The sequence below is a fragment of the Bubalus kerabau genome, chromosome 1 (genome assembly GCF_029407905.1).
Source record: "Bubalus kerabau isolate K-KA32 ecotype Philippines breed swamp buffalo chromosome 1, PCC_UOA_SB_1v2, whole genome shotgun sequence".
Taxonomy (NCBI): Eukaryota; Metazoa; Chordata; class Mammalia; order Artiodactyla; family Bovidae; genus Bubalus; species Bubalus kerabau.
Genome location: NC_073624.1, coordinates 66805922 through 66941877, shown reverse-complemented (window position 1 = coordinate 66941877; position 135956 = coordinate 66805922). Strand labels below are relative to the sequence as shown.

At 51.1% G+C, this 135956-nt stretch overlaps 10 protein-coding genes and 1 long non-coding RNA gene across 20 annotated transcripts; 6 read left to right on the top strand and 5 right to left on the bottom strand.

The window, feature by feature from the left end:
- Positions 1–28640: 28640 nt before the first annotated feature.
- LOC129650446 (uncharacterized) lies at positions 28641–29599 on the bottom strand. Its single transcript, XR_008713770.1, has 2 exons — positions 29224–29599; positions 28641–28896 (listed from the first exon to the last, which is right to left on the bottom strand). It is a non-coding gene; the product is annotated as an uncharacterized LOC129650446 (long non-coding RNA).
- Positions 29600–29909: 310 nt separating this feature from the next.
- CTDSP2 (CTD small phosphatase 2) lies at positions 29910–52702 on the top strand. Of its 2 annotated transcripts, XM_055578892.1 has the most exons (8): positions 29912–30272; positions 43320–43468; positions 45039–45077; positions 45516–45617; positions 46188–46244; positions 48375–48467; positions 48591–48776; positions 48965–52702. In XM_055578892.1, exons 1-8 carry the CDS (start codon positions 30209–30211, stop codon positions 49088–49090), a joined length of 816 nt encoding a protein of 271 aa, XP_055434867.1. In that variant the 5' UTR covers positions 29912–30208; the 3' UTR covers positions 49091–52702. The 2 variants fall into 2 exon arrangements, with proteins under 2 accessions (XP_055434878.1, XP_055434867.1); XM_055578903.1 differs by lacking the exon at positions 45516–45617 and having other exon boundaries at positions 29910–30272.
- A 148-nt stretch (positions 52703–52850) lies between these two features.
- On the top strand, positions 52851–72220 carry AVIL (advillin). 2 transcript variants are annotated; one of them, XM_055578821.1, is made up of 20 exons: positions 52851–53655; positions 56121–56205; positions 57519–57593; positions 58335–58531; positions 59916–60024; positions 60117–60227; positions 60465–60667; positions 61150–61228; positions 61357–61455; positions 62132–62285; positions 62388–62488; positions 62977–63114; positions 63220–63378; positions 64327–64506; positions 66137–66282; positions 66390–66534; positions 67959–68147; positions 68753–68821; positions 69717–69833; positions 71598–72220. In XM_055578821.1, the coding sequence occupies exons 2-20, from the start codon at positions 56140–56142 to the stop codon at positions 71709–71711; spliced, it is 2451 nt and encodes an 816-aa protein (XP_055434796.1). In that variant the 5' UTR covers positions 52851–53655; positions 56121–56139; the 3' UTR covers positions 71712–72220. The 2 variants fall into 2 exon arrangements, with proteins under 2 accessions (XP_055434796.1, XP_055434806.1); XM_055578831.1 differs by lacking the exon at positions 56121–56205.
- A 968-nt stretch (positions 72221–73188) lies between these two features.
- On the bottom strand, positions 73189–81255 carry TSFM (Ts translation elongation factor, mitochondrial). The gene is made up of 6 exons (XM_055578844.1): positions 81098–81255; positions 80703–80873; positions 79789–79917; positions 78872–78994; positions 75626–75713; positions 73189–73772 (listed from the first exon to the last, which is right to left on the bottom strand). The coding sequence occupies exons 1-6, from the start codon at positions 81194–81196 to the stop codon at positions 73366–73368; spliced, it is 1017 nt and encodes a 338-aa protein (XP_055434819.1). The 5' UTR covers positions 81197–81255; the 3' UTR covers positions 73189–73365.
- Positions 81256–81445: 190 nt separating this feature from the next.
- Positions 81446–88616, bottom strand: EEF1AKMT3 (EEF1A lysine methyltransferase 3). Its single transcript, XM_055578912.1, has 3 exons — positions 87915–88616; positions 87686–87797; positions 81446–83312 (listed from the first exon to the last, which is right to left on the bottom strand). Exons 1-3 carry the CDS (start codon positions 88089–88091, stop codon positions 82921–82923), a joined length of 681 nt encoding a protein of 226 aa, XP_055434887.1. The 5' UTR covers positions 88092–88616; the 3' UTR covers positions 81446–82920.
- Positions 88617–88629: 13 nt separating this feature from the next.
- On the top strand, positions 88630–92281 carry METTL1 (methyltransferase 1, tRNA methylguanosine). Of its 4 annotated transcripts, none has more exons than XM_055578866.1 (6): positions 88630–88813; positions 89771–89934; positions 90879–91039; positions 91132–91245; positions 91404–91505; positions 91674–92281. In XM_055578866.1, exons 1-6 carry the CDS (start codon positions 88701–88703, stop codon positions 91827–91829), a joined length of 810 nt encoding a protein of 269 aa, XP_055434841.1. In that variant the 5' UTR covers positions 88630–88700; the 3' UTR covers positions 91830–92281. The 4 variants fall into 4 exon arrangements, with proteins under 4 accessions (XP_055434841.1, XP_055434850.1, XP_055434833.1 ...); XM_055578875.1 differs by having other exon boundaries at positions 90855–91039; positions 91174–91245; XM_055578858.1 differs by having other exon boundaries at positions 90855–91039.
- Positions 92282–93529: 1248 nt separating this feature from the next.
- On the top strand, positions 93530–97828 carry LOC129650394 (25-hydroxyvitamin D-1 alpha hydroxylase, mitochondrial). Its single transcript, XM_055578797.1, has 9 exons — positions 93530–93721; positions 94319–94509; positions 95007–95209; positions 95291–95491; positions 95841–96016; positions 96223–96395; positions 96595–96673; positions 96946–97143; positions 97696–97828. The coding sequence occupies exons 1-9, from the start codon at positions 93530–93532 to the stop codon at positions 97807–97809; spliced, it is 1527 nt and encodes a 508-aa protein (XP_055434772.1). The 3' UTR covers positions 97810–97828.
- Positions 96145–105438, bottom strand: MARCHF9 (membrane associated ring-CH-type finger 9). Its single transcript, XM_055578808.1, has 4 exons — positions 104640–105438; positions 103457–103612; positions 102586–102778; positions 96145–102328 (listed from the first exon to the last, which is right to left on the bottom strand). Exons 1-4 carry the CDS (start codon positions 104994–104996, stop codon positions 101994–101996), a joined length of 1041 nt encoding a protein of 346 aa, XP_055434783.1. The 5' UTR covers positions 104997–105438; the 3' UTR covers positions 96145–101993.
- A 3005-nt stretch (positions 105439–108443) lies between these two features.
- Positions 108444–111424, top strand: CDK4 (cyclin dependent kinase 4). Its single transcript, XM_055578749.1, has 8 exons — positions 108444–108632; positions 109037–109273; positions 109440–109575; positions 109693–109860; positions 109994–110103; positions 110289–110339; positions 110480–110615; positions 111026–111424. Exons 2-8 carry the CDS (start codon positions 109056–109058, stop codon positions 111116–111118), a joined length of 912 nt encoding a protein of 303 aa, XP_055434724.1. The 5' UTR covers positions 108444–108632; positions 109037–109055; the 3' UTR covers positions 111119–111424.
- A 174-nt stretch (positions 111425–111598) lies between these two features.
- Positions 111599–114401, bottom strand: TSPAN31 (tetraspanin 31). Of its 5 annotated transcripts, XM_055578770.1 has the most exons (7): positions 114163–114394; positions 113748–113833; positions 113453–113620; positions 113106–113186; positions 112662–112793; positions 112237–112350; positions 111599–112135 (listed from the first exon to the last, which is right to left on the bottom strand). In XM_055578770.1, the coding sequence occupies exons 2-7, from the start codon at positions 113760–113762 to the stop codon at positions 112061–112063; spliced, it is 585 nt and encodes a 194-aa protein (XP_055434745.1). In that variant the 5' UTR covers positions 113763–113833; positions 114163–114394; the 3' UTR covers positions 111599–112060. The 5 variants fall into 5 exon arrangements, with proteins under 5 accessions (XP_055434745.1, XP_055434740.1, XP_055434733.1 ...); XM_055578765.1 differs by lacking the exon at positions 113748–113833 and having other exon boundaries at positions 113492–113620; positions 114163–114401; XM_055578758.1 differs by lacking the exon at positions 113748–113833 and having other exon boundaries at positions 114163–114396.
- A 5895-nt stretch (positions 114402–120296) lies between these two features.
- AGAP2 (ArfGAP with GTPase domain, ankyrin repeat and PH domain 2) lies at positions 120297–132638 on the top strand. The gene is made up of 18 exons (XM_055578737.1): positions 120297–121768; positions 123489–123547; positions 124186–124273; positions 124460–124545; positions 124693–124840; positions 125914–126048; positions 126373–126482; positions 126912–127070; positions 127220–127306; positions 127391–127495; positions 127921–128083; positions 128265–128384; positions 129124–129252; positions 130458–130606; positions 130707–130797; positions 130920–131142; positions 131272–131527; positions 131716–132638. Exons 1-18 carry the CDS (start codon positions 120613–120615, stop codon positions 131956–131958), a joined length of 3507 nt encoding a protein of 1168 aa, XP_055434712.1. The 5' UTR covers positions 120297–120612; the 3' UTR covers positions 131959–132638.
- Positions 132639–135956: the final 3318 nt, after the last annotated feature.

Sequence of the window (135956 nt, the reverse complement as noted above, 5' to 3'; positions counted from 1 at the left end):
AGAGCTTGAGAGGGTTTTGAATTAGCAATTGAATTCTTGGCCCAGAAGTGAAATGTTTGACTTCCACTCGCAACCTATTGGCTAAAACTGATCACATGGCCCCATCCAGCCTCAGAGAGCCAAGGAAGTGAGAGCCTACCATATGCCAGAAGGCAGAGAGGCAGAGGTATTTGGTGAACAGTGCAAAGACTTCCAGAAAGCATGAAGGCAGAATGGCACTTGAACCGAGCTTTGAAAAATAATTTAGTCTTAAATAGATGAAGTTCGTGGGGAGTGGGGAGGACCTGCCAAACAGAGAGCTGTACAGGAGAAGGTATGGAGGTCTCAAAGTGCCTAGCAAATGTGAGCAAAGTCAGGCTTCATGAGGAGTGAGAATGCAGCTGGGGCTGGGACTAACAGGAAGGCTGGGTTTAGACTCTGAAGGTCTTTGAGTACCAGAATATGGGTTTTACACTCCTGTAGATTATTGGCAATGAGGAGCTACCCAAAGATTTTTAATCAGGTAACTAACATGATCTTATTTGTGTTCTAGGAGGATAACTTTCAGAGAAGGCAATGGCACCCCACTCCAGTACTCTTGCCTAGAAAATCCCATGGATGGAGGAGCCTGGTAGGCTGCAGTCCATGGGGTCCCTGAGGGTCGGACACTACTGAGTGACTTCACTTTCACTTTTCACTTTCATGCACTGGAGAAGGAAATGGCAACCCACTCCAGTGTTCTTGCCTGGAGAATCCCAGGGATTGGGGAGCCTGGTGGGCTGCCGTCTATGGGGTCGCACAGAGTCGGACACGACTGAAGTGACTTAGCAGCAGCAGTAGCAGCAGGAGGATAACTTTGGTAGAAAAATGGGAAGGAGCTTGGAAGGGAGAGAAACCAAAGCCTGGGAGACTATAGGAGGCTGCGGTAATTGTCTAGAGGGTTGAGGTGGAGTTGAAGCAAGGGAAGTGCTGAGAAGATGCGCGGGAAAAGACACTGCCTGTCTAGAAAGGATCACTGCCTTTTTTATACAAGGGAAGAGAAAATAGTTTAACAATCCCCCATATACCATCACCCAGCTTCAACTGTTGTCCACACACGGCCAATTTTGCTTCATCTATGCCCCAACCTCCCTGCTTCAGTCCACTCAATTATTTTAAAGCAAATCCCAATTACCATATTATTTCATCTATAATTTCTTCACTATGTGCCCTAAAAGATAAACACTCTTTTAAAGAGTAACTACAATACCATTATCACACCTAAAACATTAGCGATAATTACTTAACATTATTATAAAATATCTAGCCAGTAGCAGAATTTCCTTGATAGTGTCTTTTTTTCTTCCAGTTGGTTTATCTGAACCTGGATCCGAATAAGGTCCAGACATTCCATTTTGTTCTCTGTATTTCTCTCTCCTGTCATTTACCAGTGGAGGATTCTGGGCCATTTGTGTCCTACAGAGTTTGTGAAGCTCTGGATTTTGCCCTGCTGTCATTCAACATCCTTGTTTTCCTGCTGCATTGCCTGTGAATTGGTGGCTGGATCTAAAACTTCTCCCCTTCGAACAGAAGCAGAGGGAGGAGAAGGGAAGGAGAAGTCGGTCATTATTTACACAACACCTACTATATGCCAGGCACTGAGTGGGTTCCATAAAGATGATCTATTCTATTATGAAGATGATCTCATTTCATCCCCACCTCAACCCTTTGAGATGAGTACGTATGATCACTGCCTTGACAGGTGAAGAAACTGGAACTCAGAGATGTTATGCAACCTATTCATTTCACAGAGCCAGAAAATGAAGGAGATAGGTTGGAACCTGGTTCTGTTTGACTCCAAAGCCCCTTCTCTTTCCACTGCCCCAGGGTGGGGAAGGGGCTTGGCCCACAAGTGGCAGTCAGGAAGGAAACCTAGGTATCCTAACTCCCAAGAGAATTTCCATGTTCGTAATAGACATTGTGACTTGAGACGTGCAGGTGCCTTACATACATCATAAACGATAGAGTCATCATTATCCCCATTTTACAGGTGGGGAAACTGAGGTCCAGAAAGGGTAGGTGACTTGCCCTGGGCACTGAAGTTGGTGAGCAGAATGCATCATTATTCTCATTTTACCAGTGGGGAAACTGAGGTCCAGAAAGCATAGATGGCTTGCCCCAGACACTGAAGTTGGTGAGCAAAGTCAGAATCCACTCCTAGGCTGGTCTGATAGCAGAGCCCATCCTTCCCACCGCTGCCCTCTGTGGGAATGCCTCCAGCCTTCCTGGTGGCCATGGCAGGATGGAGCTGCATGCCGAGGCAGGGACCAGCAGGCCGCCTTTCCTGTCCAGAGCCTGGAGAGTGAGCTCTCACTGTTGGGCTAGAGTGGAGCTACTCCTTTCTATCACATGCCCCCACCAGGGATGGCGTAGGCTCAGCTCACAGCAGTGAGGCAGTGAGCGAGGGCTGGCCGCGCCAGCCCCATCAATCTTGGTGGCATGGTCTCCCTCCTAGAGCTTTCTCACAAGGCCCCACTCCCTGCTGTGGTGGAGCAAGGATCCAGGAGGAGCCCATTCAAAGGAGAGCTGGAGGCCACGCCGAGAAGCCCTGAGAGCCCTCTTCCTCCCCAGAGCTGTTGCAGACAATTGAGAGAAAAACCGGGACATTCTCCCCACCAGGGTATTTTGTATGCTTTGCACTTGCTGCTGCGTTTCCTTCATCTAAAAGCTCTAAAATTTCAAATAAAAAGGTACAATGAAAGCAGCAGCAGGATAAATAGCCGCAGTGATCTGAGCTGAAACCCTGCAAGCTTTATTCACATCTTTAGAAAAACTCTGAAGGCTCCTAGTAGCAGCTGCAGTACAAAGCCTCACACTTTAATTCTAAGGCTGCCAGAAATAGGTCTGTCAGGCCTGAAATATCACTGCATTTCATTACTCTTAAATGTGCATTACCATCTCTGCCTCATTACCAGCTGGGGGGTATTCTCCAGACCAACTCCGGAGAGAACTGGGAATCTGGGACTTGTGGGGAAGGGGAAGATTGAATTGGAGCTACGACATGGGGATGGGAGGGGAGATCCAGAGGCTTAAAGCCTCACGAGAACATAGATCAGATGAAGAGCCACAGAAGTGGAGGTTGCTGTTATTAACGTGGCCCCATCAGGCAGGCACTTGGGAGAGTGTGATGTCACCGACCTGGGCGGTGAAGCCGGGAGGAGACAGGTAAGAGGCAGGCCGTTGGGGCTGCAGTGAAGACGACTGTTGAGCCAATAGTGGGGCCCAGAGTGGAGGGTAAAGGGCACCACCCGAGGCCTGCGTGCCTGGTGGCAGGTAGGGACTAGTCACAGGCAGATTAGGCCATCAAGGCCTGGGGAATCTGAAATCTCAGGCACAAAGCAGCCAATGGCAAATCCCGGAGGGAGATGGCTGCTGGAGATGTGGAAGTTTGGAGCTGGGAGAAATCTGCATGTTTATAATAATACTGACACTCAGGCTGGCTCTGAATAATTCAGTAGGCGCCGTGATCTCGTTACAGTGCGTGTCCCTGGGGTACAAAGGGAGAGGGGATGGATAGGCCCAGGCCGGCTGCCGACGCCTGGCTTTCTGAAAGGGCATGACAGATGGGCCAGCGCTGGCCACCACCCAGTCACGCTTTGCACGGTGATTGGTTTTCAAAGGAGAACAGGGTTTGTGAATGGAGCCAGCTTGTTGCTTGCTGCCTTCAAATGGACGCTGCTGGGTCGCGTGGCCAACCCGGGCCCCCTTATGAATGGGGCATCACCGGTGGGTGGTGAACAAGCCAGAGGTGACTCCCCGTCCCCTCCCCCTGGCCCTGATGAGGCTGAGACAGGAGGAAGGGGGAGAAGTACCCCAACCCTTCTGTCTGCTGACAAGTTTAACCCTCTGTCAGTCCTCCTCTGTGCTAGCCCTATAACAGCTGCTGAAACAAGTTCAGTTGCATACACACACAAAAAAGTTAGGATGAAAGTTTCTCATGTAAAGAAGTCCAAAGATAATCAGAGATCTAGGCCCCTTGCACCTGCTGCTCTGCCATCCTTAGTCCTAACATACGAGTCCTGGCCCAACATGGCTGCTCATACTCCAACATCACGTCCACATTCCAGCCATCAGGAGAAAAGATGAGAAGGGGCCCAGGGCATATGCCAGTCTTTTTTTCCTTTTGTGCATTTCCCAGAAGTTGCCACAAAAGCTTACACTTAATACACCAAAACTTAGTTAAATGTTTATACCTTGCAAGAGAGGCTGAGAACTGTGTTCTTTGTTTTATTTGGCTATGTGTTTCCTGGCAGATAATTCACGGTTCTATTGCATTTCTGCATATCTTCCAAGTGAAACACTGTCCGTTTCAGATTATCATTTCCAGGATATAGTGAACATCCATGGAAGGTATAAGATGCATTTCTCCAGAGGGAAAGGCAGGCACAGTGCCTATTATAAAAGTTTTGGGTTCCCCAAGTTCGGATTCCTCTCCTGAAATGCAAGCCACTGTGTGTCCAGGCATCATCACCTGGCTATCTTTGTGAAGCCCCTATGGGAACTAAGGCCGATACTCCTCTGTGACTACGGCTGTAATAAACTGTCCTTTATCTCTGACCCAGGAGTCTCAGCTGCCCAGCAGCTATCACAGAGACTAATTCTCCAGCTTGTAAATAGAATAAAATCTCAGATCTTCACAGATCTTCTTGACAGTGTTCAGCTAAGAATCAGGGATTCTGTGGGAGTGATTACTAGATACCACCTCCAGCTGCAAAAACTGTCCACACACATGTTTCCAGGTACCTCTGCCCCTCCCACAATCAAACAGAGGGAGTACCCTTCGGGTGAAATTCCAGCCACTTCCAGAATTCAAGCAGGTTCCGAAATGTTCAAAGTCAGGGTCGCTAAAACACTTGCTCCCCACTGAGAGTTCTCTGAGGACCCCATGGACCTCCTTGTCCCCGCGTGGTCTGTTCTCAGATGCCAGGAGGATGCTGAGTGCTGCTCTGGCCTTTACATCCGGAATGACTTGATGACCTTCCCTCAGTTCCCTGAACCAAACTTCCCTCCTTCTCCATCCTTCACCCCATTTCCTCCAGTGCCCCTCCTCCCCGCTACCCCACCCTCCCACCAATGTCTCCCAGGTCAGGGCCCCCGACCTACCTGAGGGAGCTACAACACTCAGTCGGCCTGTTCTGCTGCTGTCTTCCTGCCCTAAGACAGTTCTCCTCTGGGCAGTGAAGCTGGGGGTCCAGCCAGCCCATCTGTGCAACACCCCATCCCCAGCCCCTACATCTGTCTGGTGAACAGCCCCCTCAGCTTCCCTGCCCTTCCTCCTGCAAGCAGGGGTCTGAAGTCACCCTTAACCCTTCTCGCCTCTTGTGCTGCCCTACCATCCAATCACTAAGCCCTGCCTCTTAAGTATCTCTGGTATCTGTTCTCTCTGGCCTAAACCCAATTGCTTCTTGTCTGGTTTCTCATCGCAGCCACCCACCAGGTACCCTTAACCTCCCATCCAGGATCCACAGAGCACCCAAGTGACCATTCTAAGAAGTAAACTGATTCATAGCCGCACTCCCACTGGACAAGTTTCACATGCCTTAGCATGGTACCTGAGACCTGACTGTCCCACCCATCCCAGCGGCCTTTCTAACCACCCTCTCCTAAACCACCTGAGGGCAAGCCACACTGGGCTACCCTGCAGCTCCCAAAAACACCCTATTCTCAAACACCCCAGCAGAGTCACACCTCTCAATCTTCCTGGGAATGCCCTTCTTCTCTCCTCTCGCTGCCCGCTTCCTGGGCACCTACCACTTCCTATCCATCTTTCAAGACCCAGCTCCAACATGGCCTCATTTGAGAAGCTGGCCCTATGCTCCTCCATAAACCCAGCAGGTGGGCTCTTCCCCTTGTGCCACCACACAACAGTGTACACACACTATCTCCATGCATACATGTCCCCATATATGCAGTTATTTGTGCACAATGTCCCTTCCACCAGATAGTAAGATCCTGGAGAGAATGGACAAGAATTGTTGTCTTTGTGACCCAGTCATGCTCAAGAAATCCTGGCTGACCAAAGAAATGGATTGTCCCTCACTCCAGAGCTTCTCTGGTGGTAAAGAACTCGCCTGCCAATGCAGGAGATGTAGGTTCAATCCCTGGGTCAAGAAGATCCCCTAGAGAAGGAAATGGTAACCCGCTACAGTATACTTTCCTGGGAAATCCCATGAACAGAGGAGCCTGATGGGCTATAGTCCATGGGATCGCAAAAGAGTCGGACACAACTTAGCAACAAAACAACAACAACCCTCATTTTACTCATCTCAAATCCAAGGCTTGCTCAATGATGAGCTGTAACCAAGCAACACAGTTCAAGAGAGAGAGGTCTCCCTGAGAGTTTCAGGCTGGAAGACAACTCTAGGATGGAGAAAGAGGAACAGTGAGGCTGGGGAGAGGTGGATGGGGGATTGTCCCTCATGAAGACCAAGGAGTGGCAGCCAAGTCATGAAGGGCATAGAGAAGAGTCAGGTCTCAAAGGAAATGCAGACCTGAAGCAGCATGGTCATTCTTTGGCAGGTATGTGCATGGTGGAGGGAAGGAGACAGGAAGAGGAGACCCAGTGGGGTCTATATTTGAAGCAGACACTACTGGAGGCAGCAGGCAGACCCAGAAGGGATCCCTTAAATAGTGCTCTCAGGAAATCCAGGGCTCAAAGTATTTCTTTGGCCCCCAAGACAGGGAGCTCACTCCAGTGTCAGGAACAACGGTCTCCTGCCTCACTGCCAGGGAAAGAGACCCTACACAATGAAATCTGGCTTATGTATTAAAAAGCTTCACACCCTAAATGCAGTGTGATATCCCTGACTGGATTTCTGAACAAGAAAAAAGGACATGAGTGGAAAACGTGAAATCCAAAAGAAGTTGATACTTTGGTTAATAGTATCGGGCCAGAGTTCACTTCTTCATTTTGACAAACGAACTACAGTTAGGGAAGTTGCTAACTTTAGGGGTAGTTAGGTAAAATAAAGAGTATTTGGGAACTCTCTATAATACTTTGCAACTTTTCTGTAAGTCTAAACTTATTCCAAATATATTAAAATAAAACCAAAAAAAAATCCTTAAAACATAAGTTCAAAATTTAAGAGGCAGAAAGAGAAAGCAAAAGTTTAAAGGGAAGGTAAAGGTGTAAAGGTCCATACACAAAAAGCTATGGTTTTTCCAGCAGTCATGTATGGGTGTGAGAGTTGGACCATAAAGAAGGCTGAATGCTGAAGAATTGATGCTTTTGAACTGTGGTGTTGGAGAAGACTCTTGAGAGTCCCTTGGACTGCAAGGAGATCCAACCAGTCCATTCTGAAGGAGATCAGCCCTGGGATTTCTTTGGAAGGAATGATGCTGAAGCTGAAGCTCCAATATTCTGGCCACTTGATGTGAAGAACTGACTCCTTGGAAAAGACCCTCATGCTGGGAAAGATCGAAGGCAGCAGAAGGGGACGACAGAGGATGAGATGGTTGGATGATATCACCGACTCAATTTCCATGAGTTGAGCAAGCCCCAGGAGATAGTGAAGGACAGGGAAGCCTGGTGTGCTGCAGTCCACGGGTTCACAAAGAGTCGGACACAACTGAACAACAACAAAAGGTGCCAAAGGACCTCCCAGGTGTCTCAGCGGTAAAGAATCCATCTGCCAACCGGGAGGCCCGGGGTTCTATCCCTGGGTCAGGAAGATCCCCTGGAAAAGAAAATGGCAACCTACTCCAGTATTCTTGCCTGGGAAACCCCACTAACAGAGGAGACTGACCGGCCATAGTCCATGGGGTCACAAGGAGTTGGCCACAACTTATCAACTGCTGCTGCTGCTGCTAAGTCGCTTCAGTCTTGTCCGACTCTGTGCGACCCCACAGACGGCAGCCCACTAGGCTCCCCCTTCCCTGGGATTCTCCAGGCAAGAATGCAGAGTGGGTTGCCATTTCCTTCTCCAATGCATGAAAGTGAAAGTGAAGTCGCTCAGTCGTGCCGGGACTCTTAGCGACCCCTTATCAGCTAAACAACAACAAAAGGTGCAAAAAGTGGGACTTAGGTTTAATTCTTAGTTAGAAATCTGAAGACCTTGACTGTATACATTTATCCACTCAACAAACTCTTATTGAGCATCTACTCTGTGCCAAGCATTGTTTTCAGAGTTGGGGGTACAGCAATGAACAAAACTGAGCCAATCCCTGCCATTCTGGAGCTTACATTTGTAGTGCATCTGGAGCTTACTCTGCCTAACCCCACTCTACCCTACAGGCTCCAACACTCGGCTCCTAGGACTGAAAAGTGGGCCCAATTCCTCCTGGAATCACATCAGGGTCGTAGGAAGGGCTTTGTTTGACCAGCAAGAGTCAGGAGGCCTGAGGTGGCTCCAAAGCGGACGCTGAGTTGGCCTAACTTTTGGCTTCTGACTAGAGATGGAACTACGCGCCTGCCTTTTCTCATCTGTTACATGAACACAGCAGTAAGAAACCAACTTTCTGCCGGAGATACGCTGAAGTTCAGTGGGCGCGAAGAAGGCACTTGCACTAATACGATCGCTGTAACTATTTAAATTAAGACTAAGACGTGGGTTAGGGCCTCTCTTCTGTAATTATTACAAACCCTCCTCCTTCCGTCGTCGAAGAACTTTCGGAAGTGGAGTAAAAAGTCGAGGCAAACATTGCATGCTGAGCGCGCGCAAGGCTCCAGACTGGGCGGTCAGCCTGGACCAGGGGGAGGATCAAGGCCAGGGTCAGGCCCACGCAGCCTCTCGGTCCTCAGGCAGTCCGGGTGCTGCGGGCAGGAAGCGCGGAGCGGTCCCTGGCCTGCGCCCCCGCCAGCGCCGGCCTCAGCTCCCAGGGGCTGGGGCGGTGGCGCCGCGCTCCGGCCGAGCCCCCGCGGCAGGTACCAGAGATCAGACCGCACCCCTTAGGAGGCCCACGCCGGCGAGCTGGGCCGCGCCCCGCGAGGGGCCCAGCGCAAGCCTCCCCGCCTGGCCCCGGCCCAGCCGCCTTCGGAGGGAAAGTTGTTGCTCAACCCTGAGGAATGCGGAGCCGCGGCGGCGGCGGCGGCGGGAGGAAGCGGAGGGAGATCACAGCGACGGCCGGCCGGGGACCGCGCTGGGGCGGCGCGCGGCACACTTGGCCCCGACGTAAACCGCGGGTACACCCCGGGGCTCCAGCGGGCCCACGGCCGGTGGAGGGGGTGACAACCACGCGGACCGGTGGCGCAGCGTGGGGCTAGGATGGCCGGGCCGTTTGGGAAGAGCGGTGGCAGAGGCAGCGGACAGAGACAAGAACTTCCCACCGAGAACTTCGGGAAGGCAGAGGTTTTTGTCATGATCTCGATTAGTCTCCCACGCCTGCAAAGTGCCTTGACCACAGTAGGCGCTTAATAAACAGTTTTGAAAGCGTGAGCTAATCCCGCCCCCATCCCCCGCCTCAGTTTCCTCCTCGGGTGCAGCAAACGATTTGATCTCCGAGGCCCCTAGCAACTCTGAAATCCTAGGATGCTGAGGCTAAATCCCATGTGTACTGCTGTGGTTTTGCTTTTAGTTTTTCAGGGACATTTTTAGTGCTACCCTTTATGATGTGCCAGGAGTGAATTTGACACCAGATGGCTTTTTTTTTTTTTTTTTTTTTTTAAATAAGAAAGAAGACAAAGGGAGGGAGAAAAATATTTTCCAACTGGCAGTGCTGACAGCATTTTGGAAGAGAATCCAGGGAGGCAAAGAGGAGCTGTCTCAGCCTGATTCTTCCTCCTCCCGCACACCCTGCCACCCTGGCCTCCACCATAAATGGGGGAGATCAGATTGGAGCTTTTTATAGATGAGGCGCAGGGAACATCATCACAGGAAACTCCACCCAGAGTTAGGACTGGCTCTGTCCTCTCTGGCTCTCACCAGGACGGCCCCTGAGCTACAGGGACACGGATTCCAGCTGCATGCAGAGCTCTGGCTAAAGGTAGATTCTGGTGTTAATTAGAACAGAGAGACACCTGGCAAATCAAAATCCAGCTCTTCCTGCCTGGGGAACATTAAGGAAAAATAGCCAAAATGGCATTGTCTTTTCTGGAATTCCTCTCTTGGATTCCGGCTCCCTCTCCTCACACAGGGAGGAGTGGACCTGGTCCTCACTCAGAATGGCCTCTAGCTCAGTTCTTAATGTTGTGGCAAGGAGAAGGGAAATTCCTAGAATGAGCCAATTTGGCAGCGTGTACTGTGGTGTCAAACGGGGAGGCTTGCAGTCAGACTGCTTGGGTTCAAATCTTGGCTACGCAACCTACTAGTTGTTTGACTAGGACAGTGGCTTTGCCTCTCTGTGCCTTAGTTTCTTCCACTGTGAAATGGAATAAAGTCCCCTCCCTACCCCCACCACCCCCATCGGATTGTTGTGTGGATTTAATGAGAGAGTACAAGAAAAATGTGAGTAGTCTGCCTCTTCAACAGACCAACAAGGAACACGTTCGGTATTTTTCTTATTTGTCCATGGACTTCCCTGGAGGTCCAGTGGTTAAGAATCTGCTGTGCGATGCAGGAGACGCAGGTTCGATGCCTGGTGGGGAAACTAAGATCCCACGTGCCACAAGAGCTGAGCCCAAACACCACAACTAGAGAGCCAGCGCACCACAATGAAAGATACCAGGTAATGCAGTGCAGATCCCACGTGCCACATCTAAGACCTGACACAGTCAAATAAATATATTTTTTAATATTTTTCTTATTTGTTCAGCTTCAGGATCCCCCAAACCAGGGCCTCTTGCTGGGTAAGAAGAGCCGCACTGTGGCACTGTCGCCTCCGGACAAAGGGATCTCAGTCCAGCAAAGTGGTCCCTCCTCCTCCTCCTTCTCATTCCCAGGACGTTGGAGGAAGCAGCTTGGGATACGGAGAAATCATGCATCAGGCTCCAAGTTGATGAATCACCCTAAAGGGATGGGGTGGAGTGGGGGGCTCAGTAAGAAATAGGCCACCCTTAACTCTGAGGGAAGAAGGGGACAGTGGGTGAGCAGAGGGGACCCTTGGTACGACATTGGGAGGTTGTGACCGGTAGACAGTGAGGGGCTTGCGATGGTTGCCGTGGCATATAACTCTATGAGATGGCCTTGATTCTCGGCTGGTAAATTGTTTCCTAATTGTTTCAGATGCAGAGTTCTTGAATCCTTTACCAGCAAGCTCCTTGAGGTCAGGTTTTTTATCTTTCTGTTGTGGTAGCCACTTTACACACACTCCCAGAAGAAGCTACACAAAAAGTTAACACTCTCAAAGTGCATAGTAATTTGGTTGAGCTGTTTGTCATGGACTATAAAGGTTTGTGTCCCCTTCCCCAAATGTATATATTGAGATCCTAACTCCCAGTGCGATGGTATTAGGAGGTCGGGCCTTTGCAAGGTGATTAGATCATGCACCCTCATGACTGGAATTTATGTCCTCTTAAAAGAGATCGCACGGAGCACTCTTGTCCCTTTTGCTAGCCTATGAACCAGGAAGAAGGCTCTCACCAGACACTGACTCTTCCCACACCTTGATCTGGAAATGGGAATGTGATAAATTTCTCTCATTTATAAGCCTTCTAGTCTATGGTATCACATTATAGCAGTCTGATACAATGAGACTCCAGAATGGAGGGACAGGGGGAGACAGGTGGTAGCACGAGGGGCTTCTGTTGGCTCCAAGTGTCTTTCCTTCAACTCACAGGTGCTCTCTCTCAAAATTATTCGTTCAAACCTTTCCAGCCTCTAGAAAGTCAATGACACCTGGGTTCCCAGCCTATCCTGTCACAGGGGCGTGAATGTCCTTGGCAGACCTGGGAAACTACATGTCTTCAGTTATTCTGTTACTCCTGGCCTGGGTGAGTCTCCAAGGCAAGCTTTGCTGCCATGTCGTTCCCCTTCTGGAATGGGCATTGGACTCCCAGCCAGGACAGAGCCAACTGCTGCTCCCTGAGACGTTTTCTGGAGTCTCCATATGGTTCTTCCTGTGTCTGGCTCATTCTCACCCTTTGGGTTTCCTCTTCAGAGTGGACTTCCTTGACCACCATCTATCAAAATTAGCCACTGCCCGAAGATTAATTTCCATTACCCTATCCTGTTTATTTTGTTACTTGCATGCTTTTTGTTTCTCTGCTCCACTCAGACCGAAAGTTCCATAAAAGCAGGATCTGTCTTCTGGTCACCAGCACATCCTAGCCCCTTTCACAATGCCTGGTATACAGTAAGTGTCTACTTAACAACTAGCAGTCTCCTCCCAGAGTTATTCCTCTTCTCCCTATCATTTTTAGTCAGTGCTTATTTATGGGGTGGGCTTCCCAGGTGGCTCTAGTGGTAAAGAATCCATCTCCCAATGCAGAAGACATGAGCCGTGGGTTTGATCCCTAGGTCAGGAAGATCCCCTGGAGGAGGAAATGGCAACTCCCTCCAGTATCTTTGCCTGGAAAACCCCATAGGCAGAGAAGCCTGGCAGAGAAGCTATGGAGTCACAAAGAGTCAGAGATGACCGAAGTGACTTCCCATTTACGAAGTAATTCTTGTATCTTCAAAAGATACATCAGCCTCCTTCATTTTGAAAATTTATCAATCCTACTCTGTTGCCATCAGCTTAATTTTTCCCTCCTTCACCCCAGGCTACCAGGGAAAGATACTTGGCAGTGTCTTATGCGTCAGTTGGGGCTTCTCTGGTGGCTCAGCGAGTAAAGAATATGCCTGCATGCAGATGCAGGAGACCTAGGTTCTATCCCTGGGTCAGGAATATCCCCTGGAGAAGAGAATGGCAACCTACTCCAGTATTCTTGCCTGGAGAATTTCTTGAACAGAGCTGGGCAGGGTATAGTCCATGAGATCACTAAGAGTCAGACACGACTGAGCGACTAAGCATGTGCTATATGTCAGACAGGACCTTCTGGTGGAAAGCAACAGAAGACCAACTACAAGTGACTTAAGCAATGAACAAGTATATCCTTTTTCAGAGGTAGAGAGGCTTAACTCCACTTTCAATAAAATCAAGGCTTCAGTCAGCTTCTCCGGGATTCTATGGAGACCCCTGGACATAGTGGGCTTCCCCTTCTGTCTCATTGGCCAGGACTGCATCACATGCCCGAGGCCTAAACCAATCACTGGCAAGGAGACAGAAGCACCCTGATTGGCTGCTTAGACTTATCAACAGCATCGCCTGTGACTGGTAGGGGGTGGGGGGTGGGTTCCTTCCTTGAGTACAGGGCAGGTAAATTCTAGAACAAAATCAAGGCTGACCAGCCCAGAAAAAAGATAGGGAGTGGCTGTTGAATCTATGAGCTGCCCAGTAACCATCCAATAAATTGTTTTTCTGCTTCAGTTAGCCAGAGTTGGTTTCTGTGGCCTGTAACCACAGAATTTTGGCTGATGCAGCCCAGGGGCTGCACAGTGAGGAGTGACAGAGCGGCATTCATGGCCAGGAGGAGTGATGTCAGCACATGGCCCTGAGGTGGAATGGAACGACCACACAAGGAGCGGGCAGGAAATAGTCCTGAGACCCCAGAAACAGTCTGCGGGGCTTGGGGAGCTGGGTGATTAGTTCTTAGAGCCGGAGGCCGTATATTTTCGAGTGACTTTACTGTGACTGTAGCCCCAGGCTATGTAACCTGGGAAAGGTAGGTCACATGAAGGTTCAGTAAATATTGAAGTTGACTGAAGCGACCGCCCTCCCTTTAAAAAAACTCTGTGCTTCCCTGGTGTCCAAGAGGCCATCCATGTAGATGACTGGCCTTTTCCACCACTGCTTTTCCTGAAGAAGACGTGAGCAGTCTTCGCCACTTCCTCCACCTCACGTCTCGCCCTCCTCAAGGAGATGCCTCTTCGTGGTTCAGCACTGGAGCCGCTGTCTCACCTCTGGACCCAAGACTCCACCATCTCTTAGACCTGCCCCACCCTCACACCTGAGCCTCAGACCTGCTGTCTCTGACCTTAAACTCCTGTCCTTCCTCTCCTCCTCTAGGCTGCCCACTCGCTGCCCTGAAGAACTTGGTTCAGTCCCTGGCATATAATGACATATGATTAATGGTTATCAAGATTGTCTCATCCTCTTCTGCCTCCTGGTGAATGGCCTACCCCGAGGCCAGTCACGTAACTATGCCCTCCCCTATTCTAGAATGCCCCGCAGTCTTCTCACTCTCTCCATCTTGCGGGGGGCGGGGCGCGGTGCGGGTTAGGGAGGGGGTTACTCCCTGCCTCTCACTACCTCCATTACTGTTCCCTGCTGCCCTCTCCACTGATTCTCCATCTCACCTCAAGGAGACCTCACTAGGTCCCAGTAATCCTTGTTATCTCTGGAGAGCTCCCAATCAAGGGCCCCCAGCAGCTCTTCTAAGCTCTGAAGCTCCTCTCCTGCCCTGCCCACTCCTCCTACAGATAACCACCTCCCCCTTTGTCAGCAGGGGTGTCAGCCTCTACTGTTCACCTCAGGGAGATATCTCAGGCTTCTGGTCACAAGAGAGTGGAGTACAGTCCTTACTGTCTCCACTTCTCTCTCAAAAAACCACTCTGCAAACAACAAGGAGAATCAGAAACAGAAACCTAAACTCCATCTTCAACTAAACTAGGAGACATTAAGAGTCCTGAACTAGGGACTTCCCTGGTGGTCCAGCGGCTAAGATTCTGAGCTCCCAATGCAGGGGCCCTGGGTTGGATCACTGGTCAAAAAACTAGATCCCACATGCTGCCACTAAGAGTTCCAGTGCCACAGCTAAAGATCCCACGTGCAAAACTAAGACCTGGCACAGCCAAATACATAACACTTTTTAAAAAAGAATCCTGAAGTACATCATATGAAAACAGAAAGTGGATGGGAGAGTGGCAAATGACTAATAAAGGCAAAGCAACCAGAGGCAAGTGCCCACAAGAAGCAAGCTGACCCTTCCCTCAGAGAAGCTAGGAATTGAAAGGAGTGAGTAAATTAGAAGGCAGGGGCCTAAAATCTAAGAGGCTTGTTTGAAGAGCTACTTAAAGAACAATCTGATAGGAAACTCAGCGGTACTCAGCACTATCAAGGACTTACTGTGACCTCCTTCTCCACTCATGCAGGAGACAGGGATATCAATTCTGGAGATACAATACTGTAATAGAGAGATCATGGACTTTGCAGGGGTTGGGTGGAGAAGGAGTGGGATCAAAAGCTTAGGGAAAATCAGCATTTGGATTGTGTTACTAGGCCTACTTGCCACACACCTCTCTCTACCCCCCACACTCCACCAGCATGAGGAACCCCAGCAGGTGGGCTTATAACCTCCAAGCAGGAGGCTAGACTACAGGATCGTCTTCTGGGAAAACCAAACTGTGCCATTGATGCTGACAACTGGAGCTCCCTAAAGAAAGAGTTCAGCCAGCCCCTCAAGTGCTCTACCAGGAACCTTCAGTGAGTGCTCCCAACTGGCTCACACTGCCTCCTTCTCAAACATGAATGGACAGCCAAGGAAGACAGGGTGTATGAGGAAAGTCTCTAATATGATACAAACAACAGAAAACATGAAATCAGAGGAAACAGAGATGATATAGGGAGACTACTTCAAACGAATAGCCTCCAAGAGGTGATGCTGACTGCATCCAAAGAGCAAGAACATGAAACCATTCTGAAAAGAAAGGAAAAGAAAAAACAGGGAACACAAAAGCACTCTTGAAAATTAAAAAAAGAAAGAGAAAAAAGAGTCATAACAACATACTTTGTAAATGGATTGGAAGAGAACACTGGGGATAGAACATCTCCCAGAATACAGAAGAAAGAAACAGTCAGTAAGAGAGAAATAATAAAAAAAACTAGAGGATCAGTCCTCTTTGATCATAGCCTCTTGCCGAGTAACCAAATAATAAGAATTTTAAAAATCTGAAGCAAATAAAAAAGAAATTCCAAGATCCAAAGGACATAAATTGTTAGAACAGAGATTCTTCATCATTAGCTTGCATCAGAATACATGGAGAGACTGTCAAAACACAAATTGTTAAAACACACACACACAAGGAATATTATTCAGCCTTAAGAAAAGAAGGATCTTGGGACTTCCTTGGTGGTTCAGTGGTTAAGATGTCACCTTTTAATGCAGGGGGTCACAGGTTCGATCCCTGGTTGGGGAGCCAAGATCCTACATCCCTCACAGCCAAAAAAACAAAACATGGAATAAAAGCAAGATTGTAATAAATTCAATAGACTTTAAAAGTGGTCCACATCAGGGACTTCCCTGGTGGTACAGTGGATAAGAATCCACCTGCCAGTGCAAGGGGTACGGGTTCCATCCCTGGATCGGGAATATCCCATGTGCCACAGAGCAATTAAGCATGAGTGCTACAGCTACTGAGCCTGAGCTCTAAAGCCTGTGAGTCACAACTACTGAGCGCTTGTGCTGCACCTACTGAAGCCCATGCGCCTAGATGCTCCATAGCACGGGAAGCCACCTCAGTGAGAAGCCCATGCACCACAACGAACAGTAGCCCCCCTGCTTGTTGCAACTAGAGAAAGCCTGCACACACAAAGACCCAGTGTGCTGCTGCTGCTGCTAAGGCGCTTCAGTCATGTCCGACTCTGTGCAACCCCATAGACAGCAGCCCACCAGGCTCCCTGTCCCTGGGATTCTCCAGGCAAGAACACTGGAGTGGGTTGCCATTTCCTTCTCCAATGCAGGAAAGTGAAAAGTGAAAGTGAAGTCACTCAGTCGTGTCCAACTCTTCACGACCCCATGGACTGCAGCCTACCAGGCTCCTCTGTCCATGGGATTTTCCAGGCAAGAGTACTGGAGTGGGGTGCCATCGCCTTCTAAGACCCAGTGTAACTAGAAGTAAATGAATAATTTTTAACGGCCCACCTTAAATAAATAAATAAAGGATTTTGCCACTCACTACAACATGAAATAAGGCAGACAGGGAAAGACAAATACTGTATGGTCACATTTATATGTGTATCTAAAAAACAAAAACAAACAAGAATTTCATACAGAGAATCCATTGGTGGTTGCCAGAAGCTAGGGGGGTAGGATGGGGGGGCGGGTAGGAGAAATGGGTGAATGGGTTCAAAAGGTGCAAACTTCCAGTTATAAAATAGTGATGGGGATGTAACATACACCATGGTGACTAGAGTTAATAATACTATTGTATATTTGAAAGTTGCTTGAAGTTCTCATCACAATAAACCATAATGGAAAAGTATTAAATATATATATATATATATGTGTGTGTATAAAACTGAGTCACTTTGCTGTGCAGCAGAGATTGACAAACATTGTAAATCAACTGTACTTCTATAAATAAATAGGAAAAAAGTTCTCTTCACAAGAAAAGTAATTTTGTAACCATGTATGGTGACTGACTCCTTCATGGATCACATCCCTGTCATGGCATAGGGGCTTGCAGAACTCGATGAAGCTATGAGCCATGCTGTGCAGGACCGCCCAACAGATGGGTCATAGTGAGGAGTTCTGACAAAACATGGTCCACTGGAGGAGGGAATGGCAAACCACTCCAGTGTTCTGGCCTAGAGAATCCCAGGGACAGTTAGAAAAGGCAAAAAGATATGACACCAGAAGATGAGCCTCCCAGGTCTGAAGGTGTCCAGTATGCTACTGGGGAAGAGCAGAGGGCAATTACCAATAGTTGCAGAAAGAAGGAAGCAACTGGGACAAAGTGAAAACGATGCTCAGTTGTGTATGTGTCTGGTGGTGAAAGTCTGACACTTTAAAGAACAATATCGTGTAGGAACCTGGAGTGTTAAGGTCCATGAATAAAGGTAAATTGGATGTGGTCAAGCAGGAGATGGCAAGAGTGAACATCTACTACTGTGAGCAAGAATCCCTTAGAAGAAATGGAGTAGCCCTCATAGTCAACAAAAGAGTCCGAAATACAGTACTTGGGTGCAATCTCAAAAAAGACAGAATGATCTCAGTTCATTTCCAAGGCAAGCCATTAAACATCACAATAATCCAAGTCTATGCCCCAACCACTGATATCGAATAAGCTGGTGGATTGATTCTGTGAAGACCTGTAACACCTTCTAGAACTATCATTAAAAAAAAGACAATGTCCTTTTCATCATAGGGTATTGGAATGCAAAAGTAGGAAGTCAAGAGACATCCAGAGTAACAGGAAAGTTTGGCCTTGAAGTACAAAATGAAGCAGAGCAAAGGCTAATAGTTTTGCCAAGAGAATGCACTGGTCATAACAAACACACATTTTCAACAACACAAGAGACATCTTTACACATGGACATCCCTAAACAGTCAATACCAAAATCCGATTGATTATATTATTTGCAGCCAAAGATGGAGAAGTTCTATACAGTCAGCAAAAACAAGACCTGGAACTGACTGGCTCAGATCATGAACTCCTTATTGCAAAATTCAGGTTTAAATTGAAGAAAGTAGGGAAAACCACTAGGCCATTCAGGTATGACCTAAATTAAACCCCTTATAATTATACAGTGGAGGTAATGAATAGATTCAAGGGATTAGATCTGGTAGACAGAATGCCTGAAGAACTATGGATGGAGGTTTGTAACACTGTACAGGAGGCAGTGACCAAAACCATCCCTAAGAAAAAGAAATGCAAGAAAGCAAAGTGGTTATCTGAGGAGGGTTTACAAATTAGCTAAGTAAAGAAGAGAAGTGAAAGACAAAGGAGAAAAGGAAAGATATACCCAACTGAATGCAGAGTTTCAGAGAATAGCAAGGAGAGCTAAGAAGGTCTTCTATAATGAACAATGTAAAGAAGCAGAGAAAAACAATAGAATGGGAAATACTAGAAATCTCTTCAAGAAAATTGGAGAGATCAAGGGAATATTCCATGCAAGGATGGGCACAATAAAAGACAGAAAAGGTAAGAACCTAACAGAAGTAGAAGAGATTAAGAAGAGATGGCAAGAATACACAGAAGAACTATATAAAAAACATCTTAATGACCAGGATAACCATGATGGTGTGGTCACTCACCTAGAGCCAGACATCCCGGAGTGTGAAGTCAAGTGGGCCTTAGGAAGCATTACTTAGTGGAGGTGATGGAATTTCAGCTGAGCTATTTAAAATTCTAAAAGATGATGCTGTGAAAGTGCTGCACTCAATATGCTAGCAAATTTGGAAAACTCAGCAGTGGCCACAGGACTGGAAAAGGTCAGTTTTTATTTCAATCCCAAAGAAAGGCAATTCCAAAGATTGTTCAAACTACTGAACAATTGTGTTCATTTTACATGCTAGTAAGGTAATGCTCAAAATCCTTCAAGCTAGGTCTCAGCAGTACATGAACTGAGAACTTTCAGATGTACAACCTGGGTTTAGAAAAGGCAGAGGAATCAGAGATCAAATTGCCAACATCCATCAGATCAAAGAGAAACCAAGGGAATTCCAGAAAAACATCTACTTCTGCTTTATTGACTATACTAAAGCCTTTGACTGTGTGGATCACAATAAACTGTGGAAAATTCTTAAAGAGATGGGAATACCAGAGCACCTTACCTGTCTCCTGAGAATCCCATATGCAGGTCAAGAAGCAACAGTTAGAACTGGACATGGAACAACTGACTGCTTCAAAATTGAGGATGGAGTACAACAAGACTGTATATTGTCACCCTGCTTATTTAACTTATATTCAGAGTACATCATAGGAAATGCCAGGTTGGATGAACCACAAGCTGGAATCAAGACTGCCGGAGAAATATTAACATACTTGGATATACAGATGATACCACTCTAATGGCAGAAAGTGAAGAGGAACTAAAAAACCTCTTGATGAAAGTGAAAGAGGAGAGTGAAAAAGTTGGCTTAAAACATTCAAAAAACTAAGATCATGTCATCTGGTCCCATGACTTCATGGCAAACAGAAGGGAGGAAAGTGGAAGCAGTGACAGATTTTATATTATTGGGCTCCAAAATCACTGCGGACGGTGACTGCAGCTTATTCCTTAGAAGGAAACCTATGACAGACTTAAATAGTGTGTTAAAAAGCAGAGACATCACTTTGCAGACAAACGTCCATATAGTCAAAGCTATGGTCTTTCCAGTAGTCATGTATGGATGTGAGAGTTGGATCATACAGAAGACTGAGCACCAAAGAGTTGATGCTTGTGAATTGTGGTGCTGGAGATTATTGAGAGTCCCTTGGACAGCAAGGAGATCAAACTAGTCAATCCTAAAGAAAATCAACCCTGAATATTCATTGGAAGGACTAATGCTGAAGCTGAAGCTCCAATATTTTGGCCACCTGATGCAAAGAGCCAACTCATTCGAAAAGACCCTGATGCTGGGAGAATTGAAGGCAAAAGGAGAAAAGGGTGGCAGAGAATGAGATGGTTAAATAGCACCACCAACTCAACAGACATGAATTTGAGCAAACTCCAGGAGATAGTGAAGGACAGGGAAGCCTGGCATGCTGCAGTCCACGGGGTCTCAGAGTTGGACACGACTTAGCAACTGCAAACAACAACAACAGTGGTCACTGATGTTAACCAGACTTACTGTGGTGATCCTTTCATAATGTATATAAATATAAAATCATTACATCATATACCTGGAACTAATATGACATCGTATGTCAATTATTCCTAAACAACAACAAAGGGCAGTTTGCTGGGACCTATCACCAGAGTTTCTGACTCAGTAGATGTGAGGTGGGGCTCAGAATTTGCCTTTCTAACATATCTAATATTTCTCATGGGTGATTCTAGTAGTGCTGGTCTGGAGCCCACATTTTGAAAGCCACTTTTAGATTAAAAAGACCTGTCAAGTGCCATGAAAAATAAGCCATGCTGATAAATTGTAATCTTTTACTATATCAGGAATAACAGAGAAAGTCCTAAAAGTAGGCATGGGGGAGGTGAATTGAAAGACCTGAGAATCAAAATAGGGTGAGATTTCTCAGCTCTAAAATCAAAGTCTGTAAGATAAGGAAGGAGCATTTTCAAAATTCTGAAGGAAAATGATTTTCAACCTAAAATTCTATACCCAGCGAAAAGTAGTCATCAGGAGTAAAGGTGGGAGACTTCCCTGGTGGTTCAGTGGTGAAGACTCTGTGCTCCTAATACAGAGGGTCCAGGTTCCATCCCTGGATGGAGAACTAAACCCCAAAATGAAGATCGAAGATCCTAAGATCCTATGTGTCACAACTAAGACCCAGCATAGCCAAATAAATATAAATAAATAAATATTAAAAAAAAAAAAAAAAGCTCAGGCAGCACAGATGCACTAAAAAAAAGAAGAAGAAGAAGAATGAGGGTGGGATAAAGCCATTTTAGGTAAGCATTAAATCTCTAAATTATTACTTCCCAGGCATTCTTTCTCAGGAAGCTACTGGAGGATGTGCTTCATTCAAAAGGAAATAAATCGAGGAAGAGGAAGACACTGAGTCCCTGAAAGAGGAAAAGGGCAAAGTGAATTCTTAAGTACCAGTCATGAGCAGTCCCAGGGTGACAGGTGTGCTGCAAGACTTAAGAGCAAAGCATCCATAGAAAAGCAGAAGGATGGGGTGCCACAGGACAAATGTCTCCAAAACAGAACCAATAAGATTATATGACAGGTTTGGCCATATGCAAAATTGTACCGAGAAGGCGTTTTACAGAACCATTGAAGGCAGTGGGAAGACAGAGCCAGAGATTCAAAGAAAACCAAGCAAACAAAAAAAATGAGGCAATTAACTCCAGGAAAAACAAGAAAGTTGTATAAGAAAGGAAATGTAAACAAAGCACACAACAAAAAGTTATATTAGAAAAGGAAATGAAACCAGCATATTTGCCTCAAAAGTAAACAACATTTTCAAAGTCAATAATGAGATCACTGAACATGGATTTAACCATAAATTGTGATATAAACATAATGGGGGTGGGAAAAGAGGAAGAGAATCAGAGCCCTCATCTACCAAGACAAGGAGTGAACAAATTAGATAAATGAACCCAGAACGGCAGTGCACGTTATTTAAAAATAAGGAAGGAAATTCCAGAAGAAACGGCCAAACCGAGTTGAAAGTGGTTGCCCCTGGGGAGTAGGATAAAGCTTGGGAGAAAGGCCAGTAGGACTTCTGTTTTTATTACAAGCCCTTTAGAAGGATTTGGTTTGTAAGCAATGTGTATGTATTAGCTCGATAAAAATAAATATTACTTTTATAAAGCAACTGTAAAAGGAAGTGTCACATCCTCCAAGACAGAGTGCCTGAGGGACCCTGCTGTAGCCTCAGAGGACCAGGGGTCTCCCGTCCTCATCCCCCCTCCCCCGCCCCGCAATGGGCATTACTCATCAGCTCAGCCCTCTTCTCCCAGAAGCTCTCCCTCCATCTCTTCCTGTTCTGCACACCATCCACAGGGTGGCTATACTCCAGCCCTACTGAGCCTGCTTCTGGGCCTTTGTGTGCAGTGTGTCCTCGATCTGGAAGGCTATTCTTTCCTATTCCACTCTCACCCACTCTCACTGCAATAGATAAAATGGTTTTTTTTGATAGTTATTATTTGGCTGTGCCAGCTCTTGGTTGTGGCACGTGGCATCTTTTTTTTTAATTGTGACATATGAGATCTTTAGTTGTAGCATGTGGGATCCAGCTCCCTGACCAGGAATCAAACTCCACCCCCTGCACTGGGAGTATGGAGTCTTAGCCACTGGACCACCAGGGAAGTCCCAGATTAAGGACAGTTTAAATTTCAAGCATCAGTTGAGATAACACTTATTCCATAGCCATCCTCCTTTCCAACCTAATCTGGGGTTAAATGCTCCCCCTCTGTGTTATCCTGCAGCTGTGTGTCTGGTCCTCACTGTCACTCTTTAGTTCCCTGCACTGCAAATGCCCCCTCACTTGTTTAGCTCTCCCACTAGACTGTAAGCTCAAAGAAGACAGGAACTCAGTGTTAATCCCTCCAGTTTCAGGTCAGGGCCTGTTCCTGGTAAAATAGTGAATGATCATGCAAATAGCTAAATATTAATATACATGACACATTTAGTAAGGGTTCAGATCTGAGTTATAAATATTCAAATCCAGACCTCCTGCCCCCATCCAAAACATGCCACTCTTTTGTCATATCCATTCTATCCTCTGTACTCTCCCTGTCCTATAAGATCAAACTTCCCAGGCAAGCTGGCTGTGGCCAGTGCCTCAACCTCACTCCTGCCTTGATCCCATAAAGCAGTCAAGGCCCCTTCACGATGACCAGGTCCAGCTCCAGTAAAGGCAATTTCTAACCCAGTTCATACTAAAATAGAGGGAGCAGCTTAGAGACCGTCTGCCTCTTAGTTTTCTTGTCGCAGAGCCTAAAACACAGGTCTCAGAGGTCGGCCTGCCGTGGTAAGTCGCTTCAGTCGTGTCTGACTCTGTGACTGTAGCCTGCCGGGCTCCTCTGTCTATGGGATTCTCCAGGCAAGAATCCTGGAGTGGGTTGCCATGCCTTCCTCCAGGGGATCTTCCCCACGGAGAGAGACGGCTGGGTACCCAGTTAAACAGAGGGGACACGGTCTTCTCTTAACTTCGGCCTGACAAAGGTCTGTCTTTGCATAAACTAAGCGATTGGCTCTACCCAGCCTCTCACCCCACCAACCCCCCACCCCCGTTCCATTCTGCCTTGTTGACTCCCAGCCAGTATTGTTCAGCCTCTCAGTCGTGTCTGACTCTCTGCGACCCCATGAACTGCAGCACACCAGGCTTCCCGTCCTTCACCATCTCCCGGTGTTAGACAAACTCCTGTCCCTCGAGTCGGTAATGCCATCCAACCATTTCATCCTCTGTCGTCCCCTTCTCCTCTTGCCCTCAATCCTTCCCGGCATCAGGGTCAGTATATCCACTGGGAAAGATGTGAGCCCCCAGCCCGGGTTCAGGAAGGCCTTGGAGGTAAGAAGCGTGAGCGCTCAGCCTGGGCCAGGCACACAGTAGGTGCTGGGGAGTACAAATCCGCCTTGCCTCACTCCCGCGAGGTCTGGGGAGCAGGCTGGAGAATTCGCCTCACTGGGAGGCCTGCAGGTCGCAGGCTTGGGTCAGGGGCGTCCTGCCGCCCCACCCCCATCACACCACGTGACCTCAAAGGGCCGCCCGGGGCTTGGAATGCGGCGACCTCAGCGTCGCCCCCGGAGGGGCCGGCGGAGCTGCGGCGGAGGGAGGGAGGGAAAAGGAAGGGGCCGCACCCGCGGCTGGGAGGACTGGAGGGGTGGGGGTGGGGCGCAGGAGGGGGCCCTTTTTCCCCCAGCGCGCGCGCTGGGGGAGTGAGGCAAAGAGGTAGACGGTTTGGCTTCGTCCAGGAAACCTGTAAATACGGGCCGAGAAACTCGATTTGCTCCTGTCGCTTCCCTATTTAGAAGGGACGGAGACGGACGATTAGTGGCTCCTGGGGGCGCAGGTCACGTGGCTTCCCAGGACTAGGTGGTGGGAGGGGGAGGCAGTGATCCCTAGGAACCGGGATTCAGGGAGGCCGCCATCCTAGGCCTGGCGGCTCGAGCCCCAAATAGTTCCATTTGTCCTCATCTTACATGCTCGCACCCTGCCAGTGGGGTGGGAAAGTCAAGGGTCCACCCTGCTGCGGGTTCCTGCACGCCACGAGCCCTTCTGAATGCCCTGGCGAAGTGTGTCTGTCGGTCCCACCAAGCCTCAATCGGCTCCGGGCCTCCTTTGCAAAGCCCGGATTAGATGTGACCAGACTCCCTGGTCCCAGACTCCTGTGCCTGTGGTGGCCGTCAGGCTCCGAAGCTCTGCTCTGGGTCTAGGACTCGCCGTCTTGGGTGGCAGAGAAAGTGTCCAGGAGCCTGGTGTCCTGCCTCCTGGCTTCCCTGGCTTAGTGGCCTGGGAGACCCGCAGTGCCCAGGGAGGAAAGTGCCCACCGGGAGTGGCTTCCAACAGAGCCCACTGTGAGGGCATGAGGGGTGTGGAGGAAAAAAGACAGCGTCTGCCCTCAAGGAGCTTACACTGGAGCAGGGACAACAGTCAAGTAAAGCAGAATGAAAATACTGGAGCACAGAGAAATACGTAGAGCACATCTAAGTCCAGCTGGGACCTGGGAGGGTTTGAGGAAGAGGTGGCACTTGAATTGTATTTTAAAAGGATGAGGAGTCATTGCACCGGGGAGGGGGTAGGGCCTCCAGACAGAAAGAACCCTGGGTGCAAAAGCATGGAAGCACACAGTGCCAAAGAACCACAGGTGACCCCTTCCTCGGGACAGAAGCACCAGGGAGTGTAGGAAGGTGTGTGAGAAATGGGGCGGGTGAGCCACCAGGAGCCAGAGCCAGGCATCTGAGCTTGTTCTGAAAGTCCTGGGGAACTGCTGAATCATTTCATATAGCCAGGATCAGATTTGCATCTTCCAGGAGAACTGGGGATGGATTTGGATGCGGGCCCTAGAGCAGGAGAGAGCTTGATTAGGAGCCTGTTGCCAGCCTCCTCCCAGAAAGCAGCAGTGGGAACCGGAAGAATGAAAAGGCTTGACAAATACTTGTGAGGGGAAGAGCCACTTGGCTTCAGGATGGATTGGGGAGTGGGGAGGAGTGGGGAGAAGGTGTCTTGGATGACCTCAGGTTCCTGGCCTGGGGAACTGGGCAGATGATGGATGCAGAAGGCAAGGTTGATGAGGAAAGTCATATTTATTGAGCACCTCCAGTGTATCAGGCATTCAGTGCTTCCCGTATTATCTCATTTAATCCTCACAGTAACCTGTGAAGTAATACTATTGGTTATTCCTGTTTTAAGATGAGGAAACTAAATCAAGAGGTTCAATAACGAAGTAATAGGGTTGGGATGATGAACATACCTGTACCTTGCAGAATGCATCATCCCCATCTGAAGCTCCAGTGAAGTTCCCCAGGCTCCTTTACATAGAAAGCATACCCACTACCACTGGCTCCTCCTCCCCTCCCCAGATCCTACATGTGGCATCACCCACAACTGTTCAGTCACTGTCACCAGATCTTTAACCCACCCCACTTCACCCCCAGGACCTTGCCCGGAATAGCCAGGGCAGGGCCAAACCTTGGGTCAGGAGGCCACAGGGCTCTGCAACCCTGGTGCCGAGATCCCACCTTCTCAGTTACAGTACAAAACAGACCTGAGACACTGCAACAAACAATCAGAGAAAGTAATAAAATGAATATGGTCCATTTGTAGTAAAAAAAATTTTTTTTCATTTTAATGGAACATTTCAGTGACATCAGAGGGTCAAGAAAGGTCATCCTTGGCCCAACCCTGTGCTCATTTTCTGTGGGGAAAGGGGCAGAGTTCTGGAGCAAGTGTGCCCCTCCCACAGAGGAAACTTCTCCAGCTGTTTCCCTTTCCCAACCCTGGCTCAGGAACACCCAGGCCAACCCAAGGAGCCATGGGAGACAGACAGGGGCAGCACTCCTTGGAGCCCCAGCCTCATTACCCGACTCCTTGCACTTGGGGAGTGGGGAGGGGCATTAAGATCCTGTTGCTTCCAGATTGCCTCTCCCTAGCCTTCCAGTGGAAGTAAATTGAGATAAATGGAAGAAACGGGTAGGTGACCTGAGACAGTTTGCAAGCTCTCTCTTAGGAGAATTGTTAGGCCTAGAGAGCCCTGGCCTCAGCTAGCATCCTTGAGCCTAATTAAACAGGGCCCACCCAAAGTCACACAGCCAGCAACTGGCCCAAGGCTTAGAGGTAGGTTATGAGATGGTTTGAGGCAAAAGTGAGGCCTCTCACCTCCCCTACACCCTTAACTGTAGGAAAGATGCTCATCATGACCTCAGAGAGCTGTCTGGGTCAGGGACCTGAAATCTGAGGACAGAGCAGTGAGAACCCCATGGCATCAAGAGTCCAGGCCCCTGCCTGTATTCCAGGCTCCAGTAAAGCTGCCACTGCCTTTGTAGTTTCTGGAGGCACAAAGGTCCTTACCAGGCCTCTTGGGGACCTTTCCTCATCTAACCTCTCCACCCTGGGTTCTGTTTGCACCGTTGTGCCTCTGGTCTTAGCTCTGTATGTCTTCTTATAAATGAAACTATCTTTGACCTCAGAGCAAGAGGTATTTGAGGGCCATCTACTCTATATCCTTCAGGGACAGCTAGAGCCCTGCACTCAGAAGGCATCCTCAGCACACAGAGATGAAAGCAGTGTGCCTCCAACTGTTGGCCACAACCTGGTAATGGGTCATGAAATCATGACCAGCATCTTAAAAAAAAAAAAAAGTAGAATAAATAAAGTATCATAGTGCACACACACAGCAAGGATAAGTATTATCCCAAGAAGCTTTTGTTTCAGTTATCTCACGGTTCAGAATATGTTTCTTGCTGTGGGTCACTGAACTCCTGGTTCAGAGCACTAGTTAAGACATAGACTCAAACAGCAAATACAGAAAGAAAGGCTGCGGGCAGCCTTTCTGTGTCGGGCACTATGCTAGATCCAAAATGAACAATACAGTTTTAATCCATCTGCTGGTGGGGAAGGCAATAAGCAAACTATCTGCAAGAAATGATGCTAAGTGCTCTGAGAGAGTAGGTAAGAGGCTATAAAGCCCTGGTGTGAAAGTGGGTATCTGGGAGGGTTTCCCAGAGGAGGTGATGCAGTCAGAGTTCTTAATAGGAAAAGACGTGACAAGAAAAAAAAAAAAAAGGAAGGAAGAAGGAAAAAGAAGAAATGGAAAAAACGGTGACTAGATTCTGGTATCTCTTCCATCCTATTGATAGGAAAAAAACGATGGTAAAGTGTTAAGATTCAAGTCTTAAAGTCTAAAGACAACTTCTAGGGAGTCACCTGGCAGTCCAGTGGTTAGGACTTGACACTTTCACTGCTCTGGACCCAGGTTCGATCCCTGGTTGGGAAACTAAGATCCTGCAAGTAGCCTGGCCAAAAAAAAAAAAAAGACAACTTCTAGTCCTGCCTCCCCTTCTTAACAAACTGTGAGACCTTAGGTGAGTCAGTTAATCTTTCCAGACTCTGTTTCCTTGTCTACAAAATGGGCATATCTGCTCTGTCAATCTCAAAACAGTAAGAGATCAAACATGACAGAAAATGTATGTTAAAGTACTTTGTAAACTATAAAAGGGGGAGGGATTGTCTCCATGGATGAGGAAATGACCGTGTAGAGAGGTGAAGTGTCCTGTCTAACACTAGAGAGCAGGAGGAAGGGAGTGTTGGGGGGTAAGGGTGGGCAGGGCAGGTACCCCTCAATCTTCTGTCCTCAGCTTCTGCCTGCACTCCCCCTCCTCTCACTGCAGCTGAATTCCCCACAAGAGGATGGGGGCAGGGCCCCAAAAGGCCCCCTAGCAACCTATTAAAACATTTGCCTTAAGAATCTTTTAAGGTTTTATGAACTGTTTCACAATGGTGGGAGGTAAATACATGAGAACTCCTCCCTTTCCCCTTCTTTTAATGAATTAGGATCTACCCAAACTCAGTGTTTAAAGTTACATAAGCATCATTCAGATCTTCTGTACCAGCTTTCACTTTGGAAAAACTGCATTTCCATTAAAAGTGTTATATAAAAAGGTTTTATGTATGTATGTGTAGGAACAGAAGGAACAGGTGCACATGAGCACTGTTAAGGCACACAGGAGCTTATGCATCACAAGCTCACGTGTCCTCATGGGGAGCAAGTTTAAGATGTGACCTGCTTGGCAGGCAACCCCCAGTGAGACCTGGTGCATACTGGGCAATGGGAACTACAGCAGGAAGGCCGTCAGCTGCCCCAACCTCCCAGGGGCCAGAGAAATCTTGATCTTCCAGAGAGTTTCTTCCTTGGCAGCCTAAGTTTCATTCATCATAAACTATGGAGGTTGGAAATAGCTCAGAAGTCACCCAGTGCAATCTCGCTGGACATCACTCTTCCCAGCCTTGACTTGAACAGCTCCATTCCTCCCAAGGCACCCATGTCACCTGTGGATAGCTGTAGCTCACTGGAAGAGACCTGATATTGAACTGAAATTTGCCTTTCTGGAGTTTCCACTTCTTGGGAACAAATGTATATATCCCTCACCATCTTGAGTCCAGGAGTCACAGCCAGCAGAAAAGTGCCTGGGGCCTAAAACCACGGAGGGAGGGCAGTAAGGGTCCACAGAGCTGAAGCTTTAAGCTTACAGACTTCTATCCATCTAAATTGAGACTGGTACTGTGGGGGAGGGGGAGGGAAGCGCCCAAGGGTGGATTGAGAGGAGGGGAAGAAGGGAAGAAACCTTAAATGGGAGTAAGGCTTTGAGCAAAGCATGGCTCCTTAGGTCTCATTTGTAGTGTGGGAGTCAGACCATCCCGAGGTCAGTTCCAGCTCTGATATTCTTCAAGTCCTTGGCCTACTCACACCACACACACACACACACGTATCCCTTTCTGCTTTCGGTGGTTGTACTCTTACGTGAAACGAGGGGGCCATAATTCGAGCGCCAAGCAGGAAGTAAAACAACTGCCCGAAGCCTCTCTCTCATCCTGGTCTGACCTGACTTATGCTTGGAGGCTTGCTTGGCTACCCGAAGGGCGCAACCATTCCACCGTAAGCGGGTAGAGATACCCAGACAAGAACACCCCGATATAGAGCAGGGAAACGTGAGCTTTGGAGTGTCCTTTTAAGTAGTTGGGAAGGGGGTGTGGCCGAGGAGACTGGGAGGCCGCAGCCCGACGAGGGGGGAGTGGCCCGGGGCGTGGCCTTAACGTCTGGAATGTTGTTGGGTCCTCGCACCGCATAGTAAGGAGGGGCCCCGCCCCTTTTCTCGGAGAGGGCCAATCGGAATGCCGGAGCGGTTTCAAGTCTCCCCCGCCAGCCAGCCCGCCCGCCACCCCACCCCCCTCGGGGATTCGCTTTTTCCGTAACAAAACTGCAAAGCTCCGGATGTTCCGCAGCCCCGGCGGCTCACTGGTGGAGGGGCCCGGGGCCTAGGACTGTGCTCCGAAGCGGGAAGCGCCTGCAGGCTGTAGAGAGGCCGAATCCAGAGCCTGGAGGCGCGCGGGGGTGGGCGCTGCAGCCGCGGGTTGTTTATCTGGAGTACGGAGGGGAGGGGGGAGCCTGGAAACCGCCCCGTGTCCCATTTCCTCCTCTTGTTTTCGCTCCGGATTCTCCATGTTGGACCCAAACTGAGGAGCCCGGAGCTGCCGCCGGGGGATCGGGGCTGGGGGCACCCGGGAGAGCCGCTACCCGGGTCGCCCGCTCTCCATACAGGCCGCCTCCCTTCCCGGCTCAGGGAGGGAACAAGAGCCGGGATGTGAACAGCAGTGGGAGTCGGAGTCTCGGGAGCCGGAGCCGGAGCCGGAGCGGGCCCCCGCCCAGGCCCCCCAGCCCAGCCCAGCCCAGCCTGTGCGCCCGCGCGTCCTCCCGCCCAGCCAGCCCGGGCCCGCGGGATTGTTAGATGGAACACGGCTCCATCATCACCCAGGCGCGGAGGGAAGACGCCCTGGTGCTCACCAAGCAAGGTAGGGGCAGCAACTTCCCAAAACTTTGCGTCGCCCCCGGGCGGGGAGGGGGCTAGCACAGCTCCGAACCCGAGTCTCGGCCCCTGACCTCCCGGGGCTCAGAGTGGGCGATTCCGACCGGATCCCCTACTCCATCCGCCCCTGCGTCCTGGTGCGCACTCAGACCCGGCAGAGGGCTGCGCCGGGGCCCGGGCTCCCTGCGCCCTAGGGGGAGGGGCGTCATCCGCGTAGCTGTCACCCCTTCCTGCACCCCCTCTCCGGGCAGAGAGACTAAGGGGTGAGCGCTCGAAGCGCGAGTGTACTCGCGTCCATCCTCTCCAGAGTTAGGGGGTGGGGTCGTCACTTTTCCCGCACCGGAGCGCGCGGCTGCCCCAGGACTACAAGGACTGGAGAGAGGAGGGGAAAGGGGGGGGTCCCGGGCGACCTCGGGCTAGAATGGAGCCGGGACTGGAGTCCAGCACTTCCTAGCCCCACCCCCCAACCCCTCACCCCCGCCAAAGCTCGGGGTTGCTCAGGCAGCGGGCGGTGACGGCGTCCGGCGGGACTTGGGACCAAGTTCACCGCCCGGAGGCGGGGGCGGCCGCGGTGGGGGAGGGGCTGAGCCCTGGCTGACCGGACCTGGTCCGCCCGCGGCCCTTTGCTGGGCCAAGGACCTCGGCGCGTGGGGCTCTCCCCCGGCGGCCTCCTGCCACTTTCGCTGAGCAAACAAGCGCGACCCCAAGGCCCGACCGGAGCCCCTCCCTGCTCCGATGCGCTTCCCCCGGGCCGCAGCCACACACACAGAGCCGCGTTTGTTTAGCCCGAGAACGGTGTCCCTGGTTACATAATTCGCCGGATGGCATCAGACCCGGCGTGTATCTGAATCGCGCTGCGAAAAAGTGCGAGTTCTCGGTGGGCAGCGGCTGGCGGCCCCCGCCTTCCTGCGGGTTGCGGGGAGATACGAGGTGGGAGTCTCGGGCCCTCTCTGGGTGTGGGTTTGGGGACTGGAGCTTGATTAGGCCGAGGCCCTTCCTAGGGACGGGGAAGGTGGGGGTCCGAGGGTGGGATCTTTGAGTTTGGTCCTGGAGAAGGCCCCGAAACTCTTTCCCCCTCCCCCACGTTCCTCTTCGGGCCTTGAGGAATGTGTCTGGAAGAGTGGACAGAATTTCCGCGGGGAATAAAGACTAGAGCCTTTTTTTTTTTTTTTTTTTCTGGAGAACTTCCCAGACTGGGGCCACCTGGCCTGGGGAGGCTAGGGAGCTCACGCTCTTGGGACCAAATTCGGAGCGTCCCTGCTCATCCCTCGATCCCCCAGAACAGGGCAAAAAAGGCCCAGTGCCTTGTGAGGGGCCAGCCCTGGGGCCTCGGTGTAGCCCCACAGCTCCCTGTTAGGCAACATTAGTCAGCAGATCACTTATTTCGGGGTTCCTGGTCCCAAGGAGCACCCCCAACTTGCCTAGAGGCTAAAAAGCTGGGCTGGTGGTTTCACCATTCCCTAATTCCCTTGGTGGAATGCTGAGGCGCGGGAGGTAGTGCGTGCTTCCTGCATCTGCTGGCCCTACTTAAATAAACCTTGCCTACTCAGATCCCAAAGCCCCTGACTCCCTGCTCTCCCGGCCACATCACTAACTAGGCTGCAGCTTCACCCCTCCCCTGGCTGCTCAGCTATGATGAGGGCTGAAGAGGGGAGGCTTTCTGTTTTTATAACTTCACTCCTGACTGTTCCCGCTCTCTTCCCAACCTCATCTGAGAAAAAGACTCCAAGTGCTAGCCAAAAATGAAGAAACGTGTGGATGGAGGATTCCAGAGGGGGCAGTGTTGATGAGAAGGGGAAGAATTGCCCTGGACCCACTCTGGTCCTCCCCTCCTGTAGGGGCTCAGGAGGGTGCCCTCCCAGGGAGAGGACCACACCAGGAGTTGGGGAAAGCTGGACTGCTGAAGAGACAGCTTACCAATAAAAGCTGGCAGTTTCAATCACCAGGGCAAGTGGTGGGGAAGAGAATAGATAACAGCAGAAAGCAAGCAGCTGGGGCTTCTTGACAGTCTTTAGCTGCTGATGTTGGTTGAATTTTTAGAGTTACGATTTTCATTTTTTTGTGTGTGGTTTATCGTTCAAACTTACCCCTGGAGGAATCTGAATCCTCAAGCCGGCAGTTTGGGGGTCTCTCTCCTCCCCTGTAATTTGACTGCATTCCAGAGAAGACATGCTTTCTTCCTGAACTGCTTGGGCAAACGGCAACCAGCAAGCCAACTTTCTGATTCCTTCATCCTTTACAAACAAATCCTGCATCGTAAATAAAAAAAAAGTGGGGGTGGGGAACAGATGTTTTCTCTCTGTTTAAGAGTTTGGCCCTTTCTCCAGTGTCCTATCTCTACGCTTCTGCCTCCCTTTGGAAAAATGGGGAAGGAGTACTGAGACAATTTATTAATCAGTACATTTCTAGAAAAATACAAATGGCTCCTCGCTTGGGTGGTTTTTTAGTGAAGTTGTTTGCTGGGTGGTTTTTTTTTCTTCTTTTTTAGCATTCTGCTCTCAGAGCTTTAAGGCTGGCTGGGTGTGTTGATGATTCAAAAGTAATTACAGTAGGGGAAGTAGAACAAAGTTGCTGAAAGCGTTGATGATGAAAGGACCCAAATTGGACCATCTCCCCAGACAGATGGGTGAAATGGCTCGCTGGTCCAGCAAGGCTAGGGCTGTGTGGTATATCAAAAGTGAAAAAGGAAAGTTAGTATCCCTGGTCCAGCAAGGCTAGGGCTGTGTAGAGTACCAAAGTGGAAAAGGAAAGTTAGTATCACTTTGGTTAGAAAAGCACCATTTATGGCAGCCACTGAGGATGTATCCCCATTGCTGGGAGACTGTGCCTTGGGCTTCAAGGTTAGATGGGGAGAAGCCAAGGAAATATGTTAGCTTATAACCTCCCCGGGTGAAATGTGAGGGTGGGGCAACCTCTTCCAGAGCTTGAGTGACCCACAGCCCTTTTATGGGAGTTGGGATTGCTTCTGTTTTGTTTTGTGGGACCTGACGCCCCTTCTTTTCAGACAGTTGATGGTGATGCTTTGGATTGTCTTCTCACATGTCTTAGCAACAGGTTCTGGTAACTGACCATCCCTAAGAATAGGATCGTGGCAGGTTTTTCTAACTCTTCCTTCCTCCCTACAAAGGAGAAATTCTGCCTTATTCGCTCACGTAAAAGTTCAGACACCTTTCACTGTAGTTGTAGCTAGGCCCTTAACTTGAAAAGTTTGGCTTTCGTCCTCAGCTTGCTGGGTGAGCGTCCAGGGTGTGTGTTTATAGCTGGCTCCTCCCGCCCCATGGGTTCCTCTCCCATCCTGGCCCAGCTTCAGCCTTGGCCTCTTTGTGGCCACCAAGCCTCGCTCCTGTGTCTCCTTTGGAGTTGTTGCCTCACCTTGGAGTGGGGTGGGGGCCTGGGTGGTGACTGACACTTGTGTTTGTTCCCTGCCAAAGCAGCCTAAGGGAGCCCTGCTAACTCAGCAGCAACGTTTGTAAATGCCCGCCATCCTGGGCTGGGAGTTTGCAGTTCTGCTGCTGAGTCTGACTTGGACAATTTGCGGTGGAGCTGGACTCAGGGATTGCTGTGAAAACCCCTCCAGAGATGGCAGAGGTGGTCGTGTCCCTGACTCCTGTCTCCTCCCTCTCAACTATAGGGGTCTTCAGCTGAATAGAAGAGAGGTCCCTTTTCATCCTCTCAGTGGGACCTTCCAAATCCCTTATGATCACAAACTTTGTTAAAATGGTAAATAGAAGTAAGTTGATGCGCCCAACTTTTCTGTGAAGAGTTAATACATGTGTTCATTACTAAGCAAGAGAAAGACATTATGTATTTATATGTAAGTATATGTCCCTTCCCCTTCTCAACTTTTCTTCCTTCTAGCTTTTGGGTAGGTTGAGCTATTGTCTTACAGTCTCATCTTGTCTCTTGGGATGGAGAGGGGGTTGGGGAGGGGAGGGTGGACGGCAGGGGCAGCAGTTAAAGTGTTTGGGAGAATTGCTGGGGAGCAGAATTGGTTGCTTCTGGCCTGGGTGCAGATCCCTGCTTTCCCTGTTTACAGTGAGACTTGACAAATCACTTCTCCGTCCTTAGCGACTTAGTGACTTTTCTGTAAAATGGAAGTATTGGTCTCTACGCATATGTAATCCCTGGTACTTAGTAGATGATTGAAAAATGTTAACATTCTTCTGTTTTAGACAGCTAGACCACCACTCCAGTGTTCCTCCATTCCCTGAAGGACACAGTACAAGCAGCAAAATAATCATGTGGGTTTTATTGTTAAAGACAGGTGGCTGAGGGTCAGAGGGAACACTAATGTGGGAGCTTAAGCCTTCTGGGAGGATCATAGCCTTGCTGCACAGACCCCCTCTGTGCCCCTTTGACACTGGATGGGATTTTATGCAAGTAGAGTATGCCTTGGGCCTTTTGCTCTTTTTCTGGAGCCCAGGCATCTGGGGTGGGAGGAGGCCAGGGAGCCACACACCTCCTGTGGAGGGTCCCTGAAGTCTAAATCTTCTAAACAGTTGCTCAGTCCCTCAGAAGTGGGTACAGTGAAGACTTTGAGACAACTGTATGCTACGTTCTTACTGTCTGCATTCGCTTTAAGAGTTAAAGAACCCAGTGAGATTCATAAACACATACATATATATATATATATATATTTTTTTTTTAGGAAATTCTGGTAACAAGGAGAGAAAAATAAACTGGGATTTTGAAGAGAAATAGATGTTCCAGTGCTATGTCTTTTTCTGTGTTTTGGGGGTAAACCTTGAGAAAGCACAAACAGCGTTAAAGTGCTTTTCACCCTGTCTCAGGCTGGCCAGCTCAGGAAGCGCTGCGTTAACTCACTTGTCCTGGGGACATGGGATTGGGTGTGGCCCTGTCAGGACTCCCTCCCTTTTCTGTAGAGGAGGAACAGTTCCCAGCTGAGATGCAGATGACTTTATTACCATGCACATCTTAGGAATGAACTAGTAGAAATCAAAGTAGAGAAAATGATTTAGCACTGGAAGCCTCTCTGTACCAGAGGCCAAGCAGAACAGACTATCTTTGTCTGGCCAAGTGCCCAGCCCTTCAGGTCTTGGTGTGCCTGAACCAGGTCTGTTACGGCAGAATGAGTACTCCAGCAAGCACATGGCCTCCTGGGCAGGAGTTACAGGCATGTTCTGTTTTATTCGTCAGCTATTCTAGGGGTTAGCCTTAAACCTGATCTCTCAGCAGACCTGCTGACAGCTCCTTTTCTTTCCCAGGTGATCCTTGTCCCCCTTTCCTTCCCTACCCCCTATCCCGAATCAGACTTTGCTCTTACTCCCTTTTTATTCAATACCTCTTTTCATCTCTTTTGCATCCTGTAGAATTTCTCTTTCCCACCCACATAGATCTCAGGGAACAAATGGGGCCCCAAACCCAATGAGAGCCAAGCAGATTCAAGAGAACGCTCAGAGCGTGTACCACAGATGTTCAAAAGTGTCTCCTGGGTCCGCCGAGGGGGCTTGGGCCTCCTTCTCAGGAACAAGGGCCTATAGTAAGAGACAGCAGGCTTGGGTTTTTTGACTCTGTGATAGAATAGAGCAAGTACCCCTAGAAAGGAAAATGAGGCTCTGGGGTGCAAGTCCCCTGAAGCCTGCAGAGACACTGAGGCAATGGGATGTGGTGGGGAAAGGGGCCTTGGGTTCTCTAACTGAATCACCCTCCGGTCCTGGAAGGGTTAGTCAGGGACCACTGGCAGCCTTTAGACATTGGCTCTTAGCCAGGGACAGACATCAGACTCTCCTGTGACACTTACTAAAAATACAGCCTCCACCTGGGTCCTACTGAATCAGAGCATGAGCAGGTGGGCCAGGCATACGTGTGTTCCAAGTGCTCCCTGTGAGTCTGACAGGTGTCCCTGGAGAAAAGCCAGGTGAGCGCAGCAGTGGCCCAACTGCCTGTTTAGCCTTGAGCATGAAGAGTCCCTGGAGGGATCCAGTTTTGCTGTTAACCATCCTGTGGCTCCTAAAGGGGGGTCTGAAAGTTTTCTGAGTGTAAATGGACAGAGTCATGGTCCTCGCTCACCGATAATAATCACAGATGATAGTTAGCACTTACTGTGGGGCAGGAGTGCCCCAGCCTTTTATATCTAGTATCTCACTTAAGCCCCACAGTGGCCTTGTGAGGTAGGAATGATCCCCTCTGGACAGGTAAGGAAATCCTCTGCCGATAAACCAAGCACCTTGCCCATGGGAACATAGCCAATTCGGGGCAGCTAGGACTGACTGAGTCAAGCTTAACCCTGACCCACACAGCCTCTTCTCTGCATTGTGCAGGCCGCCTCTCGGTACCGGTTCAAGCTTCAGGTGACCTGAAGCCACCTTGTAACTGTGCAGCCTGGCCTTTCCTGATTGGCCTTCAAGCAGACAACCCAGGGTGGTTGTGCCTTAGGCAGGCCCACAAGGCTGTTTGAGTGGCTGAGGTGGGGCAGGCGCCAGGTTTCCTGATGTCCAGCTTAGCGCTGTCAGTGGACATACCAAGACTGGTGGGTTGGTCCCACGTGCAGCTAGGCTGTGGGGGGAGCGGGTGAGTGACCCTGTAGGTGGGACAGACTCCCTGGCAGGCTCCTTCCAGTTCATTTGCAGGGGCCAGCCACGAGAGGAAGGAAGGAAGGAAATGGTTGGCCACCCTCAATGAGAGAGAGAGAGTGTGTGTATGATTGGTTTTTGTGGAGTCTTGGAAAATGCCATTTCCCAAGATTGGCCCTGCCATGACCTCTGTGTGACCTCTGGAATGAGAAGAAACCTGTGGTCTCTTTCAATGTGGCCGTTTTGAGATTGAGACTGAGATAAGGGTATGAAAGTGCTTTGTGCTGAAGGCAAGCAGCTGAATTTACCAGTGTATTACTCGTAAGGACACACCCAGACCACCTTGTAATACGCACAGCTCTGTGAAATAGGTAATGTTAGTCTTCCCATTTTACAGAGGAAGAAGCTGAGCCCCAAGGCCACACACCTTGAATGCAGTAGAGCCAAAATTGAAGCCTAAGTCTCTGACACCTGTGTCACCACCCTGTTGTTCACTGGTCAGAGGAGAGATGGTTGAGGGTCCCTTGCTGTATCTTGGGCCTTCCTTCTTTTTCCATCTCACTCTCATGCATGTGTCACCTAGAACAGGCTCCATAGCTGGGGAGAGAGAAGGCACTAAGTTCTTCAGGTCTTCACCAAACCAGGAATCAGGCAGAGCGCCGAGACAGGGGCTGAAACAGCCACTAAGAGGATGTTTGTGTCCGCTGGCAGGTTTCTTTTAGCCCCTAACCTCCCACAGGGGTTGCTCAGTACCTCCTTAGGGGAAGAGGAAGGCTCAAGGTTGGGGGATGGCTTCCAGTCCCCACGATGACATCTCTGGCCTAGCAGATGCTGCACACAATGAAACAAGGGCAGGGGCCAGCTTGTGGGTTCTCCTGGGTGGCATCTCGTGTCTGTCCTTGCTGCTGTGGTGGGCCATCCGGTCACTTCCTGACATCCACCCAGAGCACCCTGGTATGGGCTGTGTCTGAGCCTGCTCCTGATGCACCTATGAGGAGATGCTCTGGTCCAGGGCCTGTTCTTTCTCCTGGGAACCCCAGCCTGTTTCTAAAATATGTTAGAGCTGCCCAGAAGGGTGTTTTGCCAATAACTCTTATAAAGGCTGACTCTGAAATTGACCCAGTTATCTTGGTCCTGTTTTAGAAGTTGCCAGGAATCCCTTGCTTCCAGGACTGAGTCGTCCTTGACGGAAGGTCCCTGAAGTTGTGGCCCCATGTTGTGATCAGTGACAAGACTGCCAAAGGGGGCCGGGGAAAAGCAGACGGGGTTGCCGGTGACCGGGTACCCCGCTCCCACCCCACAGTGGCCTGAGGGACCCAGGACTGAAAGAAGTCCTCCTTTCTTAGAAGAGAGGGAGAGGCAGGGAGCCCTTCTGCCCTGGCAAGAGCTAATGAAGGCGTCTGTGTATGCAGGACAGCCCCGCTGCTGGCCACAGGGATGGCGCTTGTACAGAACACGCTGGCATAAGCCAAACAGCATGGCTAAAACTTTTTAAAAGTACATACTGTCAGCTTCACGGCTGCTCTTTGGAACAAGGGGACCTGGCTGAGCTGGGCGAGGCCCCGCCTGCCTTGCCACCTGGAGAGAGCAGTGTCGTCACCGAGGAGCTGGCTGCGCCCTCCCCGCGTTTCCAGTCTTTCCTGTGTGGGGGATGTCGAGGCACCTCTCACCTGGCTCCCCTGCTGACTTGCCTGATGGTCCAAGAGCCCTTCCGTCCACCTGGCGCTTCAATGCCTCTCCTCAGCCAAGGCACGGATGCCCCGTGCTGGGGACCCGGGAGGACTCCGCTCCACGGGGAGCCCCAATCAGATGCGTCTTGGCCTCAGGTCCCAGGCAGCTGGCCAGGAAAGGCCGGAAACGCTCCACACATGCTCCTTCCTCCAAACGCTGAGGGGACGGAGGCCCCTCTGAGAGGCCATTTTATAGTGATAGCCAGGCGGCATCCTTTGCTGTGGGGGGATAAGAGATGGCGAGAGAAGTACTTTTGAGGGCTGAACCAAGAAAGCATCCTTCTGCATGAATGGGCTTGTTAAAACGCGACAGCCCAAGAGCTTGCCTTCTGCCGAATCCCAGGCGGGTATGTGAGGAGTTCCTTTCCTGGGACACGAAGCTGTGTTGTTGGCAACGGTGATATCGGAGCCTGACCTTCAGAAGGAGGTTAAAAATAGTGTTGTCCTGGCAAAGCCCTTCTCCATCTGTGTGTGTGTGTGTGTGTGTACATGCACACATGTTTGTGCACTAGCTTCTTAAGAAGCAGAGGCAAATAGCATCCCCACCTGGTGCTTCTCTGGGGCAGACATGGTGGACACAAGGCGAGAGGCCATTCTTTGTCTCAAGTGGAATGGCTTAACTTGCTTTCCTGTTACTTGCTGATGCCAACCAGGGAGTTTGCAACTGGAAAACAACTTTTGTAGTGAACTGGGGAGAAGGTATGGGGTGGTTCTGACTTTTTGAAGCCTGCTCAGGATTGGAGTTCCTCTGGCACCTTTCTTGCTTTCTGTTCTAGAGCTTCAACCGCATGCTGGGGTGGGAGGGCCCATGGGGTTGCCAAGGTGCAGGCGTTTTCCCCTTAGATAACGCGTTAAAACCAGGATGGATTTAGGTTTATTCCACATGGTGCTCTACTGTGCTTGGTAAGTTTTATCTGTCCTTGCAGTCAGGAGTGGTCTTGTTATCGCGGTTAACGGATAAGGAAACTAAGGCTCAAAGAAGGTGTGTGGCTGAGTCGGTAACTGGCAGGGCCTGGACCCCAGCCCTGGTGATCCTGGGGGGCGGAGAGGGGAGGCGGGGCAGTGCCTTCCCCGTTGCCCTTTCTCTTCACATCCTGCCTCAGTAGGAAGCCTTGCAGCAGTGAGTTGAAGGGGTGTCCTGGCCTCCCTTTTCTCAGCAACCTGCACACTTTATTCTTAAGCCAGAGGTCCCCCCATTAGATCAGTGCTGGTCCTTTCTGACGTTCAGCCTCAGACCAGAGGTTCGGAAAAGGGGGCGCAGGCGCACATCAGTAATGGAGCTCTGCGGTACCCACTGGAGTCCTGCCCTCCCTCACCGGGGACACCGTGTGCTGTGCAGTCCCCCCCGGCCTGTACACCCACTTGTGCCAGGGCTCCTTTCCTGGGGAGGGGGCGCAGTGCTGAGTGCTGGCTGATTGGAGTCCTGTGACAGGCTGTTTGACACAAGGCTCAGATCCCACCCTGGTTGTTTCTCCTCACCCTTAAACCGACTCAACACAGTGGATCTCTGACCAGAGGTCCTGGCTCCAGCTTCTCCCCGCCCCCCATTGTCCTCTTGATCTCCCAGAGGTGTCTGCCAGTCAGAGTAGGTGCCAGGCCGGGGTGAGGGTGAAGGGAGCCTTGGAATGGAATCCCAGAGTCTTGTACTGTTTTACCCCTGAACCCCTTTCAGGGACTGCTCAGAAGGGCAGCAAAGAAGGGGGCCAAACCCCAAATTGATCCTTCACCAGCCCAGCCTAAAGAGGAACAGAGCAAACACTTTAAAAGAGATCTTGAGAGTGCCCCACCGCTTCCCACTTGTTGCAGGAATAAATGCTCACGAAGCCTGAGCTGTTGGGGGCCCGACAGAGTAGTTAAGAGCCCTGACTCTGGATTCCGGCAGATCTGGGTTCAAATCTTTGCTATCCTACTCCCTGTGTAACCTCAAGCAGGTTGCTTAACCTCTGTGCTTCAGTTAGCCTTCTATAAAATGGGGGATTAATGCCTAGGGATGGGTTTGTAGTGAGGATTAAATGAAATAATAATGTCAGGTGTCTTATCGTGGGCCTGACACATCATTGGTGCTCAGTAAACTTGACTGAGGCCCAGAAGGACTGAGTGGCTTGTCTCAGGTGCTCAGCTCCTCAGTCTACCCACCTCTCATAAGGGAGTTTGTTTCTAACTCTTCTGGGCCAGTTGCACAGAAGGCTTCCACAGGTCCTGGCTCTGTCGAGCTGACCAAGGCCCTGGAGGCCCCAGAGTCACTCACTCAGCCAGAGTTCCTGAGCACCAGCTACTTAGAAGCTGGAGGCCATTGCAGGCCCCGTCAGGAGGCAGCCATGTTAGGGGGAGGCTGAAGAGGCCCTGCTGGATTCTCAGTGGCTTGTTTGTAAAAGTAAGGAGGACGGACAGCCTGGAGAAGGATTGAGGGAAGTGGGGCCCCAGAGGGCGAGGGGTGGTGAGGGGCGTCTGGGGCACTGACCTTGCTCTCGTGGGTCTGGGGTCCCCTCCCAAGGCTGCTCAGCTCTGTGCTCTGCTCCGAGTGCATGCCCTCAGGGTCAAGGCATTCGTGGTCTCTGAGGCCCAGGGGCTGCCTGGTCACATTGTGTTTTTGAAAAGACCCTCATCCCCTGCAGAGTCCAAACCAAGCTGAGGTGGCCCCAGCCCTTCCCCACAAGCTCCCTCTGAGGCTGAGGTGCTCCTGCCTGCTGGGCCTCCCGCAATGAGAAGCAGCGAGGCCTCTCCATGGCCCCAACCAGCTGCCCCTTTCACCCCCCCTGCCTCCCAGGATTACTCAGCCTTCACAGCGTCTGTCACTAAGATGCTGAGTGCATTCTTGATGGCTTCTCTTCAGGAAGGGCTTGGGCTGTGTGGCCTTTTAAGAAAGGCTCGATGCCCAGGTTAAGCCTCTGATTGTGGTTCTGTGTGAAGAAACCATAAGCCAAAGAAAAAGCGATGGTTCAGCTTTGGTCTTAGAGCTTTGTGTCAGCGTCTGCTTGAGTCCCTGGGCTTGGTATTGAACGTGGGCCATACAGAAAGGTGGAGAAACTGTCCTTTCCCTCTGATTTCTGCATAGATTATTCAGAGTATGAAAAAGTCCGAGGAACCTCTTACCTTGCGGTCTTTAAGTACTGGTCTCTGCTCACAGGTTTGTCTCCTGGACACAGGGGCCTTGGGCAAGGTCTCCAATGCAGCTTCTTCCTTCGGACCAGGATCCCCAGTCCCTGGAAATCTTGCTTTTTCCACCAGGGCCAGGAGCTCAAAAGTGATGTCCAGGTTTTTAGGCTAATTGCTGGGGAGGCCTGAACATGTTCTGAAAGGTTATAAGTGGTCATACCAGTGTCAGGGGATCTGCCTGATCCAGGGAGGGGAGACGGCTAGACTGGACTGACTGGTGCCTGATCTCAGCCTCTCTGTTGAGCCAGAGCTGAGTCAGTTGTTCCGGGGCGGTGCTGACTGCCAGTTGACTGATGGTCAGCAGCCATTTCCTCATCCTTGGTCCCAGGAACAGAGTTTGGTTTTCCCTCCTCTCCAGGGGCTCAGGCAGCCCAGGAACTGGGTGTTAAATGTCTCTTCCATCACTTATATAGGAGTGGCCTCTGAGCAGGTGCAGCATGCCCTCTGAGGACGGAGCCGAGGGAGCTTGGCCTTGCTGGGATGGCGGTTTGGGTACCACCTTGCCTCCCCTTTCCCTTCTTAAACCCAACAGCGCATGGAAGGTTGTCCTCAGTGCTACATTCTGTTTGTCCCCTACCCTCGCCAGAGATGGAGGTGTTTCCTGTGCTTATTTTCCTGCATTGGAGTTTGCCTTAAGCCTTAAAGTGGAGTGGGGACCCAGGAGAGCAGGCCTGTGGCCGAGGACCGTGCTGGCAGCGGTGGTGCGGTGCCACCTCCTGGCCACGGCGCACATCCTGACTTCCTACTCTGGCTCCAGGTGCTGGAGCAGTTCATCTAAAAATAAAAGGAACTGAAAAAGATTTTCCAAAGTCTGGTTCTGGTTGATCCTATAATACCTATAGCTTTTTGTATCAGCTTGACCTTTCTGGGGCTGCTTTACCAAGCCTCCGATTAAGATGGCTTTTTATTTCCAAAGCCCAAATTGTCAAGGCAGGACTTGGCAGTTACAGCCTAGAGGCAGGGACATCAACCCAGAACCCAGCGCTGGATGTATGTGTCCCAAGAGGGTGACCTTCTTGTGGTCTTGGAGGAGAGGGAGTGGTAAGGAAAGTGGCTGGAATGTGGGAAGGACACAGGGGTGTGAACAAAGCATGTAGGTTCTTCTTGAGACTGAAACTGTTCTGCTTTCTAGTCTGGGCTTACTGCTGCCAACTGATCGGGCATTGAAGGAAGCTGATCCAGGACAGGACAAGAGTTCTGCTAACTTGAAGGGGTCTAGCTCACTCCCTTCTCTAGAACTGGTAGTTTTCTGGGAACTGGTGATAGGGAGGATTTGGGGTTTTGTGAATTCATCTTGAGGGATCCTTTAGTGTGCTGTTACCAAAGTGGATTCTGTACCTGGCCCCATCTTTCAGTGCCCCTTCCCCCACTGTGCAATTAAGAGCAAGTTTTATGCAGCTCATTTCCCAAACCAGGGACTGGGGATTCCTGTGTTTCTACTTTACAGAGATGATGGAATAAACATGTACATTTCACTGTTGACTGTATTTGGTTGTTCACCTGGCCCATGCCATGTGCCCCAGTGGAGCTTACAGACTAGAGGGAATACAGCATGGGAAGTGGGCATCCGTGGATGTCCTGTAGCTAATGTCTCTATCACTCCCTCCTTTCTAGGCCTGGTGTCCAAGTCCTCTCCTAAGAAGCCGCGTGGCCGTAACATCTTCAAGGCCCTTTTCTGCTGTTTTCGTGCCCAGCATGTTGGCCAGTCAACCTCCTCCACTGAGCTCTCCCCCTACAAGGAGGAAGCCAACACCATTGCTAAGGTAGCTGGATCCAAGGTGGTGTGGTGCCAGCAAGGATGTGACTGCCATGGGCGAGAAAGGGTCACTGTAACCATAGCAGGAGGGCAAGCCAGCCTTGCCTGCGTCAGAAGATCTCTGGCCCAGAGGAGGCCCTTCCTCTGTCCTTTCCATGGTGGGCCATCTTCTTCCTGTTGATTCCCATTTGTGGTGTGGGCCACCTGGATGTCCTTGTGGTTTCTGAGGGCCCCTGTAATCCAGATCCTTCCAAGTTCCTGGAACTGTCCAAGGCACTTTGCATATGTTGTCTCATATCACCCATAGCAGCCTTGCAAATAGACTCAAGGATTTCAGCACACAGACATGAAAACTGAAACCCAGAGGGTATATGTAGCCCCTGAAGAGTTATTGGTTGGTAAATAGTAGTATCAAGGTTTGAACTCAGATCTCTCTGGCTATAAGTCCTGTGACTGTTGTTTTTATTTTTAACTAAGCAAAGATAACCTCCAAGTTATCTTTCAGGGAACTCTCAGGGAACCAAGGAATTGAAAGTCTGTCACATTTCTTGATAACCCCTTGCAGCACTCTGACCTGTACCTGTTAGAGACATTTGGAAATATGTAGGGTGTCTTTGATTCTCATAATTACCAGAAAATACATCTGGCATCTCAGAGGTGGGGACAGAAATTATTCTTTCCCCCTAAGCCATTGGTATTTCTTTCTGAACCACCAAGTTTTAGCTGTCCTTCCTCTCTTTCAAAGCCAGGCTATAGACATGAACTTCACTGTCCGAAACGGGGAATGGTTCAGTGAAGTGCAAGGTGACAGCATTAACTGAACTGTTAACTTTTACCAAGAGTTCACAACGATGTGGAAGCGTTGAGTTGCAACATTAAGTCAAAAAGCAGAAAGGAAAATTGTGTATCATGAGGGGAGACTGCTAAAACAGGCTTGAGGGAATGCAGCAAAATGCCAGCGTTGTTTCTCTAAGTGCTGGGATTTTCATGTTTCTTCAGGGTTTCCATTAAGATCACTTACTTGCTACAACTGTAACATTGTTATTATTAGCCAAAGGCAGGAAAACGTTTCTGATCTCTGCACTCTATCTCCCTTCACATTTTAGGACCACAGTGTGGGTTCACATCGGCTTACTTGTGTTCTGTAGGGGCTCAGCGTGTTCACACACACACACCCCATCTATGCCCCCCACGGAGAACATAGGAAAAAGACAGGTTCTCAAAGAAAAGCCTGGTTTCTGGACTAAGCAAGAGGCTAAGCCTCTGTAGTAAGGGGTTCTGGTTTGGATTCTGGCTCTGTGCGCCTGCCTCAGCTGCGTCGGTTCCCTGTTCCTCTGAGAGGCAGTGGTAGCCGAGCTCAGGGACACTGCCTTCTCCATCCTTCATCAGGCCTAGTGCGGAAGGGAGACTTCGGCCCCTTTCCTGCCCAGCTCTGAAGGAAAGTCACTTCTGTTATGTCAGGGTTTTCCAAGGGGCTGGGATCTTAGGGAGAAGATTGCCCTGCAGGGCTGAGTGGGCTTTAGACGGCCAGGAAAGGCATTAGTGGCTGGCACTGACCACCTCCTTTTCTCCCGTAGTCGGATCTGCTCCAGTGTCTCCAGTACCAGTTTTACCAGGTATGTGACTGACAGGGCAGGTGCTCAGAAGCCCCGAAACCCAGTGAGCCCTGCTAACCTCATGTGGTGACATCCTGAGTCCTTGTATCTTGCGGGCTAACGCCCCACCTGGGAAGCTGTTTGTCCCAGACATTTGCTGCAGGCCCGCTATGTGCAAGGCATTAAATCGTGGAGGGGACAGCTGGCCTCCACCCTGTGGAGCTGATCACCAGCCCTGGCTCCATCTCCAGTATCTGGATCACGTCACAGTCCCCGGGGAAGACTGAAGCAGGGAGTTAGTCTCTACTTTTTCTCCTCTTGGTCTTCTAGTGTCACCTCTCTTGGGTTGAAGTGGGGGGCATCTTTCATCTCCTCAACGGGCCTAGCTCTTCCCAGAGTTCTGTTGAGGGAAATTAATCTTTCTTGGTGGCAGATTCAGCACCTTGGCTCTGGTTTTAGATTCCAGGGACCTGCTTGCTCCCAGAGGTGACAGAGGAAGATCAAGGAAGAATCTGCGTGGTCATTGACTTGGATGAAACCCTTGTGCATAGCTCCTTTAAGGTAACGTGGCCTCTGGAGCCCTTCCTCACCCATCTCGGACTGTCCTGGGAACCTGACTCAGGTGCCATGAATTGGCCTAAAGTTGATGCTGGAAGAGTGATTAGAGGCAGGAGGGCCGGCCTCTGGGATTTGGCCACACTGGCATCGCAGATACCTGGAGGCCACTCCAGAGAATGTTGAGCGGGAGCTCGTGCTCTCTCTGGTCACTGCCAGCAGGCTGCATCTGCCCCTTGTGGCACAGGAGCCACCAGGGCTCTGTACAGGGCAGGCCCAAAAGAGGGCTACGGGCCACGAGTCAGAATTGGGCCCTGTCCCTGTCTGTCTTATCAGGCCCAGAGACTCTCAGCTCAGGTAGAATTTGCAGGTGGTGGTAGGTAGAGAAAACCAGAAGGGATATTGCAGCCTGTACTGGGGTGAGAGCCACTTAGTGGGGCGGCAGGAGCTTTCTAGAGCCTCTCAGATCTGACCCTCCCTCCTCCTCCCAGGGGACAGGCCTTGGCCAGGACTGGGGTGTGGCTGGGCTTCTTGTCTCTTCTCATGAGCTGACTCATTAACTCTTCTGCCTTTCAGCCAATCAACAACGCTGACTTCATAGTGCCTGTAGAGATCGAAGGGACCACTCACCAGGTAAGTACTGCCAGGCCCAGGGGCCCGGGGTCCTCCGTGCCTCAGGGCTTGTGTTCCATCAGTTGATCCTTTCCTGTAACTTCAGTCTCTCCATTTTTATTGGTACCTTGCACACTCAAGGCTTTCTCATCTTAAAAAATTCAGCCCCCCAGTCGCCTCAAGTTGCCATTCTCTTTGCAGCCAAACTTTTTAAAAAACAAGTATTATTTAATAATAGTAATAGCTATCATTTACTTACCTGCCCTGCCCCTACTGAATGTGACCAGCACTGTTAATGCCTTATTACATTTTCTCTGATCTGAAGAGTTGGTGTCTACCTGTTAAAGGCCAGGAAGCCAATACTGGCTGTTTCCTTTCCTCCCCTGCCCACCCATTCCATCTAGCTGGTGAATTTTCTTCCTTCCCAGCTCAGGCATCTCCTCCTCTGTATCTCTCTATGCAGCTCCATCCCCTTGGGTCCCTACACTGGATTCTGCCACAGTAAATGCTCAATACACATCTATCAAAAAACACTTGATTTAAGTAAGAGCAGACTCTGGCCCTGTATAACCGGCTCAGTCCAGGGTTAAGGATCAGTGGTGTTGATAGTCAAACAGAAGAGTTACTTGTAGGGAAATGGGGCTTGAGGCTCCCATGGGTGGTCATCACTCTCCTATGTCCATTAAAAGTTCTCTTCATCCCAAGACCCTCCTCCCAGCTGAGGTGCTCCGCCAGGCCTAGTGCCAGATTCTGCATGGCAGCCCTTTACAGTCTGCTTGAGGGCTTCCCTGGTGGCTCAGATGGTAAAGAATCAGCCCACAATGCAGGAGGCCCAGGTTCAACCCATGGGTTGGGAAGATCCTCTGGAGAAGGGAACAGCAACCCACTCCAGTATTTTTGCCTGGAGAATCCCCATGGATAGAGGAGCCTGGTGGGCTGCAAGTCCATGGGGTTGCAAAGAGTCGGACACAACTGAGCAATACACTTGAGTATATAGAGATGTACAAAACTCACAGAGAAGACAAAGGCATATCTTCAGAGAGACAAACACAGTGAACTCCTGGCTAACAAGGAGAGATGTGAATAATGGAAAAGGGATGCGATTTAAATGATTTGGGGGTGGGGGTGGTAGTGGGGTGTCTACGTGCAGAAGTTGGGTTTTCAGCAAAGAGTGGTGAGAGGATGCCAAGCTTGATGAGTAACCAGGAAGGAGAGAGGACCTGTTAAAGGTTACAGAAACAGCAAAGGAGAGGAGGCCCAGTTGTGACTACCTGGAGCAGAGGGTTCTTGCTGCAGAGCTGGGAGGGGTCTGGTGAGTGATGGCCAGTCCAGGACACCTCCAGGAGGAAGAGTCATAGAGCCACATGCTCTTGAGCAGGGAGAGACGGTGGTAAAAAGAACTTTGAAGGGATGGTTCTAGGAGCACCTACGTAGGCTGGATGAGAGGAGAACACCTGGATGGGGGCAGGGACACAGCAGACCCATGAGGGACACGCACCCAGGGAAGCTTTCTGGCCATGACGTGCAAGATGATGAAAGGTGACACGAGGGGTGGGTGGCTGGCAGGAGCAAGCACAAAATGGGTGGGAGTCACTAGGGCAAGATGCTGCGGGGTGTTGATCTGTGGTCACGGGAGGGAAACAGGCCACTTTTCCCCTGGTGCCTTTCAGAGAAGCTCTGCAAGGGAGGGCTTGAGGTTTTAGGAAAGATCTGCGACCTTGCCTGATGGGGACCTGGACTGACTATCCTGCCAGAACCAAGGATAGGAAACTCCTGCCGAGGCTGTGGCTGGATTCAAGTAATCCAGGATAGGCTGTTTCCATCCGTGAGGCCTATTCTTGATTACTTGTTTCTGGAGGCAGCTGATGGTTCACCGCCGGAAAGAGATGGCTCCTGGGACCTGAGGTGTTTTTGTTTGTTTTTGAACTGGGTCAAAGTTGGGACCACCGAGCCAGCAGGAGCTTGGTGAGGAGGTGATGCTAGTGCCCCGGTCTGTGGGGCAGAAGGCTGCTGGCCGGGTGGCCCAGAGGCGGGGCTGTGGGAGTGTGGACTGAGCCAGTTCTCCTACTTGCTCAAGTAGTGATGGGCCTGACGCGGTGCAGCTTCCCCCGCACAGGGTCACCTCCAGCAATCTGCTCTGCTTCTCCTCAGGTGTACGTGCTCAAGAGGCCATATGTGGATGAGTTCCTGAGACGGATGGGGGAGCTCTTTGAATGTGTTCTCTTCACTGCCAGCCTGGCCAAGGTATTGGGGGCAGGAGGGGAGCAAAGAACCGGGAGCAGGGGTGGCAGCTCCTTGCGGGTCTTGCAGGAGGCCACGGGGAAACCAGGACCGCATCCACAAAGAAAGCCTCCTCTCTCCTCCCAGTATGCCGACCCCGTGACGGATCTGCTGGACCGGTGTGGGGTGTTCCGGGCCCGCCTGTTTCGTGAGTCCTGTGTGTTCCACCAGGGCTGCTACGTCAAGGACCTCAGCCGCCTGGGAAGGGACCTAAGGAAAACCCTCATTCTGGACAACTCGCCTGCTTCCTACATCTTCCACCCGGAGAATGCAGTGAGTGTTCCAGACACACCCACACAGCAGGGCTTGGCAGAGTCCCTGTCCTGAGAGCTGGGGGAGGGGGGAGGAGAGGGAGGGTGGTGAGCTGTGGGCTTTACTGGAGGAGCACACCAGCCCAGGTGAATGGCCAAGCTTCAGGGGGCTCCGGGGCAGGGAGACTTAGGCCCCCTCTCCCTCCCCAGGTGCCTGTGCAGTCTTGGTTTGACGACATGGCGGACACTGAGTTGCTTAACCTGATCCCGATCTTTGAGGAGCTGAGCGGAGCCGAGGATGTCTACACCAGCCTGGGGCAGCTGCGGGCCCCTTAGCCTTCCCTGCTGCCAAGCCACGGGCATCCCAGTAGGGGGCTTTCCTACACTGTGCCTTTATGATCAGCTTGACAGAGTGGAAGCTGGAACATCTCACCAAATGAGGCCTGGAAATAGACGTGATTGGAAAGAGCGTTAGGACAGGTTAGATGCCAAGTGGGCAAATATCAGACCAGTGATACCCAGAGCTCCCTGCTCCCTGAGTTGGGTTCCTGAGATGTGAGTGAGAGTCTGTGTGCGCATGTGTGTGTGTGTGTGTGTGTGTGTCTTGCCTTGAACTGTGGCCCCAGGATATAAGCATTTCAGGTTGGGGGAGAAACTGAAGGATCAAGAGTCTCCTCGAGTTAGTCTGTCTCCTCTCCCTTCACCCTGAGAGCCACCGAGCTCCAGGCATGAAGACTGTTGAAGGCTCCATTGCCAAACCTATGGCCTTTCCTCAGTGTTGTAAGGTTTATGCCAAGGAGAGAGAGGGGTCAGGGGCTGCCTTCGGGTGCCCCAGGCATGCATCTTTCTGAAGCCTTTCTCTTGCCAGCTGCTGCAGACAGAGAAACGACATTTCTGGGAAGATGAAAGCTTGTTTCCAGAACTGGTAGCCCCAGTGGCCATCAAGTCCTGTGGCCCAACAGCTGCCCTTGCCTCCAGCTGAGTGCCTGACTTGGGTCCTGTCTGCATCTCCCCAGGGCCTGGGCACCGGGCCTGCCTTCCTCGCCACCTAGCCATAGTCTTGAACCTGTGGGGAAGGAGGTCTTCTCCCTGCCCTGGAAGAGGACAGATAACTGATTTCCGTTCTTTTGACTCTGTTTTAAAATTCTCTTTCTAAATACAGAGTGTTGAGCTGTTTTGTTTCTGACAGAGCTGCAGTCCTGGGCCTGAGGTGAATGTGGGAGGCCCCGGCGGTGCGGGGACGAGCAGAATCCCCAAAGCATGAATGTGTGTGTCTCCTTGGCTTGTAGGGCAGCTGAGTTTGGGGCTCTGTCTCTCGGTCTGCTCTTCAGGGAATCTCTGCTGGTGCTGCCACAAGGACTTTGTTCCCAAGTCCAGGAAGGGCGCTCAGTGTCCCACCCTCCTGTTCCTGGGCAGGGCTCTCTCCTCTCGTGTCTTCCCCCAGGGCCTGGCCTGTGCCGAGTGGCTTCATCCCTCCTGGCTGGCTGGCTGGCACTTTTTCTCTCCAGAGCCTCAGGCACGCTTGCATTTCCTGGGCGGAGGGGCTGGGTGTTCTCAGCGTTTAGTTTGCCAATGTAACACAAGTGGGGCCTGCCAGCAGTAACAGGTGTGAGTGAGCTCTTCACTCACCTGTGCTTTGCGAGTCTCTTTGCTTTCAAAGTTTCTTAATAGTGCAATGCTTTCAAAAAAAAAGCCACAAAAAGGAAGTTTCCCCAGGATGGAAAACAAAAGAGGAAGAGCTTCTGTAATCGGGAGCACAAGAGGCCCCCCAGGGGGAGCCCCACCTCAGCATCACTGCCTTAACCGTGGCCTCCCCTCCCTCCTTCAGGTGGGAGTTCCTGTCACCCACCCCCATTTTCCCTGGAGGCAGGCGTCACCAAGCATTTGTAAGTTGCTTCCGGTGCGAGAAGACTGCCCACTCAGGACTCGCCCCCATTGTCCCTTCCGGTTCCCACACACTAGGCCAGTCTGAGGAGCTCACCAGGACCAGGCAGCGGAGCAGCAGCTTGGGCTTCTGGCTGCCCAGTGTCTTCCTCTGGCATCGTGAGGCCTTGTCTTTCACTTTGTTGTCGCATGAGTGGAGTAGGGCCTCCAAGGCGTGTGTGCTCATTTCCCCAGCATCATTTCCTGGTGCCTGTGGGATCCTGCTTCATGCAGGTAGGGAAAGAGGGCTCCGGGGCTGGCCAGGAACGACATCTGAAGAGAAGTAGGAGCTTCGGATTCCAAGGCCCTGGCCTAGGCCTCTCTCCTGGTATCACAGGGGGGCCTCTCTCCTAAGCCCCACTCAAAGGGTTAGACCTCTGGCCAGATCTGCCATGGGGTCCAGCCAAGCTTTTCTGACTAAACAAGCAATAAGAGGCTCTAGGCTGACCCGGTTCCAAGGACCCTTTCTGCCCTCCTTTGGGTCACCTGGTCTCCAGGAAGAGCCAGTGCCACCCACTTTCCTGTCAGGCTGTCTAAGTTCCGAGGGATCATGACCAGGGCCCAGGATGACCTGGTGGGAGTGTCCCGCTGCTGCTGCATGAAGCCCAGCTCCGCAGGCCTGTCTCACCAGACCCCTGCCCCGCCCCCTGCGGTTCCTTACCAGAAATGCCGCACCCCCTCCCCCCACCCTTCCCTGGAGAGGTAGCTCAGCCAAATATAAGTCTAAGCAGGGTCCATCCGTGTGGACCAGAGCCAGCCTGAAGTCGTTACGTGCTTTCTGGTCTCCAGTTTCAGTGTGTTAGGGGCAAGAGATGATTGCAAAACTTGCTCCTTAGAGGAATCAGGCCAGACTCAACTTGGGAGGAGGGCAAGATTGCAAGGAGGAGCCAGTTCACCCCAGGATCTGTTTCAGGGTTTCCTACCAGCCCTTCCTGTTTGAGGCTGGCCTTTGGGAAGCAATAGGCCACCAGGCCTGGCCAACCCCAGTTCAAGCCATGCCAGGAGTCTGCCCACCTGCCAAGTTCAGTTCTTTTAAGGTGCCTCTTCAGGGACACAGAGTGTCTCTCTGATTGGGCTTCTAAATCAAAAGCCTGATGTTCGTGTCCCTCTCATAGGGGGAGCTTTGGACACAGGACCAGTGTGGAAGGGTCAGGTAAGGGTCTCCACTCTGCACATTGTAGAGGGGACCCTTTGCGGGCCCATGGTCCCTCACTAAAGAGGTTGAGGTAACTTGCCCTCAGTTAACCTGGGACCTTCTATTTAATTCCTCCCGCCTCCCAAAGATTTGGACCATTTTATAAATGTATAAATTCACCTCTGTTCTCAGTGGCCCCGAAGCTTCCCTGTGCTAACAGCATGGGAAGTCTAAAGACAGTCATTCCCTGGGAAGTGGGTCCCGTTCTGTTTTGCAACCCTACCCTGTTCCTGAGGAGGCCTCATTCAGTAAGGCAACTCCCCATCCCCCGCCAAGGTTGTCTTGCATGTCCCAGCCAGGTCAAGTGTCTACAGAAGGTAAACCTGTTTTCCCCTTTAGGTCTTCATTTGGTTATTTGTTACTGTTGTCCCTCAGTTGCCTTTTTTGTAAAATGAGGTTTTAGTTTTGTCTTTTAAAAAAAAAAAAAAAAAACACCGGTAAATACTTGCATTCAAGCCGGGGAGGGGAGGCAAAGGTCTGGCCCCCTGCCGCATTCTCTTAATGCTGTGGGGCATGCCCCTGGAGCAGACTCTCGTCTTTGGGGCCCTGAGCTTCTTTGCTTGTAGTTATCTCAGATTTGACCTGTCTCTGTTGTGCCGCTCAACCCCCTTCAAGATGCCATCTGGAGGGTCAGGGAGGTCTGCCTCCCACTGTGACTGGGCTCTGGGGTTCTGACCACCTTGCTTACAAGTCCATAATTTGATAAATTTGTTGTATTCAAAAACTTGAAATGTAGGATGCCATTAAGTGTCTGTTTATATTTTTGAAATATTTGTATTACTTACAATTAATGAATAAAAGTGGGTTTAAAAAACCCATCCATGAATGGATGCTGTCTCCTGTCCCTGCTGTTGTTCATTCAGAACTTACCCCCCACCCTTTGTTCCCTCAGAACCCCTCTGTCATTACGAGGCTGGAGTGCCCAGGCTGGGAGACCAACTGTGGACTCAGCACAGGGATTCTGCCCAAGGTCACAGAACTCGGGCTCCATTAGCTCTTCCCTGGCCCCCAGGTGGAATCAACCCCATTCCCTCCAGGTGCTTAATAAGCACACGCTTGGTGTTCTGTTGACTTCTGGTGAGGAACCAGAAGCCCTGGAGGGACTTAGGGATGTAGAGTCTTCCTTCTGTACCCCTTACTGGTTTTCCCAGAGTAGGAGCCCTGGAGCTCAACAGTGGCTCCTGGCACCTATTAAGCACTCAGATTTTGATTGGACTGCCATATGACCCCCCAAGGGACAAAACAGAATGACCTGATAACACACTGGAGGCCCTTCACCCAGACTTCACCTCCGAGAAATGCCCAGAAACTTCTGGGGGAGGCGCTTGCCAGCCTGGACATCCCAGGGGCTCAGCGGGCGGCCCAGCCCTGCCTCCTGTCATCAGTGTAATGCATTCATATCTACAGGATGGCAAATTTCATATCCTCCCACCCTCTTTCCTGCATTATTGATGACTGCACTTTTAAAAAAATCAATTATATCAGGGCGTGGAACTGGAGTTAAAAAGAAGCCTTTAAAAGTCTGCTCTTGTTTTTGCTCTTTTGAATAGGAACAGATAAAGCTTTCCCTCTGGTTTGAATAAGTCAAGCCCAGGGCTAGGTTGGCTGTGATTGGCCAGGACTAGGAAAATGCAGTTAAGATGCAAACCCAAGCAAATAAAACCCAGTGTCTGCACAGCCATTACTAAGAGAAGGCAGCAGGGCCTGGAGCCTCCTGCATTGGGTGGTTCCTCAACACTGCTTACTTGCTGCCAGAAAACTGGGAAGACGCGTAGAAGGCAAGGTAAGTTCTCTTTGGTTTATGGGTGCATGTCAGTAGAGCATGGATTAGAAAGAAACAAGAGATTGAAATTTCCTTGGCCTTGTCTTCTTGGATGAGACTTTTAGAGGATTGAACCAGGAGCTTGTCAGTTTTGCAAACTTCCTGCTGACAAGGTGAGGTAATTTTTAAGAGATCCCTAAACATTAAGGCATATTTTCAAAAACTAAGAAAGAGAATACCCCAGCTCAAAAAGATGGTGTAGAGCAAGGCATAAATGAAAACCAGCTTCCTCTACTTGGGGTCCATTCATAGGAGTGTTGATAGGAATTAAGGGCCACTACCTTTTAACCTGGGATTTCAAAACTGCACCCCACCCAGCGGTAGTGTCAAAGGGTACTAAGTTAATAAATTAGGAGTTGAGGAGGGACGGAGAGACGCTTTGGGAGACTTCGGTGTCAGTTTCTAGGTGTTCCAGTATGGCAAAGTTCCTTCTGTGAGCATGTCCTGTCCTGTATTTCAGGGCTCCTGGCCCAGTGAGTGTCTTGATTGCTAACTCCCTGTTGGGAATTGGGACCGCTTTTGGCCTCTGGACTCACAGTCCTAATTAGTGACAGCTGGTTTGACTTTTAGCAGGTTTACACTTAGCTCTCTCCCAGGAACGAATTGGTCTTTATCCCCTTCCCCTAGTTGGGTCATGGCATTTGCCTTTAGTGACTGAAATCTAGGATCTGCAGAAAACCTGAACAAATATTCCCCAGCAGTTCCAAGCAGCACAGGGTGGGGCAGTGCCAGTTATCAAATTAAATCCTCAAACATTACTGCTCCGCATCACTGCTCTGCTTTAGGGCTGCTACAGCAGTAGACAAAGGGAGGTTTTTGTTTGTCTTTTTTTGTTTTGCCAATGTCCACACTAGATAATGGCACATACTCAAACCTAGGTTCATCTACCAAGGCTCAAGAAAAGAATGGCCAGACATGCTCCTCCTGACGAGGACAATATGCTTCCAAATAGCCATACCCCAGGCTTTCCTGGTGGCTCAGATGATAAAGAAACTGCCTGCAATGCAGAAGACCCGGGATCGATCCCTGGGTTGGGGAGATGCCCTGGAGAAAGGAATGGCTACCCACTCCAGTATTCTTGCCTGGAGAATTCCATGGATGAGGAGCCTGGTGGGCTACAGTCCATGGAGTCACAAAGAATCAGACACGGCTGAGTGACTAACACTTTCACAAAATCCCAGCTAGACCTTTCAGGGCATTTGGTTTTTGTTTTTCTTTTTCCTGTGTATTAATGAATCAGTCAAGCCCATCCTTTACCTTTGCCATGTGAGAGCATTCATCAGTTACTGTGCATCACGAGATTGCAAGCCCCTTGAGAGCAAGAACCGGACAGGAATTTTCATTATATAAAAGCTATGTGACCGTGGACATGTGTAAGAGCTTGATAACCCTAGACACGCCTCGAACAGAGATGGTGCATAATGCACACTTCTCTTGACCCCTCCCTGTCTCTCCACACCCTGCCTGCGGGAGGGCACTGCACCACTGGCTGGGTCTGTGGGGGCGGGGGAGGGTCTGTCCACAGGCCACGCCCGCCTGTCCCTGCTGGCACCCTGAACTCTTAGTACTCCAACCAGAGATCCAACCCACCCCCCGCCCCGCATTGGAAATCCGAGTCTTAAGTGGTGGACTGCCAGGGAAGTCCACACCCTGAATTCTATGTCCCAGCTCTGCCATTTTACTTTCCCTTTTCTTCTGTGAGGCACAGGGAATATATTAGTCATATGACAAAAGCAGGATGGGATAGTTTAAGGATGGTTTACTTTAAAAAGTCTGGTAAGTGAAAGCCCAAAGAGTGGACTGTGAAGAGGACCTGCCAAGCAGAGAGTCTGGGAGAACTGGAATAAGAATGAGAGAAGGAAACTCAGTTTGGAAATACTCTGATGTAAGCTTTTCAGCCCATGTGCCACTGAATTTAGGTAAGTTAGGAAGAGTTGCAGTACCTCAGAGTAATTAGAACAGAGATTTTAAGATCAGGGAGGGATTTCTTTCTGGTGATACTGAGCAAATTATTTAACCTCTCTGAACCTCAATTTTCCCACAATATAAGACAAAGGAAATATATTCAGCTTATGAGAATTAAATGAGAGAAGTAAAGTCAGTCAACGGAGGGTTTAACACATTTGTCACCCCTTCGGTAAATAATCATGCCTGTTACCAGAGCTCTTAACAAGGGAAGTGGCAAAGGCAAGCAGAACTTCCGGTGGGTGCCCCCACCACCACCACCTCGCCGCCGGGTCAGCCAGGCTTACGACATGAACTTGGACAGGTCATTGCCCACATCACTGTGAGACAACAGTGCAGGGATGCGCCATGAGGATGCAGCCGGATGGCTGACAAGAGATTGGGAAGTGACTTAGGAGGAAAGCAGGCGGGATACCTGCTCTGAGAGGCGTCACCTCCCCACTTGCTCTGTGATGTTTCAGTCCCGGGAAGACAAGCGCCATGTCTCTGAGCAGCGCCTTCTGGGCTGTGGGCAACGACCCTGGGATCATCACCTGGAGAATAGAGGTGAGCTGGGCTGGATGGGGCACCTCCTGGGCCCCCAAAAGCCCCCCACACTGAGTCTCCTGCTAGTGGCTCGGCAGCAGTGAGAGGCAGCGCTGAAGAGCACGGTCTCCTATCCTTGCACAGAGCCGGGTAGCAGGGGGGAGGTGAGGTGGAAGAAATGCTCTTCACTTTGGGGAGCAGGGCTCCAAGCAAAAACAAGCTGGCCCTTTATCCAGCCATCTGCATTTCCACTAAATGCCCTGGAGAGATGGGTGGGGCCCAGGCCACCCAGAGAGCCAAGACTACCGGCTGCTCTAGTCAGGAAAATAGAACCTGTCTTCCACAGGGCACTCTGGCTCCTGCAAAGTAGGAGGAGGTTTGGGTACAGCATAGATGGGGTCCCTGCTCATCCCTTCTACTCTGGCTTGAGCCCCTCTGGCTGACCCGGAGCGCCACGGGTCAGTAGCTGGGAACCGCCCTGGCCCAGAAAGCCTTACCTCCTCCTCCCTGCTCTGAGCCCAGTGAGGGACTGCTGCATAAAACCCAGAGGAGATGCCCACCTCACTATCATCCTCAGGAGGGGTCACCGCTGCCTAGCAAGCTGCTCAGAGCCAGGTCACTCCCACTGCTTTTAAGGCTCGCCGTGCATTTAACAACTAATAGGAACAAAAAGTTACATAAATTGTGGGATAGTTAACATTCTCACATTTGACACACATATTTTACATAGAATATACTCACATAGGACCGCAGGTTTGCCTCTTTGGAGACAGTGATGAAAGTCCCCATCTGAGGCCACATGAATGGCTCTCCTGGGACGAGCCAGACATGCTATGGCAGATGCATCAGAGCTCCAATCCAGACTCCAGACAGGAGCCCTCAGCACGGAACCCGCACACAGCCAGCCCTCAGCCCCCAGAGCCTCACAGAATCCGGGTACTCCACTCCGTTCTCAGACCTGGGCCAGCGCTGGGTGGATGGAGTCAGTGCTGGAGACCCTGATGCTTTGCTCAGAGACTTGAGGCTCTTCCTTGAGGGCTTACACCCAACTGCATAGGACTGAGGGGGCTCACCAGGTTGCTCAGTGTAGCGAGATGAGACCAGGCAGGTGGTAGGAGGAGGGCAGACCCAGGGCTGTGCAGGCAGAGCTCAGCAGAAGCCGGAGGGATGTGCGCTCATCCTGGGGCTGGCCGCCATGACCCGTTGGGGACATCTCCCTACCTTTCCACCCACTCCCCAGCCCTGTCACCTGTGCCAAATAATAGCATGGAGGGAGGAGGCTTGGGGGACAAGGGGGAAGGAATGTAGCCTATCCACACCCCTTGTCCTTCCAGAAAATGGAGCTGGCGCTGGTGCCCCTGAGCGCCCACGGCAACTTCTATGAGGGAGACTGCTACGTCATCCTCTCGGTGAGCACCATCGGCCCTCTCCCCTGATTCTCACAAGCTCCTCCCCAGAGAGCCAGCTCCGGGGCTTCCCTGGGAGATTTGCCCACAAAATTAATCAGGCCTCTGGTATCCGTCTTGATTCTTCCTTGCTGTTGCATGGAACAGGCTTCCAGTTTGACTATCAAAGGCTGTGCTTAGGCCAGGGTTTTAAATTTTGCATCAGAGTGGGGGAGAGGTGTGGCCGTCAGTCTGAACATCAGCATGTGGCCCATAGCCAGGCTTCAGCCTCCTGAGCCCAGACCCCAGATTACAGTGCTGTGGAGGAAGGCCAGGTGGACACAGGGCCGTCTCTGGCCTCAAAGTGCTCACCTAGCCGAGGGAACAGTCTCCCACATGGACGGTGCCGACAGAGCCACGCTGGCAGACAGCAGCTCTATACAGCTGTGAGAGTGCAGGGGTGCAAATGAGCAACAAGAGAACTCTTGCCTGCATTTCAACCCGGCAAGATTCCCCCCTACCCCTGCTTATGTGGAGGACAGTAAACTGTCAGCATTCCCCAAATGTAGGGAGGGACTCAGGCTGCTAGGGCTTGAGTCACAGAACAGGTCTGCCCAGGGGCCACTGCAGGGGGCAAGAGACTGCAGAGCAGGACACAGAAGCCTGAGCCTGCCGAGAATGGGACACAAGCCACCCTAGGCAGCTACCTTTCCAGGCCAGAGGGGCGAACCAGCCCCTGAGCCAATCTCTTTGACTACACCCCAGACCCGGAGAGTGGGCTGCCTCCTCTCCCAAGACATCCACTTCTGGATTGGGAAGGACTCCTCCCAGGATGAACAGAGCTGCGCAGCCATCTACACTACACAGCTGGACGACTACCTGGGGGGCAGCCCCATTCAGCACCGGGAGGTCCAGTACTATGAGTCCGACACCTTCCGCGGCTACTTCAAGCAGGGCATCATGTGAGTAGCTGGGCACACAGCAAGGATGTAGACGTGGTCCACCAAAGAGGAAACCCAAAGGCTAAAAAGTATGCGAAGAAAGTAATCAGAGAAATGCGAATCAAAACAAAGCTGTCCTCTCCACCAGTGTAAGTTAGAGAGCTGGGTGGTGCTGAGTGTTGGCAAGGTTGTGGGGAGATGGGCACCCGGGGGGCCCTGCTGGTGGGAGCGAGGACTGGCCCAGTGTTCCAGAGGGCAATCTGCTATGCCACTGGGGCAGGTCCCAGGTCCACAAGGGCACGGGAGCCAGAATGTTCATAGTGGTATTAGTGGTGGTGAGAAGCTGCAGGCAGTGGGGCGTGTGCCTCCCCCAGGGAGACTGAACAGGAGAAACACTCCGAGACAGCAGGGAGTACCATGCCATCACATTAGAGACACATCTGACCTGTGGACACACCTTAAAAACACTGGGCTTAAGGAACACAGGAAGAAACAGGCTTGAAATACAGAACAGAATGCTAATTCCTGTTTGTAAAAACTGACATAAGCACAAAACAACAGGCTATGTTTTATCAGAATGAAAATAGAAAGATAGATGTTAAATGGTTAGAATGGATGCCTATGGTGGGGAGGAAAAGGCAGGGAGGGGAGGGTATGCAGATAAAAGGGAACACATACACTACAAGAGTGGGGTCTTGTAAAGGCCAGTGATGACAGCCTTCCATGAACTGAGGAGTTTGATCACCTCCAAACTTTACACTGGAGATTGACAACAAAAGGATTCCAAGGAGCTCAAGAGTTCTGAGGCTGCTTGAAGGCCAGCTTCCTGCAGGTGAGCAGTCCTCACTGAGGCCCCACTGGGCACAGAGCAGCCTGCTGAGCCACCAGGGAACCCAGCAATGGAGGCCCTCTGCTCCCGGGGGCTTTCTGGGCGCCCTTCACGTGTGGAATGCCTAGAGGAGGCTGGGTTGGGGTGAGAACTAGAGGTAGGAGAGGGGTTTCCGGGAGTGAGTTGGTCTTCAGGCCACGGGAGATGGCCTGAAGAGGGCCCTGCCCCAACACACATGATGTTCAGCTTCAAGAACAAAACAAAACAAGCTCTTCCTGCCGTGGGGATTATCACTTCTCTGTCTGGAGGTCTAGTCCTCCGGTGGTTGGTTCCTACTCTTAATAGCTCTACTCAAATGTCAGTCCTCCAGAGAAGACAGCCCCAAATGTTTGGTCAAAAAGCCCTCCACTGGGGGCAACTCTGTGGCAGGGGTGACCAGCATCAGTGTTTGACTTGCTCATTTACTGTCATCACCCGTGTGGGCAAAGGCTGCCTCTGTGTGGCCCACCACTCTCTCCCCAGGACCTGGCAAATAGCAGGTTCTCAGTAAATAACGCAAGGGCTGTTTTTCCTCAGCTACAAGAAAGGGGGTGTGGCCTCCGGGATGAAGCACGTGGAGACCAACACCTACAACGTGAAGCGGCTGCTGCACGTGAAGGGGAAGAGAAACATCCGGGCCACCGAGGTCAGTCCTGCCCCCTATCTGTCCTGGGCCTGAGGCCTCTCCGCCTGGCACCCAGGAATTCCTTCTGCCCTATGTCTGTCTCTTCCCTGCAGGTGGAAATGAGCTGGGACAGTTTTAACCGCGGGGATGTCTTCCTGCTGGATCTTGGGAAGGTCATCGTCCAGTGGAACGGCCCAGAGAGCAGCAGTGGGGAGCGCCTGAAGGTGTGGCCCATGCGGTCGGCCCCTCCTTTCCCCCAGCTACTCTTTCCTTCTTTCCTGGCTGGCTCTTTCCTGCCCTTCCAGCCAGATGCCTGCCTTTGAGCAGCATCTGTTTCAGAGATAGGCCACATGACTGAGGCTGCAACTCAGCCTGGGGTTCCTCAGTATCAGGGTAACCCCTGTGTCTGGGATCCAGGCTGTTTCTCTTGGAGCTAAGGGCATTCCCGGCCTTCTTTACAGGCAATGCTTCTGGCAAAGGATATTCGGGACAGGGAGCGAGGGGGCCGTGCTGAGATAGGAGTGATCGAGGGAGACAAGGAGGCAGCCAGCCCGGAGCTGATGAAGGTCCTTCAGGACACCCTCGGCCGGCGCTCCATTATCCAACCGGCAGTCCCAGATGAGGTCATAGATCAGCAGCAGAAATCAAACATCACGTTGTATCAGTGAGTAGCTAAGGCTGGCTGCTGGTTGGAAGCTGGGGTCAGGGGAAGGTGGCCCCCAGAGAAACAAGCACTTCTGCTTGGCTCCATTTGGGGTGCAGGCACCTGGGTTTCTTTCAGTCTTTCTTCGAATGCATCTTCTACAAGGAGTTCGTTATTCCCTGAGCAGCTACTGTCTGCTCTTGTTAGCAATGATTCCTGATCTCTGGGAGAGAATGTTCCTTGACTCAAGTCTATGCATCCCAGGAGTGTGGACAGGATAATGTCAGGGGAAGGGTAGAGATAATATTCAGGAAAGAGATGCACAGAAGTCTCCCCCAGACAACAGTGTCTGTCACCTCCCAGTCCGCACTCATGCCATGCCTGTTGCAAGAAGTCAAACTCTACCCAGAAACTCCATCCTAAGACCAAGCCGGGAAATAGCAAACTGACCACATGATGCTCTGTAGAAGGGAAGGTACAGGCTAACTTCTCCCCTTCTCCAGTGTCTCAGATTCATCTGGGCAGCTGGTGGTCACAGAGGTAGCGACGAGGCCTCTGGTCCAGGACTTACTGAATCCTGATGTGAGTAGCACTTGGGTGGGCTTGGCTTGGGGTAGCCGGACCTGGCTTCAGATGCAGGCCCCACGGAGAGGCCTTCCTTATGGTCTCGGGCAGCAGTAATCACTTTTGTCCCTGGCCATCTGCTTCAGGACTGCTACATCCTGGACCAAAGTGGAACCAAGATCTATGTGTGGAAAGGAAGAGGAGCCACAAAGGTTGAGAAACAGATGGCCATGTCTAAAGCCCTGGTAGGAGCTATGGACATGCAGTATTATTCAAAAAGTCTGTTCACGAAACATCAGAGGTGCTCGGAGAGCTATATCAGGCACTGGAGCACAAAACATCGCAGTTATATCCATGACTTCAAAGTCAGACAGACAAACTGGGATTCAAATCCAGGTCTAGTGTTACTTCCTGGGGTTGTTGTGATGGTTGAATAACATTTGTAAAGCACTTAAACACACTGGCACACACACCTGCCCAATAAAAGGTGGCTGTTATTATTGAAGGCAATATCACATATCAACAGCCCTGTCCTCAAGGAACTTATGACATTATTGTGCAGCCTCCTGCAGCTGAACCAAGCAGGATGCATCTACCAAGCAAAAAAAAAAAAAAAAAAAGGCAAATGAAAGTGATGCAAAGTCAGTAGAGTACAGAAGTGCTGAAGGAATATACTAGACAGGATTTAAAAAAAAATCAGTAATAATCATGACCAATGAAGGAATGCCAAAATGTTCCATTTAGTCCTTTCCTTGAGGCAGCTAGCGTGGTCCCTAGACAGAAGTGAGTTAGAATTTGACTCTGACTCCCAGAAGGGAACAATCCTACCCAATGGCTTCAAAGGGGTAAATTACCAGTAGAGCCAAGAACCCAGAGCATTCCCTGACTGACCTGCCCTTTGGGGGTGGGGGGTACCCACAGAATTTCATCAGGATGAAGGGCTACCCCAGCAGCACCAACGTGGAGACCGTCAATGACGGTGCCGAGTCGGCCATGTTCAAGCAGCTGTTCCAGAAGTGGACGGTGAAGGAACAGACCGTGGGTCTGGGGAAAACGTTCAGCGTGGGTAAAGTTGGTAAGACTGCCCCCAGATGGTGTTCTCATTGTGGGGAGTCTCTAGAAAGACGGGCACGGATGCTTTTCATTCACCTGGCTTCTCCCAACCCCTTCTCTGCAGCGAAGGTTTTCCAGGATAAATTTGATGTAACTCTGCTGCACACCAAACCAGAGGTGGCAGCCCAGGAAAGAATGGTGGATGACGGCAACGGCAAAGTTGAGGTAATAAGCCCAGTGACCCATGTGCCAGGGCAGGCAGGGCACCGGCTCTCCTGGCTGCTTTGCTGCAGAGGAGCGCACAGGATCCTGTGCGCTCCTCTGCTTCCCTTGTCACCTCTGGGGCCTCGGGACTCTTCCCTAAGAGGTGTCTGCGTCTTCAGGGTTCTCCCACAATTCTTCAGGGAAGGGAAAGGTAGGCACCCCAGTGTGCTGTCAACAGCTCACCTGGCAGACGCATTCAAATGACCTCTGAGCTGTGATGGGGGTGCGTCTGACCAGGGATGACCTACTTCTCCGGATTCAAATCATGCAAATGGGATAAGCCCTCAGTACTGGGAAGAAGCACCAGAGGATAAGGGGTACTGTGAATGGACCTTTGTGCCTCATCCACCTGGATTCTCTGCTCAGCATGGCCCAGTTCCCTTCAGGTGGCTGTTTGTTCAAAGAGGACTCCCCCCATCTCTGGGGAACTGTGTCTCTTCTATGCCCAGGTCTGGAGGATAGAAAACCTGGAGCTGGTCCCCGTGGAGCACCAGTGGTATGGCTTCTTTTATGGGGGAGACTGCTATCTGGTTCTCTATACGTATGAGATGCATGGGAAGCCTCATTACATCCTGTATATCTGGCAGGTAGGCCTGGGGCAGGCTCTTAGCTTTGGATCCTGGTGCTTCCTCTGGCCACTGAGCTGGGGCCGGGGGTGGCAGGGACCTATTGCACCCTTCTCACCCGTGCAGGGCCGCCACGCCTCACAGGATGAGCTGGCAGCCTCGGCATATCAGGCGGTAGAGGTGGACCAGCAGTTTGAAGGGGCCCCTGTGCAGGTTCGGGTTACCATGGGGAAGGAGCCGCGCCACTTCATGGCCATCTTCAAAGGAAAGCTGGTCATCTTTGAGGTGAGAAACCTAAGGTAAAACTACACCAGAAGCAGAATGCTCAGAACCAGCAGGTCAGCAGGGAGCTACAGTAGAGGAGAGGAGGGGTGGAGAGTGGGGCTTGGGGAGGACACAGACGAGAAGGAGGTGAATCTCTCTAAGACACTGAAGTGCATCCCGACTGCTTAGGGCTTCAAGTCCACACCCCTGCCTAGTTCATGTTCAAGGTCTTGTATAATCTGACCCATATAACCTGTGCAGGTGCATCACCCTCAGCTCCCTAACCTCCACACTCCACTCCAGTCAGGTGGGTCTCTCTTTAGACCTCACATGTGCTCTATCATTCCCTGTCTGCCTCCCCCAGCCGTGTGCCCCTTCAGACTCCAGTCCCATGTCTTCCAGAAAGCCTTGGCTGAAGCACCACCAGAACTGTATGATGTCACACGCTTGATATACACAAGTCTGTGGTCAAGTCCTAGTCTTGTCATTGATTAGCCAGTTTTCTGAGCCTCAGTTTCCCCACCTGCACTGTGGGATAATAATACCTACTTCACAGAGTTATTATGAGGATCAATAAAATGATATAGCTAAGGCACCAGAAAAGAGCCTGGCATATAACCCAGGTCTCAGAATGAAAGCTAACACCATTTCTTAAAAATATTTATTTATTTGGCTGCAGAGGGTCTTAGCTATGGCATTTGGGATCTAGTTCTCTGGCCAGGGATTGAAGCTGGGCCCCCTGCACTGGGAGCACAGAGTCTTAGCTGCTGGACCATCAGGGAAGTCCCCTGAAAGCTAACACTGTTGGTACCATAACTCCGGCTCACCTCGACCTCTCCCAGTTGGCTGAGAAGCTCCTTGAGGGCAAAGATGGTGTCAGATACAGCGCTGTTCTCCACAGCGCTGGCCCAGTGCTCAGAGCACACGGTATACCTTAGATCTGGACTCTGCTTTTCTCTTTCTCTCTAGGGTGGGACTTCTAGGAAGGGAAATGCTGAGCCGGATCCTCCAGTAAGACTCTTCCAGATTCAAGGACATAACAAATCTAACACCAAAGCAGTGGAGGTCCCAGCCTTCACCTCCTCCCTAAATTCCAATGATGTCTTTCTGCTGAGAACGCAGGCAGAGCACTACCTGTGGTTTGGCAAGGTAAGACAGCTGGCCCAGCAGTCACACCCATCCCTTGGCTCCCAGCCCTGCACCCACCCTCTGGTCAGCAAGGGCAAAGGAACTTAGAATAGGCTGGAGCAGTCCTCAAAAAGAGGAGCCTTTTCCTAAAGATTCTTCAAAGGGACCAGCAATGTTCCTCACAATTAGGCCTCCAGTTACACACTCAATGCCTCCAGTTACACACTCAATAATGGCACTGCTCACACCCAGGAGACCCTCCATAAACAGCTAAACACATGGAGGCTGGATGCAGGATGGAAAAGTCAATCTTTCCACACCAGTTTGGTGCACTGTAATAGGACAGGCATTAACACTGAACAAAAGAACACTAAAAATATGATTTTTGTCAATTCAGATTTCATCTGCAATGAAAAGCACTAGAACTGTTTTACAAAAGAGAATTGAATAGGAAAAGATGCTCAATATTAATAGTCATTAGGGAAATGCAAATAGAAACCCCAATGAGATACCACTACACACGTATGACTAATGACTAAAAAACCGATAATATCTAGTGCTGGTGAAAAAAGCAATAGGAATTCTCACACACTGCAGGTGAAAATGCAGATACGGCCTTAGAAAACAATTTGATGGTTTCTTGTAAAACATATACTTATTGTATGAGCCCATTCCTGGGTATGTACCCATGTGAAAAAACTACCTTCACACAAAAACCTATACACAAATGTTTAATAGCACCTTTATTTGTAATTGCCAAAAACTGGAAGCAAATCAACTGGAGGATGGATGAGCAAGCAGTGGTGCTTCCACACAATTGGAATGGAATACTACTCAGCTACAGAACACCCACAACTGCAAGGAAGAATCGCAAATGCATTATGCTAAGTGAAAGAAGCTAGACTCAGAGGCCACACTGTGCAGGATTCCATTTACCAGGTTCTGGAAGAGGCAAAACTGTCAGGATGGGAACAGATTCGTGGTTGCCAGAGGCTAAGGATGCAGGGAGGGTTTGACTACAAAGGCGTGGGTGGTCGGAGGGAAACTTCTGCAGTGGTGAGGCAACTTCTCTGTTTTTTGTTGTGGTGGTGGTAGCATGATTCTATGCATTTGTCAAGAGTCATAGAACTCTATGGCAGAAAGGGTGAATTTTCCTGTATATAATTTAAAAAATATTTTTCTTAAAAAAAATAATCAAAAGTAAGTGCTAAAATTCCAACTGAAGGTAAAACAAAAGTGACCTCTCAATACCCACCGAGCATTTCAGAGTCTAGTCTGGTCCTTTGCTACCACACTGTTTTCCTCCTTCCCACCCACCCCCACCCCCACCCGCCTCCCACCCAGCCCCCCACCCTGCCTCCACCCTTCCCAGCACCAGAACAAACCCATCTAAGCTCCCTTGTCCTGAGGTCTTTTGGCTTGGTAACTAATCCTGGCTGCTGCTGCTAAGTCACTTCAGTCGTGTCCAATTCTGTGTGACCCCATAGACGGCAGCCCACCAGGCTTTCCCGTCCCTGGGATTCTCCAGGCTAGAACACTGGAGTGGGTTTGCCATTTCCTTCTACACTGAGTTATTAGTCTAAGCACTTTATTCCCACATCAACGTGCCTGTGTGTGACTCACATCTGTGTTCTCCCCACCCCGTTCTCAGGGGTCTAGTGGAGATGAGCGGGCGATGGCTAAGGAGCTGGCTGGACTTCTCTGTGACGGTACTGAGAACACAGTGGCTGAGGGCCAGGAGCCAGCTGAGTTCTGGGACCTGCTGGGAGGGAAAACTCCCTATGCCAGTGACAAAAGGTACAGGACCACAGCATCCCCTCCATTTGGCTCCCCCTGCCTCCCAGACTGGTGAACTGCAGGTGATTTCCAAGCAGCTCAGCTCCTCTACATGGACTGTATTGCAGACTACAGCAGGAGATCCTAGATGTCCAGTCTCGTCTCTTTGAATGTTCCAATAAGACTGGCCGGTTCACTGTCACTGAGATCATAGACTTTACCCAGGACGACCTGAACCCAGGTGACGTGATGCTCCTGGATACCTGGGACCAGGTAAGACACAGCCAGAGAGCTTGGAACAAATGACAGACATCCTCAAGGTTTAGGCTATTTTTTTGTATAGTATCTCTCCCCCAAACCCCAGTTAAGCCAGGGTAGCCCTGGACCATCCCCAAGTCAATCAAACAATTGTCAGTGGTGACCGAAGGAAGAGCCTGCTTTTTTGCCAGGGTTGGAGAGACTAGAATGTTGTTTAAAACTCACCATCCTGGGAATTTTCCCACTATGCTCTGGGAAAATCATGCCATCCTATCACACACTCCATTCTCTCAGGACCAAGAGCAGTAGGCTGCACACCTGGAGATATGGGCCTTTGGGGGAATAAAGGGATAAAAGGGGACATCTTCAAGGCCACCCCTCTGCCACATCCGGTTTTCTTCAATTTGGCTCAGCAAACACCTCTTCCTTTCTAATCACTGTGCTGGGCGTGGTGTTGCTAAGGCGAAGGGCCCCACCCCACTCTCAGAGTCTACAGGCTGACAGAGGGTGGAGGAGACCGGATGGAGGATCATCATTTTACTGTGATGGAGGTACATATGAAGTGCCTTGGGAGCACAAATTAGGGTATTTAACACAGTTCGGGGGCTCAGAGAAGACTCTCTGGAGGAGATGGCTCCCAGACTCCAAGGAGAAACAGGTATTAATCAGGTAAAGAGGCCATTCCAGGCAAAAGAAAAGCAAGGCAGGAAATAGTCTACTACAAAGAGTATTATCAGAGTATAAGACAGAGTTAAAGAGTGCCCTAGAGGTGAAGCTAAAGAAGTAGGTATGGACCTTACCAACCAAGTCAAGAAGTTTGGAACTTACCCTGGAAAGCTACTGAAATTTAAGCAGGTGAGTGACATGGTCAGACTGTGCTTTAGATCACTCACTCTAGCGAGTGTAGGAGAGGAGGGAGGGGGTGTGAGAAAAAAGAAGACTGTACGTTGGGAGGCCCGTCAGCACACATGGTCCTAGTCCAGAAAGAGCTGCTGCTGGCCCACAGAAGCAGTGGAGTAGAGCTGGATGGATGGCGACAGATTTGACAAAAGCATGAGAGGTAAACTAGCTAAGTCCTGGGGATACAGACTGCATTCAGGATGATTCCCAGGTTACTGCCTTGGGTGACTGAATGGACACCATTCCCCAAGAATGGAGACACAGATACAAGTTTAGAAAAGAGCTACATGTTGGGGGTGTTATACTTGAGGTGCTTGGAGACAGCCAAGAGGAAATGTTTTGCAAGAAGCTGGATTCAGGAAGCTGACGTTCAGAGAGTTCAGGACTGGAGATGTAGATGTGGGAGATACACAAATCAAAACAAATCTGAGAAAAACTTTGCTGAGGCTGTGAACTGCTGACGGGGAAAGACGGGGCAGCGCGTACTATCTAGCACTAGCCTTTGGCATGAGGGCAGTAACAGGTCTCTACAACAACAGGTGTTCCTGTGGATCGGGGCTGAGGCCAATGCTGCAGAGAAGAAGAGTGCTCTGTCTACCGCCCAGGAGTACCTGCACACTCACCCCAGCGGCCGAGACACCGGCACACCGATCCTGATCGTTAAACAGGGATTCGAGCCTCCCATCTTCACAGGCTGGTTCCTGGCCTGGGACCCTCACATTTGGAGCGTAAGAACAGAGAAGCAGGGGGATGTTCTTACTGCCAGGGTGCTCAGCACTGACACCTCAGAAGGATGGCAGGGTACTCGAGGGCCTAGTCAACCCAGGACCGTACCCCGCCCCACTCCCTTCTCCCCTCTCCCGTTTTTACCTTCCTTCTCTTTCGCACCCTGCACAGCAGTTAAGTCTAGTCAGCAAATTCACAGCGTGCCTCAGGAACAGGCAACGTGAGAAGTAGTAAAGTTTGTGAAGTCTGTCCACACACATTACATCCTGATAGCCAGGGGAACATTGTTGCCTGTGTTACAAATGAGGAAGCTCAGAGAAGTTACTTGTCTACAGTCACAACCAGTAGGAAGAAGCCAGGTTTTCTGACTCCTAGTCAACTGCTCTTAGTATGGAATATTGAGGAGCCACCAGCAAAGAGTGCAGATCATGTTTAAGTACCTTCCAACCCTGCATAGACCTGGAAGGGGGGATTTTCCTTTCTGCTTATCTCTGAAATGTCTTCTGTCCCATGGCTGTTTTGCTTCTCTCAAGGGTTATAGACCAGACGTGAGACGTCCCTCCACTATAAGCAGCATCTCATCCTGTTTTCTATATCTTCTTCCTAGGCAGGGAAATCGTATGAACAGTTAAAAGAAGAGCTGGGAGATGCTGTTGCTATCACAAGAATCACTGCTGTAAGTTTCTTGGAGGAGCTATTCACAGGCAACCAGAGCCAGAAAGAAACAGCAGATGCTGCAGACACAGCATGGCCGAAACCCTATCATGTCCTTCTCAGTATCACTCCGATGGTCTCATTTGATGGGAAGATTGTTTTAATTGGTAGAAAAAGCAGGCTTCAGAGCCGAGTTCCTTATTTTACTGCCTTCCAGAATTTAGAACACTTGCTGTTACCAAATCGAATTATTCAACTCTGTCACTCAGGAGAGATTAAATTAACTAGTAGTATTTTTCAGAAATAATAAGCTTGTAACCCAGGTGACACTATTAGTTTCTGACAGTGGCATCCACAGAAACTCAGGCCATTACCCCTGTTTTCACGGCCCCCAGAAGTGGAGCTCCCGGCCGAGAACCCAGCAGCTCTTTAGCATCAGGACGGCGCACAGCACCACTGTCCAAACCATCTGGCGTTTTGTTGTTTGTGCTCTACAAACTCAAGATTTCAAAACTCATGGCAACGTAGCATCTTTAAAATATATTTAAGAGAAGTGTGACTTCAATTTGAAACCATCTGAAGGCCAGAAATGTAGAGCCCAAGTAAAAGTACCAAGAGAAGGGATGTGATCACAGTATTTAAGTGAGATTTATGCACAACATTTACGCCAACTGACTATACAGGATTTACCTTAGACTCACTGAATCAGCTTCCCAAGAACCCCCAAACTATTTTAGATTTCCAGATGACTCTGACATGCAGCCAGCGTAGGGGACCACTGTTCTAAAAGATGATTATAAAGCATGAAGTGGTAAAAAAAAAAAAAAAAAAATTTTTTTTAAATGTTATAAACATAGAACTTTAATTGCACAGACCTGAGTGGTCTTTTATTGTGTCTACATTCTTATCTTCCCTAGGATATGAGAGACACAACCCTTGCCCTGAATTCTGAGCCAAAATATTACCCCCTAGAAGTTCTGTTGAAAAATCAGAGTCAGGAGTTGCCAGAGGATGTGAACCCTGCCAAAAAGGAGGTGAGTGACTGACATGAGTGGAGCTCTGCAGAAGCACCATCTCGGAGTATGGCCAACACTGTAAACACTCAGTAGACAACTGACCTACCCAGGAGCTCAAGCCAGAAACCCAGGGCTCCTTCTTGATTCTTTTTCCTCACCTCCCACATCAACCCATCAGCTAGCTGCCACCCACTGCTCTCCATCTCTCTGCTGCCAGTATGGTCCAGCCATCATGGACCACTGCCATAGGCCCCCAGTGAATTTTCACCTCTGTCCCTACAATCTGATCCCCATATAACAACCAATGGGCTTTTATAGCAGATGATACTTTTCTATTTAACACACCTTGAATGGCTTCCCACTGCACTTAGAATCCAGAGTCCTCGCGATAGCCTCCAAGGCCCTATACAACCTGGCCCCTGCCCACCTGATTTCGTCTTACAGGCCAGTACTGTCTTCACTTACAGCCCTTTAGCCAGTTGCTGTTTTTCTGTTCCTCGAACATGAGGCTTTCTGCTGGCTACTGCTCCTGCCTGAAAAAACATCTCTCCCCCAGATCATCAGAGAGACAGGTCTGCCGCATTGTTTAGGTCACAGCTGCAGGGTCACCTCCCCAGGAAGGCCTTCCCTGACCACCCCACCCTGCCTCCCTCAGCCCCTACAGTCCTTTTGTACTTGGTCACTCACTGTCTATCTGCCCCATTCCCCGACACCTTCAAAAGCAGGGAGCTTCTCTGTATTGTTCACCATCACATTCTCAGCTTTTTAGCACCTAAACGGTGACTGGCAGATCATAGGCACAACTTAAGTTTCAGCTGATTTAATTAACAGTCATGTTGAATGAATGAATTTATTTTTCCCTTGAAGGGTCTCTGGGCTTCCCTGATAGCTCAGTTGGTAAAGAATCTGCCTGACCCCAGTTCAATTCCTGGGTAGGGAAGACCCACTGGAGAAGGGATAGGCTATCCACTCCAGTATTCATGGGCTTCCCTGGTGGCTCAACTGGCTCAATCCACCTGAGATGCAGGAGACCTGGGTTCAATCCCTGGGTTGGGAAGATCACCTGGAGAAGGGAAAGGCTAAGCACTCCAGTATTCTGCCTGGAGAATTCCATGGACTATATAGTCCATGGGGTCGCAAAAAGTCAGATTCAGCTGAGCAACTTTCACTTGAAGGGTCTCTAAATTTTCCACAGTGTCTTATGTAACCAATTCTTAAGTATCTGGGCTACAACTTCCTTGAAAACAGAAACCATACCTTAGTCCAAGTCCAATTTTACTTGGACTGAAAATATTCATTAATCATTAATAAATAAATGTTAGAATGTTATGCTCTCAACAAGATCCACTTGATCCTGCATTGGAAAACATCTGGATAAAAAATGGCAGATTAAAAAGAGAAAAATATTAATACAAAATGGCAGATGAGGGCATAAGGCAAGGAAAACTGTCACTCAGTTTAGCTCTCCATTCAGCCAAAGCCTAATGTTTAGCACTTATACATAATATACAACCTATTTCTTGTCCTTCTGGCAAGAGACTGGTGCCAGGTGGGACTGCAAGCGCCGTGAACCCAGTCAGCGCTTCCACAGGCCACGGTGGGACTCCACCAGCTGACGAGCTCGCCAATGAATAATTTAAGTCAAACACAGACTTTCTGGAAAATTCATTCTACTTCCCCTTTCAAGAAACTACTTGGGACTATCTCTTGGCCCCTCTGCCCCCACCCCATCAACACTGACAGGTGCCAGGTCTTCTAACTAGAAACTGTTTTCTCTCTTAGAATTACCTCTCTGAAAAGGACTTTGTTTCTGTGTTTGGCATCACAAGAGGGCAGTTTGCTGCTCTGCCTGGCTGGAAACAGCTCCAGATGAAGAAAGAAAAGGGGCTTTTCTGAGGCAAGAAGGCATCTGCCTATTGCAAGATCCCAGAAGAGAGCAGTCAGTGCCAATGTAAGGAAAGAGTTTCTCTAATTTCTGCCTAATGTCCAGCTACTTAATAGAGAGATAGTAGAGCCTGCCAATCACAGCATGTACTCCATTTTTCTCATCCCTGCATTTCTTAGTTGTCATATACCTAAAATGTTAGCTGCTCACTTTGAAATTTTTATGGTCTTCTGGCTGCAGCCTTAGCAGAAAACACTAAAACTGCAAGAAAATCTGGAGAAGTCAAAAGTAAGAGAACAGAAAAATTGTTTAAAGTGCTTAATTCTGGGGCAAGGGCCTAAGTTTGTTTTAAATTTTAAGGTTTGTATTTTCTATTTAACCCACAAATCATCAAAGTTAGTCACATATATACCCTGAAGTCAAAAAATCTAAATGCTCAAATCTGTATGTGCCAGAAGTTTTTAAGTTTTCAAATAAAGATACCTATAAGAACAAATGGGAGTTCTTTTCAGTATTTTGGGTCTGCCCATTAGGGTAACTATTGTGTTCTATGAGAGAAATGTCTCAGGACTGGGGAAGTCAAGAGGCACTGCTGGGCTGCCCTAGAGTGGCTCAGTGGTAAAGAATCCACCTGCTGATGCAGGAGACAGGAGTTCGATCCCTGCTCTGGGAAGATTCCACGTGCCATGGAGCAACTAAGCCCTTGAGACACAACTATTCAGTCTGCGCTCTAGAGCACAGAAGCCCCAACTACTGAGCCCACGAGCCCCAACTACTGAAGCCCTCAAACTCTATAGAGGCTGTGCTCTGCAACAAGAGGAGCCACTGCAACGGGAAGCCGAGCACCACAACTAGAGTAAAAGCCACAAAGCAACAAAGACCCAGCACAGCCATAAACAAATAAAACTATTAAATTTTTTTAAAAAAAGAGGCACCGCTGAGGGAGCTCTCTGGATAGCTGGGATCCCTGTTTCTGGCACAAGAATCCCAGAATCTGCCACACAGCTGTCCAGGAAACCTCAGGCCGCACCCAGCTACACCCTACTATCCAGAAGAGAAACAAGGCCATGTGTTATTAATTTCAGGAATGAGGCCAGAACCAGTGCGTATACCACCACAGAGAGCCTTCAAAGCATGCTACAGACATCAACAAATGAACCACATTTTCCAGACAACTCTAAGTTTGAGTCAACAACTGCAGAAGATTCCATGTGGCAAAAGTAATGTAACTGGGGAAGTTCCAGGATACAAGCGTAGTCCAAAGCATCACAAAGTAAAACTGAACGAGAGGCCTATGTCACAGGAGGAGGAGGGGAAGATTCAGACATCTTGGGGACGCCACAATAAATGTGCAGAAGGGAGAAGCAGCACAGTTCTCCCAGACACTGTCAGCCACTTCCATGAGGCTCGCCTGTTTTCTAAAACGTGTTACAAGTCAGGCACAAAAAAGCTAGACCCAGCATGACGCAAACAAGGAAAAGATTCTACTTTCTTTATTACCTAACAATTTTATTAATAGCTTTACCCACAAAGTATATAATTTCATTATAAACTCAAATGAAAAACAAATTCTGGGTTTGAAGAGACTTAGGAAGTAAACTTTTTTTTTGTAAATGTCCAGGGTTAAGAATAAATATGTCCTCCTGGGCCCAAAATCTCTGGGATCTATTCGGCATCTGCTGCGTCTTCACCTTCTCCACACTCAAACCGCACAAAGTCTACGATGGACACCCCATGCGGCTGCACGTACTGTCCCAGCGTGATGGAAGGGTCCAGCAAGTATGGCTGGGACAGCATCTTGGTTTCCGCCTCTCCCCCGGGCTCGTCGTCCAGGGAGCCAACAGAGAGGGGAGCCATGCCCACCACGTGCTGCCCAAGGCGGCGGCCAAGGTCTTCGAGGTTTGCCTTCAGCTCTGACGTCTCGCAGATGACCAGAGCCCCATACTTCCCCAGCACCAGGTTGTGGAGTGAGGGGCTGTGCATTGCCCCATGGACATAAGAGCCAACATAGAAACCAGCTGGCACCTTCACCCATGCAGCCCGTTTCAGAATCATGTTTTCTCCCAGTTTCCCTGTGACAGAGCAAAAACAAACAAAAAAAAACATGCTTCCAGAATACAATGCTTATGGTAGTACCAAAATATGCACAGCAGTGGCCAAACCTGGGAGACAGTCGTCTGCATTTATACTGTGGATGTGCCGTAAGATGGAAAGATACCATTTTCAGGACAAAGGAAGAGGGGTTTGGGGGAGAAGGTGGGAGAAATGGAGCTTACTTTATGGAGCAACAATCAGGTGCCATGCTGGTATTTAGAAACACAGACTCTGGTGTCACACAGACCTTGGCCACACGACCTTAGGCAAGTAACTTAATGATATAACCCCATTTACTAATTCATCAAGTCTTTTGTGTTCTCATCTGCAAAATGGAGATCATGTCACTTAACCTGAAGGCAGGGTTACTGGGAGAAATAAATAAGAGGTGTAAAAGAACTTATTACTGTATCTGGCCCTCTAACATGAGTACTCCCATCTGGCTAACATCACTACATTAAACTTAGGCTTAGAGAGCTTAAGGAACCTCTCCAAAGCTACAGAGCTAATGTATGGCACAGCTGGAATTCAAACTCAGATCTGACTCAATTCAGGGTTTTTCCCCACCAAATCACCACCCCTCCCCCAAACCACTGTAACTGACACAGACTCCTGATCATCCATTATATTGGGGGGGAAAATCCCAAACTAAAAGCCCTGGAAAATCTGAAACCCCATGTCATCTGGTGGTTTCAACTTCCCTTCATCAAAAATAAAAAGATAACATCTTTGGAGTTACTTGTAAGGACCAAAATCAGATTCTAGTCCCACCCCTCCCCCAACACTGTTCTCAGGATGCTATTCCCTCCTATCGGAAGCCCAAATACGTCAAAGGGTAGGAAGGGGTAGGAAAATAACGGGGTCTAGGTAAATACCCCCGAATTAGCCACTGTTACATCTAAAAGTCATATAAGTCATAAACCAAAAGGTATCTTAAACAGCTCTAAGCACCTACCCAACAGTCAATTCCGAGAAATTGACAAGGCTGAAACACCCAATTCTTCCAGAATTTCTTAAGAAGTTTCATACACAGCTGGCTGGCTGGCTGGTTTCTCAACCATGACTCACTGAAACATCATACATACCTCAAGACGACATGATAAAAACAGAACTGATGCCTTGACTGGAAACATCAGATGAGCAGTGACTTCCCGCAAGCTCCACCCCAGCCCTGCTTCCCTCCTCCCATCAAAGTCGTACAGGAGGAAGGCAAAACCCCTGCTGCTCCCACCACAATGATCCAGATGCGGTTCCTGCAGCCAGTGATTCTGAAAAAACGTACCTTCACAAACTCGGGATCAGATTTTTTTTTTTTTAAGAGAGGACAATTTCCTAAACACCATGCCCTGAAATATTCCTGGATCCCTTCGTAAAGGTGAAACCACCTCTGATGGACTATTTCCTTCACAGTGGATAGAGAGGCAGTCAACCAGAAGTCAAAAGGCCATCTCTGTCTAAAGACATGCCTTGTTTGGTCAGTAGTGATACCTGCTAATTTTAATTAGTTGCAAACAGCTAAAAACTAACATTTTTTTTTTTCATACAAATTTAAATCTGTTTAAAGGAATTAAAAAATTCTGATGACAATGGAATCCTATTTCCCTCAAAGTTATCAGGTGGCTTGGTAATGGTTTCCTTCAGTGGAATGTGAGCTTTTCAGGGTGTCCACTGCTCACCAATCTCTAACACGCAACCCACCTCTCGCATTCATATTGTCTGACCTTTGCAGGAACTTGACCTTGTAATTTCTGATCTAGATTTGGAGGAATATCAAAGATACCAGGAGATTCAGTTCTTAATTTCCAGTTTCCATATCCTTACAAATACTCACCAATTGCTAAAGCCAGCTGATCCTTGAGAGAACCCTCTCTCTCAGGTCCTGCTGGAAGTTCAGAGAGCTCAGAGGAATTCAAGAAGCCCTAAGTGTGCAAAGAAAATGAACAAGAGTCATCTTCAGTACAAATGAACATGAGTCAGTCTGTACAGTTCAAATTACCAAGAGACTAAGCAAAAATATAGGTTATAGGTTATTCCTCACAAAGTTATTTAAGACAGTTAAGTACAAAGAATGTCTTCATTAAGCCAAGGACATTAACAATTGATAACAGCTCCACTTTTATAAATATTTTATTCTATCAACACTCCACCCCCAAATCCATCCCAGTCTCTGGCCTAACTTCTTAGAATGTAGCTTCCTAGAAATCAGGAATAATATTTTCATACAATCATAAAATACTAAAGCTAAAAGGTTAGTAGATTGTTGGTAGGGAGGAAAAATGGTGCAAATCCAATGGTAGGGAATTGGATAATAGCTAACAAAACTATTACATATACTTCTATCCTTTGATCTGACAATCCTATTTCTAGAAATTTACTCTAATATCCTTCCAATGATACAAAAGTACATACGCAAACTTATTCATTGAGCAAATATTTCTAATTGTAAAATACTGTAAAGTTTAAAAGTCCAAACATAGGTGGAGACTGGCTGAGTAAACCACAGTACAGTCACAGGTAGAATACTATGTAGCTGAAAAAAAAGAAAAGCTGCCTCCATGAGCTGCTAAGGAGTATTTCCAGGGTATATGAAGTGAAAAAAGCAAACTAAAAGAATATATACATATTATATCACCATTTGTGTAATAAATATTTGTATGAAAGTGTTAGCCTCTCAGTCATGTCCAACTCTGTGACTCCATGGACTGCAGCCTGCCAGGCTCCCCTGTCCATGGGATTCTTCAAGCAAGAATACTAGAGTGGATAGCCATTCCCTTCTCCAGGAGATCTTTCCAACATAGGGATCCAACCTGGGTCTCCTGCATTGTAGGCAAATTCTTTACCATCCGAGCCACCAGGATGAATATGCTTATTTTTGCAAAAAGGATAACCAGGAACCAATGAAGTTGGCTATCTACAAGAGTGGAGAGGAATGGGGTAGAAGGGAAAGGAGGGAGTAACACTTGTGTGTGTTGGGGGGAGGTATTACAGTTTTAACTTTCAGAACTTCATTAGTTTTACATATTCAAAGATAAAATTAAGGAGGACTTGGAGTGAAAATGAACACTGACCAAAGAGAAACCAAACAGAAACAAACAGACCAAACAGAAACAAAGATTCTAACAAAGATTCTAACACTGACCAAACAGAAACAAAGATTCAAAGGAATAACATAACTTCAAAAGGGGGAATACAACTAATCTAAGTTATTTTTGATACAGTCCTTTGACCACATAGCTTCAACTAAGGACAAAAAGAACCTCAAAGAAATCTTCAACTACTTAGTAGGTTTATTACTTGCAGTGATCAGGGATAGTAACTCTGAAACAAAGTGAGTATGCATTGTACAGCAAGTAAATAAGCAAACATACTGAAGTTGCTGGGAGCCAGTGCATTCACTATGAGAGAAGAAAGGGATAAATTACAGAATGGGAGAAGAAAAGGAAGGAGCCTGTGGTGCAGGATTAGAACTGAAACACACACACACACACACACACTTCCAGCTCTGCTGAAAGAGCAGAGCAGCAATGACATCTCAGTAGAATTAAGCATACCCAATGCCCAGATCTTCCCCAGAGGAAGTACGGCAACCTGCTCCAGTATTCTTTTTTATAATTTATTTATTTTTTAATTGAAGGATAATTACTTTACAGAATTTTGTTGTTTTCTGTCAAACCTCACCATGAATCAGCCATAGGTATACATATGTCCCCTCCCTTTTGAACCTCCCTCCTATCTCCCTCCCCATCCCACCCCTCTAGGTTGATACAGAGCCCCTGTTTGAGTTTCCTGAGCCACACAGCAAATTCCTGCTGGCTATCTATTTTACATATGGTAATGTAAGTTTTCATGTTACTTTCTCCATACTCCAGTATTCTTGCCTGGAGAATACCATGGACAGAGGAGCCTGGTGGGTTATGGTCCATAGGGTCGCAAAGGGTCGGACACGACTGAAGAGAGTTAGCATGTACACACGCACACAATGCCCAGATCTTTGTTTCTAAAAACCATTCCCCCACCAAAAAGGATCAAGACCCCTTGTAGAAGTGGCCAATTCCATGGATGGGGGCAAGGAAAGTATGACATAAGCCCAGAATATTTTGTTATGCCAAAAAGTAAGGAAATATTTGGAAAATAATAAGCTATACCAAAGAGACAATGGAGACAGCTTGCACAGGCTTAGGTTATACTGGCCAAATCCAGGGATAATTTGAGCATTAAAACGACTAATGGATTATATGATAAATTGTAGCCTATCACATTCAATACACAAGAAGAATCTACAATGGAGAAGGAAATGGCAACCTACTCCACTATTTTAGCCTGGGAAATCCCATGGACAGAGGAACCTGGCAGGCTACAGTCCATGGGGTCACAAGGAGTTGGACACGATTTAGCGACTAAACAGCACAATACCAGGAGTAATTAACATTTATCACAAGATCTCAAGAGAAAGATAAATAGAAGGAAAAGGGTGGTACAAACAAAAAAATTGTTGTGAGTAGTTGGTTTGTTTTTGCTTTGACAATAAGGATGGATCAAAGGCATACGGATATGTCAATAATTTCTTCCTTGATCCTTCTACAGAAAAGAAAAGGTTCAGTCTCCTCAATTGTGCCTTTCTCTAGGACCAGTATTTAGAAATCCTTTCCTTAGGACATTCTAGATTCCTAAATACAAAGTTTCACCTGATTTGATGGATTTTTATCCCACGGGCATTCATTCATTCATTAACAGAGATGTAATGAGCCCCAGCCAAGTGCTGGGCCCACCCCTCATGCACCAGAGACACACTAGTGAAAAGACAAATTTCCTGCCTCTTGAAACTTACAGTCTATTGCGGAAGGCAAACAAGAAATGAATAAATATAAATTTAATATATAAGCACCATAACAAAATATTTTAAATGAAGCAAAATAAGGGGACAGAGCAATGGGAGGAAAGGTACTCCTCTCCTGAGAGATAAGCAGAAACATGAAATAAGGAAGTGAGACATGAAAACATCTGAAAAAACGGAACAGCAAAGACCCTAAGAGGGGAGGAACAAACCCAGCATGTTGGCGACAACCCCAAAACTCACTTTACTGTATGTGGAGAGTTGATCCTTTAAGTTCTGACAATGCAACAGGGTTCCCAGGGCTACTTGCTGGACCAACTGTTGAAATTTTAAATTCCTGGAAACAAAATCTGTCTCACAGTTCACCTATGGGAATAAATTGATACTGTTGTATAAGCTGTTTACTAATAGTCTCCAAAGTGTCCTAAAGCAAGGTATTGACAGAACAGGCAGCAGACCCAACAAAACAGAAACAAATGTCTGTGGGATTTTAAAGCTACAGTGGCTCCACTAGCGTGAGACCAGAAACTGAATGAAGTGATCCCTGCTGTGCCAATGAGTCAGCACTGACCTGCACCTTCAGAGACTGGTTCCATAATGTCCCCAAAGGATTCACTTCAAGTTCACACCTGCCTGTGCCCGCAAGCCATAATCCTCTCATTCTCTGGGCTCCTCCAATGCCAAGCCACTTTTGTGATTCTCAAAAGGAGCATGCAACCTTGACCCCTCACATGCACAGTTCAGAGCAGGGTTCAAGCTCCTATGAGAATCAAATGCCACCATTGATTTGATAGAAGACTGAGCTCAGCTGGTGATACAAGCGATCAGGAAAGGCTGTAAATACAGAGGAAGCTTCGTTCCCTCACCTGACACTCACCTCCTGCTCTGTGGCCCAGTTCCTAAGAGGCCACGGACCGGTACCAGTCTGTAGCATGGAGGCTGGAGACCCTCTGGGCTATCCTAATAGGCCTTCCCTCACCAACAACCTGTGCATGTCTATACTTAAATGAATTCAGAGCTAATAACTGGGGTCTCACGGGCTTAATTCTAATTAGCTTTTATGATTCTCATACACCTCTTCTTTAAGAATGCAAAGATCTACCACAAAGCTCACACTCTAGGAGACAGTTGCTTCTGATATCTAGAACTCTGATACTCACCTCTACTAACACAGTCGTGTCTCCTTCCTGCAGCAGCCCAATCAGACCTTCTTTGGTCTTCCTCCCATGCAGCCTAGCAGCTTTACTCCAGCCCTCCTTCTGGGCCTGCTTATGGAGCCAGCTCTCTGCCTATAAATAAAAAAGATAAAGGGCAGATGACATAAGCACAGAATTTAGAAAAGAATGGGGCTCTAAAATATCTTCAGGTCCCCCAATTCTTTCTCCTTCTCCTCAAACCTACAAGAGAAACTAATCTATCATTTACTGGCAGCATACCACCAAATGCCAAACAGTAGACATTGTGCCTGATGTTTACTAAATTTTTAAAAAGTATTTATTTGGCTTGTGGATCTTAGATGCAGCATGAAGGATCTTCATCTTCATTATGGCATATAGGATCCTTAGCTGCAGCATGCAAACCTTTAGTTGCGGCATGTGGGACCTAGTTCCCCGGCAGGGATCGAACCAGGGTCCCCTGCACTGAGAGCTTTAAGTCCTAGCCACTGGACCACCAGGGAAGTCCCATGCCTGGTATTTTGGGTAAGTTTAATCATCACAACAACCCTATGGGGGAGATAGCAGTATTTTCTTTATGTAAAAAAAGAACTCTTAAAGATTAAGTAAGGTATCCAAGGTCGCGGGGAGGGTACCAGGATCTGAGCGTTGGTCGTTGGTCTTACTATAACAGCCTTGCATGGAACAGTGTGTTAGCCCTGGGACCCTGAGTCAGTTGCTTCAAAACAGGTAAGAGTCAAAGGGTGAGACTGCCATTAAAGTCAGAATCCTGTGTAGGACTGTGTATGGGTCACTGGACAGCAGGTGTGATTTCTACGATCCCCGGCGCGACCTCTGGAAAGCACTGGGGTCCGGCCCGAGTACCTCACCCCCGCTCCCCTCCACTTCCTTCCCCACACCTGTTTGAGATCCCCGCCACAAGTCTCCAGGGCTTTCTTGCAGTTTACAAAGGAGTAGCCCGTTTTCCTCCGCAGCTTCATGAGAAGCTCCTTGCTGGAAGCCGAGGACAGCCAGGACCCAGAGTGAAAAGTATGCCACTGCTGGGGCGACTGAAGCAGAGGGAGCCCGGCCTGGAGGGAATAAGAAGGGATGAGAAGCAGGAAGCGGCGAGGAGCTCCGGGGGAGGGAGCACGTCGGCCGGGGAACGACTTCAGGAGAGACGGGCCCAGGAGGTGGGGGGAAAGGCAGCGCCGGGACGCTGGACCACGAAGAGGCACCGAGGTGGGGAGAAGGGTGAGATGGAGCCGAACGCAGCCAGAGAAGGGGAAGGGAGCGTGCCGGGCGCACGGGAGACCTGCAAGGAAGGCAGCAAGGGCCCAGGGCCAAGAGCGCTCAGCGGGCAGCTCCCGGTCCGCGCGACCAGGCAGAGACGCAATGACCGCAGCAGCGACATCTTTCCGGTGGCCGTACAGTGCAGCCGGTCGGCGCACCTATGAGGCCACGGGCCTACGGCGTGGCAGCGGGGCCAAAACTCTGCACCAGAACGCGCCGAGCGGGGACAGCGCCACCTGCTGTCTAGGGGGCGCATTCGCCTCCCCTACTTGGTTTCCTGAGACTACATTTCACAAGAGAGTTATTCCCCAGAGGTAAAATAATGGAAAACACGAAACCGAGTTGTCACAAAATAACAACACAAGACACGTGGTAAGACTTTATGTTTATTTCCAATGCTTATTTCTGTATCTATTTATGGCTCACTGACAAACTTGTGAGGTAGGAGAGTGGGTTCAGAAGTTTGACCAAGGTCACCTAGGGAGGAGGACGGGTGTCCTTCCAACAAACCAAGTAAATTATTTGTTGAACAAGCAGAAATATTTGATGTGTGCCTGGAACCATATAGCCCTACCCTCTAAGGTGATCTGATGGTGAGAAAATAGGGAGCAGACAAATGATCACACAAGACAAGGTAAATAAAACCCCAGGAGACAAAGAGTTAAAGGGTCTCCAAGGAGAAAAATCATATTCAAACAGGAGGCTCAGATAAAGCTTTTTTCAGGAGACAGGCTAAGAGCAATGAAGATTTTCAGAGGTAGAAATATAGGAAAGGAATCATCAGAATGAAGGAAGAAGTCAGAGAATTTTGGTGTGGGTTTAGGAAACAAAGAGTAGACCTTTTGTAATTTGGCCAGAGGTTAGAACACATGTAGGAAACCAGTAGGAAATGAAATAGAAGGGTAATTTGGGATCACACGGGATACACTGAGTACCAAGCAGAAGAGCTTATTCTTGCTTCTGTTGGAAGCAGCAGAAGCTAATCGGATCTGATTGTGGAAGATTACAAGAGTTTACAAAACAGTTTGAATGGGAGTGAATGGAGGCTAGGAGGCCACAGGAGGTGATGTGTGACCCAAGGAGTAAGTCAAGAGAGGACCAATCAGAGGCCCCATAGTGGGAGAAGAAAAGAGGTGAGGGCAAAGCACATTAGGAAGGAAGGACTGACAGGGCTTGGAAAGGTACCCCCCAAAAAATCAAAGAGAACCTGGAACTTAGCGATCAGGACTCCAACTCCAAAAAGACTGAAGGAGCTACAGTCCAAAGGGCAGCTCTGCGACCTAACCCCAACTTCAGGGCTAGGAAGACTTGACCCAGTTAGAGCCACTGTTCCACTAGACTATCTCTAGAAGCAAGAAGTGGGTTCTCTGAAGTTTCTTGCTTCCCAGTGCCCCCCAGCAAAAGCCCATGTTCTCTGGATGCAGGAGAGATCTTTAATGCTTATTTTCCTTTAAAAAAATTTCCAATAGAATCTGGAAAAAATAATCCATTCTGTATAAAAAACAGTGGCTGGACAGACAGGATCACGACTATCTCTCTTCAGCCACTGTTTACATCCCACCTAACCTCCCCTTCCCCTAAAATCCTGGCTGCCCTCTCATCTTCCTCTGCTGAGAACAGGAACTGGGAATTTCCTTTGCACTCTAGCCCACACAGCAAGGGCTCTAGAATCCCTAACAAGCGGCCCCTCCCTGCAGCTTCCCAGGAGGCTCTCAAGAAACAATGAGGGAAGGAGGAAAGACAGGCAAGGGAGATCCATCTTTTTTTGGTCCTTATGTTTATGGCTCTGGAGATATGGCAGTTCCTTCATGAGAACGAGGGGTTCAGAGGAGCAGAAGGGTGACGTCAAGCAGGTCTTGGTCCCCTGTGCCTGGCCCTATAGATGTTGACATTTTCATCCTCATCCCGCTGGGCCAGCTCCAGTTGGAAATGCTGGGGCAGGAGATGCTGAAAGAAGCTCTCTGTCCCGTGCTCCTCTCTCATCTTGGAGGCCAGATAGATGGTGCCATGGGGCCCGCACAGATGTCGGAGGGTCCCCAGCAGCAGTGGGAAGGTGGGCTCCAGGTACACGATATCAGCCCCCAGCACCAGGTCATAGTCTCCAGGGAAGACATGCTGGTCAATCCCCCAGGACAAGGCGCGGACCTGGGCCCGGCCTCCAGGGGGCACATTGGCCTGGACGTTGCCCTGGATCTGTTCTAGGACCAGGGGTAGGTCAGTGATGGTAACATCCCCCCCTGAGAGAGAGGAAGGAGGAGAAATGCAAGTCAGAGGGACCAACCAAGGGGTTTCAGCTCCTGCCCAGAAGGTCCAGAGACCTCGGGGCCTAGAGGATAATGTTTTGACTGCCCAAAGTCCACACTTCGGATTTCAGCTGCCCTAACCTCAGCTGCATCCACTGCCATCTCATTACTCTACATTCTACAACATCAACATTCTCGCTGAGCTAATCTTCAACCTCTCTGCCCAACACACAACAATCATATGTCAGCAGAAGCCTGGGCAGGACTAAGCTGGAGGTGGGCTATGCACCCACCCCCTACTGACACAAACCAGTCTTCATGGATTTGGAAAGCTTCCCAGAAGACATGACCTCAGCAAGAAGCCTTAAAGGGCAAGGAGGAGTTAGTCAGGTGAAGCTTCTCAAGCAGAGAACAGAGAGTACAAAGGCCTGGTGATGAGAGAGCACAGCGTATGCAAGGAAGGCTAGACCTCAAAGAAGGTGGAAGGGAAGCATGTTAAGACATGAGAGTACAGAGGAAAATCATTATGACTTGCTAAGGAGATCCAGGCTTGATCCTGAGGGCAACAGGTTTAAGGGCAGAAGCAGAGGGTGACGATGATTAGATTAGGACTTCAGAAATCTTCCTTCATGCAGTAAGCACATGTATTGAGCATCTACCAAATTCTGAGGGTACAGGGGTGAGCCAGACAAGACCTTGGCTTTTTCCTTGAGATTTGTTATAGAGGCGGAGACAAGTGAGGTAATGCAAAATACTATTTAGTCATAATCATGGTGATTATTACAGAAACAGGAAATATTCAGAATTCATTCTTCCATTAATAGTCATTATGTGCCTATATGCCAGGTGCTGAGAATACAGCAGTGAACCAATCAGACAAGAATCCTTCCACTCCTAGGATTTACAGTCTAGTGGCTAAAGACAATGACAACAAAAATGAAACAAAACACACTGTAAGTCAGATGGTACGCTGAAGGAGGGAAGGAGGATAAGAACTGCTTGAGGGACAGGGCAGGGAATGTCACTTTAAACGGGGTAGTTAGGGAAAGCTTCAAACTGGTAGTTAGGGAGCAGATTATGTTTGAGCAATGACCTGTACGAAGTGATGGGGCAAACTCTACGGGTCTCTCAGATTAAAAGGTACCAAATGACGGACTAACAGAAAGAAAAGAGGTCAAGGTAAAACACATTAGGAAGGAAAGACTGACAGAGCTTAGAAACCCCTCCCGCCACCCACCCCCAAAAAAAAACAGCCATAAACGTAAGGACCAAGAATAAGACCTTGAGGCAAGAGTTCACCTAACAAGTCTGAGGACCAGTAGGAATGCCTGTAGCTGGAGTAAAATAAGTGAGAGAAATCATCGTAGGGGTCAGATTCTAGATAGCGCCTTGAAAAGCAACCAAGAAGTTTGGTTTTTAGTCTGAGTGAGATGGGAAGCTATTGGAAAATGTGTAATGGAAGAATGTCATAAACTTTATGGCTTTAAGAATTGAAGAATGGCTCTAAAGAGATCACTCTGGCTACTGTGATGAGGAAATACTACGGAGGGGCAAAGTCAGAACAGACCAGTTAGGAGGCGGCTACAGTTACCCAGGTGAGAAGCGATCATGGCTTGAACCAGGGCAGCAGTTGGCAGATCCTGAATACATTTTGAAGGTAGAGTCAATAACAGGGTTTCTGACAAATTAGATATGCACTATCAGAGAGAGAGGCTGGTTCCAAGATATTTGGCCTGACAACCAGAAGATCAAATTGTCATTTATTTAGGTGAGGAGGGCTGCAGGAGGAGCAGGCTCGACAGGAAAATCATGAATGCTTTTCTGGACACATTAAGTTTGACATGTTCATCAGACAACCACAGGAAGGTATCAAGTAGGCCGTAGGTTATACAAACAAGTCTGGAGATATAAGTAAGAGAGTCAGAGTCATCAGCATGGAAAGGTTATTTAGAGCCGTGAATACAGACAGAATAGGGGAGAGGTCAAAGGGCTGCTCCTGAGCCCCGTTGCACTCAGACTTTCGGTTGTGAAGAGGAACAGCAACCAACAAAGGAAAATGGAAAAAGTGCCAGCAAGGTGGGTAGAACCCAGAAGCGTGGTGTCTTGGAATCCAAAGGAGTGTTTTAAGGAGGGAATGACAACTGCCAAGTCCAGGAAGTTGGGCTCATACTGACTGCTGTACTTTTTTTTTTTTTCTTTAATATTTATTTGGCTGCACCAGGCCTTAGTTGCAGGATCTTCAACCTTTGTTGCAGCATTCAGGTTCTTTAGTTGCAACATGAGAACTCTTAGTTTCGGCATGTGGGATCCAGTTCCCTGATCAAGGATGGAACTGAGGCCCCCAGTATTGGGAGCTCGGAGTCTTAGCCACTGGACCATCAGGGAAGTCTGCTGAGTGCTGTACTTAACAACATGCAGTCAAAAGTGAAGCTCACAATCTTGATTGGAGCAACGGGAATGGAGAAGGCAAGTTGGGGGTTGGGGGGGTTGTGAGGGTGTGTTCTGGAACGGAATTGAAGAAACAATAGGAAGAGAGGAACGACAGTGAGTATTAACTCTTCTGAGTTTCATCACAAAGGGACCGGTTCCATCCTGAAAGCAGCAAGAAGCCACTGAAAGATGGGGAAGGTGTGCTGAGAAGATCACTCTGCCAGCTGGGTGCAGCGAGCAGAGGTCTAGGTGGGGGCAAGGAGTAGAAGCAGGAAGACCAGTTTGATTAACTGTAGCCATCCAAGAGAGCGATGGTGCCAAGGACTGGGGAGCCATCAGTGCAGATGGAAAAACAGGAGCTTCAAGAGATTTTTAGGAGTTAAATCAGCAAGACTTGGATAATGGAGATGGGGATGAGAAAAAGGGACATGTCAGAGGTGGGTCTAGATTCCCCACTGGTTGGATGGCAGTTTGATTCACTATGACGGGGAAGCCTGAGGGAGAAACAGGTTTGGTGGCAGAAGATCACAAGATCTACCTTGGGCATGCCAAACTTCTCCCTAGGGAAGCTCAAAGACACTCGTGAAAATCCACGGGAAAGTTGGCAGTGGCCTGAACTAGAGCTGAGGGGAAGAGGACAGACACCTGGGGACGTATTAAGGACATGTGACTCACAGGAATTGCTGACTGCCAGGATGCGAGGGGAGAGGGCAATGGATGAGAATGACACCCAGATTTCTGAGTCGGCAGCAGAACAGAAGACAAAAGAAGAAGTCAGTCTGGAAGCAACTGAAAGGTGTTTCCCTTGATATTATACATCTTTTCTGCCATTTTAGCATAGCTGCCCACTTATCCACTCATCCTTCATGGAAAGCTGCTGGTGACATTCCTTCGGTTCTTTCTGAGCCTGCTATGTTCATACTCCTCATCTGATAGACCATCTTCTTGCTGGATTCCCAGAGAGTCAAGGGAGACATGGCCAGAGCATGTCCACTGGCTCTGCACATAGCTCTCCATAACATCCTGTAACATCTTCCCCCATCTTCAACACTAGACCATAAACTCCTTGGGGAGAGGAAATCTGTCTTAATCATTGCTGTATCCCAATACTTAGCATGATTCTTGACACATATAGGACTCCAAATACATGTTGGTTGAATGAATAGAATAAAAGAATGAAAGCCTGCTACTGGGAAGACTTTCCTGAATGTGTTTTGTGTTATGTCCCTATGAACGAGGACATGTTAATTTGCATTCCTAGGGAGATGTCATCATAAGTGTTTTTAAAGGAATGTTTTCAGTGTGAGGTTTTGCCTGCCCATCAGATTATAAACCAAGGAACTTTTTCCTTTGTAGTTTTTGATTCTTCACAAAAATAAAGCAGAATTTTTACCTTTTTATTTCCCAAGTCGGCAGTGCCTAATTCCTACACCACTTCCCACAAAACACAGCCTAACCCTCAAAAACTCATAAGCTTGTTCCTCCCAAGCAATTCAAAACCTAAAGAATCAAAAATATATTCACAGTGAAGTTATAAAGCACTCATGAGGTTTAATACCTGCAGATTGCTCCCTCTAGAGAGTAATTCCATATAGACATTTTAACAGAAGACCATATCCAAAGCAAAGATTTTTTCTGACAGCATTGTCCAGGAAATCGCAAAAAGGTAGGAAAAACTCCTACTAAGGCCTGCCCAAATTTTATTTCCTGCCCACCCCCACCCCCCAGTCAATCACCATGGGTGCCAGAACAGCGAATCAGCACTGTCTGGCACACAGGACCAGGCAGGGGCAAAAAAAAAAAAAAAAATTGTTCGTTATAAAGAAAACACTGTGTTGGTCCCGAAGCACTCCCCTCCCTCTCTCAAGAATCCAGGAAGTGACAAGTTCTCTACATCCCCATTCCCCTCACCCCCTCCCACCGCAAAGCTCACGCACCCTGCAGCGCTGCCAAGATTCCCACGATACCAGTCCCCGCGCCCAGTTCGATCACTTTCTTGCCTCGGAAATCCATATTTTGACTCTCGAAATAGTTGCACAGGCTTAGAGCCTATAGGAGAAAAAACAGAAAATATAAGATTGCAGCGGGGATGGCTCCATATGGGAGACCGGGAGTCCGGGGTCTGACCTCCCCGCGGACCCTAGCCCAGGGCCGCCCACTCCTCACCGCATCCCACACGCGCGCTGCCACCCCGAGGCGGGACCCGAAGTTCTCCGTGATATTCAGCACGTGCCCACAGAAGCAGAACCTGCTCTTCTCCGAGTAGCAGTCGGCGAAGAGCCCGACCTCACGTGGGAACACCGAATCGGGCTCTGACTCAGGATCTGGGCGGGAATCTGCCATCTGGCCGAGAGAGTGCCCTGACGCCAGCCAGCGCTCGGATCCCTGATCTGAAGCGGGGTGGGGGTTGGGGGACAGCGAGCCCCACGGCTGCCCCGTGGTACCGAGCCCCGCCTCCTCAAGTTTGCCCTTCTTCCTCCAGTGACTTCCTGGAGGTGGGATGAGGAGCTACCTCCCTGGCTCCGGTCCCCAGCGCACACCCGACGGGATTTGCACCGGGCTACAGGGGGTCAGACCCAGTGCACTGTTCGGACCGAGAGGAGGGGAGAGGAACGAGGATTAATTCAACGTAGGAAAGCGGGGTCCCTGGACCCCTCTCACCTGCGGGGTGCACAGGGGCCTGCAACAGGGATAGTAACCCAGACCAAACAGAAGAAGGCTAACGATAGAGGCTGGGTGCGAGTCTGGCCTTGCCAGCCCAGTTAAAGACCAGCGGCGCGGAGCCACCCTCCCGCGCGGCCCCGCTGCGGTCCTCCCTGCCCAGCCCAGCCGAATTCACTCCTGGGGCTTTAAGGGGAGGCCTCTGAGCATACGTGCCTCGCTGCGTCATTCTCGTGCGTCCAGAGCCTAGATCTCCACGTGGGTTCCGTAGAGAAACTCGCTCTGGAGATCATGGCGGGAACCGAGACTGGGGACGCGGCAGGAGCCGAGGCCCCACAGCCTCAGAAGCGCTACTATCGGCAGCGGGCTCACTCCAACCCCATGGCGGATCATACGCTGCGCTAGTGAGTGAGCGAGGCAGGGCGAGCAGGGAAGCGAGAGGAGGGCAGACTTCTCGGATTAGCCCGGAAAAGCGATCGTGTTGGAATGGTTGGGAGGGTTTAGGGTACTCTTGGGAGGATCGCTGGGTGACGTCAGTTTTGTGTGTGGTGGCGCGGGGGTCTGGGTGGGTAAGATTCGGCAGAGGGCGGAGTTTGCGGGTTGGAGGGGGCGTGGCGTTCTGGCCAACATCTGTGTAGGATTGCTAGGTGGGGAAGAGAAAGAAATTGTTCCTGAGACAACAGTGATGGAGGAAGAATGTCGTTTCCATCTTTCAGTTTCATCTGTGAAATTTAACAAAAGGCAAACTTGGAGGAAAGGATAAATTGGGAGCCTGGGATCCACATGTACACACTACTAAAGTAGATAACTAATAAGGACCTCCTGATAGCACAGGGAACTCTACTCAATCGTCTGTAATGACCTATATGGGAAAAGATTCTTAAAAAGAGTGGTTATATGTATATGTGTAACTGAGTCACTTTGCTCTATAGCATAAACTAAGTATACTTCAATAAAATCAGTTTAAAAAAAAAAAAGAGGAACTTCCACACAACCCCACCCACACCTTACTCCATCCTCTTCCTGCAGAGAACTTCAGCAAAGACAAGTCCCAGTGCCTTAGGCAGCCAGTCTCTGGGACAAGGGGAACTTGAACCCCAGAAAGGAGAGATGCACAGTCACATCAACCCTGGAAAGGGAGATAGGCGGATCACAGTCATGGGCCCCATGATAGGCTGATGATTCATACTGGGGGTTAAGGGTGGTTTCCATTGTGCTCCCTAGAGGCCAAAGGGCCCACTCTTACAGAATTTTTGAGAAACCCTCTTCTCATGCATCTCCCACCCTCACCCATCCACCCACACACATAGTACCACTTCCACAGTGGCGTAACCACATTTCTCACGTCTTCTCTCCAACAGCCCTGTGAAACCAGAGGACATGGACTGGTCTGAGCTATACCCAGAGTTCTTCGCTCCACTGCCTCAAAATCAGAGCCATGACGACCCAAAGGATAAGAAAGAAAAGAGAGCTCAGGCTCAAGTGGAGTTTGCAGACATAGGCTGTGGCTATGGCGGCCTGTTAGGTAACACTCTGGCCCTCTCTCTGGGGCAAGGAGAGGCAGGGCCTAGGTTCTGCCACCTCAGCAGGTTTGCTGGGGGCCATAGTTGGCCTTTCCCCTTCGGACCAGACACTGCTTGCTGTGACATCGTTGTGAAGAACCTCCACCTTCCCTCTACTCTGGGTCTGTGGCCTTCGCCCAGGAGAAGGGAGGGGCTGCCTCAAAGCCTCTTAGAACTTGAGTTGTCTTGGTCTGGCCCCGCTTCTGGCTCTGGTCCCTACATGAGCCGTTTCACCTGCCAGGTGCCGGGTCAGTGAGCTGGTCAGCACAAGCGTCAGAGATTAGTCGCTGTGGCCAATGATCCTGAACTGTCTTTCTCGGGGATTCCACCCCCTTCTCCCTTCCCCCTTCCTCACCAGAACTCATTCCTTCTCCAAGATACTATTTTCAGATTTCTCTTATATCGTCTGTGTTGTCCCAGCCATGCATGCTAGACCTCCTTCTCTATGTCGAGCTCTTCCATGGAAATAGCAACATGAGAGAGAGGAAGAGCATAGTACTTGGTGGCGGGAAACCACGGTTCCAAGTTCCAGTTCTGCCTCTTCTTAGCTCTGTGGCTTCAGCCATTTCCCACACTCAGTTTTATCATCTTTGCAGTTTACCACACAATGTCATGAGAATTAAGTGAGACAATGTGTGGAAACACTGTGAAGACTTTAAAGCATGTGCGAAGACACGTATATTGCCAGGCCTTCCCACTTCCGGTTCTGGTGACAATTTTGGGGTGTCCCTCAGCCTTTCCAGCACAGAGCTATCCATAGAGGTAGCTCTCTGGCCACACTTTCTGTTCCTGATTTGGGTAATTGCTGATTGAGGCTTCCTTTCCCGTGTTGACCCCACTGTACATCCTGTAAGGATGAGGTTGATTTTGTTTCTGTGTCCAGTGGAACTGTCACCGCTGTTCCCAGACACGCTGATTCTGGGTCTGGAGATCCGGGTGAAAGTCTCAGACTATGTACAAGACCGGATCCGGGCCCTGCGAGCCGCTCCTGGAGGTGGTTTCCAGAACATCGCCTGTCTCCGCAGCAATGCCATGAAGCACCTTCCTAACTTCTTCCACAAGGGCCAGGTGGGACCGGGCCCCAGGGGTTTAGGCTGATAAGCAGGTGGGGTGTGGAGGCCAGGCTCTCACCACCCTGTCGGTGCTCGTCTGTCTCACAGCTGACAAAGATGTTCTTCCTCTTCCCTGACCCACATTTCAAGCGGACGAAGCACAAGTGGCGAATCATCAGTCCCACACTGCTGGCAGAATATGCCTACGTGCTGAGAGTTGGGGTGAGTCGAGAGCAGGAGGGAGGACGGGGTGAGGGGTCTAATAAGGGGCCTTCCAACCGAGAATTCAGTGGGGGTTTGTTGGGGACTCACCACCATCCCCATCACCCTGCTGCTTGACCGCTCTCAGTGCCCCCTCCAGAGTGACTTTGCCTGTGCAGGGGCTGGTGTACACCATAACCGATGTGCTGGAGCTGCATGAGTGGATGTGCACCCACTTTGAAGGGCACCCCTTGTTTGAGCGTGTGCCTCTGGAGGAGCTGGTAAGTGGGGAGCCTAAGAGAAACTGTGGAGAGTTACGGAAAGATCCTTGTCAGAGTGGTTCTGTCTTCTTTGAATCCAGCTTAATGCTCAGAGGATGGGATGAATGTCTAGGGACCAGGGCAATCTGAAAGATGGGTGAGGACTTACTGGACCCTTCCTTCTCCCAGAGTGAAGACCCTATTGTGGGACATCTGGGCACCTCAACCGAGGAGGGAAAGAAAGTTCTACGCAATGGAGGAAAGAACTTCCCAGCCATCTTCCGAAGAATACAGGATCCCACCCTCCCGGCAGTGACTCCCACTCCTACCCCTCCTGGTCACTGACTTTGCCTTTGCCTTAGTGGGACCCCATATTTGGGGAACTGGAAAGGAGATCAGGCCCTTGGACCTTCCCAGCCGAGCCTGCTACAGAGAGAGCAGGCAGCAGTCTCTCAAGTTGAAGAGCTGCCCAGGGCAGGACCCTGGAGTTCAGGACTGCCCCAGACTCCTCTTACCTTCTTGCCCTTCCAGTGGCAGCAGAAACCCAAAGCAGCTGACTGGGAAGGTCAAAAGACCTTGGACCAGAAGGGATCCTTGGAAAGAAGTGGGGACTTGCTCTTCCTTAGCACTCCCTTCTCCTAGGAGCTCTCCTTCTCAGCTGGAGTGAGGAATGCAGTTCTCCACTGTCCATCTACACTGCCTGCTAGACTCAGATCACCTGCCCACTCATGTTTGCTTTATGGTTCTGAGGGTAACATGTATGTGTGTGCACATAACATGCTATGTTTTTGAGGAAAGGCTAGAGTGTGTATCACTCCCATCCTCTCCCTGCCTAAGACTTGACCTGGGGAATTCGTGTTCCCTTTGTTCTTGCTGTCTCTGGAGATCCTGGGAGGGTGTGGTGGTGGAGACCCCCTGCCTTCTCCTGTTGACCTTTGCTTTAATTTCAGAGCTGACTGACTAGTGCTGAACCTGCTTGGGGAGGGAGGAGGGCGGGAGTAAGGAGCAGAGAGCTGAACTGGGGAGGATTCTGAGGCTAAAAGTGGAAAGGGGCTGCTGACTAGAACCCCCCCCCCACACACACACACACACACGCACAGAAGACTGAGTCAGCTGGAGAGTCAGAACTCTAGCTCCTCAAAGAGTAAGAGGCAGAAGAGGCACAGCTGGAGCTCTCAGATTCTTGCCTCATTGGGCTGCACCTTTTCTGTACCTGAGAACCCTTGCTCTGTCCAGGAGCCCAGAAAAATCTCTCAACTTTTCTAGTTTGCAATAAGTTTCTTCATTTCTGCTCCTCAAGTCTCATATTCCCATGGCTGGTAGGACAGGGCTTGTTGACCCAAAAGACCAACCCCCTCTCCTCAAGGAATAAAAATGAAGGCTCCTGAAACCATTTTAACCCATGAACCCATCTGCCCTCTGTCCAGTTGGGAGCGGGGGGTTGGGGGGGTGGGGGGGGGGAGGCCGTCGCAGGAATAGGGGCAGGGGGAGCCATGTGGCAGTGCAGAAAAATTCTGCTCAGGTACAGAAAATGTGCAGCCCTAAGAGGCAAGAATCTGAGGAGAGCTCCAGCTGTGCCTCTTCCGGCTCTTAACTCTTTGAGGAGCTGGAGGTCGGGGAATTCCTGAGGAGGGCCCCGGGGGGCGGGGATGGTGGTAGTGGTGGTGGAGCGGGCCGAGCTCCCTGCGGAAGTGGTGGGAATACCAGAGACCGAGTCTATATCTTGGTCAACTAAACCTCACCAAATAGACTTTCTGAGGAAGAGATCTTTAGGCTGATGGACTAGGGCACCAGCCCAGGAGAAACTGAGGCAAGCCTCGCCTCCCGAGAGGGTCATGGTAACAGGAGACCCAAGGGAGCTGCCTTGGCCGCTCCGGCCCCGCCTGCTGTTCCTGGGTGCTAATCCCCAGCATTGACCACTCAGGAGAGAGGATTGGCTGAGGACCTCGGAGAGGGGGCGTCGCCACTACCGCGCCCAAGAGTTAAATAGGGGCCGGGCAAGATGCTCTGGAGGAGCGAGCTTTGGTGGGTTCCGGAGCCAGACCATGACCCAGACCCTCAAATTCGCATCCAGAGTGTTCCATCGCGTCCGCTGTCCTGAGCTGGGCGCCTCAGTGGGCTCCAGAGGCTCCGACTCAGCGCCCCGGGTTTTGGCGGACATCCCAGGCCCCTCCACGCCCGGCTTCCTTGCGGAGCTTTTCTGCAAAGGGGGGCTGTCACGGCTACACGAGCTGCAGGTAGAACGGGGCGCCGTTCCCACGACTGAAAGCTGGGGAGGTTGGCTTTCACAAACCCTAGTGCAGAAGGTAGCAAGGAGGGCCGGTGGCAATGGATGCCCATGCGTTACGGAAAAGACGAAGTTGGGACTGGGGCCGGTGGCTCCCGGGACGCGGAGTCCTCTGGATACCCCGGCGGAGGAGTGCGTTCAAAACGTCCCTTCTCGCGATGCAGGCGTCTGGAGGCTCGCAGATCCAAACAAGTGCGCGGGAGGCGGGACTCTCTTAAAGCTAGTACGCTCCTATACCTTCAGTGGGGGCTCGTCCTAAGATGAACAGTCCACGGGAGGAGCTTTTAGGGATTTATCCGCCCAGGTGGTCAAAGAGAGGTGCTGAAAGTTAGCTTTGCGCCCAGCTCCTCCGTTTTGCCCATCACACCCAGACTTCCTAGGGATGGGGAGTGAGGGAAAGGAGAGGGGTTTGCAGCATCAGAGCCATACACCACTTGGGAGCAGAAGCTCCCCCTTTCATACCCGAAACAGCGCCCTTGGAGTTGGCGCAGGCCAAGCCGGGACCTCCCGGCCCGGATCTCCAGGTCCGCCGCTCGCGTTCTCCCAGGTACAGGGCGCCGCGCGCTTCGGGCCGGTGTGGTTGGCCAGCTTCGGGACGGTGCGCACAGTGTACCTGGCGGCCCCTACGCTCGTCGAGCAGCTGCTACGACAGGAGGGACCCCGGCCCGAACGCTGCAGCTTCTCACCCTGGACGGAGCACCGTCGCCGCCGCCAGCGGGCTTGCGGACTGCTCACCGCGTGAGTCCTCTGGCCCCAAAGCCCCCGACGTCCAGCTGCTTTCCTCCCTTGCGGCCCGGTCTGGAGACAGTCTGGGGAGGTGGAGGTCGTTCTCCCCAACCTTCTGGCAAATCGAGGTTCCCACCCCAGTCCGTTTCGCTCAAGCTCAGGTGGAGCCCGGCTCTCGTGCTTGTTCACCTCTTTATCTTTTGAAGCCGGAATCTTGGGGACTCGCGGAAGGGGCTGAGGCACCAGGATCTAGATGCAAAGGAAGATTCTGTGACTCAGCTTACCCAGGAACCCAGGCCCCTCCGGGGCAGGAAATGAGTAATGAGGAGTGGGGATGGAAAGCGGGTGCCGGCAGGATCAGGTTTCTGTACTCCCGAGGGAGACGACGCTATCCGTCTCCTGGCCACCCCAGCCCGACACACTCCATCTCCAGCGCCACTAGCCCCGTCGGGTCGCCTCTCCACACCACCGTCTGCCCTGATGCGCCCCCTCTCCGCACCCACGCACAGGGAAGGGGAAGAATGGCAGAGGCTTCGCAGCCTCCTGGCCCCGCTGCTCCTCCGGCCTCAAGCGGCCGCCCGCTATTCCGGGACCCTACACGGCGTGGTGCGTGACCTTGTGAGGCGACTGCGGCGCCAGCGAGGACTGGGCGCTGGGCCGCCCTCCCTGGTTCGAGATGTGGCAGGAGAGTTTTACAAGTTTGGACTGGAAGGTGAGTCCCAGGACTGGAACACGCGTAAGAGGCACCTGGGCCGGGTCTCGAGGTGCCCTGACAGTGCCCCCTCTCGGCCAGGCATTGCTGCGGTGCTGCTGGGCTCCCGCCTCGGCTGCCTGGAGGCAGAGGTGCCCCCAGACACAGAGACCTTCATCCGCGCGGTCGGCTCGGTGTTCGTGTCCACGCTCTTGACCATGGCGATGCCCAGCTGGCTGCACCGCGTCGTGCCCGGACCCTGGGACCGCCTCTGCCGAGACTGGGACCAGATGTTTGCATTCGGTAATGCACAGACGGGTTGGGCTTCCCAGGTGGGCTGGGCTTTCCAGGTGGCGCTAGTGGTCAAGAATCCGTCTGCCAGTGCAGGAGACATAAGAGATGAAGGTTCGATTCCTGGGTCGGGAAGATCCCCTGGAAAAGGGCATGGCAGCCCACTCCAGTATTCTTGCCTGGAGAATCCCTATGGACAGAGGAGCTGGCGGGATATAGTCCATGTTGTCACAAAGAGTCAGGGACATAACTGAAGCGACTTAGCAGGCACACGCACAGCAAGGCACAGAAATGAAGTGGGGATGGGGGAACATAAAGCTGTTCCCAGGTGGTGAGGAACACCTTGTCCCCGTCCGCACAGCCCAGCAGCATGTAGAGCAGCGAGAGGCTGAGGTAGCCATGAGGAACCAGTCTGAGAAGTTTGAGGAGGACATGGGACCTGGGGCACACCTGACCTACTTCTTGCTCCAGAAAGAGTTGCCTGCCGCGTCCATCCTGGGGAATGTGACGGAGCTGCTTCTTGCTGGGGTGGACACGGTGAGGTTCTCCCTCTGTGTTGGGAGCCCCACTTCCACAGCTTAACCTCCTCCATCTTGGGGCTATTTCCCTGCCGCTGGAAACCCACTGTGGTCCTCTAGGCCAGCTTGGCTTAGCACCTCCTGGGGTCCAGACTGCCTCATATCCTGCCCCCTATGCTGGGTCCCCACTCTCAACACCTCTAACGCTTCCCCCTGTCCCCGCAGGTGTCCAACACTCTCTCCTGGGCTCTATATGAACTCTCCCGGCACCCCGAAATCCAGACAGCACTCCATGCTGAGATCACAGCTGCCTTGGGCCCCGGCTCCAGTACCCAAGCCTCGGCCACTGCTCTGTCCCAGCTGCCCCTGCTGAAGGCCGTGGTCAAGGAAGTGCTAAGGTGAAGGGGCAGGAGCCGAAAGCTAGAGAAAATGCTGGGGGAAGGCTGGGGAAGCATACAGGGGGTGGGAGCTGGGAGAGGGGGTGCAGGAAAATGGTACTCTACCCTTGGCCAAGAATGGGCTTGGAATTTGGGTGGCAGGAGAGGGCTATAGCCCTTGCTTCATCTTGTTGTCTCCCTTTTGTGCTCTGCCATCCAGACTGTACCCTGTGGTACCTGGAAATTCCCGTGTCCCAGACAGAGACATTTGTGTGGGTGAATATATCATCCCCAAAAATGTGAGTAGAGCCTATGGGCCCCTCCTGCTAAGCCATCCCTACCTTGGGACTGTTCCTGTTCTCAGATACTCTCCATAAGCCCTTCAAACCCTTTCCTTGGCCTGGGTGCCTCTCTGGGTTATAATGGGGCAGTAGAGAAAAGTAGCTCCGGAAAACTTCCAAATCACAGTCAACCAGAACCTGCCTTCCTCCCTGTCCATAGGTCCTGTTCTCTACCTCCCTCCTGGCATTCCTGGGCCGAAATTGACAAGTTTGTTTTCCTCCCTCACCAGACGCTGGTCACTCTGTGTCACTATGCCACTTCAAGGGACCCTGCCCAGTTCCCAGAACCAAATTCTTTTCGTCCAGCTCGCTGGCTAGGGGAAGGTCCAGCTCCCCACCCATTTGCATCTCTCCCCTTCGGCTTTGGCAAGCGCAGCTGCATGGGGAGACGCCTGGCAGAGCTTGAGCTACAAATGGCCTTGGCCCAGGTGAGTGATCTAGATCTTCTACCTTCCCCAGAGCAGAGAGCTCTAAAGCCATGATCTCTCCTTCTGATAGTCATTTTTTATTGTTGTTCAGTCACTCAGTCATCTCTGACTCTTTGCAACCCCATAGACTGTAGCCCACCAGGTTCCTCTGTCCATGGGATTCCTCAGGCAAGAATCCTGGAGTGGGTTGCCATTTCCTTCTCCAGGGGATCTTCCTGACCCAGGGACTGAACCCACATCTCCTACTTGGCAAGTGGATTCTTTACCACTGAGCCACCTGGGAAGCCCTCCTGATAGGCATATGGAAATATATAAGACTTGGGAGACCTAATCCTCTGAAATATGTCAGTCCCATCACAGGCCCAGAGGGTGAGGGTTTTTGGACTATCTTTTTCCCTACCATAATCTCTTACCCTCATTGACTAAGACATCCCCTAGTAGCCACAGGCGCCATTCCAACACTGACCATCCTAACACTAATAATGCCTATTACCAATCAAGCCCACCATTGTAGACCCCTCCATAGTGATAGCCTTCTTCCTCCCTTTCCAGATCTTGATCCACTTTGAGGTACAACCTGAGCCAGGTTCTGCCCCTGTCAGACCAATGACCCGGACTGTCCTGGTACCTGAGAGAAGCATCAACCTACAGTTTGTGGACAGATAATATGGTGGAAGCAGACTGTCATTACCGTTTCTCTCATCATAGGGGTTTATTAGGCATGAGACCAAGAGATGTATGTTTCTCTGCAGTCTGTATGGTTAGAGAGACCATAGCAAAGTGCTTGAAGCAGCCCTGATCAAGGTAGGAAGTATGTACCTGGCCTGACCCAGCAAGCCTTGAGAAAACTGTGACCCATTAACCTGCTTAGCCCTTCTAGTCATATCATATGCGTCCTTCAAGGGCCAACTTCAATTTTAACTAATCATGCTGGGTGGCCTGACAGAGAATTCAACCACTGGCCTTTTGGAGCTTCACAGTGTTTACTGATGCTGCTGGCTAAGCATTTACCATAGCCTGAGCTGTGTGTGTATCTCGTCTGCCCCTGGTTGATCCTCTCTTGTTGCCTGTGAGCTCTTTGAGAGGAAGGATGAAGCCTTATTCTGTCTTCATACACCTTGCCAGGGCCTGTCCCTGACTGGGACACCATGTAGACTCTCAGATTCTATCTGGATGATGTGGCAGAAGGGACAAGCAGCTTACCAGGCTCTGTCTACTCTGCTTCTTCCTCATCTTGCCCCTAGCAAGGTGAGTCTATCCTCACCTGGGTTATGATTTTTTAAAAGCTCTCCTTGGCTCTCTGGTCACTATTAAGTTTGCTTGCCCCACCACTTAGATCCCAGGCAGAGATGTCTTTGGACCGAAGTCCTCCTTTTACATATTGAAGTTTTTTAAATACTGTTTTCAAATTAAAAAATTGCTTTGAATGTTCCATCCTTGACTTTTGACTGACTTATTTCCCTCACTTCCTACAAAGACCTGGAGGTAAGACCTTGACCCAGATTCCCTACTTTGGTTTCTCAGGTCCCTGAAGTGACCACCCGTGCCCCGCCCACCCCACCCCCACTGCCTCCATAACAATGGGAGGTCTAGATACCTGGGAGAAAGGTTTGCATCACAAACCCAGACACATTTCTATCTGTGGGAACAGCCAAGTCTGGCTGCCTGTAAGAGATTAAGGAAGTGTAGTGTTGAAAAGTAGCTTCAAGGGCTAGGCTGTTAAAAGGGGTGGGGAGGCACTTGCAGAGATGGTTGACTGTCTGGTAGACGAGTGCTTTTGGAACCTGGACTGCCAGGACTAAAAGGACACCTTAGCATGGCCACTCTGCCCTCTTTAGAGATGTTGCTCCAAGGTAATTTCCTTCAGAGAAAGATAAGGATACAGACAGAGAGGTGATGTCAGAGAGGATGAACGCCAAGTGTGAGGGTGGCTAGAAGCCCTAGGGCACCAAAGCAGAAGAGGAGTGGGCCGCAAGAGTCCCTGTTCCCCCGAGTCAGCACTCTCTGGCCCCCCCAGAGGCTGGACTCAGTTCTCTACTCGTAATGTATATAGATTAACTCATCTTCCATACAAATAAATCTCTCAGCACCTTCCCTGCAGCGCCTTTTGTATCCTAGCTTACCCACCCCATGTCAGGACTTGTCCCCCTTCTTCCTGCTCCCCTCCATTCCAATTAGCAGATGGAGTCGGAGATTTCACTTCACACTTCCTCCTCCTCTCACCACCTCAGCCCCTGCCCTAGACATGGCTCCCTTCCACAGAAACTCCATTAGCCACTAGCCTTCTGGGGGTTATCTATTTATGTTAAGATGTACAGAGGGGTAAGGGTATACCCCCAACCCTGTTCAAAGACCAAGGTTTGGTGCTTTTACTGCTCCTCCTCTCAGCTCCTTCTCAGCTGCGTTCTCAGTCTCTAACCCTACTCACTATCAGTAGCTCAACTTGAACCTAAGTGACCTGATTTGGGGCAGTTCTGAGCTTAGAGGGAGAGTAACTCCCCACTTCCTCTCAGACCCTTTCCCCTGGAATCAGTGGTCAAGATTTTTCACATTCACACTCCTCATGGGAAAGGAGGCCTGCTCACTTGAGAAGGGCAGCAGACCTTATGACCCTTTCCTGGACAATAATCCTTTAAAGGTGGAAAAAGGAGAGAGGACAATATAGATTGCCAGTCCCAACCTCCATACCTATATCTCCAATGGTCCTGAAGGGGAGGGGAAAATGCTCTCACTTAGCCCTGTTTTAGGACCCAGCACGGAAATGGACAGTGTGCTTGTACATTAAGTGCCTATATTCTTGGTTATATCTAAGCCTTTATGTGGGGCCATCAAGGGGGAAAGCTCAGGCTTGGCACAGGAAACCCCACCTGTGTCATACCTACCTAAACCCTATCTACTTGGATAAGAACTAGGAGTCACTTAGTTTTGCTGTCTCCCTTCTGGTTCTCACCAGCTAGTCTGAGAAGGGCAAATCAGTGAAGTCTGGTCCTTCTGTGTCCCCAGGTGGAGAATGTGGAAGGTTATTTCTCTGGGGAAACTATTTCCCACTGGAAAAGTTGTTGGGGGGGGGGGGGGCAGATAGGGCTCAGCCTGTTTTCTCTTCACTTGAATCCCCTCTGAGGTTGGAGGTGATACACTTCAACACTTCCAGGTTACTCACACCCAAGTACAGCTTTGATTCCTATACTCCCAAGCGAATCTGGGTGCCAGCACCATGGACAGCGGCTGAGACCCCTTTTGGAGAGGGATTGGGGAGGACCATTTCCTGGGCAAGCATATGTGACCTTTAATAGAGAAGCATTCCCAAACACCCCCAGGGAGAAGACAAAGCAGAGCCTTCCCTGAGAGGAGGACCAATAATAGGAGAGGTCTCTGGATCTGACTTAAGCAATGTTATGAAGTAATTATTTTAATTGCTGATGAATAGTTCACGTAAAAGACACCATCCTTCATATAACACATAGCCCCAAGGCTGCAAGAGAAAGGGACCAGGCATCATGCCGGCATCTTCATCAGTCCTTCCCAAACCTTTTTCAGCCCTCTACATGCCTGCCTCCAAGCACAAGATCTTCCAGTTAATATCAACTAGCTGGGGCACACCAGGATCAGACTTGTGGCCCTGAACAAGGGAGCTTAAACTGGGGCTGGAGACTCATAACCCTGGGAGAGTCTGTCTGTCTCACTCCAAACGAGTCCAAATTCACTTCACACCACTTCTCCTGGTGAGCACATTACCTAGTAGGGATTGATAGAACCTGCAAGATTCCCTGAACAAGGACTGCTCCAGCCCCCAATGTTTAGGGGATTGGAGGAGCTCTCATTCTTGCAAATAACCACCATCCTTCACATTTGCAATGTCTATTTCCCCTCAAATTTTCCATATCTATTATGATACTCAACACAAATTTCCAAGACTCTGTGTAACTCCAGTTGAAAAACATTTTGGAGTTTGTAAATCAGCTATTATTTGAAATAAATGCACCATCAACTAGTCTAGAAATCTTTTTATGCCATCATTGATTTTCCCTACAATGGCATTCAACCTGTCCCTCATTTATCCTCAATCCAGCCCTATGAGGTAGACAGGAAAACCACGGTGGGGAGATTTTTTTTCTAAATCACGCAACACCCAGGTGTCAGGTCCACCCCTGAGATGCTTCTGAGCACTGCCACCTAGCAGCCAATGTGAATTATTCACCACCAAGTGGGAGTTACACCTCCAACTCAGAAACCACTGCTGCATTTGGGATTTGCAACCTCTGCAGAGAAACTTCCCCACACCTCCCAAACCTCCAGAAAACCCCCGGATGAGAAAGGAGTCTCCATGTGCATATAAATGATTCTTTATGCCCTTCCCCCCATGCAATGGGGGGGTGGAGCACAGGGAAGTACCCCCGCCCTCATGCAGGGAACGGGAGGTCAATGTATACTAGTCTTATTGCCAGCTGCCCTGTGGCCATGGGGTAGGGAATGGGGGGGTCTACAGCCCCTTTCTTCTGGCACTGGTCCCCCTTCACCAAGTCACCATAGTGGAGCTGGGGGGCTGGAGGCCCTAGGAGCTGAGGTAAGGACGGTTCTCTAGGGAAGAAATGATGCTCTCCCCACCTACCCACTGGCTGCCCCAGGATGAGTGTGAGGGGCTGTCAGTGGGGGCTGGAATGTATCCAGGTGTCTCTACCCAGTGGGCAGTAGAGGCCAGACAATGTCTCCAGCTTGAAGCTGTCCACAGAGATCCTCACTGGTGGAGGCAGCGTGCCCCAAACACCTTGTCCAGGTGGTACCTCCAGCAGCCATGACAGCTTATCTCTGGCCAGTGCATTGACTCAACATCCCCACTCCTGGAGTTCAGCTCAGACCGTGGTGACCCTCATGACAACCTCACGGCCAGAATTGGAACTGGAACGGGCATCTGGTGGCCGCAGCTGTCCAAGGAGATGCAGGATTGTGTAGCCACAGCGCTGAGGCAAGAGCGTCCGCATGCGCTGGGCAGCCGGGGGACGGCTGGTGGCCCCAGTAGGGGGGCCCGTCCGTGAGGTCCTGGGGCCCGGCTTCCCTGCCGTCCCTCCCCCTGCATCTCCTCCTATGTCCTTGGTCTTGTCATAATTCAGGACCTTCCACTGCTGGTTTACTGCCTGCCAGCGCTTGAAGATACGGTAGACGGAGGAGCCTTCATGGACGATGAGGCCTGAGCAAGAGGATAAGAAGTCCAGAGTCAATGCTGCCCAGACCTAGACCAGAGGTACATAAGCCAACATTTCTCCAGGGGGGGCGGAGATAGGGTTGCAAAGGGCCTGGAGAAGCAGGGAAGGGAGGGACACCAGGATTGCCCTAAAGGTTCTCAGTGGTAGAAAACGTTGCCATAAAACTGAGGGAATGGGCAGGGAAAGTGAAGTGTGTCAGTTGGAGGAAGATGCTGAGCAGGTGAGAGAGAGGTGCCCTCACCTATGCAGACGACATCCATGAAGCCGTACATGCCATAGCAGATCTGAAAGAGCAGATCTTGCCGTTGCCACTTGGCTGAAGGGCTAAGTGAGGACCAAATGAGCCAGGAGATGCTGGCGACGAGGAAGAGTGAGCCCAGAACTATGGCTGCAATCTGGACCTTCTCGATGACCGTCAGGGAGATGGCCTGCCACTGTATGGAAGAAAAGGCTCCAAAAAGTCACAGAAAGAGATGGAAAGCCAGGTTAGGGTTGCCCTTATTAGGAGGATGCACCAGGAGCCATCCTGAAACGCTTCAGGTAGGACTAATAATCTGTCTTCTCTGTGCCTTGATCAAGTCTAGAATGTGGCACTTCTTATATTATTTGAGACCATTTCCTGTATTATTTTAGAAAGGCATGACAGACCACTGCTCTGAAATCAGATCATCTAGGATCTGAATTCCAAATCCTTACTCACTTTCTGGCTGAGTAACTTCGGGCAAGTTTTAAAATTTACTTGTGCATCAATGTCCTCACTGACTTAAAATGTAGATACTAATGGTACATAATTATTAGGATTAAAAGAGTTAATACACACCAAGAACTTGACACATAGATCACTCTACATGTATGATTCCAGCAGTAACAGCAGCGCCACTGCCTTTTCCTCTTTTGTTGTCCCAGGGCCTCGCACACAGGTGGTGCCCAATAAATGTCTTTGTGAGTAAACGAAGGAAGGGAGATATTTATAGACAGGAGATTATGATAATGGAGGAGAGGGTGACTTTGAAGCAAGAGTAAATGGATGAAATAAGCTGCCTGGAGGGTCCCTGATTCTAATTGCTCAAAGGCCCTTGCCCCAATCTCAGAGTGCTCCCCTTATACCTCACCTGCAAGGGGTTCTTGGTGCTGATTGCCAGGACCTGGTACTTGAAGTAGCAGAGCTCACAGCTCCAAGAGCCCCTCTCGCTGATCCAGCGGATGAGGCAGGGCTGGTGAGTGCAGCGCACTGAGCCGTCGCAGCGGCAGGGGCTCAGGAGCTCCCCCTGGAGGAAGAGTAAGGAGATTCCCTGTCAGCTATCGCCACCCGACCACAGTCCTCTCCACTCGAGAGAGAGAAACCTCTTCTCCAGGTGTCTCCTACCTTAAAAAAAATAAATAAATAACAATCAGGCCTTTCAACCAAAACAAAGCAAGACGCTAAGGCTACAAGCCCAAAAGAAAAAAAGTTCAGAGTTCAAGGTAAACTTCCTGGACCCAATAGAAGAGACAAGAGAAGGGACGGGGAGGGGGGAGTTGGCTGGTAAATACTGGGTCTTCTCTGTTCCTCGAGTTTGAGGAGGGTGCTCCTTAAGCCACCCCTTAGGATCTGGAGAAACAGAAGTGCGAGCTTCTGAGCCATGCCTTCCTAACCCATTCCATCACTGTAAAGTGTTTCACAGATGTGGTGCAGACTGGGATAGGTTACAGTCCTCAGGTTCCAAAAATCTGAAAGGAAGATATCCTAAGGTTGGGAGTGGAGGCTGTTCCCCTTTAATCAAAGTAATTTCTCAAGACAGGAAGAGACACCCCCTTGGTACTATCCCGGGACAACTTTGTCCATAACATTTAAACAAAGAATATTTGGAATGAAAAAGAAAGTTGTGGAATGGGAAGTGAAGAAAAGTGCCCCACGGAGAGAACTACTGAGGGAGGCGAGGGCACCGGCTGGGCGCCTCCTTTCAAGGTGGGAACAGAAGCATTCTCCTGTCTGCCCACCTCCCAGCCCTCAGCCTACACAGACCCTGGGGTGAGAGAAGTGGGGGAGAAAGGCTGTCTCGGTTAAGCCGAGAGAAGGATTTGGGGCCCTCCCAGGAGAAAGCCCCACCCCTTCCTGGAGACCCCTGATCCGCCTCCACCCCAAATCTGCGCCTTGAAGTCTCCAGCCAAGCCCCTCAACCTCACTCCATTTCCACCCCAGGTCCCTGGGTCCCGCCCAGCCTCCTCAGGCCCCGCCCCCTGCTCCCGGTCTCCCCGGGCGCCCCAGGTGCGCGCCCCCACCCCTCCCCGCCCCGCCGGGTGCCCAGGCCTGACCTGCTCAGGGCCTTGGAAGCAGATTCGGCACTGAGGGGTTCGGAGCCCGCTGTCCAGGCTGCTGCTGAGCGACAGGGCGTCCAGAGCGCCCGGGGGCGGCGGCGGCGGCGCGGGCGGCGGCGGGGGTCCGGCCCGCGGCTCCTTGTCGCCGGCCAGGCCCCGGGCTCTCGGCTCTGACCCGTAGTACTCCTCTTCGTCTCCGTCGCCGTCCCGGGCCGAGCAGCCGGCGAACGGCGCCCAGCCGCAGCCGCCTCCCCCGCCCCCCCGGGGCTGCGGCTCGGCCCGGGGCCGCCCCCCGCCCGTCAGCACCAGCAGCTTCAGCTCGTTCAGGAACATGCGGAGCCGAGACTTGAGCATCGTCCGGGCGCCGGGAGGCGGAGGGCGGGGGGCGGCGTGCAAGGGGGGCTCTCGGGCGGCGGGGGGAAGGGAGAGGACAAGGCCGGGAAGGGGGCGCGCGCTAGAGAGCCAAGCCCGGCTGGGGTCTACGGGGCCTGTGAGAGCCGTTCACTGCTGCCACCGCCGGGACTCCGGGGTTTGCGGGGCCGAGAGGGCTGGCGGCCCGGGGGCGGCGGGGCGGGCAGCCATGGCCGGGGCAGGGGGCGGGGTGGGGGTGGGCTCAGGGTGCCGCGCCCCGCGGGTCCGGGTCCGGAGCGGGCCGGGCCCCCGGGGTTACGAGCCCCGGTCCTCCTGCGCCGGGGCCGCCCCCCATCGCCGTCCTCCTGGCCCCAGTCCCGCTCCGTCTCCGGCTCCGGCTCGGCCCGTGCGCTCGGCGGTGGCAAATGGCGGCTCCTTCCGGCGGCGGCGGCGGCGGCGGAGACCCCCCCGGAGCGGCGGGCGGGCGGGGCAGGAGGGGCGGGAGCCGGGGAGCCGGTGAGGGATGGAGGGAGGGGCGGGGCGGGGAGGGGGAGAGGAGGAGAAGTGGCCGCGGCTGCGCATCCCCGCCCTGCCCCGCACGAGCAGGTGTCCCCAGAGGCGGGGGCGAGTGTGCGAACCCGGGGGAGGGTGGAGGGAGGGGAGTGGCCAAGGAAGGGGGGTGTGCACATGGGTTAGAGAATAGGTGTGTGAATGGGGTGGGGGGGAGCGGGTGAGGATGGAAGGTGAGTGGTCACAGACGCAGGTGCACCAGGGAGGGAGAGGCTTGTGCAAAAGGGAGTGTGCAAAGAAAGCAAGCTAAACAAGGGTCCGAGGTGAGTGAGCAAGACATGGGCTCAAGCAATAAACACTTTTACACAAAAGACTGAAAAGTGTGCACAGTGTGGGGCTGTGGAAGAGATGAATGTGTAAGGGGTGGAATTGGATTGTATGAAAAACAGAAGTGTGTAATTGTGTGAGGGAGGTGAGTGAGCAAAGGAGGGGAGTGTTAAAGGGGTGAGTCTTTCCTGGTATTCCCCTGACCCACCACCACTGCACTGAAGTGAACCATACCTAACACACACACACACACACACACACACACACACACACACACACACACCCGCGCATGCGCACACACATGCTTAGCTCTTTGTTGTATGGGGGCTCTTGACCCTGAGAACCAGTTGTACCCTCTCATTCCTTATTTCTACCTTACAGTTACATCCTCCTCCTCTCCTTATCAATGCTGTGGGAAAAGGAATTCCAGGGAAGCTCATTGGATCAAACACACTGGGGGAAAAAATTAATTAGTAAAAAAAAAAGTAATTAACAGGAAAAGGGAGGGTATGTAATCAGGGACAGACTGCCAAACTAAAGATCCTCAATAGAAAGTGATTAAGGAGAGTAATGCTCTTACAAATGATTCAAATATTTTGGATGGATGAATGAATTAATCAGAAAAAGGGTCTGGAACCCAAGCCAAGATGGAGGATGACTTCTATTTTAAAAACAGTGAGCTTATGTGGAGGGTGAGGCTAAAGTGAGATCTTGCTGGTGTAGGATGAAAGTTTAACACACTCAGAGAAACTTAGCCTTCCAGAGGTTTACAAACCCACCAATCCTAGCAAAATAGTCAATGAAACATTCACCTCACAAGCCCCTTAATCAGTTAGCACCTTGGGATTTTTCTTACCAGAATTCCAGTTGCCTTTGCCAGTGAAGACCCAGGACTACAACTATCAGAATGCAAAGAGGGGAAATCTGTACTGACATGTCTTCCATTTCGCCCTGGAGCATGGTTTATATGAATCTCAAGCTTGAACTCATATCCTCAGCCAGATGATTAAGGAGAATAGAAGTTAGGGCACAAGGAGAGCAAATAGAGTAATAAAATGGTTTCAGATTTTAGACAGTTTCTCATAAATGAGAAACTGATCCCTTCTTTTCCTTATTTCCATTCTCTCAAAGGGTTGGGAGACAAAGAAGTTGGAGTCAGTAAGACAAGGGAAGTCAGAGAAACTTGCCTGTTGTCTACCTAGATGTCTGTGAGCAGAGGTTGTTTGGGAAAAGTCTCTTAGGACAAGGGCTAGGAAAGCTTGCCATAGGGGAAAAAAAGAGAAACACAACAACCCCATATAAGGAGTCACAAGGTTTGCAGAAGGGAACACTCACTTTCATGCAGTGTGGTGGTAACTTCCTTGCTCATGCTCACTCCTATGTATATCTATATGTGATGTATATAATATCATACACACGTCATACCATCTTACTGCAGAAAAGAACCTTAAAGGTCAAGTATTCCTCTTTCTGGCTCATCAATAACTTCTCTGTCAGAAGGTATCTGGTCTCTGCTTTGGAAGTTGGGAAGAGGGGACGACATTACCTTGCCACACGTCCTGTTGGATTATTGTACTAACCTGCCTTCCATTAGTCCTTTAATCCCAGTTTTGTCCTCACATGGGCAGTCCCTTCGACTGCAAGGAGATCCAACCAGTCTATCCCAAAGGAAATCAGTCCTGAATATTCATTGGAAGGACTGACACTGAAGCTGAAACTCCAATACTTTGGCCACCTGATGCAAAGAACTGACTCACTAGAAAAGACCCTGATGCTAGGAAAGATTGAAGGCGGGAGGAGAAGGGGACGACAGAGGACGAGATGGTTGGATGGCATCACTGACTCGATGGACATGAGTTTGAGTAAGCTCCGGGAGTTGGTGATGGACAGGGAAGCCTGGCGTGCTGTAGTCCATGGGGTCGCAAAGAGTCAGACACGACTGAGCAACCGAACTGAACTGGGCACCGTCTACTCCCTATTTTATATGACCACATATAAAATATGTGACTGTATCTTTATAGATAACCTTATCACTAGTTGAAAAAAAGGTCAAGTGTCTGAGACTCGAAAAAAATTTAACAAAAAAAAGAAACCCCACATACACACAGGAAGCAAGGACTTAGTAAACATTTGCTGAATGAATGAATGAAACAAAGACACAAATGAAAACATGTTTTCCGCTGGCGATGGAGCAGAAAGACCACAGCACCACCTCCCGTCCCTCGACCCACCTCCCCGCTTAGAGAGAGTGAGAGACGGGTAGTGAGACTCAGGCTCGGCCTGCAGCTCGGAGTTGGGAATCTTGGGTGGCCCAGGTTGCCATGGCACTGCATTGGACTCCACCCTCTTTCTTCTCCCGCCCCACTGCCCCAGCCAGAGTTAAGGCAGCCAGTCACGTGCCCTTCAGCGTAACCACACCCCTGCTCCTCCAAGCAATGTCAAACGGTCACGTGTGATAGCAACAGATCATGTGGTTGCCATCTCTCCTCCGCCTCTTTCCCCTCCTCGCCCCTTTCTCGTTCAAAGCCGCTTCTCGGCTGCCCCTCTGCGCATGAGTAGTCCGTTCACGTGGTCAGAACGTCCGGCGTTCGCCCCGCCCCTCCAATTTCCGCGCGCCTCTTTGGCAGCTGGTCACATGGTGAGGGTGGGGGTAAAGGGGGCCGCTCTAGCCTGCGGCCTGTGTCTATGGTCGGGCCCATAGCGTCCAGCTGCCCAGGACAGACCTCGAGTGTATGGCGCTGCAGGAACCGGCTTCGGGGTCCGGATAACGGGCCGACCCCGCAGCTCCTGACACGGGGCGAGGTGAGTGTAGCCCTTTTCAGGAATGGGGACCATTCTCGCCCTCCACTGCTTCCTACGCGGGCTGGTTATGGAAGGGTTGCTCGAGGGCGGGAAGTGGGGCAGGATGTGATAATGTTCCTTTGTGGCCGAAGGGAGGTGTAATTTCAGGAACTGGGTGTCGGGTCTTTGATGTAGGGGGTGTGTCGTATGGGATTTCCTTGTGTGGGGCTTGATGGTCCCCAAGGAAAATGCATCTTTGAAAAAGTTATACGGCCTCACGTGGCTGGAGGGTTTGGGGTTAGTTATTGTGTTACCTAGGGGGCTGCCCTCAGGGAAGTTTGGGAATGCTGTTGGTATTGTCTTTGTGATGTCTTTTGTGGGAGTCACTTTGTTGCTGCAGGCTCATTGAGCCTCTGTGATTGTAGGGTCTCTTCTGGTCTGAGAATGGCTACCTCCCGATATGAGCCAGTGGCTGAGATTGGTGTCGGTGCCTATGGGACAGTGTACAAGGCCCGTGATCCCCACAGTGGCCACTTTGTGGCCCTCAAGAGTGTAAGAGTCCCCAATGGAGGAGGTGCTGGAGGGGGCCTGCCCATCAGCACCGTTCGGGAGGTGGCCTTACTGCGGCGTCTGGAGGCTTTTGAGCATCCCAATGTTGTCAGGTGAGAAGAAGATGGAAGCGTGGGAGTGGGTCGTGAAAGGAAAAAGACAGCCTAACCTATAGATGTGGAGTGGTGGTCAGAAGAGGAGTGGGAACCCTGAGGAAATAGGGGAGGCCATGTTGGGTCCAAGACCATTGGTCAGTGAGTGACCATTTGTTCTGGCCAGGCTCATGGATGTCTGTGCAACAGCCCGAACTGACCGGGAGACCAAAGTGACCCTGGTGTTTGAGCATGTGGACCAAGACCTCAGGACCTATCTGGACAAGGCACCCCCACCAGGCTTGCCAGTGGAGACCATAAAGGTAAGTAGGGTGGGCAGACACTGAGAGGTAGCTTGAGACCATTGTGGTAGTTTCTGTTGTAATTTCAGGTGTGGCACCTGGTTCCCAGTTTCTCTGTACTTCCCCCTTCCAAACCAGGATCTGATGCGCCAATTTCTAAGAGGCCTGGATTTCCTTCATGCCAACTGCATCGTTCACCGAGACCTGAAGCCAGAGAACATTCTGGTGACAAGTGGTGGGACAGTCAAGCTGGCTGACTTTGGCCTGGCCAGAATCTACAGCTACCAGATGGCACTTACACCTGTGGTCAGTAGAATGATGGTGGCCAAGATGGGATCTGGCTGGGGGATCTGCCCATAGTAGTTGAGAAGGAGAGTGTTTTTTCATGTGCTTTGCAATAACTTGCAGGGCTCTCATCTGCACTACTTATTCCCATCAGGTTGTTACACTCTGGTATCGTGCTCCAGAAGTTCTTTTGCAGTCTACGTATGCAACACCCGTGGACATGTGGAGCGTTGGCTGTATCTTCGCAGAGATGTTTCGTCGAAAGTATGGGGCCCAAGTATTTTGATTTTGATTTCCCAAGTCTTTTATTCATAAACCACACTCATACCCTGCCCGCTCTTCCACTTACTACTGGCTACCTTGTCCATAGCCAGAAACTCTGAAAGTAGTTATCTACCACCCTGTCTTCGAAAGACTGCTACTGGAATGAATGTCTCTTTTCACCTTAGGCCTCTCTTCTGTGGAAACTCTGAAGCTGACCAGTTAGGCAAAATCTTTGAGTAAGTGACCTGCAAGGGGGAAGAACTTTGCATTCCGAGTCCTTCTCTTTCTGCTGAGCCCTTGACAGCAGCTGGCTCTGCCCCTGGAGATGGGAGCTGGAAAAGGGCCCTCCTGACCAGAATTCTCCTGTTCCCCATAGCCTGATTGGACTGCCCCCAGAGGATGACTGGCCCCGAGATGTCTCTCTACCCCGAGGAGCCTTTTCCCCCAGAGGGCCCCGCCCAGTGCAGTCGGTGGTCCCTGAGCTGGAGGAATCTGGAGCACAGCTGCTGCTGGTAATAGACTCAGGCATGGGCAGAGGGCGAGACTGCAGGGGGAAATCCTGTGTTTGTCACTCAGTCGTGTCAGACTCTTTACAACCCCATGGACTGTAGCCCACTGGAGTGGGTTGCCATTTCCTTGTCCGGGGGTCTTCCCAACCCAGGATTAAACCCAGGTCTCCTGCATTGCAGGCAGTTTATTTTACTACTTGAGCTACCAGTAGGGGGAAATGGAGCAGGATAAAAGGAACCCAAATGCATTGTTGTTACTGAGGCTTGTTAGTGAACGGGCTGGTTTTTATTACTGTTTTGAATGGCTGTCCACAAGAGGGATAGAGAAAATTACCTATTCTAGGTATTGTTGGGGGTAACCAGGAGTCTTTTTTGTTTCTTCCATGTTTTCTGACATTTGCGTCCCTTCTCAGGAGATGCTGACTTTTAACCCACACAAGCGAATCTCTGCCTTCCGAGCCCTGCAGCACTCTTATCTACACAAGGCAGAAGGTGACGCAGAGTGAGCAACAGAATGGCTGGAACAGAACCAAGGCGAGAGACACCAAATTTCCCTTCTTTTGAACACTTGAGTGGAGAGCCCCACCACTGAGAAGGCAACCTCTGCCTTCACCTCTGAAGCTGTGGAGACTCCTCCTCCAACTTTTTACAGACAATATTTTACCGCCTTAACGATAGTCCCCTCCCACCCTTCTTTTTGAGGCTTATCCTTATCCTGTGTCCTTACACCAAGGGATATGTCCCTTGTTCTCTCCTTCTTTATACCTTTATATTGGGATCCTTTTTTATACAGGACAAACAAAACAAAGAAATATGGTCTTTTTTTTTTTTTTTTTTTTTTTAATGTTTCTTCCTCTGATTGGCTTTACTGTTTGGGGATTTGGAAAAAACCATTTGGAAGATGGAACTTCCTTGCAGATTCTCTTTAGGTCACAGGGTCAGTGGAGCCCCTCTACTAACAAGAGAAGAAAAGGCACTTACATGGCTTCTTTGATTAGAGTTTAAATGGTTTTTATTTTTATATTTACTGAACTTCCCCAAACCAGGTCCTCCTTATTACAAGAGTTCTTGGTAGTTTTCTCTCTGGAGCTGTCCCTGATTTACCTTGGAGCAAAGATGTGTTGAGGTGGTCCAGCATATGGAAGGGAGAAGAGGGGAAACAGCCAGGAATGACTCCAACCCCCATCCCATCTCATGTAATTCTAGAAACTTCCCATATCCACTTAGGGAAAGAGGAAGGAAGAAGGGTTTTTCTTTATTCCTTATAATCTTTCTCCCAGCAAAACATATCAAGGCATAAAGCCTAACTGTTCAGTCATCTTTAGGGAACATGGCAAAGGCCCTTTCCTTTTTCTCAAAAACAGCTACAGACCCCAAGTTTTCCCTAAGGGGAAGAAAAAGCTTAGGGAGAGCAAACAGCAGGAAAGATGTCAGAAGGATCCGAAGTCTCATAGAAAGGCACTGGGGTTGGCTCGAGGATCCTTCTGATTCCGAAATCGCATCGCTAGCCAAACACCAAGGATCTGTAGCAGCAAAGAGAAAAGAGATAAGCACGAACTATGAATTTCTGGTGCTAAGACTTGGAGGTGTACAGAAGGGATATAAGGGAACTAGAGAATGTTACCTCTGTGAAGCTAAAGAAGAGTCCAACACCCCCCAGGATTTTCAGGGCTTCATCTGAATGCTTAAGAAACTTTTCTCCACACATCTGACATGTGGGGCTCCGGCTCTTGCAGACCTGAGCGAAAAACACACACATGCATGTTTGGAGGATGCAGAGTTGCTATGGTGTTCTATCGTAACTATGGTGAATGACCCTAGGAATTATTTTCCAGTTCCTGATTAGTATCCTATAGACCGGACTCTTGGCTAATTCTCTAGAATCTGTATCCATCCCCCAACTCCTACCAGCACACAGCCCCAATACAAGTGAGCTGCTAGAGACAGGCAATCATATTAAGCTCAAATCTGCCAATTTGAGCATTGGCCTTAGCCAGTTTTCTATCACACAAACCACCGCCACCCCCCACCCCTCCCATGCCAGCTCACTGCAGTGCAGAAAGCATAATCTTGTTGATCCAGGGTTGTAAGGTTGAACAAGCCACAGCAATCAAAACTTCTTTCCAGTTCATCCCGGGTCTTGTTGCTCATGACCCACCAAGAAGCATTGATGACATCTGTCTGGAGGATATAGGCAGAAGGAAATCAGTTGATGCTAATCTTAAGAATCCCCTAACATTTTGATCCCAGGTCTAGTTTCAATTTCCCTTTTTAAGCAAAGAGTTAACGTCCTTGAAAAGCAAAGGTGCAGACACAATTATCATCCACTTCCTTCTGGATGGTCCTCACGCAGTTAGCCAGACATCCCAAAGGAAGCAAATAGCTCTGGAAGTAGTGGGTCTAAGAATGATCTTTGGGGCCAGACTGAGAGTAAGGAGTCAAGAGGTTAGAGGGTGGGGAAAAAAGTGAGTACTTGAAAGGGCACCTTCTTACCTGTTTGCTTAGGTTAATAGCCAGACATGAGCAAGAGATTCCAAACTGGAAGATGAAGACCAAACCAAGGATGATCATGTACTGAGAGGAAGAGTTATGGAAAAAAAGAAAAGTCCTAGATTTCCTTTATGTTCCACCTATAGTAACAATCTGATCTAGTCAAAGAACTTACACAATTATGTCAGTTGAAAACAAAATCATTGGCTTTTGTTTCATAGAGTATGGTATAAGGGAGAGCAAGAAGACATATCCCCCAAACACTGGAGGTCTCCTACCCTCCTTTCTAACTTCCTAGCTAACAGTCCTCCCAAGAGCCCGGGTGCCCCAGTCACTTCAGGTCAGGATACAAAGAAAAGCAGTACTTGGTGGTGGTTGACAGCACCTACCAGTCCAGCAACCGCGATGAGAAGAAGGAAGACTCCCACTGCAATGACTCCTCCGATGATATGGATGCTGGACACCAGACCCAGGCCCTTAGCCCATGCAGCCACTCCAATGAGCAACAAGCCTACCAGCTAAGGAAAACAGCAGGATATATCTTAAAAGAATTCCAGTGTGCATCACCGCCAAAGGTCAAGGTGAGAGCGGTGGCTGGACAATAAAGGACTGAGTTTTGTGTGAGTGAGTGAGAGGTACTACTACCAGGACCAGGACCATCCCTGGGCACTCCTCCCATCAGAGGTCAGAATGGCTGGAATAGGGTTGAGAGGCGGCAGGGACCGTAAAGTCTATGAATATAAAACGGAACATTTAGCTTCATCCATCACTTCCATTTGGGAGAAGCCTAAATTCAGAAGAGGAAGGGCTGGGCCTTTATCCCCACGATGAGCCTTCACTTCATCACCTCCCCCCCCCCTCCCCAGCCCTAGATAAACCCTCTGATCACCGGAAGTCTCCCCTCTTCGCACGGAAGTCCCTAGGAATTCCCTCTTCGCCGGAAGTTCCCGGGAATCTTCCCGGAACCCCTAGTACATCCCTGTCCCCATCCGAAGTCCCCTAGACATTATCTACATTGGCCTTTCCGCCCTGGCGCTTCCCCCCACCTCCAAAACCTCACCATGTAGACCACGTTGAGCGCGCAGAGCGCATTCTTGGAGCAGGCAAAGCCTCCGCAAACCATCTCCCCAGCTTTGGGGACCCAAGTGGTCCCAAGGACTTGGGGGGAGGGTCTCGCGGACCGTCTTGGACCCCGACAGCTTCTGTCTCTTTAAATCGAGTCCAGCCAAACCCAATCCTCTGCGCCTGCACCGTCCCACCCCCGCCTTTGGATTGGCGAAATTTGGGACTAATCTAGGACGTCGGTGTCCTGAATGCCAATCAATCTGCATCGCGTCACTGACCCGCCTGCCGGCCCCTCCTTTAGATTCTTTATTGGATGAAACTTAAAACTTGGGGCAGGGCTTCGGAAGAGTCTCATAGAGACCGGAGCCTAAATTTCAAAACCCCGGATTGAAAACGGAGATTTCTGTGGTGGCGGCTGCAAGAGGACTTATCCGAGGGAGGAGGCTCTCGGGAAATTCCGGTGAAGAGTAGGTGCTTCAAGGGCCAGGTGAAAGGGCTCCTCCCCTCAAGGGAGGGCCCTCCTGCCCCTTTCCCCTTGTCCCGCAATGACTTCATGATGACGCTCTCGTTTGCTACTATTGCATCACATTCGGGAACACCTAGAGAAGCGAAATACTAAGCTATTTAGCCCGGCCACAGAGGCCCCGGGTTGGGCATAACACCACCTATCAAATACTCTCATCTTTGCAAGTGCGTCCACTAGTACACATAGCCTGATCCATATCCCCTCCTGACGGGGTGTGAACATGCTAGAAATTGAGTATGAAAATTAGCAGCCTCGGAGCGGCGCGTTCCGGTATGTGACAAAACCACAAGACGCACGAGTGTGCTGGAGTCTTCAGAGCACATGCCTGATCCTGGGCGGTTAAAAAAAAAAAAAAAAAAGACAAAGGGAGGGGCCTGGAATATGAATAAATATCAGGGGAAGGCGGAGTCTTCACATTTTCACTCCAGGGGCGGGCGTAGTGGTTGATCAATATCTGTTTATTAAGGAATAAGTGCTTTGACGCACCGCCTTTTGCGTGGGGATAGGAAAAGACAGAGTTCCTCTTTCCACCAAAACAAAGAGGCAGTCGTAGTAGGAACACAAATGAAAAAACCTCCCTTCAGCCCTACAGAATGATTTACATTTGTGTGTACTTAGATTCTATGACTGCCTAAGTGGCACCGTCTTACCGCTCAAGTCGGACCGCAGGGCTTCCAACTTTGCGGCTTAACTAGCTGTGTAACTTTTGGTCAGTTACTTAAGCTCTCTGTGCCTGTTTCCTCATCTGTAAAATGGGGATAAATAACCATACACCTACCTCTTGTGAAAATTGAATGAATTAATATATATAGAATGCTTAGGATATATGTAGAATGGTTACCTGGCACATAATAAACACTCACTGCTAGTTGTTATCTTTTGGGCTACTTTACAGTTTCCAGTGGGTAATCCCAAATCTAATTCTCTTATCTCCAACTACACATTCATATATTAAAATCCCCTGTCCATCACAAATTAGTATCAGTAAGATATACAGGAGAAGAGGCATTTGGCAGGGCCAGAAAGGTTTAAGTCCTGAAACAAAATGATTACATCAAACTACCCACTGTTTTCCTCTTCACTCCCTCCCCCTACCGCATCTCTTTCTGTCCTTCAGTTCCTCACCCACTCTCTTTCAGGGACTAAATCAAGGACAGGACAGTGGTATCAGGCATAAGGGGAGCTGGTTGGCGAGCGTCTTAGTTGGGCGGTGTAGTGAAAAGTGTATCAGAATTATAATCAGAATACCTAAATCCTTATCTTTGTGTCACCTCTTTCTGGCCTCTCTGAGCTTCAGTTTCATTTTCTGCCAAATAGGGATAGAAATCCTATCCCTTGGGCCTGTTGTGAAGTCAATATATATGAAAGTGTATTGTAAACTATTAAGTGTTATAGACAAGTCAATTATTATGAAAGTAACTGAACATGGAGCCTGCTGGTTTTGTCTGGTTACAGATTACTATCCTCCATAACTTGTTCTCCCTGTGCCTACTTGGCCCTTTTAAGCAGGAGGTGGTTGCAGTGGGGTAGCCCACTAAAGAAGGGTTACATTGTAAGGTGTAAAGTGTGTGAACCCTTTGTATGTGCAGAGTAGGTGGGGAGTACAGCCGTAAGATGGACTGCAGGGCATTAAAGGTGCCAGACGGACAGTGTGTGGATTCCTGTGAGGGTTTGAGACTGCACACAAACCTATAGGTCAAGAGTTTGGGATTGAAAAAAAAAAAGTTTGGGATTGCACCTGGGACCTGACATGCCACACTCTCCCCTCACCAACACCCATCTTAATTAGCCACCTCCCACAGGAGGCCCTCGGATGCTCATTAAGACCTCTCCATCCACCTGGCTGGGCAATTGTGGCAGGGACTGGCTGGCAGAGCTGATGGGCCAACGCTAGAGGGGGTGGGTGGTGCAGGAGGTAGTGCTGACCCAGGCTGTGGGTTTGAAACTCACCAGTCAGGAAGTGAAGTCGACAGACAGACGGAAGGGCAGGCAGGGGAGGGGAGTTCTGAGGCTGAACAGAAGGGGCCTTCTGGGGTTTGGGGGCTGTGGGGCCATGGGCTTCAGGGCCAGTGGTTGCTCTTAGCCCAGCAAGACAGGTCTGGGCAACATGCATGCCCAGAGGCAGTTGGCTGTAGCTGCAGTGAGAGCAGAAGTCAGACGACATGAGGTGGCCAGGCAGGCTCTAAACCGCCTCAGGAAGCTGGCAGAGAGGGTGAGCGACCCTGAACTTCGGGACAGTATTCAAGCCTCGCTGGACAGCGTACGAGGTAAGAGAAGGATTAGCTCCCAACTTGGGTGTCTTGAGGACCAGCAGGGGCATATAAGGGCTTGCCGGGTCATCCATCATTTCCCAATCAGCCACTTTCTAGTTCTCAAGATGGAGCCTGGACTTGGGGAAAGAATACATCTGGAAAGGATGTAAAAAGACAGAGGAGGTGTCATTCTTCTTCTTTCCCCAACTCTGCTCCTCCTCCCAGGGGATCAAAATACAGATCACTGCTGAGCTGACCTTGGCAATGGAGAAGTGGGTGAGCATGAGGAAGACAGGCCGTGACAGACCCGTGGTAGACTTGGACCCTGCTGGGGGAGTCTGGGGCAGGAAGCAGTTTGGGACAGGAGGTTCCAGGACTGGATAATATGGTCATTCCCAGGACCCACGAAGGATCAGTGACCTCTTGCTTTCCAGCTGTAGAGAGAACACACACATACACGCATACCAGAAATACACCACTCAGAGTATCTCAGGCTCCCAGACACACATAACACTCACACAGCATGCTCTGCACAGCTGAAAGTGCAGAGAAGTCCCCAGGACTCTCCTCGGTCCCCTTTCCTCCCCGTGCTCCTGTTCCTGTCTCCCCGGCAGCGCCCCCCCCCCACACACACACCTTCCGCTCTACCTCCTTAGTGCCATTAAAGCAATGATGACAACACAGGGAGGAAGTGCTGCCATGGCAACACCATCCGCCACATCCTCCTGCCCACCCCAGCCTTCAATCCTGTGGTGGGGCCCTGGCAGGAGTAGCTTCTCTCTATCCACAGGGCCCCACCACTAAGGAACTAGTGGAGCTGGAGGTCATCTCTGGTCTCGTGTCATTTAATTTGCCTCTGAAGCTGCAAAGAGCCAATAAAAGCTAGCTACTTTGCTCACTAAACATGTCTGGGTGAAGTATATCCTCCATTATACCCTGGTCTCTTCCAGGCTCTCCATGCTGCTGCCTACCTGGGGGTTGTGGTGGGGTTGAGTGGGCAAGAGACTGTTCTTTCCATCAAGGATGATTCCTGCCAGACCCCTCTGATAGAGGCCAGCAGGAACTTTTGGTTCACTTGGGGAAGGAACAGTTTGGTTCAGGTTCCTAAGGGAACAGTCTAATTCCTTTTTCATTGCCTTTCTTCCACCGGTACCCCTCTCACCATCTCTCCCCCACCTTTTGCCGAGAATTAACGCTGATACCTTCCCTACAGGGGTTAGAAAAGGAGACCTAGCAGGGAGTGGCCCCATGAGGCCTCCTAGGGAGGAACTCCAAGCTCCGCCCGCTGCTTAGGGGGAAAAAAAAAAAAAGTGGGGGAGGAAAGAGGTTTAGGCCAGGTAGAGGAACACAGCTTATCTTTGGAGAGGAGGGAAAGAGGAAGGGTGGAGGCTGAACTCTGAGAAAACCACTCTTCCTAAGTGATTTGTTCCACTCCACTCTTAAGAGTCAGGATTCTGTTCCCACTGAACATAAACGAAAACTGAGGCAACCAAAGGAAGGAATATTAAGCCAGAAGCAACACATTTTCACCCCCTCTTTCAGAAAAGGCTGTTGAAGGGTCTTCTGTTCTGGGGATGGTGTCATCCTTCTGCTGGGGGTGGGAGGGGGGCGCTGGTGGGTGCTGACTGAGGACCACGGAGGGACTGGGTATAAGTTTCAGGGAGAACAAAGGGCACCCAGCATCCTGGTACCGTTCCCCCCTCATCCCCTACCGGGCCCAGCATGCCGCCGGCTTCTGCCTCCAAGAGCCGCCCACGGCAGCACTTATTATAGTCTCCGCTGCGTCAGGAGGGTGGGACGCCAAATTAGGGGAACGCTGAGACTCCCCGAGTCCCAGGGAGGGGACTTCAAGGCTGGAAGGGAGGCCTCCCTCGACTGGTGCACACCTGCCCATCTCATCGTCTGAACTCCATCGGCCTAGCCCTTTCAACCTTCTCCCCGGGCTGGAGGACAGTCAGCCTTTAACTCCAGGGTCCCTAAAGGGCTAGAGGACACAGAGCAGGCGTTTTTCATTCTATCTCCTCTTTAACCTTCGGAAAAAAGCCCCACCCCGAAAACCTCAGCAGATTGAATGGAACTCAGAGGAGGCCTGTACCCTCTGCCTCAGCTGACGGGGTCTTTATGTTGGGCCGCTAAATGTTCAGCATGTGTGTAACCAGGTGTGAAGGTGGTGCCTCCACTACCCAGCCCGTCCCCCAACCCACCATACACACCGATCCTCCTCTCTGCTTATCCCCGCTCTTTCTGAGGCGCTCTTGGAGCTACGGTTGCTATGGAGACCGGATGCATTTTGGTATGGGGGGTGGTGTCGATCTGTAGACGTCTTCTTTCTCCTTCCACCCCGAGCTGGAGCCTTGGGACTCACTTTTCCGCCGGGCTCCTCCACTCCGTAGATCTCTCTCCACTTGAGGCAACCCCTCCTTCCACCCACCCTGCTAAGTTCCATGTTTGTCCCCATCCCCAGGGAACACTTTCCAAGTTCACTTTGGGACAGTTAGGCTCAAGTCATGGCCCAGTCAATGCACTGCGTGTGGAGGTGGGGGTGGGCGACGGGGCTGGGTCGTGGGAAGAGGAACCCGTGCAAGTACCTGGGGAAAACAAGGGGTCTTGGGAAAGGGATTTCAAGGCTCCCCATTTTCCCACGTCAGCCTCCCCGGAATTGACAGTGAACCCGAATTTGCTCCGTTTTCGCCGGGGATTGCCCACCCATACAACAATTTTTACTCTCTTGCCTAAAGGCCACACCCAACAGTAGCGCTCCCTAACCGAGGTGTGCTAGGGGAGGGGGCTCAATGTTGGAGTAGATGAGTCCAAGTTCCAGGAAATCCAGCCCAGGATTTGGGAGGGAAATCCAGTCCTGGATTTTGCACCGCCTTCGCAGACAGCCGTGCTGGTGGAGAGAAGGTGGGGGGGGAGATTGGGTGGGGGGGCGGGGGGCCGCCTCCTCCTCACTGTGAGGGGAGCGCCCGGACACAGCGCGCATCCGGACCGAGCCGAGCCCCGGCGAGCCCCCCGGACCCTGCGCCCGGATCTCACGCCCCTCCTCTCCCGGACCCCAGACCTGTGGGTTCCCACCCCCTCCGGCTTCCCTCCTTCCTCCCCCGCGGGCGCCTGTATCTCCATGCCCAGCATCCTCCCCGCGCCCCTGCGAATCCCCCGCACGACCAGCCCCATTAGCTTCCCACCCTCCTAAAGACCCCCCTCGACCCCATCCGCGGCCCCTGTCCCTCGAGTCCCTCGTTCCCCGCCCCTGCCTCCCCCGCACCGGTTCCTCTCCCTCAGCCCCGGGTTCCTCTTTTCTGCCCCGTTTTCCTCCCTCTCCCCTTTTGCCCCCACTACAGTCCTCCCCGCCCTCCCCCGCCCATCTCAGCGCCCCCACCCAGGCCTGGGTGCAGGGTCCGGCGCGCCTCCTTGGAGCAGCACCAAGGTCCCGGGGTTCCAACGGGGTGGGGGCGCAGGGCGGGGAGCATGGGGAGGGGGCGCCCCGTGTGATGGGAGGGGGCCGCAAGCGGAGGCGGCGGCGGCGGCGGCGACAGCGGAGCCGGGCCGGGGGCTCAGCGGGGTCCGGGGGCTGGGGGCAGCGAGCAGGGCGGCCCCATGGCCGGGCCCCCCTGAGGCAGTCCGGGGGAGTCCCCTCCCCTCCCCAGCTCTGGGGTCTCGGGGCCCCATGAGCCGGGGCGCGGGCGCGCTTCAGCGCCGGACAACGACCTACCTCATCTCGCTGACCCTGGTCAAGCTCGAGTCGGTGCCTCCACCGCCGCCTTCTCCGTCTGCGGCCGCAGCCGGCGCCCCTGGGACCAGAGGTACCGAGACCGCGGATCCCGGCAGCCCCCGAGGCGCTGAGGAGCCGGGCAAGAAGCGGCACGAGCGGCTCTTCCACCGGCAGGATGCGCTGTGGATCAGCACGAGCAGCGCGGGCGCCGGGGGCGCCGAGCCCCTCGCCCTGTCCCCGGCTCCGGCCAGCCCGGCCCGCCCCGTCTCCCCGGCTCCCGGCCGCCGCCTCTCCCTCTGGGCCGCCCCTCCCGGACCCCCGCTCTCCGGGGGCCTGAGTCCAGACCCCAAGCCCGGGGGCGCCCCCACCTCCTCCCGGCGCCCCCTGCTCAGCAGCCCGAGCTGGGGGGGCCCGGAACCCGAAGGACGGGCGGGAGTCGGCGTCCCCGGCTCGTCCTCCCCGCACCCCGGCACCGGCAGCCGGAGGCTCAAGGTGGCGCCTCCTCCGCCGGCTCCCAAGCCTTGCAAGACCGTGACCACGAGTGGCGCCAAAGCCGGCGGGGGCAAGGGCGCCGGTAGCCGCCTGTCATGGCCCGAAAGCGAGGGCAAGCCCAGGGTCAAGGGGTCAAAGAGCAGCGCCGGGACTGGAGTTTCTGCCGCCGCAGGCGCCGCCGGGGGAGGGGGAGCGGCAGCCACGACCTCTGGTGGGGTCGGGGCTGGGCCCGGAGTCCGAGGGAAGCTGTCCCCCCGGAAAGGCAAGAGTAAGACCTTGGACAACAGTGACTTGCACCCGGGACCGCCTGCCGGCTCTCCTCCTCCGCTAACCGTCCCAGCCACCCTGACTCCCACCTCTGCTGTCACTGCCGCCTCCGCGCTGCCCACCGGGCCTGCACCTCCAATCACTCTGGAGCCTCCAGCTCCCGGGCTGAAACGGGGCCGGGAGGGGGGCCGAGCATCCACTCGAGATCGCAAGATGCTCAAGTTTATCAGCGGCATCTTTACCAAGAGCACAGGAGGGCCTCCTGGCCCCGGGCCCCCTCCCGGTCCGCCGGTCCTGTCTTCCGGCAGCGGGTCTAGGGAGCTGCTGGGTGCAGAGCTCCGCGCCTCCCCTAGTGAGTAGGCCCAGGGCCTGAGGACAGGGAGGGGAGGGCACCTGGAATGCTCAGCTTGGGGGTGGAGGAGTGGTGTGCAGGACTGACTGAGAGAAGCTTCTTGGGTGGATGGATGAACCAGGTTCATTTCTCTGCCAAGAACTGGGGCAAAAAGGATAAGAGGTCCTGGAAGTGGAGTGAGTAGGCATTGTGGGACATGAGAGACGACGATGTCAGAGAGACTCAGAAAGCCTCAGAGCTTTCTGGGATAAATAATGCCCTTGGTCAGCATGGCTGTAGGAAATTGCTCCCAGAGAAGCCCCAGACTCCACTCCCAGCTTCAGCTGGTCTCTGGGAGCATGGAAACGGCTTTGCGTTGCCCAGAGGGTTACTGAAGGAGAAAGGGGTGGGGAAGCCTCAGTTTCTCCTGAACACTTGGGGTGGGTGGCATCAGAGTGACCTTGCAGACAGTCCTCGCCAGGGACAGGTCTTTTGCTGGGCTGAGAACAGGCTGGTGAGGTTTCTAGCAGGAAGGGACAGAGTTCTTTCCATTCCGTGAAGGCGAATTGGGCAGTACGGGAGTGCACGGGGGCTGGAATGTGCTGAACACTTGCCTGTGAAGTGAGAGGGGGCGGATAGGTAGCCTCACTACCCGCCACCGCCCACCCCAGCCAGAGCGCATTGAAATTCCTAGGGGGCCTGACCGGGAGTGACTCAGTGGGGTGGAACTGCTGCAAAGGCAATTCTTACCCCTGGAGACTTGGGAGGGGGTACGGAGAAAGTACTGTGTTTTTTTTGTTTGTTTGTTTGTTTGTTTTTCCGGTGGCGGTGGGGGGTGGGGGTGGTGGTGGTGGTCTTTATTTATTTATTTTCTGGGAAAGAGAGGCGAGGGCGTCTCGGTTCAGCTCACACTCCCTGGAGAGGTGGCGAGTCCGGGAGCGCAGGCGGCCCCCGGGGTTTGGCTCTCGAGCGGGTGGGAGCAGATGGCTCCGGATCCCAGAGTTCCCGCCGCAGCTGCGGCGCCCCGGGAACGTCCGGCTAGTGTCAGGCGCGGGGGCTGGACCCGGCGGGCGGAAGGAGCATCTTTCCTCTCCCGCCCCCCGCTCTATCCCTCCCCAGGCCGGTGGCTTCTCTCGGCCTGGGAGTGGAGCCCGGTTCCCCATCGTTCTTCTGGAGGGTGCTGGTGAGAAGGGTATGAGAGGGGGGTATAGAAAAATCCAAGCTCCATTCCTTGGGCTGTGGGGAGGGGTCAGGGCCACAGTGCCGTTGACCTTGAAAAGGGGGAATGATATCTTCACTTCAGGTTCGGTCCTATGAAAGGGAGATTGAGGCGGACCCACTCCCTCCTATGTCCCAGTCCCTTTTTCTGGGGATTTACCCTGGGAATCAGTCAGTTTGGTGAGCAGGACACCTTTTCGCCTTCCAGAGGGAAGACCCGTCAACTGTCAGAGCCTTGGTCCCCCAGTCTGTTGCAGGGACTCACGTTTGGGGATGTGTTTTAAGGGAGATGCCCACTGAAGTATTTTTGTCTTGCTGGCTCCGTTGCTAAGCAACCACTGAGCGGCAGCAACAGCTGTGGGGAGAGAGACTAGGATGGGAGGACTGGGGACCACTCTCAACTCACCTTTTCCACACAGCTCTCCAGCCCAGGCAGGGCAACTACAAAAGGAGAGGGGTAACTGAGGGTTGGGAGCCCTCCTTGGCCTGGAGTATCCCTCTTAAGACTCCTTTTCTGTTACAGAAGCTGTGATCAATAGCCAGGAATGGACTTTGAGCCGCTCCATTCCTGAACTGCGCCTGGTAGGTAACCCAGTCTCCTTGTCTGTATGAAGATTGATCTCCCTGCCACTGGCACTCTCAGCTCGCTCACCTTCACCTCTTCCCTTCCCTCCCTCTATGAGAATGGGGAATAGTTTTCCAGTTCTCCTGAGATTCTACCTTCATAGCACCTTCCTGGGGCTTGATACAACCTCATAACTTTTCCTTCTATAGTTTCCCTTCTTCCTGCTGGTCCATAGTCCTCTTTCAGATTTCTCCTCATTTCTGACTTCTCCCCTTCAGTCCTTCATGTTCTGTTGCCTAGAATTGGGTAAAAATTTCCAACTAGTGCCTAGAGCTGTAACATGTCCCTCACCAGACATGCATCTGGTATGTTTCCTAAACAACAGAACACCCACCCACCACCAAAAAAAAAAAAAAAAATGGCACTGAATTGACATTCTTCAGCTTGTGGTCCACTTCTAGCTTGGGATCATTTCTTACAACACTCGTGGCCTGATCCTCGAAAATGCCCTCCTGACTGATGTCACCCAGGCCCTGTAGAACCCTGCTTGGAAGACTTAACACTGCCAGTCCCTTTGAGTTCTCTGGAATGTTCAGACTCAGTCATCCTACCGCTTCTTAATTCTTTCCATCTCTGCTCTACAACCTTTCCTCAGGGTGTGCTAGGTGATGCCCGGAGTGGGAAGTCATCGCTTATCCACCGATTCCTGACTGGTTCATACCAGGTCCTGGAGAAGACAGAGAGTGAGTTCTCAGGAGCCATAGTAAGCTAAGGGTTGGGGTCAGGGATCTGGGCAATGTGATCCATGACTCTGCAGGTATGGTGACCAGAGGGAAGAATGCAGCCACAACAGCTAAAACACAAGGAGCATGGGGAGATTTGGTGACCTGTGACCTCTGACCTCCTATCACTCCAACTCTTCTGGACAGGTGAGCAGCATAAGAAAGAAATGTTGGTGGATGGACAGACTCATCTGGTGTTGATCCGAGAGGAAGCTGGGGCACCCGATGCCAAGGTGAGGGATGAGATGATGGTGTAGGCAGGTGGGCTGGGGTCAGCACTGGCCAAAGGAGAGGCCTCTGGTTTCCCAGATCTCCTTGGGAATAACATCCAGAGGAGTGGACCTGTCTGACCATCCATTTGCTCCCTCACCCTCCGCAAGTTCTCAGGCTGGGCAGATGCTGTGATTTTCGTCTTCAGCCTGGAGGATGAGAACAGTTTCCAGGCCGTAAGCCGTCTTCATGGGCAGCTGAGCTCCCTTCGGGGTGAGGGACGAGGAGGTCTTGCCCTGGCACTGGTGGGGACACAAGGTAAGGAGGGGATGGGGAAGCACAGCTTTCAGGGGAGTTGCTACTGGGTATCACCCAACACAAGTGAGAGCTTGGCAAGGTGTGTGGACAGGGTCACTTGGATTTCAGTTACCCTCTGGAAGGATCCTGGTCTCTAAATGAGTCGTTAAATCAAACACAAACTCCCCAAGGTCTGAGAGAGAAAAGAGGACCCTCCAGGAAGGACAGCTGCAGTGGCAACCTCCTTCCTCTGAGGTGTCACCTGCTTGGTGTTCTCACACTGCTGTTTCCTGATGCCACCACCAGGCCCTCTTCCTCAGCAGAGCCAGGAAAAGCTTCTCCAGGACCCACCTGTACGAAGCTGGCAGGTCTTTCTGTCTGAATGCCTGTCCTGCAGGTGGCTGTTTCCACCTGTTGCTTGCCTCCTGGCTTCCTGCTGCAGATGAACAGTCCACCTGTTACCATGGACATTCAGCCTCATCCCGGTTCATATGCTGCCAGGTGTCCTCCCACTCAGTTCAGGACTCACTGAATTTGCAGGGCAGGGGGAGTGCCACTCAGGAGTCTCAGCCGTGTCAGACCTTATCAGGATGTTCCAATCAGCTCTGGAGTATTCTTTGAAGACTCGCACACCGAGCTCACCCAGCCCACTCATGATGCAGCTGGGCCCAACATTCAGAAAAGACTATTCGCTCCCATTGCACCCGGTCATAGGAGGGATATCGTCTCATACCCTATCCCTAGTGGTCCCAGGGGAGAAGGCGATGGCACCCCACTCCAGTACTCTTGCCTGGAAAATCCCATGGATGGAGAAGCCTGGTGGGCTGCAGTCGATCACTTTCACTTTTCACTTTCATGCATTGGAGAAGGAAATGGCAACCCACTCCACTGTTCTTGCCTGGAGAATCCCAGGGATGGGGGAGCCTGGTGGGCTGCCATCTATGGGGTTGGACAGAGTTGGACACAACTGAAGCGACTTAGCAGCAGCAGCAGCAGCAGTGGTCCCAGACTAGGACTAGAACCCAGAAGAAGGGAAAGCAGCAAAGTGGGCATGGGAGCCCTCATCCATCACTCCTTCTCTCCTCTCCCCTCAGACAGGATCAGCGCTTCCTCCCCCCGAGTGGTGGGCGATGCTCGCGCCAGGGCTCTGTGTGCTGATATGAAGCGCTGCAGCTACTATGAGACTTGTGCAACCTATGGGCTCAATGTGGATCGGGTGTTCCAGGAGGGTGAGCTTGGCCATCCCCTGCATATGTTGGGCGGCTGGGGGACTTGGATATTCCTCAAGGTCCCACCTCCAGGCCTCCCTCTGTGAGCGACAGGAAATTAGCCTGCGTGGGAGGGAGGAGGGACCAGGGAGGTCAGAGAAGATTTGCTTAATAGCCACAGGTCCTTCTGGGCAGGAGGAGCTGGCAAGGCCACAGGTCACATGAAGGCCACAGTAACAAGGAAGTTGGAGCCTGCTATCTCCTGGGCATTTCTCAAAGTTGGGCACGAAAGGGTGGTCTTGGATATCTGCCCTGCTCATGCCTTCTTCCCCTCCCCTCCCCCAGTGGCCCAGAAAGTGGTGACCTTGCGAAAGCAGCAGCAGCTTCTGGCTGCCTGCAAGTCCCTCCCCAGCTCCCCAAGCCACTCAGCAGCTTCCACTCCTGTAGCTGGGCAGGTGAGTCAGGGTTTCAGGGTCCAAAGAAGGGCTGGTGGGAATTAGAGGAGGGGCTGGTCCAAGGAGAGGCACAAAGAACCCAAGGAAGTTGTGGGGGTGAGGGCAGATGGAAATGGTGGTGATAGTTTGTAGAAAATGCATCGGACTGGAAATCAACCAGGTATGAAACACCATTTGCGGTGTCCTTGAGCAACTCACCTAAACATCCCAAGGTTGTCAGGAAAATTGTATGGCATAATACTTGTGAAGTCAACCTTTGCAAAATATAAAGCACTGTGACAACGCTAGTGAGGAGTTTTATTATCAATGATAATACAAATAAATGGTGATGAGATGAGGGACTATCTCAAATTCCTCATCACTTGATGTAACTGTAGCCTGGTGGGCTGGGGGTCCCTCGGTGGTTCTGAGCCCTCTGTTTGCCTGCAGGCTGGTAACGGGGGCCACACTAGCGACTACTCTTCCTCTCTCCCATCCTCACCCAATGTCGGTCACCGGGAGCTCCGGGCTGAGGCAGCTGCAGTGGCCGGATTGAGCACACCAGGGTCCCTGCACCGGGCAGCCAAGCGTAGGACCAGCCTTTTTGCGGTATTGGACAGTCTAACCCCCTATCCGCCTGTTCCCTGTGACATGCCTATCTTCCCTGGCCCCTAAATCTCTCTGTTGGTCCTTCATCTGTCTCTCATGTCCTTCCATCAGTATATCCATCCTCTAATTGATGCCAATAACCATTCCAGAATCGTCGGGGCAGTGACTCTGAGAAACGGAGCTTGGACAGTCGGGGAGAGACAACAGGAAGTGGGCGAGCCATCCCCATCAAACAGGTGGGTGGTCCAGGGACTGGGGTTGGGCTGGGGGGAGCTGGTCTTCACTGGGTTTTCTCCCACATGTCTCTTTCCATTCTTCAGAGCTTCCTACTAAAGCGAAGTGGCAACTCCTTGAACAAAGAATGGAAGAAAAAATATGTGACCTTGTCCAGTAATGGCTTCCTACTCTACCACCCCAGCATTAATGTGAGTGCCAGAGACTGGCTGGGCTACAGTGGCTGGCCTTGGGTGCACTTCTAGCTCTTCCAGTCTGTGCCTCTAGCAGATATCAACACTGGTTCTGGGAAGTGCTAGTCCTCTTCTTTTTACTTTAGCAAAACATCTGTTAGGCAGCTACCATGTGCCCATGCTGCAGATAGAAATGTAAATCCATCTCCCGAGGACTTGCAATCTAGTGCGAGCAGATGGAGAAAAGACCTCTACCTGGCCTGCCATTCAGGGATGCTTTCTGGGGGAGACAGTGCTGGGCCCAGTCTGTTGGGCTCATCTCAACCCAGTCAGCTCCCAGAGCTCTCTCTCTCCAGTCCCTCTCTGCCCATAATATTGGCTGCCTCCCAGCACTACTGAGGACCCCAACATTCCCTACACTCTCAACCCGTATACTCCTGTAGGATTACATCCACAGTACCCATGGCAAGGAGATGGACTTACTACGAACAACAGTCAAAGTCCCTGGCAAGAGGCCCCCACGGGCCATCTCTGCTTTTGGCCCCTCAGCCAGCATCAACGGGCTGGTCAAGGACATGAGCACTGTCCAGATGGGGGAAGGTCCTGGTGAGTGGGGCTGCTGACAGAGGGGCAGGAGAGGGGCCAGGGCTAGGAAAAAGAGGAGGAGGAAGGAAGAGGGGAACGGGACTGGTTAAATGGGAAGGTGGGTAATGACAAGGGACCACGTAAGGAGTCACTCAGAGACTGAGTGACTCACTGAGGATTTATTTTCTTCCCCATCTGACAGAAGCCACCACTCCTACCCCAAGCCCGAGCCCCAGCCCTAGCTCCCTGCAGCCACCACCAGACCAGACATCCAAGCACCTGCTGAAGCCAGACCGGAGCCTGGCACGAGCCCTCAGCACCGGTTAGTAAGGAATCACCCTCCATTACTGTCTTCCAGATCCAGAAGGGATGCGGTGGGAACTAAAACTGGGGTGGGAACTTGGAGGTTCGACTCAGTGAATAAGTGGACACCCCAAGCACTGACTGGGTACCCAGGTACCAAGCTCAGTCATACTATGTTTAGCATAATGGCTAAGACAAGTGGGTTCTAGAGCTAAGCTGCCTGAACTTGAACTTGAATCTTGGCTTGCTACTTGGGCAAGTTACTTGACCTCTCCACATCTCAGTTTCCTCATCTGTAAAATGGAGATAATAATTTCTACCTCAGAGGGTTGCTTTGAGGCTTAAACTGAGAACATTGTCCTGCACATAGCCAGTCATCAACGTTTGGAATGTTTGGAAATATGTATTTTTTAAACAAATAGCAAGTAACATTGTAACAAGTGGTCCTCACAACAACCTTGTTGGGTCAAGATTATTATCCCCATTTTAGGGATGAAGAAACTGAGACTCAGAAGATTAAGTGACTTGCTCAAGGTCTCAAGGCCAGTAAGTGGCAGAGCCAGGATCTGAGTACAGGTCTGACTCTAAACCACTCATCTGCCCTCCTCCCCAGGATTGATCAAAGGGGACCTCCTAGAGAGGGATGGCTGAGGAGGGGGACCCTAAAATGCCAAATCTAGTTCAGGGGAGACAGGCTATGGAGAAATCAGGGAATCTGTGGAGGGGACAGCTGAGGCAGCTGTGTTCCCCTCCCCAAGACTGTACCCCATCTGGAGACCTGAGCCCCCTGAGTCGGGAACCCCCTCCTTCTCCCATGGTGAAGAAGCAGAGGAGGAAAAAGTTGACGACACCATCTAAAACTGAAGGCTCAGCTGGGCAGGCTGAAGGTGAGGCCCTGGTGGGCAGTTTCACTCTCACCCTGGACCCTCACCCCCAAACTCCAGGTCACCCCTGCAGGAGGAGGAAAGGTGCCTGAGCGGAGTGCTTGACTATCATCACCACTCTGTACATTATTTAGTGAAAAATGGATGGATGCCCCTCAGCCCCTGTGCTTCCTCCTATTCCCTAGCCAATGCCTTTTATGGCAATAGGCTCCGGCCCCTGTTCTCAATGACCCCTGTAAGTCTGTAGCTCCTGCTCCCTCTCCTAATGACCCTCTAGTTCATGTTCCAGACCCAACTCTGCTTAACACCCCAGCCCCTGTGCCCAGAAGGCCCCATTATCCCCAAAGACTCAGTCTCTGACTTCAGTGTCCCCCAATGACTTCTCAGCTCCTGAGGTCTACTCACCCAGCTCCTGTTCCCAATAACTTTCTGTGATTGCCAAGCTCCCACAATAGCCTTTGACTACAGTGATTTCCATTCCCGCCTCCCTGTGACTTCCCACAGACCCGTGAGACTCCTCCTGAACCCCAGGGACCCCTCACCCCTGGCCTCTGAACTCCTGTCCGCCTTCCCCATGTTCCCTCAGATCCTGGTCATCCCTTCCCCTCCCAGAGACCCGGATCCTCATTGGTCATGATACCCAGTCCCTACCGCCCCTGCTCTCTGCCGGGTGCTCAGACCCAGGTTCCAGATCTGCCTACTCTCATGGCTCTTGGCTTCCGCTCTTCTCTGCTCGGGGGCCACTGACTTTAGTTCTGCTTTCTCTCCCCATCTGTCTGTCCTGCTTTGTTTCTGGCACTCTCTGTCACTATCTCTCTCTCCACCTCTCCATCTGCCTCTCTTTTTCTCCTGTCTTGGTCTCTTTCTCTGTTTTGCTCTCCATTCTATCTCTATCTCCTTTGCTTCGGGAAACCAGCCAAGCGCAAAATGTGGAAACTAAAATCCTTTGGTAGTTTAAGAAATATTTATAAAGCAGGTAACAAGTGGGGAGCTGGGTGGGGCGCTGAGCTGGGGTGCAGAGGGGTGGGGGTGCCCCTGCCTTCCCCTGCATGTGCTTGGGCTTCCTGCTCTCCCGCACCCTCTGCTTCCCCAACCACTCTGCTCCACTCCCAGGGGCTTGGGATGGATCTCTGGGAGGAATGGTTTGGGCAAGGCAGCTCCTGTTTGAAATCTGTCCCTAATGACCCCATCCCATCCCCCCCACCTAGAAGAAAACTTCGAGTTCCTGATCGTGTCCAGCACTGGTCAGACATGGCACTTTGAGGCAGCCAGTTTTGAGGAGCGGGACGCCTGGGTTCAGGCCATCGAAAGTCAGATCCTAGCCAGTCTCCAGTGCTGTGAGAGCAGCAAGGTCAAGGTAAAGGGTCGGGTGTTGGGCGGAAAGCAGAGGTGAGTGTCTGAGGCGTCCGGAGAAGGGCTCAGAGGGAGAGTCTGACTAATTCCAACCCTTTCTGCAGCTGCGCACAGACAGCCAAAGCGAAGCCGTGGCCATCCAGGCGATCCGGAATGCCAAGGGGAACTCAATCTGCGTGGACTGCGGGGCCCCCAGTGAGCACAAGGGGGCAGTGGAGAGACCCGGGAGGGAGTGTGGTTCGCTGGAACTGATGAATGCTGCTGGGTGGCCCGTCCAGCTGCTCGGCCAGGAGCTGACCCCTGCATTCCGTCCCCAGACCCCACGTGGGCCAGCTTGAACCTGGGCGCACTCATCTGCATCGAGTGTTCTGGCATTCACCGGAACCTGGGCACACACCTGTCCCGCGTTCGCTCGCTCGACTTGGACGACTGGCCGCGGGAGCTGACCCTGGTGCTGACAGCCATTGGCAACGACATGGCCAACCGCGTGTGGGAGAGTGACACGCGGGGCCGCGTCAAACCCACGCGGGACTCTTCGCGGTACGCGCGCAGAAGAGGGGTGCGGGCGACTTAGTGTATGCAGCTCCCAGGAGGGTCACCTGGGTAGGGAGCAGAGGTCTTGGGGTGGGAGGTCCCTAGAGCCTTTCCTGTTGATCTCTGGTGCTGCAGGGAGGAGCGTGAGTCATGGATTCGCGCCAAATACGAACAGCTGCTGTTCCTGGCGCCACTGGGCACTTCTGAGGAACCGCTGGGCCGCCAGCTGTGGGCCGCGGTGCAGGCCCAGGACGTGGCCGCCGTTCTCCTGCTTCTGGCCCACGCGCGACACGGGCCGCTCGACACCAGCGTAGAGGACCCGCAGCTTCGTTCCCCACTTCACCTGGCGGCCGAGCTCTCCCACGTAGTCATCACGCAACTGCTGCTGTGGGTAAGTGAACCGGGGATGTTGTAAAGGGAGCTTTGAGGGTTCCGTCTGGGAAACAGACAGGCGCGCGATGGGCGGCGCGAGATCCCCAAACGCACCCTGTGGAAGTGGGGCTGGCGATCCCGGGGAGCCGGCGGGAGGGGATTGGCCCCGGGGACGCACCGTAACGCGGCCGTCTCCGCCCCCTCTAGTACGGCGCCGACGTGTCCGCCCGCGACGCGCAGGGCCGCACTGCGCTCTTCTACGCTCGCCAGGCTGGGAGTCAACTGTGCGCCGACATCCTTCTCCAGCACGGTTGCCCGTGTGAGGGCGGCAGCACGGCCACCACTCCCAGTGCAGCCACCACCCCCAGCATTACCGCCACGCCCAGCCCCCGCCGCCGGAGCAGCGCCGCCAGCGTGGGCCGAGCCGACGCTCCAGTCGCGCTGGTATAGTTGCGCCGCCGGAGAGACACCCCCACCCCCACACGGGCCGGGCACGACCACACCGGGTGGACCGCTGGACAGATGCACCCACTCACCTCTCCGATCCGCACCTCGTTCCCGTGGGAGCACTTCTTCCCCCACCCCATCCCCGCAAGAGGGCACAGCCCCCGCGCCTCCCAGAAGACACAAACTCACTTCCCTCTCCCCAACGAGGCATGGAGACCCCAGCTTGACACGCCCCCTCTCCACTGTTTCCACACTCGGATTGCTCTGGGTCTACCCGCTGGAGGGACTCCCCCGCCGAGGTCCCTGCTCCTGGCCGTTTGAATGTGCCCGCTCGCGCCCCCTAGGGGTGGGGGAAAGGACTAAGTCCTGCCTGTATTCGATTATCCCACGGCGGGAGCATTTACCCAGGCTGGCTCCTGGGGCGACGCCACGCCACAGGGAGGGGTTAGTACGTGGGAAGGCTTAGCCCTGGGACTTGGGGCCAATAAGGGGGACCCTACCCCTCCATGCTAATCTCACTGCCCAGTGAAGGGGGAAGGGCAGCGAGGGGCAGGACCCCTGCTGCCCATGGGGGTAGGGGGTCCCCAACCCTTTCCGTGAAAGGGACCAAGAGGAGTGGAAATCAGGACGTTCCCCCCACATCCACCCATGGATGGAAGCTAAAGGGTCGGGGGAGCCAAAAACCTGGGTCCCTCCTCACTACTATCTTGGGAGGGAGAAGGGACAGAGCAAGAGCGTGCTAAGGGGGACTGGGGAGGGGCCTTGTAATTTATTGCTTTGTTCCCCAACCAAGGGGCGGGGGCGGGCAGGGCTTGGGGAGGGCGTTTCAGGGTAGGGGAAGCCAAGGGTGGGCAGAGGGTGGGGTGGGGTGGGGGTGCTCTCGGGTTGTGAGTGTCTGTGACCGTGACTGCGTCCCTGTGACTGTGCAGCGCCCGTGGTGATCTGGGGTAGGGGGCACCCCTACAATGGGACCCCTCCCCCACTATTCTTCCTGTCCAGCCCCTCCCTCCCACTGGAGCAGCTCCAGACCCATCCCTCAACTCCATGATCCCTCCCAGCCAGGGTTAAGATGGTGTGAGGCGGCTGGGAGGGTTTCCAGACCTCCCTGTCCCATCCCCAGAAAGGGGGTGGTGGGGTGAATTTACCTGGCCCAGCCCCGCCTCCCTCAATCAACCCAGCCCTTGGGCCGTCTGTGTCAGTGGTTTCCGGTCTTTTTTTTTTTTTTTTCCTGGCTAAAATATTTTGCAGAGGACCAGGTAATTGGGGAGAGAAGAGGGGCGGGAGCAGCAGGGGATACTACCCCCTCATCATCTCCAAGGCAAGTGGTGTGAATCTTCATCAACAGCAATTAAAGAGGAAGTGATTTTGTCTAGGGGGTGAGCTGCTGGTCTGTTCTTGAAGAGCTGGGTCAGGGAATGGCCTTGGTCAGGCTGGGGAACTGGAGGTGGGAAAGGGCTAGGGCGGGTGCCTCCTGCTGGGGCTGGTGGCAGGGCAGTATCCAGGGGCACGAGGTGGTAGGTCAGGTACTCCATCATGTGCAGCAGTTCCTGGAGTGGAAGGAGACAGGCAAGTCAGAGCAACAGTGGGGACCCAGGGAGTAGAGGAGTCACTAACTCCCAAGATGACTCCTGTTCTGGGCGGGAGTTGGGGTGTGAAGTTTAGAGAAGACGGGAGGGGGCTGCTTGGAGGAATGAGAAGATAAGGTCACTTTGGTTAAAAGCAAGAACTTTGGAGTCAAATCTGTTTTTGACACCAGTACCTCCGTTTCATAGTTAAGTGATCTTGGATAAGTTATCTTGGTGGCATCTGTTTATTTGTAATCTGAACGATATTTGTTCAGAGGGCACCTGGTCAGGGCTCCAGCATCAGCCCTGGAGGACCACTCCAGGCCAGACTACTCACTTTGAGCATCTGGTACCAGAAGTAGAGCTTTATAGTGGAGTCCCTCTCCTGGCAGGGAGGGAAGAGCTGGGAGATCTCCCAACCACAGATGTCACTGGTGTCACAAACTCCAGCTCCACTGAGGCAGACATCTGCCCACCCCCATGACATGCACAAGACTGCAAGGACATGGCAGCCTGAGGCCAGCACTGCGCCAAGAGCTGCAGCATCTTGTGGTTCAGCATGTAGCCAGCCCTGCTGTTCCTTGTCTGCAGCTGAAAGCATTCGACCTGGTAGAGGGGCCATATGGGGGTGCTGCTGGGCCAGTAACCTGGGCACAGCCACACACATGTTGTCAGCCACTTTGATAAACCAGTCTATGGCCCATTGTCTTCTGGTGGAGTTGGTTCTGGCCCCCCAGGCACACTCAGCCTCACGAGGGACATTCAGCTACAGGTGCGCCAGTGAGCTGATTGCATGAAGGAGCCCAGATCCCACTCACATGGGATGTCCTGCTTCTGCAGGGTCCTAGGCTGGGTGGCCTCCTAGCGCAGCAGGCTGACCCAGGAGAAGGTGGAGTCAGGGTTGCAGATGTAGTTGCAGGTGTGTGGTCTGGGAAGGCAAAGCAAGAGGAAGAGAGACAAGTAGCAAAGAAGACTCAACTGGGAGACCCAGCCACCATGCCCCCCTTCATCAGAGCCCCTAGATGCCCCCACTCCATTCTCACTTTCTTTTTGTTGGCAAAAGCTCACTCCCTTCCTCAGAAGCTTGAATGTGAGAAACTGTGGGAAGGAAACAAGGACCCTGGAGAGAATGAATGACCACAGGGAACCAGAGGCGAGTGGGATGTTCCTTTCAGTTCCTAGCAGTGAAAGGTGGTCAAGGTGTCAGCAATCCCACATCAGATCCCCACACTAAGGACTCCACTGGCTTCTTTTTGTCATGGGCTGCATCTTGGCCCGTGGGAAATGTAAAAGGTGGTCCTCCAGACTGTGGCAGAACAGGACTCTAGAAGTGGATTCCCTGCGGGCTGGAGGGGCGCTGCTACCCCTAACGTCCACGCCAACTTCCCAGTTCCCCTTGGGGTCCTCACCTGTATTCCTGCTGCCATCTGCTCTCCCCTCTTCCAGTTACCGTCTGCCACACTTCCTTATCCCCTCCTCTTGTTTGCCTTAGCACAGCTGGGAGTTTCACCAGAAGCCAAAGGAAAGTAAAAAGGAATTTATTATTGAAAGTACAAAATGATTAAATCTAGCAAAGTCTCTAGAACTCTATTTTCTTTCTTATTTTTATTTTCTATTGAATTATATAGTTGATTTACAATGTTGTATTAGTTTCTGGTGAACAGCAAAGTGATTCAGTTACATATACATATATATGTGTATATATACACACACATGTATATACATTTTTTGGGGTATTCTTTTCCATTATGATTTATTACAGGATATTTAATATAGTTTGTTCCCTGTGCTATACAGTAGGACATTGTTTTTTTTTTATATATAACAGTTTGTGTCTGCTAATCCCACACTCCTAATTTATCCCTCCCTCACCCACTTTCCCCTTTGGTAACTATAAGCTTGTTTTCAATATCTATGAGTCTGTTTTTGTTTTATAAATAAGTTCATTTGTATCATATCTTAGACTCCACATATAGGTGATACCATGTGATATTTATCTTTCTGACTTACGTAGTATAATTTCTAGGTCTATCCATGTTGCTACAAATGGCACTATTTCATTCTTTTTTTATGGCTAAGTAGTATTCCTGTGTGTGTGTGTGTGTGTGTGTGTGTGTGTATGCCACATCTTCTTTATCTGTTTATCTGTCACTGGACATTTAGGTTGCTTCCATGTCTTGGCTATTATAAATAGTGCTGCAATGAATATTGAGCTACATGCATCTCTTGGAATTAGTTTTCTCTGGATATATACCCAGGAATGGGATTGCTGGATCACATGGCAACTTTTTTTTTTTTTAAAGGAAACTCCATACTGTTTTCCATACTTGTTACACCAATATACATTCCCACCAACACTGTAGGAGAGTTCCCTTTTCTCCACACCCCCTCCAGCATTTATTATTTGTACACATTTTTAATGAAGGCCATTCTGAC

Bases quoted from the DNA above. Each gene is read 5' to 3' on its own strand.
- CTDSP2 (XM_055578892.1), top strand. From the start codon at position 30,209: ATGGAACACGGCTCCATCATCACCCAGGCGCGGAGGGAAGACGCCCTG. The intron at 46,245-48,374 runs GTAAGTACTGCC...GCTTCTCCTCAG, and splicing joins TCGAAGGGACCACTCACCAG to GTGTACGTGCTCAAGAGGCC. The intron at 48,468-48,590 runs GTATTGGGGGCA...CTCTCCTCCCAG, and splicing joins TCACTGCCAGCCTGGCCAAG to TATGCCGACCCCGTGACGGA.
- AVIL (XM_055578821.1), top strand. From the start codon at position 56,140: ATGTCTCTGAGCAGCGCCTTCTGGGCTGTGGGCAACGACCCTGGGATC. The intron at 58,532-59,915 runs GTGAGTAGCTGG...GTTTTTCCTCAG, and splicing joins TACTTCAAGCAGGGCATCAT to CTACAAGAAAGGGGGTGTGG. The intron at 68,148-68,752 runs GTAAGAACAGAG...TCTTCTTCCTAG, and splicing joins GGGACCCTCACATTTGGAGC to GCAGGGAAATCGTATGAACA.
- TSFM (XM_055578844.1), bottom strand. From the start codon at position 81,196: ATGTCGCTGCTGCGGTCATTGCGTCTCTGCCTGGTCGCGCGGACCGGG. The intron at 78,995-79,788 runs GTGAGTATCAGA...TTATTCCCATAG, and splicing joins ACACGACTGTGTTAGTAGAG to GTGAACTGTGAGACAGATTT. The intron at 73,773-75,625 runs GTGAGTATTTGT...GCTCTGTCACAG, and splicing joins TCAGCTGGCTTTAGCAATTG to GGAAACTGGGAGAAAACATG.
- EEF1AKMT3 (XM_055578912.1), bottom strand. From the start codon at position 88,091: ATGGCAGATTCCCGCCCAGATCCTGAGTCAGAGCCCGATTCGGTGTTC. The intron at 87,798-87,914 runs GTGAGGAGTGGG...TTTCTCCTATAG, and splicing joins CAGCGCGCGTGTGGGATGCG to GCTCTAAGCCTGTGCAACTA. The intron at 83,313-87,685 runs GTGCGTGAGCTT...CCTCTCTCTCAG, and splicing joins AATCTTGGCAGCGCTGCAGG to GGGGGGATGTTACCATCACT.
- METTL1 (XM_055578858.1), top strand. From the start codon at position 88,701: ATGGCGGGAACCGAGACTGGGGACGCGGCAGGAGCCGAGGCCCCACAG. The intron at 89,935-90,854 runs GTAACACTCTGG...TTCTGTGTCCAG, and splicing joins TGGCTATGGCGGCCTGTTAG to TGGAACTGTCACCGCTGTTC. The intron at 91,506-91,673 runs GTAAGTGGGGAG...TCCTTCTCCCAG, and splicing joins GTGTGCCTCTGGAGGAGCTG to AGTGAAGACCCTATTGTGGG.
- LOC129650394 (XM_055578797.1), top strand. From the start codon at position 93,530: ATGACCCAGACCCTCAAATTCGCATCCAGAGTGTTCCATCGCGTCCGC. The intron at 95,492-95,840 runs GTAATGCACAGA...CCGTCCGCACAG, and splicing joins GGACCAGATGTTTGCATTCG to CCCAGCAGCATGTAGAGCAG. The intron at 97,144-97,695 runs GTGAGTGATCTA...CTCCCTTTCCAG, and splicing joins TACAAATGGCCTTGGCCCAG to ATCTTGATCCACTTTGAGGT.
- MARCHF9 (XM_055578808.1), bottom strand. From the start codon at position 104,996: ATGCTCAAGTCTCGGCTCCGCATGTTCCTGAACGAGCTGAAGCTGCTG. The intron at 103,613-104,639 runs GTCAGGCCTGGG...CTCTTCCTCCAG, and splicing joins GCTTCCAAGGCCCTGAGCAG to GGGGAGCTCCTGAGCCCCTG. The intron at 102,779-103,456 runs GTGAGGTATAAG...TCTTCCATACAG, and splicing joins GCACCAAGAACCCCTTGCAG to TGGCAGGCCATCTCCCTGAC.
- CDK4 (XM_055578749.1), top strand. From the start codon at position 109,056: ATGGCTACCTCCCGATATGAGCCAGTGGCTGAGATTGGTGTCGGTGCC. The intron at 110,340-110,479 runs GTAAGTGACCTG...TGTTCCCCATAG, and splicing joins CAGTTAGGCAAAATCTTTGA to CCTGATTGGACTGCCCCCAG. The intron at 110,616-111,025 runs GTAATAGACTCA...GTCCCTTCTCAG, and splicing joins CTGGAGCACAGCTGCTGCTG to GAGATGCTGACTTTTAACCC.
- TSPAN31 (XM_055578758.1), bottom strand. From the start codon at position 114,225: ATGGTTTGCGGAGGCTTTGCCTGCTCCAAGAATGCGCTCTGCGCGCTC. The intron at 113,187-113,452 runs GTATCCTGACCT...TCTTCCTCTCAG, and splicing joins ACCAAGTACTGCTTTTCTTT to TACATGATCATCCTTGGTTT. The intron at 112,136-112,236 runs GTAACATTCTCT...TTGCTGCTACAG, and splicing joins TCTTCTTTAGCTTCACAGAG to ATCCTTGGTGTTTGGCTAGC.
- AGAP2 (XM_055578737.1), top strand. From the start codon at position 120,613: ATGAGCCGGGGCGCGGGCGCGCTTCAGCGCCGGACAACGACCTACCTC. The intron at 121,769-123,488 runs GTGAGTAGGCCC...TTTCTGTTACAG, and splicing joins AGAGCTCCGCGCCTCCCCTA to AAGCTGTGATCAATAGCCAG. The intron at 127,071-127,219 runs GTATTGGACAGT...TAACCATTCCAG, and splicing joins GTAGGACCAGCCTTTTTGCG to AATCGTCGGGGCAGTGACTC.